General features: G+C 43.6%; 1 protein-coding gene across 1 annotated transcript; it reads right to left on the reverse strand.

Annotated features, from left to right (window-relative positions):
* Positions 1-2,059: 2,059 nt before the first annotated feature.
* LOC124545312 (ankyrin repeat domain-containing protein 17-like) lies at positions 2,060-96,884 on the reverse strand. The gene is made up of 4 exons (XM_047124214.1): positions 96,771-96,884; positions 34,665-35,241; positions 25,315-25,455; positions 2,060-2,837 (listed from the first exon to the last, which is right to left on the reverse strand). Exons 2-4 carry the CDS (start codon positions 35,228-35,230, stop codon positions 2,150-2,152), a joined length of 1,395 nt encoding a protein of 464 aa, XP_046980170.1. The 5' UTR covers positions 35,231-35,241; positions 96,771-96,884; the 3' UTR covers positions 2,060-2,149.
* Between the last annotated feature and the right edge of the window lie 47,295 nt (positions 96,885-144,179).

Below are 144,179 nucleotides of genomic sequence, written 5' to 3' on the forward strand. Positions count from 1 at the left end.
GAAATGCACTGCAGATACACAGAAGGGAAATGTGGAAGAAGAGAAAATCCGCTGCAGCACTCTGTGGAGTATGATTGGAGATACACATTACCTGGTACGTGGTGATACGTCTTACAACTGCAGCACTACGACTGGGTGATGTTGGCCTAAGATTGTTTCCAAATGGTGATAAACTAATGATGCGATTTCAAATAAGCAGATCGTGTGAATATTGCAACCGACACCACATTGTAATTAAACACAGTAGCTGTCAAACCATCTGTACTGCAGGCACACGAGTTAATTCAGTTTGGGTTCATAACTAATGCCGTGTGACTATTGCTAATGCTGTCACACTGTAATTACAGACACAAATTACTGCACAGGAGATACAGAAGTAATTTCTGTGCTGGGTCTGACATGAAGAAGCATTCAAGCTATGGAGCAGTACGTGACTATTACCTAGGTAGGGTTCGAATCCTGCCTTGGGCATGGATGTGTGTGATGTTCTTAGAACCACTTAAACCTAACTAACTTTATGTTCTAGGGGACTGATGACCTCAGATGTTAAGTCACATAGTGCTCAGAGCCATTTTGAACCTGGGTAGGGTGAAATCTGCAGTAGTTTCACTTGGTACAAACCACGATCCTGTCAACTACTTTTCTGTGATCAGATGCTGTAATAACTGGTGTTCTTACTAATAGACGAGTTTTAGATTTGTTGTCTGCACAAAATGAAGCTTGAGTCTTAATGGATTAGTTTTTAAAAGGGTGTGATGAAAAAAATACCTTCGAATTTTTTCTATTTGAAAACTCATATCTTTACTCTTCACATATGCAAATCTATTTCTAAACATAGTCACCCTGGAGGAGAACAGATTTCTGACAACGAGAGACGAGTTTTTTGATACTGTCACTACAGAATGTTTGGTTCAAAAAGTCAAGGTATTGGACACTTGCAGACATGCAGCGCTCTAGTGTGGTATAGCATTGTCGAGCAGAAGGAGAGGATTATCCACGTGTGGACAGTTTTCTGAGAGTCTCGCAGTATGCTGAGATAGTTACGCTACACGAAGCCTTGTCACATGCTACAATTTAGTTGCAGCAAGCAGTAGCCTTTGTCAGCAGAGTGGGAAAGTCGGCTGAGTAACATGCATGACATGTAACATGGCTGAGTAACATGCATGACTTGTAACACATCAACAAATCTAGAGAACAGCATAAAAATTTCTCAACAATTAGTTTTCATTATGACTTTGTAGATATGTCTCATTGTCACTCTTGGTACGATGATACTTGCACACTTACAAGTAAGGGATGTGTTGATACTACTGGAAAATGTACCCAGGAAAACAAGTCACTCGAGATAACTACCGACCAAAAATCAATTTTAGAATCAGATGAACCAATGCAGTAAGCAGTTTGCTCCATTTTCTAATGTTCTGTTTTTTTAGAGATGAGGAAATAGACTTGCAGCATTTGCAAACATTTTGTGTTCTACGTATTTAAATACTGCATAGTATATTGAGGCTACTTCGGATATGTTGTTAATTCTTCAGTTAGAGAGTTTTATTGTGTAGAAAATTGTATATATCCTTAAATGTTTTTACAGAAGGTGTGAGCAGTTAAGCCATGCCCTATCGTGTAGGGAAAGCGTTCTAGGATGGAACATGTGGTATTTGATAATAAACTGAGTATCTTTAATCTGTTAACAATTACACCTGTCTTGAGAACTGAACATTGTGTTAGTTGCCAATAGCTCCTATTTCAACATGTTTTTAATTTTTAACGGTTTTATTAGAAAACGTTTTCTTAATTTCATTTAATTTAATTTACTAGTTATTGGTGTGTAGTGGAGTAATAATGTAACACGTATATTGCCGCAGTAGAGAAAATCTCTTCAATAGTGTATTCTTGAATTTGAGTCGAATATTTGTTCCTAGGTTCTTGACCGTGTGAACCTTCGAACACGTTTTCACATTTGAGAGAAGTTTAATCTTGCAGCATTTTTTATAGTTTGCGAAAAATCCTGCAAAAGTCAAAGGAGTGGGCCAAGATTTGAAACTGGAATAAGATTATGTACTATACATATATTTATTTTAATAATGAAGAAGTCATGGAATGGGGTTCTTTTCGTTTTACTCCAAGGACGTCTGTCAAACTGCTAGCTTCACGTTAGCATGCCTATCAGCTGCTGGTGGTTGTTCTGCGTGGCGAGGTCCAGTGGGGTTTTCCCGTCGTTGCTCTTGGCCCACCGGTCGGCTCCAGCCTCGAGCAGTGCAGATGCCGCGTCTACGTGGCCTCTCTCAGCCGCTTTATGCAACGGCGTTCGCCCCCACTGATCCCTGGCGTTGTGGTAAGGAGTGGCCGCCAGCAGCAGCCGCACCACAGCCACGTGGCCTTCCAATGCAGCCAGCAGCAGGGGTGTGCTCTTCGTTTTGTTCCTGGCATCAGCCTCCGCCCCTGCCTCCAGCAGCAGCCGCGCCACAGCCTCGTGGCCATGATATGCAGCCAGGTGCAGGGGCGTGCTCTGCGTTTTGTTCCTGGCATCAACCTCCGCCCCTGCCTCCAGCAGCAGCCGCGCCACAGCCTCGTGGCCACTGTATGCAGCCCTGTGCAGGGGCGTCTCCTGCCAGCTGCTGCACCTGGCGTCGACCTCTGCTCCACCCTCCACCAGGCACCTCGCTGCCTTCTCATGTCCTTTGTCTGCTGCCCAGTGCAGGGCGGTAAACCTGCGCTCGCCCTCATCCCTCGCCCGCACGTCCGCACCAGCTGCCAGCAGCGTCTGCAGCTCGCCGACTGAATCCTCCTTCGCTGCCTGCATCAGCCTGCTGTTCTTCTCCTTTACAGGTAGGCTCCTGTGCAAAAACGGCAAACTGTCACATTTTTCTCCAAGTACACACTCCTGATTAAGAATACTGCAGAAAAACCTGAGATGAGACCAGTTCCAAAAAAGCATTTGTCATAACGACCACTAACTAATCTACAATTTTCACCACTGAAACAGATGCCTTATGAAGGTGTAATAGTCCTATGTGCTACAACCCCATTTTTAGTACACCCAAACGTGGCACTCAAACATTGTCGTTTCTTCAGGTATTTAAATTTCATGTCGTAGCATTTCTTTTATTTGCAAATTTGTCAAAAATTCCTCATCAACACAGCAGGCTAATGCTTAACAGGGAACAATTTAATCGAAATACTTCAGATAGCTGTAGATTACTTCTTTACCCGTACACACAAACATATCTGTTGGCATTTACACATATACAAACTTGCTGAGAAGAGTGTTTGCATGATAACAAGCATATCCCCAAGCAGTCTCTCACACTCGCATGTGCACACACATTCACAAGTACACATACACAGAACCACACCACCACACCTCCCCCTTACACACACTCACACACGTACAAATACAAACATACTCTTAACTTAATTTCTTGTAGCTATAGTGTGTCTAAAGGCAACAGCAAATCCTGCAGTTTTTGAAAGTAAATTTATGATTGATGTGCTCGGATGGATTACTATCTGTAGTAGAGGTCCTTAAAACTATAGTCCTGACACTGCTCATGTATTTACTGATGAACACCTCATGTCCTTCGTGTGTGACAGCCTCATTACAATGAGTTTCCTTCACAATACCTACATTATGACTCTACGAACAGCGTTCCATTCTGTCTGAGGTTCGCGTCACCCTCAGGCATGGGTTTGTGTGCTGTCCTTGTACTGATTGTGTGCTGTTTCAACCTACGGTCCGATGACCTCAATATTTACTCCCATAGGAACTTACCACCTACCTGCATTCTATGTCATCATGAATAAAATGTAGCAAATTCTTTATACTCTAAACTCTAAAGCAACTGAACAACAAATTCGTTCTATTACTCTTGCAAGTGAGATAGAATAGCTTACAAATGCAATAGAACATAAGCACAGAGGACAGAATTTGGGGAAATGTTGACGGAGAAGACGAAAGACTTTAAAGAGAGGGTCTGAGTGTGGATTATGCCATCCTAGTACATAATACTGAAAGGGTAGCGGAAGACTCAACCCTACAAAATAGACCCTTCTGTGCCTCTCCGAGGTCGCCTGCAGTCTAGTCGGATGAAGAACACAAGACGGCACCTAACAAGGGGAGACAATATCTATACACCTACAAGCGACAGGCCACAGAGGAAAATTTCCTGTTCTTTAAGGGCGCACCATCTATACAAAAATAAAAAAAGGGAACCTGCCGACGTTTATGTAATATCTCACCAAGTCAATGATCCATGAATATCGTTTGGAATAAAATCTAGAGAGTAAGATGTATTAATATAGCAATGGGAAAACTAAAGGCAACATCTGAAATCTTTTTTGAAAACATTTTATGCAGCTTGACCCCAAGCGGATCAGAAAAGCAAAAAGCGAGTTGATGGTAGAGCGTCAGCTGGAACATCTACTAAATGCGATTCCTCCCTGTTGGAAACTCCTCGAGCAATAGCGTGCAGAAGGACTATGTGACCCAGCCTGAGTGACTTTGATTGCTCCAACACATGTCGGGGAAAGGATGAATTCGTTTATGCAACATTTTAAATAAAATACGGACCAAGCAAACCTACAAACCGGGAAATGAAGACTAGTATCAATAGATTTCCTGTGTCAGCAGCAGATGCATAACACTGTGATAGTGTTCAATGAATGGCTGTGTGCGTATGTATGAGACGTAGATTTAACGAAACAAGACTTCTAAGACTAGGACTTTATATTCCTGATCTAAAGAGTGGTCAAGTACTTAGGGCGTTATACCCTTAATAAATTAACATGATCACATCACACACATCACATAATTAACAAATCTGAAGGTGCCAGGAAAATACCTCCCGCGGTAACAGGTGCTCGTTGAGAAGCACACTCAAAATCTTCATTAGCATATATAGCGCGCAAATAATACCTTATTGGGAATATGGATGCATCTGTTACAGTTCAGGATAGACTACAAAAACCGTGTGTTACCGTGAAGGTATCAGAGCATCCAAATCGACTCCAACTAACTCATGGCTAATGGAAGTAAATGTACTTCCAGCGCAGGTGTAATGACATTTTATTACTGTCAAATTCTTCATCATCAGATTCCTCCTGGAACGTTTTCACATCTTAAATTGTAATTCGATAAGAGAGATGAAAGTGCTATGAAGGCATGAATTGAATTACGAAGAAACTACCACCTTTAGCAGAATTTTACTTCGATGCTCTCTCCTTCCGCAAATACGTGGCCACTTCGCAAAATATGAGATGCTTCAGCACGCCCTACGCTCACACCTAACTGAAGCTGAATATCTAGACGCACATTCGATTCAGCAAAGATACACTGAGTGAGAAAATTTTAGCTAGCAAATTAGCACCTGGACGGTCCACATAACTGATCGACGAGGATGGGTCTGAATAAAAAGAGGGGGCAGGAAGTGATTTTGTAGATGGCAAGGCTAATCGCTGAGGCAAATTTAAGCTCCCTGAAGTTGTGTCCACACTCCCTGAAGAACTCAAAGCGATTTTAGACAGATTTAAAGACGCAAAAGAAGTACAAGAAGAAAAAAATCAATTGTATCACACTCACATTCAGTAATGGTGCTGTTAAAGTGCTACTATGCTGATGTACCGAAAAGTATCTAGTTTATCGCATTATAGAAGCAACGCAGGAGATTTCCTGCATAAATAAGAAATTGGAAACTTGTGGTAAGTTCCTATGGGACCAAACTATTGAGGTCATAGGTCCCTAGGGTAACACACATCTTAATCTAACTTACACTAACTTAAACTAACTTATTCTAAGGATAAAACACACACACACACACACACATCCTTGCCGGAGGGAGGAGTCCAAACTCTGAGTAGTGGCCAGCCACGCGAACCACAGCAAGGCTCCTCAAACGGCACAGCTACGCCGCGCGGCTAAGAAATAAGACGACCATCGCATTACGGCTCAACATGCACAATAGAATAAAGATAAATGAAAATGTAGAGACGCTGGTCAGGAAAGCTCTTTACACCGCTGCAGCGAAATACAATAAAGTGCCACCCGACAATGTTCTTCACAGCATAAGAATTATAATCATTGCCTGATGGAGTGAATATCTACAACGGTTTGCGGCATTGAAGAAAGACGCTATCCTCCAGTGGTAGCTAATCTCCCATCACGTACTAAGTACCAAAATCGTAGATGTAGTAGAAACTTTGCACTGAGATAACAAAAGTCGCCGAATACCTCAAAATACCGTGCCCTTTTGCCCGGCACAGTGCAGCCGCTCGGTATGGCAAGGACTCAACAAGTCATTGGAAGGCCCCAGCAGCCGTCTGTAACAGCAAAAGTGTTGCCGGTGTAGAATGTTGTCAACGATCTGGCCTCTATATCCCATAAATTATATATGGGATTCATGTAGGGCGTTCGAATTCTCCAGAACGGGCCGCAACTGTTGGCGACAGGTCAGAAGAACAGTGACGTGACGCAATGTCATCCACACAAATTTCTGAAGTTATGTCAGGTAACGTTCCTTGTCTGTCAGCATTTACAACTCTACGCAAACGCCTCTGCTCTCGAACTTTAAGGAAGGCCATCTGTCACAGTGTGTTCTACGGTGAGAGGTAATCCCTGATATCTGGCATTCTCCGCATTCTCTTGACACTATGGATCTCGGAATACCGGATTTCCGAAAACTATTGTCGCTTTCGTCTAGCTCGAAAGACCCTTCCGCATTCAAAGTCTGTTAATTCGCCTCGTGCGGCCATAATCAAGGCGGAAACCTTTCCACATGCATCACCTGAGCACAAATAACAGTTTCGCCAATGCTCACCCTCGTGCTACACCTTGTACTTAGATTGCATTGGTTTTCCTTTTCTTCCCCTGACATGTTTGCTTGATATATTGTCTGTCATTAAGTGGCTGCTTAGTTGTCTTTTCCCTCTGCTATCGATATCTGCGTTTTGCTTTCGGGAATCTGCTATGGAGGAAGTGAGATCTTTGACCGGTTGTAACCTCGTGTGGTGGCGTGGAAGTAGGGGCGTTGCGCGCAGAGAGAGTGTGGTGGATACGGGAGGGAGTGTGGCGAAGCAGGCGCGGTCGGTTGTACCGAGTCGCCACGTGATGTATGTCGGTTGTGTGTAGCGAGCGGGTCGAGTTGACGGAAGAGCTCCCCGCGTGTTGGTTGTATACAGAATCGCCCCACGAGTAGTTGCTGTTCATTTCGCCTTGGTGTAACGTTAACAAGCGTCATTAAATCCTCCGTTTCAACACTGGAGTTTAAAAGGAGACACCTAACACGAAGGAGCGGTCACTACCCGTCAAAGTTACAGACAAGACGTGAACTCCGGTGGCAGAGCGTGTTGTCGCGTGACCGTGATGTGTTGGGTACGTTGGCGACGCGTGCGCGGTCGAATGTGTGGATCAGTGCCATCGGAGGTCGTGTACTGCCTGTTCGAGCATAATTGCAAGTTAAGTTAGTGGAAGGTTTAATCATTAAGTAATAAGTTTGCGTAACCAGTGTCTCTTCTGCCTTGTGGCCTCCGGCGAATGGGTTTCCTGTCCCTGCCACCGGTGTAATTCAAGACAGTGATCTTTCGTCCTCCTCTCGTTACTGCCCGATGGGAGGTGTAGTTTTGGCAGTTTAATTGTCTCGCTTTTCTGTCGTGTGTTATGAGTAAATTCATGCTTCTTGTTGGTCGATCATATGGTCGCTCATTCAGGACTGTGTGGTGTAATGTTTCCTTGCACGAAGTTAGCTCTAATTCTGTCAGCAAGTTACGCCATCTTATTACAAGTTTTCGCTGGCTAAAAGTCGATGCAGTGACCAGCCTGAGAGTGGCAATTGTGTTTACGGGCGTATTTAAATTGGTCAGTATTCTGCCTATTCTGAGCATCCCTGAGTGGGTGATTTGGGGCCGCCTTACGCGGGTCCGTCATATCTGTTATGTTCTAATGATATTCCAGGACACTTTTGTTTAAAAACATTTTAAATTCCTCAATTCCTTTATTGCCATTAATCGTGTGTTTGCTGAGACCTTTGATTTTTTTTTAATGGCTGTGTTGGTAGCTTCACTACCTCACTGTACTTTATTAACAAAGTTCTGTATTTACTTTAGTAGCTGTTCACTAATGTTCTTTACATTTTTTAAACTGTTGTATTGCTATAAATCACTTGATTGCATTTAGCGAAGTGTTTTGAAAGGCTAATACTGCCCTACTGCTAGCTTCTGTAAGATATGAATAAAATATTTGTGTGTGAAAATCTCAACTCGACAGTAAACTACTAGAAATTTGGCCTCGTTTCCCAACTTGTGGTGTGGCTTGTAGTAACCGTAACCTCTGTGTGTGTCACTGCCCCTTTACACCTTGTGTACACGATAGTACTGGCATCATGTCACTCTGCATTGTTGCCAGATCTATCCAAGATGGCGGCGATGACGTCATCCAATATGGAATCGTGTAGGCTTTTAACAGCACATGACGTCATTCAAGATGGCGGGAAGTCTAAACTTTGGCGGGAAAGTGCCACACCTCCTTACACAACAAATGGCTGTAATTTCAAATTCCAACAGGATAATGTACGGCACCTCCATATCTCTACTAAGCAAAGAAAATCGCTCGAGGACACACAACTTGGTCTACCTCAGATAACGTAAGTCATCCGACCGCCACTTCCTCCTATGAACTGGCGCCACGTTTGAATTTAGGCGGTAAACAAAGATCACTTGGAATGTCACTGTTAATCTGAGAAAATGGCGTGAAAGAAAGTACACTTGCACTAACCTCAGTCGCCACCTCCTAAGGTTTCGTGGGAAAGAAGGTCTTTATTGTTTAAACTATTTCATGTAGGTGTGTTCGCCACTGGGTCCATAACCCAAGTGACAGTTCATTTCGTCGCCGCCAGAGGATGCTACCGTGATGTCAGGTGATGACAGAAGTACAGTTATGCATGATGGCGGCAAACAGTGTGTTCACCACGAGGTCTAGTACTCAGTACCACCAGCAGAGGACGCTGTCGTCCGTTTCGTGACGTAAGCGAAGATAGCGGGGCTAAATGGCGGGAAAACGACTCTGGACAGCAGTCTTTATTTGGCAGAGAGTCTCTCCTACACGAGATCTGTAGTCCAACTGGCCTAGTGCACAATACTGCCACCAGAGGGTGCTATCATTCCTCATGTGACATAATCCAAGATGGTGATCTGGATGGAGGGGAAATGGCGCGATGACTCAGGGCGCTGTGCTGCTGGGGAGAGTAAGGAAATAGTGTACTCTATTTATTTTGGAACAATTTATTTAGCGATGGAGTATATCTGTCACACTGACATGAAACGCTCACCCTGATTTGCTTGGGGTCACAATACTCAGTATGCAGATACCCAAACAACTCCTAATTTTCTGAAATAATTTTAGTACACAATAGCAAACCGCTCCTAAATAATGCAGTACACAGACGTGCAGACACGCTCAATACTCGTAAACTGCCCACATAAGGCATAGTACAGCCTACAGAACTGCTCACTAAATAATGTAATCGACACACTCAAGTACCCTCCGCACCCTCTGTCCAGTTTAGAGTACAGACAGCCCCAACGAAGTAACTCGGCCACAGCTGTCAAACCACGCACAGCTGCCCTCGTGTGTGAGGCAGCGACATCCCTTTCATACTTGATGCCTGAGAAATTCCTATCGAAATACATATTCACCTAGACGCCGATGATGACGCGATCGGACATGTTAGCATTGCTTTTAACGCTGGTGGTAGAATAGCACAGGCTGCTCTCCCCCCCTAGCGCTTGTAATGGACCATACATGACGAGTTCAGCCATACGTACCTGCCCCAGCATGGCTCACACCACGTCTCACGGCCGAACGTCTGGGTGTCGGCTCGCCATCTAACAATGTTCCCAGTGTTATTCTTATGTCACATGGCTTTTTAAAAAAACATAAGAGCCAACTCGACGTCTCAGGAATTGTATAGTGTCCCAGAAGTACTTAACGCTCGCTTTCTGGATGTCTCAGCCTTTATGCACGAAAATTTCTACTCTAAAGGAACCTGTTTACGTATCTTCTCAAATATCCACTTAATCACAAAAGCCGCCCAAGATATACTAAGTACTAGTTGTGCTATTCAGTCGTCTAGACGAGGACAAACCTAACTCCGATACATTCCTACACTCCAACAGGCCTCTGCATTCGGACGGCTGCTGTCGTTAATGGGAACCGAGACTCATTCCCACCACAGGCAATGCATACACAGAAACATTCCGGAAAACTGGTCACATATATGTTCTATCATTGTACTTACAATTAAATGTTATGATCGCAGTCTCAATTGAACGGCATTCGGCGATGAGGGAAGTATTGGAAATATACCCTGTTGACTGCTGTGGCTCTGGAAATATCTTTACCTTCCTTATGCCTGGATATACTCTTACCTTTACTATCACAGTACTCAAACTCAAATCCGTACGTTCCCTACAACACGGCATTGTCATATCCTTTTCACAAACAAGTACTTTATAAACTTGATGCACGCACCCACCATTACTACCAAATGTAATATTTCATCAATAAATGATTGAGTACAATACGAAACAATACCGACCGACAATAAACGATGGTTGTACATGTCTCTTAGGTTCTTCTTGCAAGTCCAACCACTGTGTCATAGAAAGAGAGACATAACCAGTCAGATATTAAAGAAAAAGCCCGATCCCAACAACTACTGCATGTTACTCTCACAAGCGCTCTTGGTTCTACAGATGCACGCAGGTATCCATATTAAAAGCTATATGCGCTTTAAAAATTGTGGTACAACATTACCTCTGAATGAGGTGGTTCTCTTTTTCCTGGACAAATATCGTGACGGTGATGTACGAATGTGTAAGCCCACAATGCACCCTCAGAATAAAATCAATGAACTTTGAAAGTAATTCGGCTAAGGGACATGGCATGTAAGTTGTATTTGCTACTCCTTCACACCAACCCCAACTACATCATTCTTTAGTATTTGCAACGCATTCTGTGTCGAGACCATATCAGAGGTTCTGCCGTATATGCACTGAGATATTGGCGATGACCGATTGAGCACGAACATAAACGATAGTAGTAGATCTTGTGCTGATTGAGGTCGTAAGAAGAAAAATGTACACTAGCTTCTCAGATCTCTAGTATTACGCTATATGTTAGAAATTATGTCCATCATTTGGTATCAGGTCTTTCCATTCAAGCACACACATCCATAGGATCACACCCACAAGTGAATCGTATTTCAGGCACTCTCATATCTCTAAAGGAGCCACCTTTGTCGAACCTATCTGCTACAGTAAAATTGCGTTCTGATTTTAGTCACACCCTAAACATCTTACAGCCACACTCATTTCTACAGCTTCTTGCACATGATTGCTCCAATTTAAGTCGGAACTGAGCAGAAGTTGGAGAAAATCATATCCAACACCTTCTGCACACCATGTAGAAAAAGAACGACCTGAGTTACCGCAACAGGACCGTGTTTTGAGCATTCGGTGGAAATACGTACAATGTGCTACGTCCCCAAACTGGATACAAGTACTACAGATCCATGTCCATTCAAATCAATCAGCCAAACATGATATCATTATTCTCTACCCCTCAACAAGAAAAAATACGAATTATAAAAGCTCAGACGATTTAGAAATCATCAAGGTGCTGATGCAGTTGCAATGATGCAGACTGCAGTATGCGTCCAGCATGGAGAAATAGATTTCACAATACTTCCCCAGAATAGCGTAGCGTGCAGCCTTCCAAGTATTCCTAAGGGGCGTACCCAGTCCCTCACATCGAACTGCTACTGCTACTGTCTGTATGTTGAGCTTTCTGAGTCCTAACGCATCCAAGTGCACGAGATTTCTCGAGATGCGACCATGTCGCGGAGCTTAGCACTCCTTTTCGATTTATAGTAACAGATTTCAAAGTGCCGTGATGTAGTAGTAGACACTTTAGAACAAGAAACGATTCATTTTTATACCCGATGGTGTTCCAGACAGATGGATTTCGAGACATTTTTACGTAAATCATCCAAGCTCTCAACTCTAAAGTATTGTTCTAGAGTCTAGGATCGGTACCTGCAAGGTATTGGTAAGAGAGAGAACATAAACACACGCACTCGTAAGGCTATAACGTTCTGCACTTAAAACGGGCCTATGATGTTAGATCGCCTACGTTTCCGACCTATCAGTCGTATGGAATGTAGCGTTGATATTCGATATTGAGAAATATATTTCAAGCGCATGACATACACCCTTCTTCCCGATTTCTCTACGATGAACTATCTTATCGAACCGTAAAACGAAAAACAAACTACTTCCGTAAAACACTCCCTCTGCGTGATAGGAGCACAATATAGCTTTGGTGAGACGCATAGTGTCAACTGTTCACATCGGATCACGGTTCGTAAATTATACAACGCCTGCATCAGGCTTATGTAAAATGATCATTAGCAGTGGGGGATACCTCCAAAATGGAAACAGATAAATACATAGCAGCAGTGTCGTACATGTGAAAATTACAAGTCATTCCGTCACTAACTCTGTAAACAGAACATCCGTCGGGCAATTGTGTAAAATGGGATTGCAGAGCCTCACAACATGCTACCGCTAACTTAGTTTGACGAAGTCGCGATTTTACGCCCAGGATGCCACATGAAGGGAGGGGGGAGGGGATCGCATAAATCAAAGTTCGTTTAGAGGATTGCGTCAAATTTCATCACTGATGAAATGGGAGTCCTCTGATGACTGACAGGTTTACTGTTAGAAATCCCAAGTAGACAGTGCCTTAATGCTTTAATCCACATATGGAACGCGTGGCTGTATGAGAGTAGAACGTAGGCTATGTCACGGGACTGATGCATCCGGACAGAACACTGGAAAAAAATTGATCAGCAGCAACTTCTCCTACTCTAGAATGAATCAGTCAACCATTAAATCGTACCTCGTTACAACTCTATCTCAATCGATCAACCCATCCACTCTCTGTTATCCTTTAGCGCAGATGCAAGTAAGTGTAGAGCTGAATACTTCTGTCATCCTGGAAAGCACCAAATACAGGAGTCAACTCCCGTCTATCACTGATACCTCGCTAGATACACAGTATAATACAGCCTCAGTCGAAGAAAAATTGACTGCCTCCGTGATTTCCTTCTTTTCGATGTCAACGTTTTCCTGGATTCTCTTGTTGCCGCATACTTGTTCCCATGCACAAACTGTCTAGCGCAAACCAGAAGATACGCAAGTACAAGTAGTAATTATGTTCGAGGAAGATGGATCCTTTAGAGATGTGAGAGTGCCTGAAATATGATTCACTTGTGAGTGTGAGCCTATGCATGTATGTGCTTCATGGGAAAGACCTGATTCCAAATGATGGACATAATTTCTAACATATAGCGTAATACTAGAGATCTGAGAAGCTAGTGTACATTTTTCTTCTTACGACTTCAATCAGCACATGATCTACTACTACTTTTATACTCGTTCTCAATCACTCGTCGCCTGTAACTCAGTGCATATATGGCAGAACCTCTCATATGGTCTCGACACAGAATGCATTGCAAATACTAAATAATGATGTAGTTGGGGTTAGTGTGAAGGAGTAGGAAATACATCTTACATGCCATGTTCCTTAGCCAATCCTTTTTTAAAGTTCATTGACTTTATCCTGAGGCTGCATCATGGGCTTATACATTCCTACGATCACCGTCACGGTATTTGTCCGGAAAAAGAAAATCACCTCATTCAGAGGTAATGTCTTATCACGATTTGTAAAGCAGATATAGCTTTTATTATGGATACTTGTTGTAGGGAAGGTATATATTTGACTTGGAGTACTGTGATTGGAAGGGAAGAGTACGTCCAGTCATATGGAAGGTACAGGTATTTCCAGAGCCACAGCAGTCAACAGGGTGTATTTCCGATATTTCGCTCATTGTCGAATCCATTCAATTGAGACCGCGATCATAACTTTGAATTATAATGCTAGAACATTTATGTGACCAGGTTTCAGGAATGATTCTGTGTATGCATTGCCTGTGCATGAATGATTCTCGTTTCCCGTTAACGGCAGCAGCCGTCCGAATGTAAAGGCCTGTTGAAGTGTAGGAATGTATATAAGTTAACTTTGCCCTCGTGTAATCGTCCGAATAGCGAACTAATACTTCGAATGTGTTGGGTGGCTTTCGTGATCAAATGGAAATTTGAGAAGATTGTGTATGGAGGTGCGTTTGCGCTGGACTGTTATTCCATCTAAAATAAATTGGCCAGTTGACTGCTTCTGCACATTTCGCACCTTTATTTAGTTGAGAGAATATCGATTCTGGTGTGTGCATCTAGCGTGTGGAGGACAAGTTTCCCCCTTTCCTAGACATGGGAAAGATCTTAGTTGGCTTGTAAATTATCTGGGTGTTTTAGTGGTTTACAGCATGCTGCAAGCCGCTAAAGTTTGGGGTTTGTAGAGAAATGATTTCCAGTCTATATCTCTGGAATTGCATTAGCGATCAGTAGGTTGTTGCCTAGTGCTTTATATCGAGAAGTATTGCGAAAATGGTATAATATAGGGTGATTCAAAAAGAACACCACAACTTTAGGAATTTAAAACTCTGCATCGACAAAAGGCAGAGCTAAGCACTATCTGTCGGCGAATTAAGGGAGCTATAAAGTTTCATTTAGTTGTACATTTGTTCGCTTGAGGCGCTGTTGACTAGGCGTCAGCGTCAGTTGATGCTAAGATGGCGACCACTCAACAGAAAGCTTTTTGTGTTATTGAGTACGGCAGAAGTGAATCGACGACAGTTGTTCAGCGAGCATTTCGAACGAAGTATGGTGTTAAACCTCCTGATAGGTGGTGTATTAAACGTTGGTATAAACAGTTTACAGAGAATGGGTGTTTGTGCAAATGGAAAAGTTCTGGACGGTCGAGAACGAGTGATGAAAATGTAGCACGCATCCAGCAAGCATTTGTTCGCAGCCCAGGAAAAGCGACTCGCAGAGCTAGCAGAGAGCTGCAAATTCCACAATCAACTGTATGGAGAGTCCCACGAAAAAGGTTAGTTATGAAACCTTATCGTCTGAAATTGGTTCAAGCACTGTCTGCAGCTGATAAGATTAAAAGAATCGATTTCTGTGATTTTATCCTTGCTCAAATGGAAACAGATGAATCTTTCGTTTCAAAGATTGTGTTTAGTGATGAAGCAACTTCCCATACTAACGGGAAAGTCAACCGTCACAATGTCTGTATATGGGGCACTGAGAATCCGCGGGAAACAACTCAGTATGAACGTGACTCGCGTAAGGTGAACGTTTTCTGTGCCATTTCAGCCAATAAAGTTTTTGGTCCCTTTTTCTTTGAAGGTGCTACTGTAACTGGACTACAGTATCTGGAGATGTTAGAGAATTGGCTGTTCCCTCAGCTCGAACAAGAAGCACAACAATTCATATTTCAGCAGGATGGAGCACCACCACATTGGCACTTATCTGTCCGTAACTACCTGAACTTCAACTACCCGAGGCGATGGATCGGCCGCCAGGCAGCCCGTGACAAAGCACTTCATCACTGGCCTCCAAGAAGCCCTGATCTTACCCCCTGCGATTTTTTCTTATGGGGGTATGTAAAGGATATGGTGTTTCGGCCACCGCTCCCAGCCACCATTAATGATTTGAAACGAGAAATAACAGCAGCTATCCAAACTGTTACGCCTGATATGCTACAGAGAGTGTGGAACGAGTTGGAGTCGCGGGTTGATATTGCTCGAGTGTCTGGAGGGGACCATATTGAACATCTCTGAACTTGTTTTTGAGTGAAAAAAAACCTTTTTAAATACTCTTTGTAATGATGTACAACAGAAGGTTATATTATGTTTCTTTCATTAAATACACATTTTTAAAGTTGTCGTATTCTTTTTGATTCACCCTGTATTATGGCGAAAATAGTTGTGCTCTTGTAATCCATGAGTCTAGAGATGTGCGTAGAAAAGTGAGCAGGCAAGGAAGCCGAGACAGTAATGCGTTTGTGCCGAGGGGAAGCAATCCCGAATTAGTAGAACAGTTCTGAGAGTGAGTTTGTCCCACTACTGAAAAAGGGATCATTTCGTATGGTGGAGGATATGAACTGTATGTTTACTAGATCGACACGGTACTCGGTGATATATTGCTGGGGTGGTGATTGGTTTCACACTCTAATATTCTTGAGAGTCTCGTATGTATTTGATGATCTGCAGACAGGTTTAGATGGTGGTGCAAAATGCTGGTCAGTGTAAAATAGTTTATTCCGCTGAATGTTGTGCCTGTAGAAAGAACAGGTTGATGGTGTTTCCATAGGACTGGGGGAGCATCGTGACATATAGCCAGTGTGAGTGTAGGCATATCATAATTTTTTTGGATGCTGTACAGATATGAAAGATAACTGCACTGTTTGTGTCAAGTGTGTACATATTTTAAAGTTACTGTGGCTTCCATTGTGTAAAATGTGTATATATGGCATTTTAAAGTTCCTCTGGTTTATATTATGGCACGACTAGAGAGGATGACTGTGTGCCCTATCGTGAGGGTTGTATAGATTCAGCACATCGATAACCGTGAGGGTATGAGAGAGATTTTTTTACGTGAAAAATTATATGCACTGTAGATGAGTTTAGTTCCAGAATGGCAGTCGTCAAGAGGAGACACTGTCTCTACACTGACAGCGTCAGACTGTAACAGCAAACATAATATTTAATTGTAGTTACAGTGGCAAATATCTTCCTGGCTTGCAATATTTTTTAGAGTCTCGTATGTACTTGATAGCCTGTACACAAATTCGTGGGTTTAATTGTCAATGCAGTTCAGCGATCTGGGCAAAATAACCACAGAAAGCCCGAAAAACAATGGGTGGATGGTGCTTCGCTACCGGCGGCATCAGTAATTCGGCGTGTAAATTCGGTAAGAGCCAATCCGAATCCTCGATCGATTGACATCTTTTGCACTGGGATAAAGGAGTCTCTACATAGTGGAGGGAACATTTGCGTATGTTGAAATCTGGAAGGGTAACATGTTAGGAGCGCTGGGATGAGTGCATTTGATATTATTTTTGTAAACAAGCTCTGTTAGAGCAGGAATTTTCGTGCATACAAGCTGAGACATCTACAAAGCGAGGGTCAACTATTTCTGGGACACTATACAGTTGCCGAGAGGGAGGGTTGGACTTTTTTTTATGTAGAAATCCATGTGACATAAGAATAACATTGGGAACATTGTTAGATGGCGACACACAGACGTTTCGCTGGGAGACGCGGCGTGAGCCATGCTGGGGCAGGTACGCACGGCTGAACACGTCACGCATGGTCCGTTACAATCGCTAGGGCGGAGAGCAGCCTGTGCTATTCTATCATAAGTGGTAAAGACAATTCTGGCCTGAGGTGTCTCGAGTATGCGGACTGCACCTTGGGGTTCAGTGCCGCCGGTATAATTGAGACCCAACTTTCACCTGCAACTGTGTGAGAGCGATAGCACGCGCTGGCTTGCGTACTGCGACGGCGTCGATCGCATTTGCGCGTGGCACAGCTTGGAGCGTCACCATAGGCGTGTAGGTGAACTCGTATTTCAATAGGAATTTCTAAAGCATTAAGTATGAAAGGGATTTTGCTGCCTCATGTGAGGGGGGCGTGGCACTTTCCCACGAAAATTCAAACTTTCCGCCATCTAGGATGACGTCATGCACTGTTGCCAAGTGCACACGACGCCATCTTGGATGACGTCTTCGCCGCTATCTTGGATACATCTGGGAACAATGCAGAGTGACCTGTGCCCCTTGTGCCAACACTCGTGATACTACCGCCATCTGTTTATGTGCAGGTCGCTATCCCATGACCTTTGTCACCTCACTTTATAGTAACATTGGCACGACATTGTTTCAGTCATGGGACATCCGCCAAATCTCTACTACCTGAATTTGGTCAAATCATCTTCATGTGAATGTGGAAGTGAAGAAGGTGGTTATCACATTTTCCTCAGGTGCCACGAAAGGTATCAAGAATTTGAGAAACTATTACGGTCTCTGAGGTTCTCTGTCTACGAATATTAAGATCCTTCTAGCAACAGAAGGCACGGAAATGTATAGTTCCTGTACAGTTTTGTAACAGAGGGTCACATAAGAATATAGGAAAAGAGAATTTCTTATTTTATAGCACACTAAATATGTTACATTTAGTGTACTATAAGATAAGAAATTCTCTTTTCCTATATTCGACCATTGAGTTAAATCCAGTTTAATAAGATGTAACAGGTTAGTGTTGTTCCTTGCCTGAGGCTGGTTGTATGGTTCGCCCCTAAAAACCATTAATAAATCTAAACGAAATGTATTCCATACTTGTGTCCAGAACTCAAGTTGGAATACATGGTCAGAACTGAGGAAATAGATAGAAGCGGAATTTGAAGGTAGACCCAAGACTAAAAGCAGAAGGAAAGCTTAAAAATCCACTACAGAAAGGGGATGGTTGTCCCCAAAAAAAGCTTCAAATGACTGACATCATCTCACTAGCACTAATAAATTCGAGAACGCGATCGGCCGAGCGCGTGTCATCTGCTAAAATTGACGATATATCAGGCGTCAGCTGTAGACGGGCGCGTAACGGAGTAAAATAGGGGCACTCAATTAAAAGGTGGCTTACCGTCCACAGCTGAGAGCAGTGGGGACAGAGTGGTGGAGGATCGCCGCTTAAAAGATGTCGATGGCTAAAAAGACAGTGCCCTATCCGAAGTCTAGTTAAAATTACCTCCTCCCGACGACGCGTTCGGGAGGAAGAGGTCCAAGTACAGGGAAGAGCTTTCACGTCCCGCAATTTATTATGGGGAAGTGTCGACCGATGTGCGTACCATAAAAGAACAACACGACGACATAAAACGCTCAGTAGATCGGCGAAGGGAATCGATCGAATAGCTGGCCGAAGAAGAGAGACGGCAGCCTTGGCCGCTATATCGGCCGCCTCATTGCCACACATACCAATGAGTCCTGGGAGCCAGAGGAACGCCACCGAGACGCCCCCCAGGTGGAGCAAGCGCAGACAGTCCTGAATCCGGTGGACCAGAGGGTGGACAGGGTAGAGAGCTTGGAGACTGAGGAGAGAGCTGAGAGAATCTAAACAGATAACATACTGTATCTGCTGGAGAACAGCGTAAAGCTCCGCAGTATAAACCGAACACTGGTCGGGAAGCCGAAATTGATTTGGGGTGTCGCCAACAATATAAGCACTCCCTACACCAAACGATGTTTTCGAGCCATCAGTGTAAATAAATGTGGCTTCCTTTATTTGTGCACATAGAGCAGCAAATGCCCAATGATAAACAAGTGAAGGGGTACTATCTTTGTGAAATTGACAAAGGTCACGGAGCTGGCAGATCCGGGAACGGAGCCAAGGCGGTGCTGTACCCCAAGTTGTCAACAAGGTTTTAGGCAAGCGGAAGGAAAGCAAATGGAGCAGTTGACGGATGCGGACTCCCGGTGGTAGTAGGGAGGAAGGGCGGCCTGCATACCCTACATCCAAGGAGGCGTCGAAAAAAATGTCATGGGCTGGATTAGCAGGCATGGAAGACAGATGGCTAGCATAACGACTCAGAAGGACTGCTCGCTGATTGGACAGCGGAGGTTCAGCAGTCTCAGCATAAAGGCTTTCCACAGGGCTGGTGTAAAAAGCTACAGACACTAAACGTAATCCACGGTGGTGGATAGAGTCGAGGCGCCGAAGAATAGACGGCCGAGCAAAGGAGTAGACTATGCTTCCATAGTCCAATTTCGAGCGCACTAAGGCGCGATAGAGGCGGAGTAGGACCACTCGGTCCGCTCCCCAGGAGGTACCATTCAGGACACGGAGGGTGTTGAGTGATCGCAGACTGTGAGCCGAAAGATAGGAAACGTGGGAGGACCAGCACAGTTTTCTGTCAAACATAATACCCAAGAATTTAGCGACGTCCGAAAACGGAAGGTTGGAAGGTCCTAGATGTAAGGAGGGTGGAAGGAACTCCTTACGTCGCCAAAAATTAACACAAACGGTCTTACTGGGAGAAAAACGGAAGCCTGTTTCGATGCTCCAAGAGTGGAAGCGATCGAGACAGCCTTGAAGACTTCGTTCAAGAAGACTGGTCCGTTGAGAGCTGTAGTAGATCGCAAAATCGTCCACAAAGAGGGAGCCCGAGACATCAGGAAGGAGACAATACATAATTGGATTTATGGCAATGGCAAACAGTACAACACTTAGCACGGAGCCCTGGGGTACCCCGTTTTCTTGGGAGAAAGTACGGGAGAGAGTAGTGTTCACCCGCACTCTAAATGTGCGCTCTGCCATAAATTCGCGATGAAAAAGGGGCAGCCGACCTCGAAAGCCCCAAGAGAACAGTGTGCGGAGGATGCCTGTCCTCCAACAGGTATCGTATGCTCTCTCCAGATCAAAAAATATTGCTACTGTTTGGCGTTTCCGAGAAAATTGTTCATGATTTAAGTGGAGAGAGCAACAAGATGGTCAACTGGAGAACGATGCTTTCGGAAACCGCATTGGGCAGCTGTTAAAAGACTGCGGGACTCCAGCCACCAAGCTAAACGGCAATTCACTATACGCTCCAAAACCTTACATACAATACTCGTGAGAGAAATGGGGCGACAGCTAGAGGGGAGATGTTTGTCCTTTCCAGGTTTCGGAACTGAACGACGATAGCTTCCCGCCATCATCTGGGAAAAGTACTGTCGGTCCAAATTCGATTATAAAGGCGAAGGAGGCAATGCAGACTATGGTATGATAAATGCAGCAACATTTGGATGCGGATACCATCCGGTCCTGGGGCGGAGGAGCGAGAAGACGAGAGTGCATGTTGGAGTTCCTGCATGGAGAAAACAGTATTACAGCTTTCGCGATTTTGAGAGAATAAAGCAAGAGGTTGCACTTCCGCTGCACGTTTCTTCGGGAGAAACGCTGGTGGGTAATTTGAAGAGCTCGAAATCCCACCAAAGTGTTGACCCAATGAGTTAGATATTGCGACGGGGTCCACTAATGTATCATGCGCGACAGTGAGCCCAGAGACCAGGGAGAAACTAGGCGCGCCTGATAACCGTTGAAGCCGACTCCAAACTTCCGAGGAGGGAGTGAAGATGTTAAATGAGCTAATAAAGAATTTCCAGCTTGCCTTCTTGCTATCGCGGATGACGCGGCGGCATCGCGCACGGAACTGCTTATAGCGGATACAGTTGGCCAAAGTAGGATGGTGACGGAAAACGCGAAGAGCACATCGCCGCTCACGTATTGCGTCACGGCATGCCTCGTTCCACCACGGAACTGGGGGGCGCCGGGGCAATTTGGAGGTGCGTGGTATTGAACGGTCCGCAGCTGTAAGAGTAACGTCTGTAATATGTGTGACGTCATCGTCGACGCTAGGAAAGTGACGGTCATCAAATGTCGCTAGAGACAAAAAAAGTGTCCAATCGGCTTGGGCAAACTTCCAGCGTCACGGGCACATATATGGCAGTTGAGGCTGCAGTCTAAGGACAAATGGAAAGTGGTCACTCGAGTGTGTATCATCAAGGGCGAACCATTCGAAGCGCTGAGCTAGCTGAACAGTACCGACCGAAAGGTCCAAATGAGAGAAATTTGTCGTGGAGGCAGACAAAAATGTAGAGACCCCAGTGTTGAAGCAAACTAGATCCACTTGGTGGAAGACGTCTAGCAACAGTGAGCCACGTGGACAAGGATGTGGAGATCCCCAAAGCGGGTGGTGGGTATTGAAGTCCCCAACCAGCAAATAGCGGGGTGGAAGCTGACCAAGAAGATGAAGGAGATCAGCTCGTGCCATTGGTGTGGTCGATGAAATTTATACAGTACAAAGAGGAAAGTTATATCCAGAAAGGGAAAGACGGAGAGTGACAGCTTGGAAGGAAGTGTTTAAGGGGATTGGGTGATAATGCACAGTATCATGGAAAAGAATCATGAGTCCTCCATGGGCTGGAGTGCCTTCAACAGAGGGGAGATCGAATTGGACGGACTGAAAATGGGGGAGAACAAAGTGGTCATCAGGACGCAGCTTTGTTTCCTGAAGATAGATGACCGGCGAGTAGGATCGTAAGAGGATCGATAATTCATCCCGATTGGCGGATATTCCAGTGGATAATGGACATAGGGTGAACAGAAAATGGAGGAATGTGACCAAGGTTGCCGTCAACTCAACGACTGCTCAGACCTTGCGACCGACAGCATGGAATGACATTCAGCCGAAGGCAGAAGATCCTGATCCATAGGTTGTTCAGAAGCAGCTCCTGCCACCAGCGATCGGCCGGTTGATCGGCCGCCAGCAGTGCGCCTCAGCGACACAGAAGACAGCCAAGGGCGATTTCCGCCAGGTGGTGCTGTAGAGGAGACACGCCTTGGCAGAGAAGGAGATGAACTTGGTTTCTTATTAGCCTTCTTGGAAACATGGTGTTTAGATGATGGAGGAAGTGAAGGAGGAAGTTGGGGTACATAAAAAATCTTCACGAGTATGCTCTTTTTTCGAAGTCTTGGTGTCTGACTTTTGGGCTCGAGATTTAGCAGAACCCGATGAAGAGTGAGCCATAGTGTGGGCAGGCGAAAGTGGTGAGGTTGAACGGGCGATCTTTGCACTGGCCGATCTGACAACCGCGGCACTAAAGGTGAGGTCGCAAGTCTGCGTGGCTGCCTCCTTTGTTGGCCGAGGAGAAGCAAGGACAGTGCTGTACTTTCCTGTCTGAGGCACGGTGGGCTGTCGACTGGCGAATAGTTTTCGAGCAGCAACGGTCGACACCTTTTCACTCTGATTTCCTGAATGAGCTTTTCGTCTTTAAAAATGGGGCAATCTCGAGAGAAAGCAGCGTGGTCACCCATACAGTTGATGCAACGAGGGGATGGAGGTGGACAAGCACCCTCATGAGCATCGTTGCCACACGTAACACATTTGGCCGGCTTGGAACAGGACTGGCTGATGTGATTGAACCGCTGACACCAATAGCAACGCGTAGGGTTTGGGACGTAAGGGTGAACAGAAATTCTCTCACAGCCTGCTTTGATTTTCGATGGGAGCTGAACTTTGTCAAATGTCAAGAAGACAGTGCAGGTTGGAATGATGTTCGTATCAACCCTTTTCAAAGCTCTATGAAAAGCCGTTACACCCTGGTCAGACAGGTAGTGCTGAATTTCTTCGTCAGACAATCCGTCGAGGGAGCGTGTATAAACGACTCCACGCGAGGAATTTAAGGTGTAGTGCGCTTCAACCAGGACAGGGAAGGTGTGGAGTAGTGAAGTACGCAGCAATTTTTGTGCCTGGAGGGCACTGACTGTTTCTAACAACAAGGTGCCATTCCGTAATCTGGAATAAGACTTTACAGGACCTGCAATTGCGTCGACACCTTTCTGAATAATGAAAGGGTTGACCGTGGACAAGTTGTGACCTTAGTCAGACCGAGAAACAACAAGGAACTGTGGCAACGATGGAAGAACTGTCTGTGGATGAGATTCAGTGAACTTACGCTTGTGAGCAGACATAGTGGAAGATGAGGAAACAATTGCGGAAGAATCCCCCATGATTACCGGCGTCTCCGATGGCGCGCTCCTCCCCTGTGGGGGCCCTCTCTGAGGGCACTCCCGCCTTAGGTGATTGTTCACACCTCCCGACAAACGGACGGCGGGACCAATCGGCACTTTCGGAAGGTATGAGCTCGGGTAATCACCCCTCCCTGGGCCTGGCCATTACCAGGGGGTATGTACGTGTCCTACCTGTCTACCCGGGGCAGGGAATTACGCGTTACCCCGTCACCGGCTATGAACGAAAATGCGTGGGTCGGCCTTCAGACACGCACAGGGAGGAAGAAAGAGAAAGGGAAAAACAAAGAAAGGGAAAGGGAAGAAGAGAGGTCTCAAATGCCGCAGCGGAGAAAAGGGTAAAGAGAAGAGGTAAGGAAAAGAGAAGGACAAAGGAAGGATGAAGACATACAAGCACAGAAGGCGAAGAATGCGTTACATTTAAGAGTGTCCGTCTCCAGACGTAGGCACAAACCATACTCCCAGAGGGGGAGAAAGTGAAGGAAAGAGCCAGTGGTGAGGGGAGGGGGGGGGGCGAAGATGGGGGATAGGGAAGGTTGCGGAAAAGGAAGGTATGCAGCCCTGAAAGGAAGGAGGGCCACATTAGCTCGGGGTCCCGTGCTCGCTATGCACGTATCCACGAAAGAGTTGTGGACCCCCTGGGGTGGCATTCCTATTCTGTATCATTATTGGTTTGGTGTACTGGAACTGCTTGTCCGAGGTGTAACCGCCACTGTTGACATTTATTGCCAGCAACTGAGACGTCTTGCAGACGCAATCCGAGAACAACGGCCAGGAAGATTGTGTGAAGTGATACTGCTCCACGATAACGCCCGAACACATCTGCTAGACTGTCGTATGCACCTGATGCCATGCACCATTTTCACCTTCTGCGCTCTCTATGGAAAACTCGTGAAGGAACTTGTTTGCTGGATGAACATGCGCTCGGAATTTTGCTCAACGAGTTATTTGCCTCAAATCCACGTGATCGAAAAGTTGCTCCAGTGTTGGCAGACTGTTGTACGTAGTGAAGGAGAACATGCTCTTATGTGTTGTTTTTAATTAACGTATGGACAAAGGGCACGAAATTATTCACCAACACTATAGAAGAGAGAATGGAAGTTTGAGCCAGGCGTGGTCGTGTGTCGAGGAGAGCAAGACACGCATTCCAAGCCCAGCAGGGCTTAAGTTTTCAGGGCTCAGTAGTGTCCGAAAAGTCACTTACACCTACATATACAAAATCTAAACACTCCATATCCTTATTCTGCTGCATTATATTTTTGTTTGCTTTTTCCTGCTTGCGATTCCTTCAACATTTCTGTTTCAGTATCACCAAAGAATTGCATTCTAAATTATTTATTGGCATAAATCTGTCTCACCTATTTCCTAAACGATTCATTCTCAGAGAGCCATCACCGAAAGATGAAATTGCATCCAATGCATCAATATATTCAGTACCTATGGAAAAAGATTTTGTTTGACTACATCTTTCCCTTATAACTGCAGTGAATGATATCTTGAGTCCTAAACTAAATACAACTCATACTGTGAACCCAGAGAGGGATATAAGGAATCCCTTTCATCCAAGCCTACTCGCCACCAGAATTTATAAAAGGAATAACTTCTCTTGATAACTATAGCCTCTGTGCTACCAAATATGCACTACAGTGTTATTCAATTTCCTTGCACCCAACCCTTGGCTGATGCCCCCCCCCCCCCCCCACAGTCGCAGAGTGTAGTGTGTAGTGGTGGAACTCACCGCAGGCGAGAGACGGCAGAGTCATCTGGCGGAGGAGCAGTGCGGCTGGCCGTGGGCGGCGCAGCAGTGGCAGGGGTGTGGCCACAGTCTCCCTGGGGCCCACTACCGGGGCGCGGACAGCCGTCTGCAGAGGCCGGCGTGCTGCGAAGACAGACAGGCAGGGTGTGGTAAACTCTGTCCACTTATGAGGCCAGAGGGCAGCTTACTACATACATTGCTGCTGGGGGATCGTCTTCACACAAACAACAGAACACATACTGCCAATGACAATAGTAGGTCTACTAAGATGATTACCTTACCCTCTATCTAACCAGTTTACACACTGCTTCTCCTGAGTTCCTCGGACCTGTAGCTTACCATAACAAACAACAAAAGAGAGTACAAATGAAACGTAGATACAAAGACTTCAGTTTTGCTAGAGTAATACGAAAATAGAATACACAACAAGAATCACACGAAAATTGCAACAGCAATATCTTTTGAATGTACTTATTGTGGTATTGTTTTAATGAAGTGTTTCTGGTAGCTCATGTGTTACGGACCAGGCTGTAGGACGCTCACATGATACCAAGGCGGGCAGCAGCTTTCGAACAGACTTGCGAAGGAAATTCAAGTCAATTAAGTGCACAGAATTTACCAAACCATTGTTTCCCATTCGTGTAATCAACAAATATCAAGTGCGCCTGCTTTTTCACTCAAGAATCGATGTATTTGATTCTATGTTTTGTTTTGTAATGATTGATATTAATGTTCACTCGTTAGAACATCGTTACAAATGTGCTTGTACAAAACAAATGATATGGCTAGACATTGACATATCTGACAAATAAGCTACCTGTATGGTAATATAGTTTTAAATTTCCTGTGGGGTAGACTGCGGTGATTCACCAAACTATGGGAAAGCTTGATTTCAGTCGCCACCCTGGAATCCCGCTATTAAGATGAGTCATTTTGGTCTGTGTTTCCATGCAACTGACGTAACTCTCGCACTAACCACTACATGGCTACCAGCAGAATACAAACCACAACCACTGTACTAAGATAAAATGTCCATGACAGGCGCACATGCCATGGATACTCACCAAAATCGAGCACCCCAGTGGTGAGAGGCAAGGAGACTCACTGAAATGAAGCATCCTGATTGGAACACAGAAAACTAGTATATCCTAGTCGTTGTCCCTGGATCACGCTACACAGTTTATAGCCAGACATAGAAACGGCTAACCACATTGCGGTGTACAGAAAAATATGCAGCTCTAAAATAAATTTCGAACACAAATATTGACCTTTAAGACACTAAAGTTTACATTTACGTCCTCAATGAAATGTGGAATGAAATATGTCAATTCTTAATTGCACATGCTGGAACACTTCATATTTGGCTATTACGATGTATGGAAAACAATGGTTTTTTTTACTATACATATTTTTGGCGTTGATTCCATATATGCAATAAGAATGGGCGATTCCTGTTTCAAAATGAAACTTGAGTCCACACACACAGGCAGAGTATACAGGGTTATTACAAGTGATTGAAGCGATTTCACAGCTCTACAATAACTTTATTATTTGAGATATTTTCACAATGCTTTGCACACATATACAAAAACTCAAAAAGTTTTTTTAGGCATTCACAAATGTTCGATATGTGCCCATTTAGTGATTTGGCAGACATCAAGCCGATAGTCAAGTTCTTCCCACACTCGGCGCAGCATGTCCCCACCAATGAGTTCGAAAGCATCGTTGATGCGAGCTCGCAGTTCTTGCACGTTTCTTGGTAAACGAGGTTTAAACACTGAATCTTTCACATAACCCTACAGAAAGTAATCGCATGGGGTTAAGTCGGGAGAGCGTGGAGGCCATGACATGAATTGCTGATCATGATCTCCACCACGACCGATCCATCGGTTTTCCAATCTCCTGTTTAAGAAATGCCGAATATCATGATGGAAGTGCGGTGGAGCACCATCCTGTTGAAAGATGAAGTCGGCGCTGTCGGTGTCCAGTTCTGGCATGAGCCAATTTTCCGCGGGCTACGCGTGAAACTTGCCTGCACGCGTTCAAGCGTTTCTTCGCTCATTGCAGGCCGACCCGTTGATTTCCCCTTACAGAGGCATCCAGAAGCTTTAAACTGCGCATACCATCGCCGAATGGAGTTAGAATATGGTGGATCTTTGTTGAACTTCGTCCTGAAGTGTCGTTGCACTGTTATGACTGACTGATGTGAGTGCATTTCAAGCACGACATACGCTTTCTCGGCTCCTGTCGCCATATTGTCTCACTGCGCTCTCGAGCGCTCTGACGGCAGAAACCTGAAGTGCGGCTTCAGCCGAACAAAACTTTATGAGTTTTTCTACGTATCTGTAGTGTGCCGTGACCATATGTCAATGAATGGAGCTACGGTGAATTTATGAAATCGCTTCAATCATTTGTAATAGCCCTGTACATATATAATGTTGTGTTGTACCATACTATGTACACACACCAGTGTACTGGTTGTTTTTTCTCTGCCTCAAATTAACAGTCTTTAAACTAACACATCACAAACCTTATGACTTGTTTTTTGCATATTTGCACTATCGTAACTACACCACTAAATGGACTATGCCTATAGGTATGGATTGCTTGTTTTGTGGCCACTGAGACACCCGAGCTACTGCTGTCCAGGGGAAAATAAGCATTAATGACTTACTCTTGGCACATATATTTTGAGTTACAAACCAACCTAAAAATATACTACTACTACTACTAGCTATAATAATTCGTCTATGAATGAAGCAGAGTTAACGTTCGTTAGTTTTCATTATTTGGTCTAAAACACTGAAATTAATTCACCATTGACACATCATGAAGCCCACTGGAGAATTGCAAATTTTATAACTAGGAAGTTGGGTAGGAAATAGATGTCATCATAAGCAAGTGGACAAATTAGATGCAGGAGTGCATGAGACCCAATTCAATAAAGAAGGTTTTGGTTAGGAAGTACAACATGGATCCTATTTCAGTTATCAAGACTATTTCCAAACTTTACTTTGAATAACACAAACAGAACTAGATTTAAAGCTAATGAGTTAGTGTTAGGATAATTTTTAAAATTTATATTCATGTTAGGCTATATTGAACAGGTGAGTTTGAGACTGAGATATTTCTCATTCAGTTGAGTTTTGTAAACCAGTAAAGCTGCTTAGGCAACATATCAAATACAAGAGTTACAGTTTATTAAGCAGCTCATTAACTATGGCATAAATAATTATACATATCTGAAAGTAAAGAAAAGTAAATTTTTGAGAATTACGTGGACCTAGGTTTGTAGGGAGTGCTATGCTCTGCTAATCCCACAGGACAGGACAGGTAGTTTAACCTGTGAAGAGGCTGTCAGCTACACTCTAACATACAACTTATTATTTCATCAAACATTACAAGAGCCCAAAAAAGTTTTTTAAACACACAGCTTTAATCTTTGGGACTTAATTGCCGGTTGAAAGCCACTTTAATTGAAAAATGGCTGAAGGCCAATAACTTACAACACAAGCATAATCAGAAATTTAAAAGGCAAGTCTTATCTTAAAACAGTTCTTTAGTCAGGCTCAAGTGAACAAGTTAAATTTAAATCGGCTGAAGGACAAACACTTAAAACTCCAAAACATAAAACAACCCAAATTCCTTACACGAAACAGTTCTTTAATTTAGGCTGAAGGCCTTAAGAACAAACAAATGAAATTCAAGCCAGCTGTAGGCCTAAGACATAAAAATTCAATCAGTTGAAGTAAACTAGTTAATTCAAATCGGCTGAAAGCTGAAGACTTAAAAATTCTGAATTATTTTAAAATGTCAAAGGGTTTACGTCAAACAGTACTTTAAACCAGGCTTAAGGCCTTAAGAGTAAAACAACTGTAATTTAAAACACAAAACCGGCTAGAAGCCATATAAGTAACAAGAACAAATTTAAATAAGAAGGTAGTCTCCTCGAGGGAACCCAGATATTATATAATCGGCCTGTAATGCAAACGCTAACGCTTGCTTAGGTGAGACAGGCAGTGGGGCCAAATATTCACCATCCGACGACAACCCACCTGACTGACAGTAACAGGACACAGCGACAAGATAACTTCCATTTCATCCGACCAGGGCACAATAGGGAGTGCAACGGAACTATGTAGAAGGTACTAGCGCCCACAATCAATTATATATACACGGAGCTGTCAAACTACACACCATGCTGGACAGCAACAAGACGATGAAGAAACTATTACGTCAACGCCCAGGGCAGAACGTTAACGGCCACAAGGCAGAAGATTCCACTGGTGCACTTCAATTGAGATAACCAAATACAGTGAAACTCCACCGGAGGGTGGCTAGAATTTTCCAACTTGAAAACCACGTTGTTGCTCACAGGAAACCGACAACGAACTCCAAGCGACACAACGTGAACAGTCTTGACTTGCTGGTAGGTTAAATCAAAACTCAACCTTCGTGTCCAGGGTCGGAGAGCCACGGACCTCGTAGCAATGGGAGCAGCGCCACACTCTCCGACACCGCGTAGAGACCGCCAGCGGGCCCCGGCCAAACTACAGCCCGCTGAGAATTCCTCGCTGCTCCGTCCAAAACGACCGACTCCTCTCAGAGCCAGTATGCCGACAACATTAAAATAACTTGTCCGTCAAAATCACACAAACTACACACAGTTTCACGAGCACTTGCACGAAGAACAAGGCAACGCTAACGGCAGTGACTGCACAATAACAAGGACGAATCACGAGTCAGTACACACAGCCAACCCACAAGCGATCACTGGCCAAATAGGCGTTGTCTAGCAAGACGATATACCGACAACCAACCAAAGTCATCCCCACTACAATCATGTGTGTCGGCAACCGTCGGGCAAGTCATGGGGGTCTGGACCTCACTGCTGCCTTGCCCCGACTGAACTTGTGCCGTGTGCAAACTCTAACACTGCCAGGTCCGAACTACACTGCTAGCCTCACCCAACTCACTGGCAGATGTGAACTAACTCCGAACACACGACAATCGGGAACTAATGGCAGTCAGCAAAGATAATATGCCAGGGTTTATATCGATAAGCGCTGCTGCTGCCGCTGACGGGCAGGCAAAGCAGCAACTCAGTGACACAAGTAACTGCAACTAACATAACGAGGTGGCAGTACGGCAAAACCAGGATGTTAAATAAGAGATGGCACGAAGACGAGCTACGCATGGCTCAGGTATATGTAATATTAGACGGTATATAACAAATAATATCTGGATCTGAACATTTCTTCACTGTTGAATTTGTTTGGAGATAGATCAGTAAGAACAACAGATTACATAGAGAAGATTATAGTCGCAGGAAACACAGAAGAATCCATCATACAGGGTGGTGCACGAACTGTGTTACCATTTTGTTTTTGAATATAAACTTTATTGTCAATACAATCTGAAAGGAACATATACTACAATGAAGAGCCGTCCATGGAGATTAGTTCTAACTCAGCACATCGTTAATATGTCCACCATTTCGTTTCCTAACATCCTTCAAACGAACACTGAAGTTAGTGATTACCCTACGTCACATGTCTTCCGTAATTTCACTGCAAGCTTGAAGAATAAGTCTTCTGAGCTCCATTAAATCACGTGGATGTTTCGGGAAAATTATTTCCTTTAGGTGCCCCCAAAGAAAAAAGTCACATGGGGGGGGGGGGGGGGGGGGGGGGAGGCAATTCTGTCATTGAAGAGACCTGGAAGCCTGACTGAAATAATCCACGTGTCGAAATGCTAGTGTAGAAACTCCAACAGAGTTTGCAGTATGTGGCCTTACTCCATCTTGCATGAACCACTGCGTGTTGAAGGGCAAGGCAGTAGCGAGAAGCTGTGGAATGAAGCTATTGCGAAGCATACTCCAATAAAACTCGCTGTTCACTGTTTCTTCAAAGAAAAAGGGTCCAGTAAGTCCGTGACTGGAAATTGGTGCCCACGCTGTTATCCTCGGAGCATAATGTTGTCGTTCATGAAGCACTTGTGGGTTTTCAGCGGCCCAAAAGCGTACATTTTGTTTGTTAACCACACCGTCTAAATGAAAAGGCCCCTCGTCTGCAAACCACACGTTGTTGAGAGTTTCATCCCTATCCACTGCCCACGGAGCAAACGGTAGTCTCTGCTGCTTGTGTTCTTCAGTGAACTCCTGTGCACAGGTCATCTTGTATGGGTACATATGGAGGTCACTTTTAAGAATGCGTTGAACGGAGCGTCTGGATATTCCCAGTTGCACTGCTGCCTTTCTACACGATTTCCTGGGACTTCTCTGTACAGCAACTCGTACCGCTTCAATACTCTCCGGGGAACAACAGGCTTCGGCCGAGGTCGCGTCGCTTCCAATACTGTTCCTTCCTGTACAAATTTATCGTACAACCTGTGGATGGTCTTCTTGCAAGGGACCCATCGTGTGTTAAAATGTTGTCGGAAACTCTTCTCAGTCACAGCAAGGCTTTTCGTTTCGTGAAAAAGTAACACAATTGCTGATCGTTGCTGTGTCGTCAGTCTTCCATTGTCAGCCACTGCTGCTTACTAGTCTCCTAGCGGCAGAATCGTAAATTACGCGTCATTTCGAAACTCATTTGTTTTTCCAAGCTCTGCTGGTACTGCTGTAGAGATCCCAGCGGGCTTATCTAATGTGCGTCGTAAATTGTGAAAGAAACAATTGGTAGCCGGCCGCAGTGGCCGTGCGGTTCTAGGCGCTTCAGTCCGGAACCCCGCGACTGCTACGGCTGCAGGTTCGAATCCTGCCTCGGGCATGGATGTGTGTGATGTCCTTAGTTAGGTTTAAGTAGTTCTAAGTTCTAGGGGACTGATGACCTCAGATGTTAAGTCCCATAGTGCTCAGAGCCATTTGAACCATTTTTGAAACAATTGGTAACACATTTCGTGCGCCACCCTGTATGACCTTCAGTAACACAATTGAGAAATTCGAGCAACACTGGGACAATCGAGCAGAGATTTACTGACTGCTCCTCAAAGAAGCAGCCACAGTATTTTGATGACTTGAACCTCCTCCCAGTGTGTGTAATAGACGGGAGTGTACTTAGCTACTGCATGTATCCTGAGGAACAACTTCACAGAAGCTGGAAGGAAACGTGAATAAAGGCCCTGATTCTGCTGTTTTGGTCTTAGGACTGGCTTTTTGTAGTGTGAGGAGGGTTCAGAATATAGAGGGAGTAAGCCCTCCACCACATCTGCTTATGTAAACTTCTTTACTGGAGTAGTCTTTTCGTGCTTTGAATGGGAACCACACACTTCTTAGGACCTAGAATACTGCTTACAACTTATACCTAACTCAAGTGCATCGACTGGGGAAAGTGAGGGAACTTTGTTGCGGAAACTATGGTTGTATTACATACATCTAGCAAGAAAGCTATTGAGAGATAAACAACATGCAAATCTGTAGTACTGATGTGGGAGCAGTGGTTACTCTTACCATTTGCTTTACTACATCTATGCCAAAGTTTAACACTTACTGTGTGGTAACATCAGAAGTGATAACAACGTTGCTGGCCTACTTGAGGCGTGCCACAGCCTGCTACAGAGTACAGAGTGCTAGTATTGGGTGACAGACTTGTTCCTTATCTTCAGCTTCCCTATATGTAGCATAACACTATCTATATGTACCCCCTTGTTGGCAGCAGCAGAACCAGACAACAAAAATAAAGACTCTTTTTTGCATCAACAGGGTAACAGTGACCTTGTGCAGGACACAGAAAAAGACCTGCACACTTTCATGACCTGGTTGCAAACTGTAAACATCAGTGTCTGCTTGTGTCTTGAGCAGCACATAGTTGTATCCACCACTACATCGGTTCCTGTTCTGTCCACAGTGAGTGTACATTTTATTTAGAGCCTTGGTGCCGGAATCTAAATGCCTGGTTGTTCCATACATTGAATTTAATAGAACTGATGATTGCAGATCAGGTCAAAGCAATTTATAAAGCTATGTCAAATTTGTCTTTTCCTTGATTTTCATTAGCTAGCATACCTGTTAGTAAATGCAGATCAGTTATAGTATTAAATGAAGCTAATATATGAAGTTTAGGAAAAGAAAATGGACATTACTGATCACCTACACTGAAGGAGTTGTGCGACATAAACGAAAGCTGGTAGGCGTGTTTCTACATCTGAAATATTATGACTATTCAGATGTCGGCCCAGTCCAATACCAGTGGTGCTAGTAGCGTCACTATTAGGATGAAAACCAGGTTTGCTTTAAATACGTGCTCTAGTAACCGTGAGATTTAGTTACCTTCGAGATTGGATGGAGCGAGGTGACTGGGACAAAGATGCCATTATAGAACTGCATCTACAACAAACAACTTGAGCAGCAGTTGGCACGTAACGAAAAAGTTAGATATCGTTTATATCAAGGACAGCTCTGAGCCAGACGCCTTGTAGCATGCATTCCACTGACTCCAAACCACCATCATTTGCGATATCAGTGGGGTGAAGCAAGAGCTCATTAGAGAGCAGGCTGGAAGTCTGTGGCGTTTTTGGATGGAAGCTGGTTCTGCCTCGGTGCCTGTGTTGGCCGGAAGTTGGTTAGGAGGTCAATTGAGGGCCTGAAACCAACCTGTCTGCATGCTAGGCGCATTGGACCTACAACCGGAGTTATGATCATGGATGCAATTTGCTATGAGAGCAGGAGGACTCTCATCATTATCCCATGCACCCTGACTGCAAATGCGCGTCAGTCTGGTGCTTCGACCTGTTGTGCTGCTATTCATGAACAGCGTTCCAGGAGGTGTTTTCCAACAGGATAGCGCACGGCCAGTAACAGCCGATGTAATACAGTATGCTCTACAGAATGTAGACATGTTGCCTTGATAAGTCTCAATCGCCGTATCCACCTCCAATTGGGCACTTACGGGTCATCATTGGATGACAACTCCTGTGTCATCCACAAACAGCACTATCTGTTCCCGTATGGACGACCAAGTGCACCAGGCAACGTACTCCATCACACAAATTGACATCTGGTAATTGCACAACACAATGCATTAACGTTAGCATGCTTGCATTCAACATTTTGGTGGTTACACTGCTTATTAACTAGCCAGCATGTCACATTTGCAATGGAAAATCTGGCGCTTACATTAACCTGTCATCTTAATCAGTTACGTATGTTACCTAGACAAATGTGTTCCCAAAATTTCATTGCTCTACATTAATTAGTTTTTGGTGTTGTGATTTTTTCCTGTAAGGTGTGTCTATGCTCTAAAATACTCTTACACTAAGTATAATGGTTAGCTCGGAAATACAAGAACACACAGAAATGTGCAACACAGATAAGTGTCTCGTTAGATGCTTACCTTGTTTCTGCTGGAGGATCTGCGAGCAGCTGACCCAGTGTAACAATGTCTTCAGGCTGAGTGCGCACTGCGTCAGCCCAGCCCTGTGTGGTCATAACCTGGACGGCGTTGGCCTTTATGAAGTTAACGGCGGCCTGCCTGAGGCTGGTGCAGGAGTGCCTGATCGCCAGAACAGCTGCGGCCGCCGCAGTCTCGACGGACAGCTGAGCGGCCACGTGCTGCTCGCACCGAGCCTTCAGGGCCGACAAGCCGTATTTATCAGCGGCTGCCAGCATCTGGGGGGCCAGGCTGGGCAGCTGAGGGGCCTGGAGGGTGTAGAGGTAGGCGACCAGCTGGCGGAGCACCGGGCCCTCCACGTCCGGGACTGCGACCTCGCCGGTGTTGGCTTCCAGTGTGTCGTGGCGAAACATGCCGCCAAACACGGGACTTCTATCGGCCAACACGGCCCTGTGCGCCACGAGACGGGTGCCGCCCGCCACCAGTGTGACGACTGCGCCGTCCCCTGCGTCCAGAAGGGCGCCCAGGTCCACGGCTGTGGTCTCCATAACCTCCTGGGTGGGTTCCATTGTGGATGACTCTGGAACACGGCGATACTCAGCAGCCATTTCTCCTCGCACGGCACACTCTATACTTGTACGAGCCACAGGCAGAACAGTGTCGACCGAAAGTTGGTAAATGTTTTGACATCTGCACACTCGGCCTTCATGTCTTGAACAGGCCTCTCAACCCTCTGCCTTTCGAAAATGGAGAACCAAATATAAATATCAGCCTTGCAAACTAAAAATGCAGAGACAGCAGTGGAGTGTGGAAGGTCCGGCCATAATCTCAATTAGTTTAGAATAAGAGATGCAGTTAGTGTCTCAGATGCTAATAAACAGCCCAAGCGAGTATACAATTTACGTAAAGCGAATTGTGAAAATTTAAACGGAGCATTCAATGTACAGCCACTGCATAAAATCGGTACTGATGTTCACGCCACAGGCAACAAGTTTATATAAATGTTGCAGACGGCGCACATTAAGGCGATCCCTATATTTATCAGGTAGCCAAAGGTTTTTAAAATTCCCTGATGTTTCACCCCATAGACAGCACAGCAGGTGATAAGGCACTACCATAGAACCTCAGGGGAAACAGAATGACAAGGCTGAGTTTCTATCGAACAGTCAAATGACAATATAAAGAACTGTTACACCTAACAAGAGCAGAAAAATGCGAGCTTCATTTGAAGAACCAAATGGTAGCAGACATCTACTGTTTCACATACAAACTTTCAACAAACACGATTCGATACCTACTGTTATATCGTCCTTGAGATGATCTAGAGGTATGACGACGATGGACCAGAAGACATTAGGACTCTGTTGCCGGAAGACATGACAGTATCTTCGCTCTGAACTACTCCAGCAGCATGTGAATAATGATGTTCTGATTCGATTTGGCCAGAAGCACATAGGCCTGGGCAGTAATAAAATTCAAAAAAAGAAAGAAGCAATAGAGCTTGATATAGTTACAGCGCAAGTGTTGCATCAGCTAGTGGACCAGACTTTACCGTATATAACAGCGTCATTCCACAATTTCCTTTGCAAGTATGAGCAAACATGATCTGCAATGTCTCAAGTAAATTTACGGAGAACACAAAGATCCAAAACAACTCCGCCCTAACAATATCGAGTAATTTTAGTTAACTTCCATTACCAAGGGGGGGTGGGGAGCAGAGGAGGAGGTAGTGGGTGGGGGAAGGTAGTACTTCGTGCCGTTGCTAAAAAATTAAAATTATGGTAACTACACGCTTTTGAAGAGGTAATTATGTGTAATTAGGGTCCAAAAGGTGAAAATACCGTTTAAGAGATTGTTATCAATATCAAAGTACCTTCGAAAATGTATACTACTGACGTCATAACCAACACAAGCAATATAAGAAATGCACATTTCTTTCAGTGTTGTATTTTACTCTAAACGTAATTTTTAAAGAGGTACTGATGAGTAAGTATGGCCCATAACTTGGATATACTGACTACGAGTTTCACTGAAGAGAGTGAAATCTACTACTGTTACTTAAACTTTTACGTTAACTGAACTGAAATATTTAAAAGATATATTAAATATGATAGAATTCATTAACAACAACACATACTTTTTCGATATTTTAAAATATAAATGAACTGACTAGATTACAATATAGACGGGCATAACGTACCCTAATCCCTGCCCACCTTGGTATTGTGAGGTATAAGTTTTACAGCACAATTCGTTTGGTAAATGCCCAGCGAAAGTACAAGGAAACGCCCCGTGCGTCCATCTGAGCCATCTTAGCGTCATGAGAGGCATGAACTCCTGTATTATGGTGTCGCAAAAGGGAAATACACTGAGGGTGCTATAAATCACGCAAGGCATATTGAGAATACCTCAGACAAGTAGGTTATAGTCATAATGACTGATAAAGCTGGCGATATCGATAATTTATGATTGCCTACGCAGTTCAAAGAATGACGCAGATGTGTTGTCCCTGTAATGTCTCTTGCAGCGGTCTCTCCGCGATATTTTCAGAAATTTTTTAAATTATATAACTCAGTACATATCTCGAAATACCTCTTCTTATCTTACCGATTATCAATGCAAAGTAGTTACAAGCCCAATTATTCCTTGGAGCGCCCATTTACTCCATGGAATAGCTGCTCTGCTATCTACGTTTTCTCTTATGAAAAGAATGAAGGAACTTCTTGCCGATTAGTCGTGAAAGAAGGAGGATGTATATGTATGTATGATTGGGCTAGTAGCCATCTTGATGAGATTCTGTTTGAGAAGGAATTTAATACATGAACTAAACTAAAGTAAGTGTGTTCGCGTATTATTTAACTGATTATTATTGACAGTGTCTGCTTACTACGCTGTGTTGCACGGGATCAGTGGGGAACATCTGATTTACACTGGACGAACCTGCCGTTTTGTATGCTCAAAATATCCAGTTATTTCAAATAAATAGGCTAACACGGTCTTACCAGCAGATCTCCGGTCTTCCCCATGTGATCACCGAAAGTTAATAATTATTACAAACGTTTCCAGGAGATCGACTGACAATTTTCGTCGCACCGAGACTTCGAAATTGCTTCACTGCCTTATGGAATTTAAGTTAAGCTCAATTTAATCAGGATAGAACAGTACTGAACTGTGTGAATGTGATAAGCCTTGTAACGTTCCCTGGCAAACTCACATTATTAAAGAACAAGAGTTTATTTGTACCATATACGCCGCTCTGGGCAAGTTGTATATATCGTAATTATTGAACAAAAATATTACTGAATGTGGTGTAAAAGACATTTGTTATTCTCCTTATATTTTTTGTTGTAATATTTCTCTGTATTTAGGATAGGAATTTTTCTGTATTTATTATGTGATTGTAAAATGTGTCAGTATTTGCGATAGCAGAGATATATATAAAATGTTGTCAGAAGAGAATAATATCGTCAATTTGCAAAGAAATGTTAATAGTCAGCAATACTATTTAAGCACAATGCATTATGTATTCTTTGGTCTTCTCTGTTCAGAAGTCATTGCGGTAGGACACTGTGAAAGAGTTTTTTACGAATGGGTAGACTTCTTTTGTCTCTGTCTGGTCTTAGCCGCCATTAGACGATGCGTTACGAATTAATGTGAGTTGTATTGTTGTTTGATCTAAATATATTAGAGTTTATCAAAAGTGTGAATTATTTATATAAATTAGCTTGCCCACGTCATCTATAAAATTTCTTTAAGAATTTTTCAGCATTTTTTAGCGGTGTTGCTGGGCTGTGCCGCGACCAACAGTAGGCGGCACATTTAAAAAATTATCAAACCCGTAAATCGGGAACAGAAGCATAAAAATCAATAGTGAATTAAGAAATTGTTCTTCTTTTTCAGTGATCCTGTGGCTGATAAAATTTGAATTAATTATACGTTTGTGCATTCGTAGGCGGATAGCTAATGTTCGTTAACATTGAAATTTAAACAGTTTGGTTCTTTCAAAATATCTTAAATGTGTAATGAAGTAGGTTTCATCAGTGATAAATGTCGGCTTGGCAATAATTAAAACATTTTCTGCTAATAGAGGTAATCTTGTGTTCTATGGCTAGTGCCGGGATAAAATTCAGTAAAAATATTTAACAAAAAACCCACTGCATCTGGAAAGTGTATGCCAAGGCCGAATGATTTAAAGGACTCAATTCTCAACCTAATATTCTTAACCAGTTCATATGAGTTCACGTAAATATTTTTTCTTTAAATGTACGTAATTCTTAAGAAGGCAAAAATTTTTATTACCACACGAAAATAAGAGAGTGGTTCTACAACAAAGTTCGCACGAAAGAAAATTAACTTAAAAGCAAAAGATAAAATTTATTATTCTTCTTTAACGAAATTTCAAATCAATTCCATTCATTTCGACGATTTCGTTAAATTGGCGCCCAACGTGGGGCACGAATATGCAGTGGCCACTAAATATCCGTGAGATAACTAGGGAATTACTATAGTCGAACTTTGTTGCAGAACATTTAATAATTTTTCTATGTATTGTATGTATTGCATAACCAATATTGTGTGGTAATACCTGTGTATGATTTTTTGCATGAGAACACTATGTACCCAGAGGCAAGCTGAAGAAGAGAGCTCAATATTTCGAAAAATTAATTACCTACCACAATATCAGGGGGCAGCTGCACCCAAGATAGATCACCAAAAGGTAAAGCTACAGTGTAGTTGTCCTGTGGGTAGTAAAGTAGCCTCAGTGGAGTGTTCTCGGATCATTAGTGGTGTGCTTGTTGTTAGTACTTTGTTTTAAAATAACAGGACATTTAGGTAGGTAGTCATTGTAGTATATAGTAAGTGTGTATTAGTTAATGTCCATTTCTTGTGTGATTATGTCAGTGAAACCTGAGTGTTAGGATATTTAGTTCAGATTTTATTTCTTTTGTTTACTATGGTTAGATTGCGTAGTCAGAAAGATATCAACATGGATAATGAGCAACAGTCAGTAAGTAGTGATACCGAGTTGGAAAGTGGGACACAAAGTAATGTTAGTGATGTAGTTCAGGAAGTACAATATGAAAATCTGCTGGCAGAAGGGCAAGAAATGTTGCCATTGCCACCCAGTGATTCAGTTGATAGCGGAAATACTGTGCCATCCGCAAGCACTGGACACGGACCAGAGAGTGATGAGGTGTCAGAAGTGCAATCATTAAGAGTTATGTTCGAGCGCATGCTCAATTTCCAAGCTGAATTTGTACGTGTGCAAGCAGAGCGTGATAGAGAACGTGATGCTAAACAAGCAGAACGCGATAGAGAGCGTGATGCTAAACAAGCAGAACGAGATAGAGAACGTGATGCTGAACAAGCAGAGCGTGACCAGAGATTGGTAGCTGAATTTGCCAAACAAGCAGAGCGCGATAGAGAACGTGATGCTAAACAAGCAGAGCGTGACCGACGCCTGCATGAGAGGGACTTGCAGTTGATGCAAACTTTAGAAGTTACGCAAAGTGAGATTGTTAGTTTGAAACAAAAATATGAAACCATACCCAAAACGGTGCAAGAATTAAGCGAAAGAGTAAATAGTGTTCAAGTGGCTAACGCCAATATAGTAGAGGAAATCAGTGTCCTGACTAATAGGGTCGAACAACTAGAAATTGACACAACTCAAGTAATTGAGAACAAAGTGATCGAACAAGTGCACAAAGTAGAAAATGAAGTCATAAAAGAAATAGATCAGAAAGTGCACGCCGCAATTGAGGCCAGAGATGTGGGCTCAAGTGCGGATGTGCAAGATCTAAAAAGGATAGTGCACAAAGACATTCCGCTGTGGCAGCGGAGTGTGGACCGTCGTCTTGCCGAAATGGAGCTTAGCTTGCGGCATGACGAGGCACGGGCGTATGTCACGCCAGCCAGGTCCAACAATGATAGGCATATAAATACTGCAGTAAAAAATTACGACTGCGAGACAGAACAGGCAACCAATGTAAGCGAAACAAATAAATGTCATTCCAAAGTAGTGATTGAAGAAAGCTTGATTAGGAACCGACAGTTTCAGATCTTTACAACGGAGAAGAAATCTGTTTACCCTGTAGTGTTTATCAAGGGATTTAGAAACATTTTGCCTAGCGTTTGGAGTCATACCCAGAAAATACAGTTCGTTATGTCCTACATACAAGGAGATGCTGCATTATGGGCAACCGAAGCAGCTGACAGTTGTGATACATATGAGCAATTTGAAAAAGCATTCTTGGCCAAATATTGGTCAACATGTATCCAGGAGAGATTACGGAAGGAGGTATATAATCCACAGCCGTATTCTCCACGACTAGGCAATTTGCGAAAATATTTCGAGAAGTACATTAATAAGACCCGTTACTGGGACGAACAGATTTCATCCCGGGATTTGATCAGACTTTTGAAATCACACTTGCCGATACATGTAAAGGAAAAACTTATACACGTGCCTGAAAATGATATGGAACATTTCTTGTCTGTTCTGGACTCAATTGACCTGATTCAGGAGGACGTCAAGGCAGCTACTGAACAGGCTAGAAGTAACGGAAACGGTTATAGAAATGGTAGAAGTAACACGCCTCCACCAAGTAATGGAAACGGCGGAGGTAATAATAGGAGACAAGAGTATGCACAAAACGGAAATAGAGGTAGAGACCGGAACGGCAATAGTCCGCCGGTGAATAATGACCGGAAAAGGAGGTTCGATGACCGGTATGAAACAGGCCCACCAAGCAATAATAGGTGGAAAAATGCCAGGGGGCCGAGCAACACTAATACTTATAATCATGCAAACCGAACTTGGCCGCAGAACCAGAGGCCCAGTCCGGACCGGCAAAACAGTGATAGGTATGACAATAACCGACCGCCACCACAAAATGCGCCAATTGCGCAACCGTGGCGGCCGACGCAACACAACGTGCACATAGTGGAGGTCAGTGACACAGAGCAGCCACGCCCATCCACTAGCAATAATTCAACAAACTAGATGCAGCCGAGATACGCTCTCCATCGTCGGCTGAGGTTTGGAGTGAGAGCAGCCCGACACAGAACAAAACACCGAACAAAATCTGTATCCTTAGGTATAATGACGGGGTACAGATGGGAAATGAATTAATAACTGAACCATCCACGTGCATAAAGGAGCACAAAGACAAAGTACAAGCGATAATAGGGGTCAAAATTAACAATATTGATGTGCAAGCGGTCGTAGATACAGGTGCTACTGTCAGTGTTACGAGTATGGACTTATTCAAAGTACTGGGGAAGGAAAGGCGTATGCTGACTTTTCCCGTGAATAATTGTAAAGTCACTGGAGCCATAAGTGCACAGCGACAAATAATTAAACTCCAAGTGCGGGTAGAGATGTATTTAGGGGATGAAGCCATAGCGTGCTCATTCCTGGTAGTAAAGGGTTTAAAAGTAGCCTGCATTTTGGGGGGTATATTTTTTGAGAGAAAGGGACGCAATAATCGACCTTTCTCGGGGAAAATTAAGTTTGATGAATGCTGGTAGGAGAATAGAATTGTCCATGCTCAGATCTGATGAGGTACCTGTACCTAATTGTAATGCTATTAACATAAAGTGTAGGAATCAGTCGATACTACATTTAGACAATCATTGTCTAGGACAGAATCTCTATTATCCTGACGTACAAGGTGATCAATTAAAAGCAAATGTGGACGCACTTGTGAACAAAGTATCACAGTCCGAAAATTTGAACTCTATGCAACAGCAGGATTTGGTACAGTTATTATCTAATTATGCAGACGTATTTTCAGAACGACCAGGAATTGTTAAGGGATATCAGTACAATATCGAGGTGAAGCCTCACAAAACTTACTGTCAAGCCTCATACTCCATTCCTTGGTCCAAGAAGGAAATAGTAGCTAAAGAAATAAGAAAACTGATCGAGTGGGGAATAATAGAACCGTCTTTGTCCCCTTATAGTAGTCCTTTGGTGGCGGTAGCAAAAGCAGACGGACACGTACGGTTAGTACTAGATGCGAGAGACATAAATGAAATTATTGTACCCGTTAGGACTCATCCGGAAAATCTTGATGAGCAAATTCAAAAATTTCATGGAGTGCAATATTTGACATCTATTGATATGAGAAGTTCATTCTGGCAAATCCTGCTCACACCCGAGTCGAGGAAATATACTGCATTTATATTTGGGGGAAGGAGCTACCAATTTAGGGTACTACCTTTCGGCTTAAATGTAAGTGCAGGAGTTTTCATAACAGCCCTCGACGCGGTTTTAGGTCCGGATTTGCTGCAAAAGGTAACAGTGTATGTAGACGATCTAGTGATTGCCACTGCCACCTGGGAGGAGCACGTAGAACTACTGAGTAAAGTCTTAGAAAGGTTTAAGCAAGCGGGAGTAACAGCGAATCTTGATAAATCCAAATTTGGACGTAATCAGATTAAATTTCTAGGTCACATAATAACACCACAAGGCATCAAGCCTGACAGCAAAAAACTTGATGTAATTCGTGGGTTTCCTAGTCCGAGAACTAAGAAACAGCTCAAAGCATTTATGGGTCTATCATCTTTTTTTAGACGGTTTGTTCCCAACCAATTAATGAATAACGAATCTTTATTGAGCCTGTTGCGTAAAAATGCGCACTGGGTGTGGACAGAAGAATGTCAACGCGCATTTGACGCTATCAAAAATGCCTTGGTGAACGCAAACATACTGCGACACCCAGACATGACAAAAGATTTTTGTATAGCGACAGATTCGTGTTCATACGGTCTGGGCGCGTGTTTATTTCAGTGGGACAGGAGCAACGACCCCACAACAATCAATGTAATCGGATTTGCCAGCCGCACACTAAACAGCTGCGAGAGAGCATATTCCGCTACCGAATAAGAGGCTCTTGCAGTGGTTTGGGCGGTAAAGAAATTTAACTATTACATCTATGGTAAAGAAGTCAAAGTATTCAGTGACCACCAGGCTTAAAATTTGCAGCAGGCACTCCGCGCATGGTCGACACTGTACAGCGAGGATGGTAGAACGTGTTGAATCAAAGGCTGTGACTGAACTGTTGCTCTGTCGTGTCACACTAGGAGACTGTCTAATTAGGTGCTGTTGTTGGGTGTTCGATTATCAGTGTGCCTGTCTATAGTTCTGTCAGTGACAGCTGAAACAATGGTGGCCGTAATGACAGTGCTCAGTGCTGCAGACGTGGTCACGTTGTCCATGTGGGTACTGGTCTTCTGTATTCCCCATATGTGGGATAGATCTAGGATACTGCATGGCCAAGCAAGCCGTGACTCCTCATGGACGCTAACGGCGTGAGGCTACTGAGATCGTGCACCACATTGAGTGGGCACATCCTGAATGCACTGCTTCCGTATTCGCCTGACAGTCGTGGGATCCTGACAGTCAGACTCGCAATTTTGGATGGGGCAGCAATAGCAGCCACAAATGCCGCAGGCACAGCTCAAGGCTGGCAGAGTCTCGAGCCGCACAGACGTAACTGCCAATGGAGGCGCTGCAGCATACGGGGAGGCAGCCATTTTGGGGAAAGGGGGCTGTGGTGGGGTGGGCAGACCAGCTGAAGGGGAACCGAGTGGGAGTCCCGTGTTCCTGCTGCCTGTCCCTGGTTTGAGGAGTGGTCGGTACTAGTCTTAGTGACTAAATTTATTTAACTTCTCCTCCTTAACGCTTAGTAAAATGTTTTAGTTTCACCACACCACGAACACTGTTATTCTATCTATCTCTCTCGTTAGTGATACAGTTTTGAATGATCTGCAGCGAGCTGTTGGGATCAAAACTGAGCGCCCCTGAACCCCCGCAGCAGCCACCGTTGCGCTGGTGTGCCCCAAACTCTGGAGCAGGCCTCCAGAACATGGCGCCCTTTAACACCTGCAGCGATCACGCTAAGGGCTCGTTGGTGGAGCCAAAAACACTGTACCAGGTCTCCAGAACAGGGCTTAATTGCAGTGCCGTGTGTGGCATTCCACATAGATGTTATACATTTTTGCAGACCTTTTCAAAGAAACTTAATTCCTTTACTGTTTTACTCCGGTTTACTTTCATGTGATCTTCATAGCAATTTATAGTACTTTTGCAATTAGAGTATCTTCAAATATACTATAGCTTCTCATGCGAACAGCCCCTGCTCCCGAAATTTAGCAACTGGATAGAACGAGATTTTTCTTTTAATAGTAGATATTATGAGTGCCTTGCTATATATTTACATAGAGCTTTCTTTTTGCAAACAAAGAGAAAAGTAAAGAACCAAGTTATTCCACATCTGCTTAAAGTCATAACAAGGTTACACAACTCGTTCCTGTACACCGTAACTTGGTCTCAGAATGGAATTTACCCTAAGCCGTTTAGCGTGCTCAGAATATCAGTATCCAGTTCTACAGTCCTAAGGAGCTCATGATATGATTTTGGTTGCTGTCGCTTTTTCTCCGTCTGGTTCTTAATTTCGGAAACTGTCTTGGCTATGCACATGTTTGAGAAGATAGATCGTACGACTTTCTCGTAACAGCGTTGCTACAGTGAGGTACATGCAGTACCCAATTACTTTTCCTACTGTGAGAAAATCTACTGTATCTGTTAATCTGTGTCTGCTATTTGCAACATATCTTGTTTGATGGAAGGGGATGGTCTTCCATTCGAGTAATATGTCGAGAATGCAGTCAGAACCTCAGGCAGGGATTTCTTTTCTTCGACGAATTTCTTTTCCTCTGAATTCAGAATTCCGCGGGTCTCGGCCTTGCTGCCCCGTTCTCCACCACCCCTCCCAATTTTTTTACGCCGGATGCGGCCGCTACTCCTGTAGGCGCTGACCCTTCAGCTCCTCGCACTTTCAAACTCTGCGAGACAGCGCCCATTCTCATAAATTCACCCCTCACGGGTCCTTATGCACGCAGAATGCACAATCCTGTAATACTTCAACATGTGGGGAATTCCGATAGCAGGTGTTTGCATATCAGCTTCTCTCTTATTTGGTGGGCTGATTGCCAGGTGCGCCGTTTGTAGATAAATCCCACCGAACATGACAGCAGAACACAAAATGTGTTTACTTTTTCTACAGACTTTTTTTCTGCAAATAACATAACTTTAATTTACAATCTGTGCTTCGGTAGCATTGGGTAAGGAAACAAAGTCCGTTTACATTGTGTATTGTCTGGTGATTTCAAATCTATCAAGTTTTATTTCTATTGGACAGATTTTTTTTAAACACATACATTTAAATTCGACAAAATTTTATCTTTATTTAGTACCGAAAAAACTACATTTTCTGCATACTGCCTAGAATGTACATTTTTGTACACCTAGTTTATCACTTACACAAGGTTGGAGAAAAGTCTAAATGTGTGTGGAAGAAAGAGTTTTAAAGTCGTGCTACAACCAAGTTTCCTGTATTTCTCAATGAGCTGACTAAGGAGTTCTGATAGTTATCAGCATTATGGTTTCTCAGGAAATTTTTTACAACGCTTTGAGAGGATATCCATGCGGCTGCCTCAGCTTCATTCAAACTTAGTTCGAACTCAGGGTCATTCATTAATATGAAATGATAATCGACACCCTAGCTGCGAACAGGCGGCGATATACATCATCGGGGACATGTTGATTAATTTGCCACGAGTAATGAGTGTGATGGGCAAACATCTATGAGGTGCACTACGAATGTAGTGGTGTGGACATGTTGGAAAAGTGCTTCTCACGCGGAGCAGGCGCACTATGCCCCCTGCTCTTGGTGGCTCAGATGGATGGAGCGCTTGCCATGTAAGCGGGAGACCCTGGGTTCGAATCGCGGTCGGGGGCACACATTTTCAACATATCCCCAAAAAGGTATATCAACGCCTGTTAGCAGTTAGCGTCTCGATTAAATTGTTTCATTCTAGACAAGCTGCACAGTCATCAATGGTATCTGTTCTTTCAGGAACAGATACTACCTTCATACTATTCATTAGTACCATTATTTGTGAACCAATAAAAATGTCTCCTTGATCTTAGTGTCACTGATTCTAGGGAATTTGGTTTTGAGGAACTCTGAACCTTTGACCTTTGGCAGACCCAACCGTCACTTAACGAAATTCTTGATCTAGCCCAGTTTGATGTGCACTTTTGGAAGATAAATATTCTCCGATTTCGCAAGTGGTTGATTAACTATAATTTTCGTCCGAACAGTGAAAATTTCTCTCTGTATGGCCGTTGTTCCCGAAGGTAGTGGTTGTTTTATGTCCATGCTGTCCCACTCACAAAGGAAACAACAGAACTTCGCTCATCCCGGTTGTAACCCAAGAACTATCACCACATGTATGCCATTCATTGTTATCACATTGTATACTGTTCAGCACAAGCTTCATGTTGTCGTACGATTCCTTCATGCATGCAGCATATGTAGGAGGGATCGAAGGATATTGGCTGCCACTGTGCAGAAGAGCTTCTTTGAAATAAATCTTAGAAGAGTCAATGAAAAGTCGCCATTCATTGGGATTGTGCGGATTCGCAATGACTTCAAATAATCTCTCTACATCATTACAACACACTGAGGTATCTTGCTCGGAGAGAAACTTTTGTTGACTTTTACAAAAAAAATTTTACCCTTGCATTTTTATCCAGAACATTCCATCCTTTCAACCTTGAAGCCACAATCTCACCTTGTTTTTTCTATAAGTCAGCATCACGAACCAGATCGTTTAATTCATAATGTTCCGTCAACATGTTTGTGTTGGAAAAAATGGATACTGTCGTTCAGTACCAGAATGTAGCCGAGTCTCACAAAATTCATTACCCTTAATCTCATCAATAACTGTAATCCATGTTTCTGGTCTTTGAGGAATGGGCAGGTTTGATTTATACTGTGAGGCACATGCCTTCTAGCTGAAGCAACATCCGAATACTGGACAGTGTGCCTTGTCCTCGATGTTACTCCAGAGAACTGTGTAATCCAGATGTAGCAGTCTGTTATGTGGTTCTGTGGTTCTCTCCAAACCATGGAAATGCACAATCTCATGTGATGAGATCCAGTTTCCAATCATCCACTTAAAAGCGTCACTCATGAAGCACAACATACGTATGGGATCTAGAATGTACCCTGATCTTTTTTTGTAGCCAAAATAGAAACCGTATGGTTTTTTTTCTCGGTGGGGTTATATTTCTCTCCACAGATATAACGAAAAGAGTTTGGGTGATTAACACACGTGCGGGGCATTGTTAGTATGGACGCACATTATATACAATCACAAAACAATAAAATATTACGAAATTGTTAATCGCAGTTGTCAACAAAACCTGACATGTCAATCATAGGTTTCTGATTTCACTAATAAACGCCTCTAGTTAAATATTTTTCTAACAGTAAGATATTTCAGTATAGCAGTACATGAAAATAACAAACAAATGCATGTGTCTTGTAATAAATAATTTAGCTTCAAGCAACAGAAACAAATGTTGGTATGCAATAATAAATAATGTAGCTTAAAATATGTTCACATAATGATGGTAATTGCAGCGCAATAGTGCGAATCTACTGCATATTCAGAATTAGTGGAGTAAATGCGTTGCAAAAAACTGTAGCCCAAAGAGTATTTGTAACACGCAGCAATTAATGAAAATTTCTCATTTAGCAAAAATCACTTTCTCATTGAACTTTTAATTAATGGGTATGTTATCGCAGAGTTATGACACAGGAGTTTCACGAAGAAATGTATTCCTTCCGTTAACATGGCTTACAACTTTAAATTTTTTCCTTGAAATGTTCGAGAAATAAAATTCAAAATGCCAAATTGCAGAAATTGTTGTACTTTTCCATGTATATAAATTTCCTTACGAGATCGGAAATGCAGGCTACGATGTACAGGTATAAACTAAATGTGCCACGTGGCATCACGTCCCGAAGGTCTGGACCAGGGAGTGAAACTGCGGCTTCCGCTCTGCCTGTTGGTCAGACAGCTGTGGGACGGTGGCTGTCCTCCACCTCAGCTGTTGTCTGGCTCCACACTGAGGGAGCGGACTCAGCCTGCGCCGCCTCGGCCCACCACAGAGGCTGGACACAGTGACCAGTGCTGGCAGCCAGGGGCACTCGGGCGTCCCGACGACCTCCCGAGGACAGCGTGCGGGATGCAGGGACTGGAGACATCCCGGATGAAAGCTTTCGGGCGGGTTCCAGCAGTCGGAACACACTTTACAGTCAGCCATTAACTTCATCAGTTTTGCATGTGCTCCTCACTTACACTATGTGTCGGGCAGTCTGCAGTTTATCAGCCGCTCCTGTCACTAAAGTATTCATAATAATGTCCAGGAGCAGTTTGTTTTGGGATCTAGTGTAGCGGAAAAATGGTTCAAATTGCTCTGAGCACTATGGGACTTCTGAGGTCATCAGGCCCCTAGAACTTAGAACTACTTAAACTTAACTAACCTAAGGACATCAAACACATCCATGCCCGAGGCAGGATTCGAACCTGCGACCGTAGCGGTCGCGCGGTTCGAGACTGTAGCGCCTAGAACCGTTCGGCCACTACGGCCGGCTACGACGAGACGACGCAAACACTGACACGTTGTAAAATTTTCCAAAATGACGTGCTCAAGTACACGAAGTATTTTCGCAGGATGCTGGCAACATTTAGACATTGCTACAATTTGTTACATAAATAATTTTAGATTATTATGTAAATAATATACGCTTTATAACAAACAGAAAACCTGACTATTTTACATACTGCTATCGTTACTCAGAAGTGATCATTACGTAGATTCTACAAAACAAGGAAACTGGTCCTCCTTCGACTTTGTTTTTAATGAAACCATATGCTTCACATCTCCTTGATTACCTTCTGCTTGCTGGTGCCAGAAGTGATAACTATCATGTGTTTGTGAAACACGGTCGCTTGTAATTGAGGGATGCCCAGTTTGAGTCTTATTGTCTCCAAACCTTCCCTTGTTACACTTTTCCCGTTTCTTCCAGTTCCTTATAGGAAATAGCTAGAACTGAAACCTTAACTTAATTATTTCCACATTCTATGACAAACACTTTTTTGTTAGATGTTCATTTGCTTTAAAACTACGCCTCATTCACCCTTTTCGGTCTCCTTTAGTAAGCGCAAGAGCTTAGGACCAAAAACCTTTCAAAAGTACAAGTTTTATCTCGAGTTCAGGGTGTGGCTAGTCAGCACTCTTACTCCTGTCTTTGACGTGCTCCAGATACGTGATGGATTGACTGATTAAGACAATGGGCGCCTCCTGACGTGTTTTGTTTACTGTTGTCATATCACACCTGCGAAGTGATGACTGTCTCCTGATACCGCCTCAGTTGATAAGGAACCTCTGTTACAGACATCTTGACAATTTCCGAGTGTCTGCGACGGCGACACAGTACTTATTTTGAATAATATGCGCCAGGTTTTGTGCCAAATGTAGCACAGATTTGGGCTTTCAAACTCTAGTAGAAACAACTGATGAATGCTGAACCAGACCCCTACTTGAACGTTTGGAAGTTCATTTTTGCCGCATAAGGGTGTGTGTGAAAGGTGTATGAAATCTTATGGGACTTAACTGCCAAGGCCATCAGTCCCTAAGCTTACACACTACTTAACCTGAATTATCCTAAGGACAGACACACACACACCCATGCCCGAGGGAGGACTAACTTCCGCCGGGACCAGCCGCACAGTCGATGACTGTAGCGCCCAAGACCGCTCGGCTAATCCCGCGCGGCTCCGCGTAAGGGTCATGAGATGTTTATCCGAAGAGCGAAGACTGCTGCTTGATGTAGACGCAGTTTCAGCAAATTAAGGATGGTAAGAAACTACTTAGAGTCGACCTTAGGTAGAGAAGACTGTCAAATTCAGCTATCTCGCTGACGGAATACGACGCAGCTGCTAAATTTGACTTCAGTGACACAACCAGTGAGTCTGCCAGTGTTCCCAGGCCTCTTCCAGATAGTCTTACTACATGATTCTTTAACTAGGTGTTGGCAATGATTAAATTATTCTAGCAGGCGGCTTCCCCCTTCATTACTTTCTCCCAGCCTGTTCTCCTACTATTTTCCTCTCAGTTGCTTTCCCTACTGCTAAATCCAAGCCACCCACTATAGCTAAATTTTTATATCTTATGTATTGGAATAGTTTCTTTATCCCGTCATATTTTCTGTCATTCTCTTCTCCATCTGTGGAGATGGTTGGCGTATAAAGTCGTACTAATGTAGTACCTGTTGGCTTTGTGTCTCTCTTCGCTACGATAATACTTTCATTACGCTGTTCGTAAAAGGGTGTCCGCATTCCCAGTTTCTTATTCGTTATTATTCATGCCTTATCCCTATCTGATTTTGTTTTGTTAACCTTGTTATTACGTCATCAAAACTGTTCTTCACGCTGTTGCATTTCTTTATTTAAATTATCCAGTACCTCTCCAAAATTGAAGTATCTATAGGGTGTATACGACCCGGGTCAACCGGGAGATCCGGAAAAAACCCGGGAATTTTTTCATCCGCGAGAAAACCTGAAAAAACCCGGGATTTTTTAGAATTCAGGAGATTTTTCATTGTTTTAATTTTCAATTAATTTTTTTAAATTTTACTGGTAAGAACCGATACTCTACCAAAGGATATTAGTGAATCCCGGTACTGCGGAATAATACTGTTACTTCAACAAGAAAACAAACTAGAGAAAAAAAAACAAATATAACTTGAATTGCAAAGGAAATGCGGCATATACAAGAACGGCACACAGTGCTCATGCAAGCGTCTGCCAACAGCAAAATGTGTCAAAGGCTTTAGGAAGACTATGCAAAGCTTCGTAACAACAAATTGCCTCCGATGAGCGTGAAGTCACAACCGTTTACATTACATTCGTTTTAGCAGTTATGAGAGGGCTCATGCGCATACGCAGTTGAGTCACGTTTGAACAGTAGATTCTCCCGCTTCTGGCTACGGTGCCAGATTCATATTCTTGAGGAAAACAAACTTGTTTCACAAAACGCCTAGCATCCAGCGCACGTTGGTCTATCGATTATGCATATGATTTTGAAACGCATCCCTGTAGTTTTTTTGAACATTTTTGAACACATTTTAAGTTCATTTCTGAATGAATCTTAAGTTTATTTTTGAATGTATGCATAGTGTACGTGATGTCTGTCAGGAGAATCCTCGTCGCATCTAGAAATAAACTTTTCGCAGACGAAAGGGGACGGGCCTATACGAGCTGAGCGGAGTAAAGCCGAACGGATGAATGCCAATCGCTGTCTGATTATGTGGTTTCTTGGATTTGCGAATGATCAGCGTTGTTATAATATAGCGAAATCCATAGATTCAGACTACCAGAATGGAAATAAACTACTAACAGGAATAACAGTTGAGATAGATTATGTATTATCTTCTCGGTGTATCCAAGAAAATGAAATTTTGACAGACATTTTTGGCCAGATCGCCACACTAGTAAGGGCCAGTTGTACAGTCCCCGGCTAGCATCCGCTTAAGCTCTATTCTGGAAGTAACGCGGAAAACGTGTTGTGCGAACATGAAACAACGCCTGACCGGAGAATAATAGCGGGATAACTAAACCGGTGACTCTGGCAGGGTTAGTGAAGTTAACTCGGCGAACAAATTTTGACAATGGCAGTAATAGCTACAGAATTGGTGATGACAAGATTGTTAGAATGAGGAAGGATAAGAAGCGGGGACATCACACAAATTATGGAAGAATAAGACGATTCCAAATTTATATAAAAATATCGTAATACTACTTTTCGATCTCATGCTTGAGAAACTGGTGCGTGTCAATGAAATGTGGAACTCTTTCCTAACAAAGCTTTTTGCTTGCAGTAGGCCTAATAGGCATTTGATATTGGTACTTCGTGAATTATATTCTGTCTTGTTATAAAATGACCATAGAATATAGGCCTGTTTTGTTTCGTCTAGCAGACAGTGACAAATAGACATAATTCGATCGATAGACCACACCAGTCTTGGGTATTATTTGTATTAACAGCTTTTTCAGTATTAGGTAACGGCATTTCGATTTTTCATGTAGCAAAACGTTTGACTAACTTTGGCGAGGTAATAGACTCTTTCGCGGAAAGGAAAGCACACCATGTAAAGCTGCGGCAATACTAGAGAGAAAAATATGCTAGGAGCTAAGGATTGAAGAAACGTGTACTTTCTTGCTTTTCTCTTGTCTTTATTAGTTCTATGTATCCTGTATTTAATTTTATGTCACACAAAACAGCAAGTTATTAGATAATAGGCAATAAAGAGAGCAAATTTTCCGAAGTGTTCTTGATCTCCCGGTTACAAATAATCCCATTCGCTAGTAACTGCGAGTTTTTTTTTTCTTTTTGTTTTTGTATTTAAAGTGTGGCAAGCTGTCAAACGGGCCGACTGGGAGCAGGAGAGGCACCACAGGACGTTTAAGTTTCCACTGTCGTGTGTAGGGTTGGTGGCATCCATTACAAAATATACATGTTTCAATTCCACAGAGCGAAATACAGTGACGTGCGATAGAAGAATGATGTATGAAGAGGCGTGGCACTGCCCTTTGGCAACCTTAAGGCCAAATAACATGCCTTACATTTCTTGGAACTCTTACGTTTCAGGCTTTTCAAAAGGATGTGCGCTACAAGATGAACATATTGTTGAAAATTCGATTTTTTTTAGTGTTGACCCGGTTAGCAAATATCGTAGACCCGGGGCTGATGCGCACAGCAGTTGGAGTTATACTGGGTACGCTCCACGTGACCCGTGTTTACATTTAGTGATTTTGCCGTTTCCCCTTCGTTTACTCTCACGTAAATCAGTGGCCGGGAGCTATCAAGTGAATTTAAATATATTCACATAATTACCGAAAGCTAAAATATGTTTCAGATTTTATTTCCACCTTTCTGAAAGTCAAGCATTAATCGCCTTGCAGGACAATTAAGTTATTTTTAACTGTTTGCTAAAGAATTTTGAGTTTCGTTAACGTTTTCCGCAGAGGCAGTCAATGTATTGGAAATGAAATGTTTAATTCCACAGTATTAGCTAGTTTCAACTGTTGGCTGCATTTCAAGTTCATGTTTTTATCATCTAGCACGTATCATATTACGCCATAATAAAGAACAAAACATGATATAATACCGTACTGGTGCTCAATAAAATTTACGTCCTGAAAACCACACTGAAAAGCTTAATATCAGTCTGGAACCGCGCGACCGCTATGGTCGCAGGTTCGAATCCTGCCTCGGGCATGGATGTGTGTGATGTAATTAGATTCGTTAGGTTTAAGTAGTTCTAAGTTCTAGGGGACTGTTGACCTCAGAAATTAAGTCCCATAGTGCTCAGAGCCATTTGTACCTTAATATCAGGTCGAGGTCTACATTGGCAATCTGGACATACGAATGAGCACTTTAGGTATGCACTTTAAATATGCACATTTTACTATTGTCCATGAAATTCCGATGCCCTTGGAGTACCCTCTGATGTCTTGTTTAGTGTGTGATAGGATGTCTTACACGTATGTTCATACGGGCTTCCTGCGTCATGGTAGCGGCGCCAGCGCGGTGTCGTCTGTTATCTGCTCCCTCTGGCAACTGCTGAAAAGAACCTATTTCTAACAGGCCGCGGGAAAATAATGCAAATTGTGGTTTGAAAAGCGTTACTTTAAAAGTAAATATTCTTTTACGTAAGTTGAACTATGTGCGAGAATGTACCATGAATTTCTCAAATCACAGAGCGTTTGACTCATTTAAAAATAGACTTTTTGATGACGAGCCATGTAGAAGAATTTCGAACCCTGAATATCAAGTATTTGTCATTATTAAAAATTTTACTGGGATATTTGTGTGATAATTCTTAAAGTGTATTATATGTGAAACATATGCTATTCTTGTAGCAACACTATGTATATTAATTTAAACTATTAACTTTCCCTGTCTGTGTGTTCGTGCTACTTAACAGTGATGTTGCTATTGGCTGACTACACCACGTGTCCTATGCTCTGAATATCCGCTGTCACCAGCTGGCGAGATCCCGTGACATGAGCTATGACTGGCTTACAAAAGCGCATCGCAATCTCGATTTCAATGATTCGGAAAGTAACATGCGGTGTTTGGTGGAATTCCAACGTATTCTTTCGTAAATACGCAGCGTACATGTTGCTGCACATTAAACACATTTCCAAAACATGTATTTTTTTTTCCCTGATTTTCGGCGTCTAAAGTGCCGGTAAATTCTACGCCCGTGTATAAAACTATAACCATTCTAAGGATTGGTAAGTTTTGCAGTTCCGAGGGAAAATATACTGCCACTTAACACGGCAAAAAAATATGGTTTCACCCGGGAGGAAGTATCTTTTACCGGGAAAAATCTAGGATTTTTTCCTTGTCCACGTATACACCCTGATGATCCAATGATCCGAACGGAGGGCATTTTTATATCTGAAATATTTTCATGAGATTTTTTCTTGTTTTAGGGCGCAAAACTGCTATGGTCATTAGCGCCCGGTCCGTGACTTAGGAAACAGTAAAAACCCGAAAATGGAAACCAGCAGCAATGGGAACGAAACTCAAAAAATTGGAGAAACTAAAACCAGGAGGAAGGCTTAAAAATCAACTACAGAAAGGGGTTGGTTGTCCCCAAAAAAGGCTTCAAATGACTGACGTCATTTCACTGGCACTAATAAACTCGAGAACGCGATCGGCCGAGCGCGTGTCATCTGCTAAAATTGACGATATATCAGGCGACAGCTGTAGACGGGCGCGTAACGGAGTAAAATAGGGACACTCAATTATAAGGTGTCTTACCGTCCACAGCTGAGAGCAGTGGGGACAGAGTGGGGGAGGAACGCTGCTTAAAAGATGTCGATGGCTATAACGACAGTGCCCTATCCGGAGTCGAGTTAAAATTACCTCCTCCCGACGACGCGTTCGGGAGGAATAGGTCCAAGCACAGGGAAGAGCTTTCACGTCCCGCAATTTATTATTCGGATGTGTCGACCAATGTGCGTGCCATAAAACAGTAACACGACGACATAAAACGCTCCGTAGATCGGCGAAGGGAATCGATTGAATAGCTGGCCGAAGAAGAGAGACTGCAGCCTTGGCCGCTATATCGGCCGCCTCATTTCCACAGATACCAACGTGTCCCGGGAGCCAGAGGAACGCCACCGAGACGCCCCCCAGGTGGAGCAAGCGCAGACAGTCCTGAATCCGGTGGACCAGAGGGTGGACAGGGTAAAGAGCTTGGAGACTGAGGAGAGAGCTGAGAGAATCTGAGCAGATAACATACTGTATCCGTTGATGGCGGCGGATGTAGTGGACAGACTGGGGAACAGCGTAAAGCTCCGCAGTATAAACCGAACACTGGTCGGGAAGCCGACATTGATTTGGGGTGTCGCCAACAATATAGGCACTCCTACTCCCTACACCAAATGATGTTTTTGAGCCATCAGTGTAAATAAATGTGGCTTCCGTCAATTCATGAGAGGATGCCATCATGCCCTTGTGAAAACAAGAAAAAACACTACGCAAGGTGGTCGGGAGGTCCACGATTGCGGTCTACATTAGGCCATCCCGCAGTGATTTCCCTCGATCGTTCCAGACAACTGCCGACATGGTTCCTTCCAAAGACCACGGCTTATTTCCTCCCTCACCCCTAAAACACTCCGAGTTACCGCTCGGCCTGTAATGACCTCGTTGTCGTCGGGACGTGGAAACAGAACCTACCTTCCTTCCATCCTTTCAATCACTGGTTAAAAAGGGTGTCAGCTGTAGCTTCCCCTTGCTTGTGGCCGTTCGTAGTACCAGCACAGGAAAATCATGGTGAGTTGAGTTCCAAGGCCATGTCAGTCAACCATACAGGTAGTTGTCCCTCCAAATACCGAAAAAGCTGCTGTCCCATTTCGGGGATCACGAGTTAATCTGGCCTTTTATCAGATAAAGCTCCGTTTTGGTTGCACAGACAGGACGGCTATCTGTATCGTTATTTCTCAATAAGCCTTCAGTTTCGTTAAACCTGCATCACATATATATTTTCTAAATATGTTTATAGAATATTGGGCGAAGTCTGTTTCGGAGGGAGGAGGGGGGGGGGGGGTGGGCTTGGCAGTTCTGCCAATGGAGCAGCATCATCTCTATCACTTCGGTACTAGTCTGCTGCTGTCGTTTATCCAACAGGAGTAACCGACACGAGCGTAACATCTTCGCCCGACGAGGTTCCCACCGCCACGTTTCATCTCAAAAACAATATTCAACCGTTTGTTTCAACGACTTGCAGATGCGGGTTCATCTGCAACTTTATCAAGGTGTCGCATTATGCCTCGCACGGTTCGCAGGCCTGACACGGAGGAGCGAATGCTGCAGCAAGTACAAGACCATCCTGAACAAGTGTGCAAAGACCTGCGGTTGCTGGAGACGTAAGCCACGTCCTTCGCGAGACGCTACTCTTCCTGTACGACTTCCATCTTGCGCAGGTCCTCATCGCCCAAGCGCAGTGGGTTACGCCAGTGGGCAAATGGATTTCCAGTAGCTTCCATTGAAGCAAGGCATCAGTCTTAGTACGAATACGTTGGGAGGAACTGTCGGTGAAAGACTTCTACCGACATACGCATAATGTGAGAAATTAATGGATAGTGATTATCGCCAATTTCTAGTCCACTAATTAAACGTTTTTGTAACGTCACACTCTCAGATTGACAACCTTACTGCCGTGCGTAACTCAGACGTTCGATTATTGGTAGATTGTTTTGGATCGTCCAGCAGCAGGTCTCCAACCCGTCCTTCATCTCCTACGTTACTGATTACCTTTAATACGCAAGTGGCTTCCACAGCTGTCGACGGCGAGCACACGTTACAAAAGCCTTTTTCGGAAGCACGGTAGTAGGCAGGTGTGTTTTTTTGACAACAAAGGCTACGGGATATGCAAGAATGAGTGGTGACAACATTGATCAGCTCTTGTACTGTTTACAAAAAGGTGATTCCAAAGGACAGAATCACTTGTACCTCGACATCTGTACGTTTTGAGACATCTATTTGTAATTCTTTTTTGGGTGAGGCTTGAGGAGCGCTACGTCACCTAGCAATCTTGTTGTGGGACATCCTGCTTACTCCTGGAGACAGAGGTCGATCCGTTGCGGAGGCGGCTCTGCACCTCTGTTTCCTGCTCACGCACCGGTCAAGGAGGAATGGCTGGCTGTCTGCACACCTCGGTAGGGGCCCCATCCTGTCTCATGTCCCGTGGGGCAGGCGCAATGGAGACAGCGGAGCAGTTCCACAGCCTACAATCAAGTTGCGAGAAGACAGCTACCCTTCCTACCAAAGAACTCCATTTCAGTTACCTGAACATCTGACATTTTCATTACAGCTGAGCGAGTGGCGGTGAAGGGGAGAGAAAAATCATCATTCTTCTGACTGATTTGTCGCGGCTCGCCACGACTTTCTCCCATGTGGAAACCTCACCATCTGAAAATCTCTCTTTCGCCGAACATCCTCCATTGTTTGTTGAAAAAATTCCCATTTCCATCTCTGCAACTGGCTTCATCCTTCAATACACCGTCCACCGTCTGACGTTAAATGTCCCAAACTCCATTGTTCTCAGAAGTAGTCCGCTGTCTCGTTTCAAAATTGCGGAAAATCCGAAAATCACGTATGCTGTCGAGTTCTGAAGCTTTCTTTAGAAAAATTATTTGTAGACTTTTCCTGTCATAAAACAAACTGATTGCATCATATTCTGAAAACTATTAGACACCCGAAAATACTTTTCGTCTATTGCCAAAATATCACCTTCGCAACAGATCTTTCTAAAGTTGCACATCGCACTGCGTTCGCTACATAAAATCTTTGCCAGATGGTTTTTTCTAACGCTCTCTTCTTCTTCGGTTATCAACCCACAGGTTGGTTGGCAGCAGCACGCCATTCCGTTCTTTTGTCAACTTTCTTCTTCATATCTGCATAGGTCTGGCACCCGATGTCATTTATTACTTGTTGAATGTAGCTTAATCTAGGTCGTCCTCGGCGAGTTCTTCCTTCAATGATTCCTTCTAATATTCTCTTAATGAAATTGTTATGCCGTAAAATGTGACCTATGAAGGTTATTCTTCTTTTCTGTATATTTCGCCAAAGAGATCTGTTTTCTTTCACTCTTCTGAGGACATCTTCGTTTGTAGCCTTGTCTCGCCAGCTGATTTTTTCCATTCTCCGGTAGCACCACATTTCGAATGCCTCTAATCTTCTCTTTTCTTCTTTTCCACTAGTCCAAGTTTCACATCCGTAAAGGGCTGTACTCCACACATAGGTTTTCATGACTCTCTTTCTTACGTCTAAACTAACATTTCTACTCGTCAGTAAGTTTCTTTTTCCATTGAATGCTATTTTGGCAAGTTGTATTCTGTTTTTAATGTCACTTTTGCTCCTTCCATCTGCTGTTATTTTGCTACCTAAGTAGTTAAATTCTGTAACCTGCCCTAGTTTCTCTCCCTTTATTGTTATTCGTATGGGTTCATTGTAGTTCAGGGCGCCACTCACCATCACTTTAGTCTTTTTCTTATTTATTTTCATTCCATACTGTTCTTTTAAGGTGTTTTCCATTCTTTGAGTGCGGCTTCTAAATCTTCTTTCCTTTCTGTAATTATGGCGATATCATCTGCATATCGCAACATATCTATTTTCATTCCGTTAAGTTTTATTCCTACTTCAATATTCTCTCTTATTTTGTCTATTGCTTCTTGGATATATGCGTTGAAAATTACTGGAGATAGTGGGCATCCCTGTCTCACTCCTTTCCTTATTCTTGCTGTTTCTTCTTTGTTTTCCTTCTTAACTAAGGCTGTTTCATTTTGGTATATTTTAAAGATTATCCTTCTATCATTATATTTCAGACCAGCCTTCTTCAGAATTCTAAACATTTCTGGCCATACAACATTGTCAAATGCCTTTTCGAGGTCTACGAAGGCTATAAATACTTGTTTGTTTTTGGAAATTTGTTTCTCAATTATTAGTCTTAAAGATAAGATTGCTTCCCTCGTCCCTACACCGCTTCTAAAACCGAATTGGTCTTCACTTAGAGTGCTATTCAATTGGTTTTCAACTCTTTTCAAAATTATTCTTATTAGAATTTTTGATGCGTGTGAAAGAAGACTGAGTGTTCGATGGTTTTCACAGTCCATAGTAGATGCTTTCTTAGGTATGGGGAATATGATGCATTTCTGATAGTCTTCAGGAACTTCACCTGTTTTGTATATTTTCTGTATGAGTTGCAGTAATGTAGCTTTCATTTTGTCTCCTGATTTCTTAATTAGTTCAGAAGGTATATCATCAACACCTGCCGCTTTCTTATCTGGTAGTTCTTTTAGTGCTTTTTCAAATTCATCTTTCAGAATTGTGTCCCCTAGTTCTTCTTTCTCTACTTCTTCGCTTAATTCTATCATATTATCTGTTAGAGGGTCTCCTTGATATAGCTCTTCAATGTATTCTTGCCATCTCTTCAGCGTGTCATATCCAAATAGTACCTTGCCCTCTTTGTTCTTTATAGTTCCTGAAGATTTTACTTTCCGTTTAGCAAAGTTTTGTTTTATTGTTCTGTAGGCCAAGTCAGTTTTTCCTTTAACCATGTTTTCCTCCACCTCTTTACAAATGCTGTTGAGGTAATTTTCTTTTGCTTTCCTAGATTCTCTGTTTATTTGGTTTCTAAGCTTTCTATATTTGTTTTCGCTTTGCTCGTCAGAGGCATTTTTGTATAGTCTTCTTTCTTCCATTAGACAAATTATTTCAGGTGTTATCCACTCTTTCCTGTTTACAGGTTTGGCTTTCCCAATAAATTCTTCTGCTGCTTTATGTATGCCTTCTTTGATTTGTTTCCACTCCTCGTTAGTACTGTCAGCATTTAATTGGTAACTTGTTTTGTATGAGCTTGGTGCATAACTTCGTAGAATTTTATGTATTGCATATCGTTATTCGAGCTGCTAGGCGTTTATTTGTTGAATGACATTTTTGTTTGTAGTTCAGTGTTGTTATTTGAGTTTAGATATTGAAATGTTGTGATTTTGAGTCAGTGGAGGTGTGGGCGCTGGAAAATGGAATGCCAAGTAGATAGGAGCATTTCTCACACGTTGTTCTATTTCCGTTCAGTAGAGGGGTGATAGCAGCGGAGGAATACAGGAACATTTGCGAGCTGTATGGGGATAATGCCATTGGTCAGAGCACGGCAATAAAACAGTTTTCTCGTTTTGAGGAGGAATGTTTTGACATTAGTGATCCTCCACGCTCAGGAAGACTTTCGCTTTCTGATGATGATCGTTTTAACGCATTAATCCTGGATGATCCACTGGCGTATGTTATGAACTGTGATACTTCCAACACTGTGCGACATTTGCATGCAATGGGGAAGGGTCAGAAATCGAGTGTCTGGGTATCGCATGCTCAAAGCCAAAATCACAAAAATCAGAGGGTGGCTATGTGTGCATCTGTTTACTCGTCATCAAATAGGTCGTGTACAACACCGATCATTCCTATCTTGTGTCGTTACTGGTGACGAGAAACGGTCTCTTTATGCTAACATTGGGAAAAGGGAAGAATGGTTGAAACACACACACACACACACACACACACACACACACACACACACACACACACGGTAACGTTATGCATCTGGTGGTGTATTACGAATTGCTTTCCAGATGAGTAACCATCACTATTGACATTTACTGTCAAAAATTGAGATGACGTGCACACGCCATCCAAGAACAACTACCTAAAGACTGCGTGAAGTGATTCAACTCCACGTAACGCCTGCCCGCATTCTGCTAGACTGACAAAAATCACTACGTAGCAGTTGGGTGAGGAAGTCATTCCGCACCCACATTACTCACCTGATCTTGTGCCCCATATTTTCACTTTTCCCGCTCACTAGCTGACAACCTCTAACCAAATTCCATTCCGGTTGGAAATACGCTCCGCAGATGAGTCGAACAGTTCTTTGCCTAAAAACTAAGTGATTTTTGCTGTCACGAAATCAAAAAGTTAGCCAGCGTTGGCAGACTGTTGTAAATAGTGAAGGAGAACATACTATTGATGACACAAGTTGTGGTTGTGGGTATCTGTTGTGTTTGTTAAACTTACAGATAACCATTATGAACTTATGCACCAATCCAATATTTAAATCCTACATCTCAGACATTAATTGCAAATCCACAGAGTCCCCACAGAGTCCCCACAGAGTCCCCACAGAGTCCCCACAGAGTCCCCACAGAGTCCCCACAGAGTCCCCACAGAGTCCCCACAGAGTCCCCACAGAGTCCCCACAGAGTCCCCACAGAGTCCCCACAGAGTCCCCACAGAGTCCCCACAGAGTCCCCACAGAGTCCCTGTTATGAGTACACCCATCACACACTCGCGAAGCTAAACGCTACACTGGATCTCCTGCTGAGACGGTTCACCGAGGTCTGGCAGACGAAACGAAGAAGTGGCAGCCGGCAGCGACATCACAGGGCACCGCTGGTGTCGTGTAGGCCAGCCCGCCACCTGCCACAGCACGGCTGTTCTACATCAGACTGCAGTAACGTGGGAGCTGCCGTCTGATATCGCAACACACGTCCTGTCATCCTGTCCCTTCTTCTAGTTTGTCTATTCCGAATATTCCTCTCTGTGTCGATTTTGTGGAGGGCCACATCTTTTCTTACCTCATCAATACATTTAATTTTCAACATCCCTAAGTAACACATCACATTACAAACATTACGATTCACTGCTTTTCTTGATTTCCTGCAGTCCATTATTCTTTTCCATGTAGTGCTATGTACTAGACGTCGTCCCAATTTTTATATTTAGTTCATCAAAACTAATTTCTGCTCGTCTTCATTACTTTAGTCTTTCTTTGCTTTCGTATCCTTCCATGAATCCTTTACATCACTATGTACATTTGAGCCATCAGCTATTTCAGTTGTATCTGTCACTATGAAAACAATATCATTAGCGAATCTTATAATCGATACCATTCTGCCCTGCTGATTATTTCCATAATTGCTTCGTCAATATATAAGTTTAACATTTGAGGAGAAAGTCTCCATGCTTGGCTTAGCCTCTTCGTTCTTGGTTTCCCATTTCTACACTCAAGAGCCAAAGAAACTGGTACACTTGCCTACTGTCGCGTAGGGCCCACGCGAGCACGACGTGGTATGGACCCGACTAATCTCTGAAGTAGTGCTGGAGGGAACTGACACCATGAATCCTGCAGGGCTGTCCATAAACCCGTAAGAGTACGAGCGGGTGGGAGATCTCTTCTGAACAGCATGTTGTGGGGCATCCCAAGTATGCTCAATAATGTTCATTTGTAGGGAGTTTGGTGGACAGTGGAGGTGATTAAATTCAGCAGAGTGTTCCTGGAGCCACTCTGTAGCAATTCTGTACCTGTGAGTTTTCACATTGTCCTAGCTGGAATTGCCCAAGTGCATCGGAATGTGCAATGGACATGAATGGATCTAGGTGATCAGACAGGATACTTATGCACGTATCACCTATCTGAGCCGTATCCAGATGTATCAGGGATCCCGTATCACTCCAACTCTTCACGACTCAGACCGTAACAGAGCCTCCTCCAGCTTAACAGTCCCCTAATGACATACAGCGTCCATCGATTTATGAGGCTGCCTCCACACTCCATCTGCTGCATACAATTTCAAACGAGATTCATCCGATCAGGCAACTTGTGTCCAGTCGTCAACAGTCCAATGTCGGTGTTGACGGGTTCAGGCGAGGCGTAAAGTTTTGTGTAGTACAGTCATCAAGTGGACCTCCGAAAACCCGTATCTATCATGTTCCGTTGAACGGTTCGCACGCCGACACTTGTTGATGACCCAGCATTGAAATTGCAGCAATTTGCGGAATGGTTGCACTTCGCCGCATTGAACGATTCTTTTCCCGTCGTTGGTCCAGTTCTTGCAGGATCTTTCTCCGGCCGCAGAGATGTTTTACCAGATTCCTGATATTCACGATACACTCGTAAAATGGGGGTGTGGGAAAATCTCCACTTCATCGCTATCTTGGAGATACTGTGTCCCATCGCTCGTGCGCCGATAACACCACATTCAAATCTTGATACCTGCCATTGTAGCAGCAGTAACCGATGTGACAACTGCGTCAGACACTTGTTTTATATAAGGATTGCCGATCGCAGCGCTGTATTCGGCCTGTTTACATATTGCCAGGAAGTTTCATATCAGCACACACTCCGCTGCAGAGTGAAAATCTCATTCTGGAAACATCCCCCAGGCTGTGGCTAAACCATGTCTCCGCAATATCCTTTCTTTCAGGAGTGCTAGTTCTGCATGGTTCGCAGGAGAGCTTCTGTAAAGTTTGGAAGGTAGGAGACGAGGTACTGGCAGAAGTAAAGCTGTGAGTACCGGGCGTGAGTCGTGCTTCGGTAGCTCAGTGATAGAGCACTTGCCCGCGAAAGGCAAAGGTCCCGAGTTCGAGTCTCGGTCGGGCACAAAGTTTTAATCTGCCAGGAAGTTGCAGCCTTTTTGTTCATTTATAATTTTGTTCCGTGTTGTGTGTCATTAATTTCTGTGTAATGACTGAAGTTAATATTTTGTATATTGTTGGTAGGCATGTTATGGGGCGATATTTAGCTGGGTTTGCTGTGTCTGCTTGATCTTTAGGTTTCAGATAAGTCATTCCATGTGAAAGTGTATGAGGGAATGTGTATGGGTCTGCTATGTAACTGTTAAATAATTTAGTTAGACGTGAATGTGTTGAGGTGAACTACTTTAGCCAGAAATTTGCTATTTTATCTTTTCCAGGGGCATCCCAATTGTGAGTAGAATTAATTGCTTGGGTAACTTCATGTTGCAAAACTATCACTTCAGGCATTTGTGGTATCACCTTGTATGTGTCTGTTTCTGCTTGTATCCACCGTGCATGCCTGTTATGTTGTACCGGGTTTGACCATATGTTGCTCCAGAAGTGTTCCATGTCTTATGTTCGGTGGATTGGCTATTTTAATGTGTGTGTTATCTATTGTCTGGTAAAATTTCTTTTGGTTTGTGTTGAATTTTTTGTTTTGGTTTTTTTTAGGGCGCAAAACTGCTATGGTCATTAGCACCCAGTCCATGACTTAGGAAACAGTAAGAAACCGAAGTTGAAAACCAGCAGCAATGTTAACGTAAGTCATAAAATTGGAGAAACTAAAAGCAGAAGGAAGGCTTAAAAATCCACTACAGAAAGGGGTTGGTTGTCCCCAAAAAAAGCTTCAAATGACTGACGTCATTTCACTGGCACTGATAAACTTGAGAAATTGATTTGGGGTGTCGCCAACAATATAGGCACTCCCTACACCAAACGATGTTTTTGAGCCAATCAGTGTAAATAAATGTGGCTTCCTTGATTTGTGGACATAGATCAGAAAATGCCTGACAATAAACAAAAGAAGGGGTACCATCCTTGGGAAACTGACAAAGGTCACGGAGCAGGCAGATCCGGGGATGGAGCCAAGGTGGTACTGTACCCCAAGTTGTCAAGAAGGTTTTAGGAAAGCGGAAGGAATGAGAATGGAGCAGTTGACGGAAGCGGACTACCGGTGGTAGTAGAGAGGAGGGGCGGCCTGCATACCCTACATCAAAGGAGGCGTCGAAAAAAATGTCATGGGCTGGATTAGCAGGCATGAAAGACAGATGGCTAGCATAACGACTCAGAAGGACTGCTCGCCGATTAGACAGCGGAGGTTCAGCAGTCTCAGCATAAAGGCTTTCCACAGGGCTGGTGTAAAAAGCTCCGGACACTGAACGTAATCCACGGTGGTGGATAGAGTCGAGACGCCGAAGAATAGACGGCCGAGCAGAGGAGTAGACTATGCTTCCATAGGACCACTCGGTCCGCTCCCCAAAAGGTACCATTCAGGACACGGAGGGTGTTGAGGGATCACAGGCAGCGAGCCGAAAGATAGGAAACGTGGGAGGACCAGCACAGATTTCTGTCAAACATAAGACCCAAGAATTTAGCGACGTCTGAAAACGGAAGGTTGACAGGATCTAGATGTAAGGAGGGCGGAAGAAACTCCGTACGTCGCCAAAAGTTAACACAAACTGTCTTACTGGGAGAAAAACGGAAGCCGTTTTCGATGATCCAAGAGTGGAGGCGATCGAGACATTCTTGAAGACGTCGTTCAAGAAGGCTGGTCCGTTGAGAGCTGTAGTAGATCGCAAAATCGTCCACAAAGAGGGAGCCCGAGACATCAGGAAGGAGACAATCCATAATTGCATTGATGGCAATGGCAAACAGTACAACACTCAGCACAGAGCCCTGGGGTACCCCGTTTTCTTGGGAGAAAGTAGTGTTCACCCACACCCTAAATGTGCGCTCTGCCATAAATTCGCGAAGAAAAAGGGGCAGCCGACCTCGAAAGCCCCAAGAGAACAGTGTGCAGAGGATGCCTGTCCTCCAACAAGTATCGTATGCTCTCTCCAGATCAAAAAATATTGCTACTGTTTGGTGTTTCCGGAGAAAATTGTTCATGATATAAGTGGAGAGAGCAACAAGATGGTCAACTGCAGAACGATGCTTTCGGAATCCGCATTGGGCAGGTGTTAAAAGACTGCGGGATTCCAGCCACCAAGCTAAACGGTAATTCACCATATGCTCCAAAACCTTACAGACACTACTCGTGAGAGAAATGGGGCGATAGCTAGAGGGGAGATGTTTGTCCTTTCCAGGTTTCGGAACAGGAACGACGATAGCTTCCCGCCATCGCCTGGGAAAAGTACTGTCTGTCCAAATTCGATTATAGAGGCGAAGGAGGTAACGCAGACTATGGGTTGATAAATGCAGCAACATTTGGACGTGGATACCATCCGGTCCTGGGGTGGAGGAGCGAGAAGAAGAGAGTGCATGTTGGAGTTCCCTCATGAAGAAAACTATTTTAGCTTTCGCGATTTTGAGAGGAGAAAGCAAGAGGTCGCACTTCCGCTGTACGTTTCTTCGGGAGAAACGCTGGCGGGTAATTTGAAGAGCTCGAAATCTCAGCAAAGTGCTGACCCAATGAGTTAGAAATTGCGACGGAGTCCACTAATAACTCATGCGTGACAGTGAGCCCAGAGACCGGGGTGAAACTAGGCGCGCCTGTTAACTGTCGAAGCCGACTGTAAACTTCCGAGGAGGGAGTGAAGGTGTTAAATGAGCTAATAAAGAATTTCCAGCTCGCCTTCTTGCTATCGCGGATGACGCGACGGCATCGCGCACGGAACTGCTTATAGCGGATACAGTTGGCCAAAGTAGGATGGTGGCGGAAAACGCGAAGAGCACGTCGCCGCTCTCGTATTGCGTCATGGCACGCCTCGTTCCACCAAGGCACTGGGGGGCGCCAAGGCAATTCGGAGGTGCGTGGCACTGAACATTCCGCAGCTGTTATATGTGTGAACTCATCGTCGACGCTTGGAAAGTGACGGTCATCGAATGTCGCCAGAGACGAATAAAGTGTTTTATCGGCTTGGGCAAACTTCCAGCGTCGCGGGCGCATATATGGCAGTTCAGGCTGCAGTCTAAGGCCACATGGAAAGTGGTCACTCGAGTGTGTATCATCAAGGGCGAACCATTCGAAGCGTCGAGCTAGCGGAGCAGTACCGACCGAAAGGTCCAAATGAGAGAAATTTGTCGTGGAGGCAGACAATGTAGGGACCCCAGTGTTGAGGCAAACTAGATCCGCTTGGTGGAAGACGTCTAGCAATAGTGAGCCACGTGGACAAGGATGTGGAGATCCCCAAAGCGGGTGGTTGGCATTGAAGTCCCCAACCAGCAAATAGGCGGGTGGAAGCTGACCAAGAAGATGAAGGAGATCAGCTCGTGCCATTAGTGTAGACAATGGAATGTATACAGTACTAAGAGAAAGGGTATATCCAGAAAGATAAAGACAGACAGCGACAGCTTGGAAGGAAGTGTGTAAGTGGATTGGGTGATAATGGAGAGTATCATGGAGAAGAAGAAGAATCGTGAGTCCTCCATGGGCTGGCGTTTTTTTTGGGGGGGGGGGGGGGTTTAAGGATGCCGAACTACTGAGGTCATTAGCGCCCAGTCACAATTGTCAGAGCACATAGAATCTAGTAAAACTCAAGGGGTGGGGGGGGGGGGGGACACCAGAAAGTCCTAACAAAGATGAAGAAAAAATAAGTAAAAGAGTTAGATGTCTTTGGACAAGCCAGTCAAAGTTATAAAACGTAGAACACGAGCAGCTGCTCGAGCGTCATCAGCTAAAATGTCCGGTAAAGCAGATAGCAGGGACAGGACAACACGAGATTGACTAAAGCGGGGACACGACAATAAAACATGGCGCACTGTTAATGCTTGACCACAAGGGCACTGCGGGGCTGGGTCACCGGAGAGCAGGTAGCGGTGGCTAAACCGTCAATGCCCAATCCGCAACCTGGTCAGAAGGACCTCTTCTCGCCGAAACAGTCGGGAGGAGGTTGTCCAAGCAGTTGGGAGCGGTTTTACTGCCCAGAGCTTGTTTCTTTGAAGGGATGACTAAGCATCCCACCACAACGACACAAGGCTCTTACAAACAACCCCACAAACGTCAGATGACGGGACAATGGGAGGCTGGCCAAGGCAGGAGGACTGCAGCCTTGGCTGCAGCATCAGCAGCCTCATTCTCAGGCACTCCTACATGGCCGGGAACCCACAGAAAGCCGACAGGAGAACCATTATCAGCGAAAGAATGGACGGACTGCTGGATCCGTTGCATCAAGGGATGGACCGGATATGGAGCTCCAAGGCTCTGTAGAGCACTGAGTGAATCAGAGTGGAGTACATACGATGAATGGCGGTGGCAGCGGGCATACTGAACGGCCTGATGGAGAGCAAAAAGCTTGGGCGTAAAGCTGGAACATTGGTCGAGGAGCCGGTATTTAAAGGTGACGGCCCCGACGACAAAGGCACAGCTGACACCATCATCAGTTTTGGAGCCATCGGTGTAAATAAAGGTGTGACCGGCAAGTCGAGCATGAAGATCGACAAACCGTGAGCAATACACTGCAGCCGGAGTACCCTCCTTCGGGAGTGAGCTGAGGTTGAGATAAATATGAACCGGAGCCTGGAGCCAAGGTGGTGTCGTGCTCTCACCCTCTCTGAAGGTGGTAGGGAGGGCAAAATCCAATTGTCGAAGCAAGCGACGGAAGCGGACTCCAGGGGGCAGCAGGGCATACATATACAACCCGTACTGATGGTCGAGAGAATATGCGAAGAAGGACTGATAAGAGGGGTGGTCGAGCATAGACAACAACCGGCAGGCATACCGACACAGCAGTACGTCGCGCCGGTTGGTCAATGGTAATTCGGCAGCTTCAGCATAAAGACTCAACGGGACTAGTGTAGAAGGCTCCGGTCACAAGATGTAACCCCCGATGGTGGATGGAGTTGAGACGGCGTAAGAGGGATGGCCGAGCAGATGAGTAGACGAAGCTCCCGTAATCCAGCTTCGATCGGACTATGGATCGATACAAGCGAAGCAGGACAGTGCGATCCGCTCCCCAAGATGAACCACTAAGAACTCTGAGGACATTAAGGGAACGTGTACAACGGGCCGCCAAATAAGAAATGTGCGGAGACCAACAAAGTTTCCTGTCCAATGTGAGCCCTAGAAACTTAGTTGTTTCCACGAATGGGAGAACAATGGGACCGAGATGTAAGGATGGCGGAGGGAACGCTTTATTTCGCCAAAAGTTGATACGAACCGTCTTCTCTTCAGAGAACCGGAAGCCATTTGCCACGCTCCATGAGTATAGGCTGTCTAGACAACGCTAAAGGCAGCGCTCCAGGAGGCATGTTCTCTGGGCACTGCAGTAGATCGCGAAGTCATCGACAAAGAGAGAGCCTGAGACATTAGGTGGAATGCAATCCACAATTGGATTGATCGCGATGGCAAAAAGGGCTACGCTCAAGATGGAGCCCTGAGGCACTCCGTTCTCCTGGAGAAAGACGTCGGACAATACGGAACCCACACGTACCCTAAACTTTCGATCTGTTAAAAAGGAATCAATAAAAAGGAGCATGTGACCGCGTAGACCCCACCTGTGCATAGTGCGGAGGATACCTCTTCTCCAACAGGTATCATAAGCCTTCTCCAAATCAAAGAACACGGCTACCGTTTGGCGCTTTTGCAAAAAGTTGCCCATGATGAATGTCGACAAGGTCACAAGGTGGTCAACAGCGGAGCGGCGGCGACGAAAGCCGCATTGAACATTGGTAAGTAGTCGTTGAGATTCAAGAATCCAGAGTAACCGAGCGTTAACCATGTGCTCCATCACCTTACATACACAGCTTGTAAGAGAAATGGGGCGGTAACTAGAAGGAAGGTATCTATCCTTCCCGGGTTTGGGTATAGGAACAACGACAGCGTCACGCCAACGCATAGGGACCTGACCTTCGGTCCAGACGCGATTGTAGGTACGAAGAAGGAAGCTTATGCCTGTCGAAGAAAGGTGTGCCAGCATCTGAACGTGAATGACACCTGGCTCCGCAGCAGAGGACCGGGACAGTTGAAGTGCACGTTCGAGTTCCCACATAGTAAAGGGGGCATTATAATTTTCCAGATTCAGCGAGTGGAAGGAGGGTCGACGAGCCTCTTCTGCCTCTTTCTTGGGAAGGAAGGCAGGGTGGTAATGGGCGGAGCTTGAAACCTCCGCGAAAAAGCGGCCGAAGGCGTTGGAGACATCCACAGGATCAACAAGGACCTCATTACCTGAAGTCAGGCAAGGTACCGAGGAGTGGGCCTTAATGCCCGACAGCCGGCGAAGGCCACCCCAGACGACAGAAGAGGGAGTAAAACTGTTAAAAGAGCTGGTGAAAGAGGCCCAACAAGCTGTTTCGCTATCTTTGATGACTCGACGGCATTGCGCTCCGAGTCGTTTGCATCCAATACAATTCGCCAACGTAGGATGGCGGCGAAAGGTGCGTAAGGCACGTCGTCGAGCACGGATAGCGTCTCTGCAAGCCTCATTCCACCAGGGGACAGAAACGCGACGTGAAGAAGAGGTAGTACGAGGAATGGAACGTTTGGCAGCATTGATAACAGCTGTGAGGTATTCGACCTGACTGTCACAACTGAGAAAATCGTGGTCCGGAAAGGTCGCCAGGGAGGAGTAAAGTCCCCAGTCAGCTTTCGGTATGTTCCAGCTCGAAGGACGTGGGGATAGGGTGTGGTGCAGGAGACGAACAACACAGGGGAAGTGGTCGCTCAAATAGGTGTCAGAAAGGACATACCACTCGAACCGACAGGCAAGAGTGGTAGAACAGATCGAGAGGTCCAAGTGGGAGTAGGTATGAGTAGAGTCTGAGAGGAAAGTCGGGACGCCAGTATTGAGGCAGACAAGATTGAGATGGTTGAATACATCTGCCAAGAGGGAGCCTCTCTGACAGGGTGCAGGAGAGCCCCAAAGGGGATGATGGGCATTGAAGTCGCCAAACAATAAAAACGGCGGAGAAAGCTGAACGATCAGGTGCATCATGTAAGCCCGACCAACTGCGGATGACGATGGAGTGTAGACGGTACAAACAGAAAAAGTAAAGGCAGAAAGAGTAATACGGACAGCTATTGCTTGGAGTGGGGTGGTCAATGGGATGGGATGGTAATAGACATCGTCCCGAACGAGCAACATGACCCCACCATGAGCTGGAATATCGTCCACAGGGGTGAGGTCAGACCACTCAGATGTATAGTGGGTAAAAGCAATATGGTCAGTTGGGCGCAACTTGGTTTCCTGGAGACCAAGGACGAGCGGACAGTGTAGGCGGAGGAGTAGTTGCAATTCCTCCCGATTAGATCGAATACCTCTTATGTTCCAATGTAACAAAGCCATCACCAGCCAGAAAAAAGGGTGAACGAAACGGGTGAAGAGCTGGTCACCTCAACGGCCGCGGAGGGCCAGGTTTCGAGGGAACAACGCTACAACCGGCGGGAGGCGGATCCTGTTCCATCGAAACGTCGCCAGCTGCGGCCGCTTTCCCGGGTTGCGTAGGAGGGGCAGCATCATTCGCCGACGAGAGGCCAGCTGAGTGCCTGGCAGCAGATTGTCCCGGCGAAACTGAGGACGGCCGGGAGCAGCGACTCACAGATGGAGCGTCAGACAAAACGCGCCGGGGTGGAGAGGGGGATAAAGACTTCTTCTTGGAGGCCTTCTTTGAAGTCCGATGAGGCACGGGTATGGTGGGCTGGACCCGAAGAAGGTCCTCACGCGTGGGATCCGTTTTGGAACGCCGGACCTCGGAAGCCGGGGTCCGGAACGTTTCCCCGATGGACGCCTGAGAACAGGATCGCTTCTCAGGTGGCGGCGGAGGAGGAGGAGGAGGAGGAGGAGGAGGAGGAGGAGGAGGAGGAGGAGGAGGAGGAGGAGGAGGAAGGGTGGCCCCTGGGGCAGGGGCCACGAGGGAGGAGGATTTGGAAAGGAGGGATATGGGAGGCGGAGGCATAGACCCCGGATGGGGTGAGGATACTGTGGAAGGAGTGGACACGACTGAGTCCAACGAAGTTGTCAACGTCACGGAATGGAGGCGGTCATACTTCTTCCTGGCCTCAGAATAAGAGAGACGATCCAAAGTTTTTAATTCCTGAATCTTCTCCATCTGATATGTGGGGCAGTCTAAGGATCTAGGCGATTGGATGCCAGGACAATTGATGCACCGAGGTGGTGGGGTTCCTGTATGTTCCTCACCAAGAGGACGTCCACAATCGCCACAAAGGGGCTCAGCCTCACACCGTGACGACATGTGCCCAAAGTGCAAACACCGAAAGCAGCGCATAGGAGGCGGGACGTAAGGTCGCACGTCGCACCGGTAGCACATCACCTTTACCTTCTCCGGGAGAACGTCCCCCTCGAAAGCGAGGATAAAGGCCCCAGTGTCGATGCGACGGTCTTTGGGACCGCGCTGGACTCGCTGGACGAAATGCACGCCTCGGCGCTCCAGGTTGGCCCTGAGCTCCTCATCAGATTGCAGCAGGTGGTCCCGATCAAAAATAGCCCCCTGCATCCTATTCTGTGCCAGATGCGGGACAATGGACGCTGGGATGTCCCCTAGTCGGTCGTACACCTGGAGCGCCGCCGACTGTGTGGCGGAGGTGGTCTTTATAAGAAGGGACCCCGAACGCATTTTACTGGGAGCCTCGATTTCCCCGAAGATGTCCTCGATGTGCTGGACAAAGAACATGGGCTTGGAGGTGGCGAACGTCCCCCCATCGGTCCGAGAACAGACTAAATAGCGGGGGAAGTACTTTGCCCCAAGCCGGCGGGCCTGTCCTTCCTCCCAGGGAGTAGCCAAGGGGGAAAGGGCGGGAGAACCAGAACCAGAGACAGTACCAGAGACAGTACCTTTCTTTTTAAAAGATTCGGCCGCAGATCGACCTGATACATGTTGACGTTTCATCTGCGAAACGTCCGCTCTGATACCACCCACTCCGACCAGGGGCTCTCCCCACGGGCGCCACCCAGCCTCAGCAAGTGCCACCTGGCAGGATGACCGTTACCGGGAGTCCTGATGCCCCAAGGAGACGGGCATCTACTCCTTGGCCGACGTGGGGAGGGTGCAGCTCAGGTATCGGCAGTACGATCCCTGTGTTGTCAGGGGGCTACAACCTAGAGGGTACATGACGACGTCACCTCAACGGGCTGGCTTCCGTGCTGGATTTCAGGTGCCATGGAAAGTCCATCATGATCGTAGGTGCAGATGGGGACGCACTATGGACGTAACTTCTGCAACCCATCAGGCGTTTAGGCCCAATTTGAGGAATAATGGGTGTGGTTACAACGCCGTTACGATGATGAGTGCCAAGGTCTTAGTGCACTGAGAACCAGTGGTACACCACATAAGGCGTCCTTCCCCAAAAGGCTCGTACTTCTGTAGAATTTTGAAAAATGGAGATCAAACCCGAAGGGGGACCATCACATGGAAGGCCGAAATGGTTGAAACTCCTTTTAGTCGCCTCTTACGACAGGCAGGAATACCTCGGGCGTATTCTTACCCCAGACCCGCAGGGGGGTCGCTTTGTTGTGTGCAGGGTGGTGAAAACTGTTGGCGTTCAAGTACCTGTCAGTTTAGATAGATTTCCTGTACACTGGCTGACAAGCCGACCTCCTGCCTTTCGTTCAACTCAACAACCCAAGAAAGGAAACTTTCCATCCCTCTCCGACTCGACAGCGAATTTAATGTCGGCATAGACACCGTTCATGTGGTTGACGAAATGCAGTGCATTTTCACCATCAGGTCATACCGAGAAAGACGTACCGTAGGAAGCAAGATCGTTGCAACCTGGCAGAATTCGGAGCTTGCTCCTTACATTGCTCGATGATGAAGTTCGCGACCGCCGGTGACACTAAGAATCCCATGGCTGTGCCACCCATCATCTACATCGCTACTCTGCAAATCACACTCAAGTGTTAGCAGAGAGTTCATCGAACGACCTTGTTATTCCACACTAACTGCGCGTGGAAAAATTTAACACCTCTATCGCTTATCCCTATGTAGATCAGTCTCAACAAAACATTTTCACTTTTGGAGGAAAATGGTGCTTGAAATTTCGTGAAAAGTTTCCGCCGCAATGAAATACGACTTTTTTTCATTATTTCCACCTCACATCCTGTATTATATTCGTGAAAATATCTCTCCTATTTCTCAATAATACAAAACCGGCTGCCCTTCTTTGAACTTTCTCGATGTTCACCGTTAATACTATCTGGTAAAGATCTCACACCGCGCAGCAGAACTTCAAAAGAGGACAATCGCAGTGTAGGCAGTCGCTTTAGCATATCTGTTCATCTAAGCGTTCTGCCAAATAAAACTTAGTCTGATTCGCCTTCCCCCAACATTTCCTATGTGTTCTTTCCAATTTAAGATGTTCGGAATTGTAATTTCTATATATTTAGTTGAAATTACAGCCTTTAGATTTGACTGATTTATCGTGTAACCAAAGTTTAATGGCTTCACCAGACGATAAACGCCAGCATCATCTGCAAACGTTCTAAGGTGATTGCTCAGATTGTCTCCTAAATTGTTTGTAAAGATAAAGAATAGCTGAAGGCCTATACCACTACTTTGAGGAACGCGCGAAATCACTTTTGTTTCACTCTATAATTTTCTGTCAATAACTACGAACTGTGATCTCTGACAGGAAATCACGTGCCCAGTGTGCTGAGACGATATTTCTTAAGCACGCAATATGATTAAGAACCGCTTGTGAGATACGGAGTCAAAAGCCCTCTGGAATTCTAGAAATTTAAGTGCCTTGTCAATAGCGCTCAGCACTTCGTGTGAGTAAGGAACTAGTTGTGTCTCACAAGAACGATGTTTTCTAAATCCGCGTTGAAGTGTCAAAAAAATTTTCAAATTTGTGTGAAATCTTATGGGACTTGACTGCTAACACACACACACACACACACACACACACACACACACACACACACACACACACACACACACACACACACCCGAGGGAGGACTAACCTCCGCCAGGACTAGCCGCACAGGACTAAATGTCAATAGACCGATGTCTTCGAGATAATTCATAATGTTCGAACACAATATATCTTTCAAAATCCAACTGCATATCGACGTTATTGACATTGGCTTGTTAGTTGTTTAGGCCCATTGCCTTTCTTGAATACTGTTGTGACCTGTGCATCTTTCCAGCCCTTGGGCACCGATCTCTCGTTGAGCGATCGGTTGAATATGATGGTTGACTATGGAGCTATAGGATCAGCGTACTCTGAAAGGAACATAAATACTGCGGATTTTGCGATCTTTCAAATTTGGCATGCTGTTTTCGTACTTTCTACAACAGTGCTGTGATCTGTTACGAGTACTACGGGGGATCAGCTCGGTCCTTTGTTAATTTATTTGGTATAAATCTGCTGTTCATACTATATCTTTGAATTCAAGCCAAATATGTTCTACACCTACACTGTTAATCAGGAAGGAATGGAGCTTGTCTCAGGAAAAATTTTTATCTGCTTTTTGTTTAAATAGATTTAGTTTTCGTTTATTTTTTATGGATTTGGCAGTTACGACACTCCGTTTCGCTACGACGATCCAGTGTTCTCTAATTCTCGTATCCATTTTGATACTCGTTAGCCGATAATTTGTTTGGATTTAAACGTGTTTTGGCGAACGTATTAAGAGTAAATTGAAGCCACCACCAACTATAATCGTATCAGTCGGGTACGTGTTTGAAATTAGACGCACGTTTTGTCTGAACCTTTCAGCAATTTTATCATCTGAGTTGGGAGGTCGAGAAAAGGATCCAGGTAATTTATTCTACACATACTAACTCACAGGAACTTTCTGCTTTAATTTCGCAAGATTAACAGCAACGAGCACCCCACCACCAACTGTATTTAGCCTATCCTTTCTTAACACCGTTAGGTCTCTCGCAAAAATTTCGCTTGAACTTATCTGCAGCTTCAGCCAGCTTTCAGTGGCTATAATGATTTGAACATCAGTCTATTAGCGCCTGGAGTTTTGGTAGTGTCCCAACAGAGCTACGACAATTTACAACTGCTACACCGATGGTTCCTAAACCTTTGTTTTCCCGTCTTAGACCTGCATCCTTTGAGACTGAAGCCCTTTTTGTGTTCCCCAGAGACCCCCTAAACCGAAAAACCTACTTCACTCCACGCAGTCCCCGCTATAATGTGTAGCCGCCTCCTGCGTGTAATGGACTTCTGACCTATTCAACGGAACCCGAAGCCAAGGAATCTGCAGCCTACACGGTCACAGAACCGTCCGAGCCTCTAATTCAGACCCTCCACAGCTCTGTACCAGAGGTCCACAATCGGTCCTGTCGACTATGCAGCAGGCTGTGCGCTCTGCTTTCACCTCACAAAGCGAGACTAGCAGCCCTTACCACTTCTGGCAGTCCCTCGATACCAGAAGGGTTCTCTTCCGAACTAACGCCACGTACATCATAGGTACCAACATTAGCCACCACCTCCAGTTGGCTGTACCCTGTGCTCTTCATTGCATGCGGACTGTACCGTTTGCACAGGGAATGAACACTGTGTTTCTTCTTCTTCTTGGCTGCCATGTTCCTAAGAGGCCCCATAACGGGCCTAACACTGGAGCTCCCACCTACCAACAATCCCACACACTGCCCGGATCTTTCAACCCGAGAGGTTTCCTCTGAAACAGGACAACCGACTGCATCTCGCTGAGGGACATGGTCAGCCACAGATAGCACCTGGAGCCTGATTGTCAGACTAACGATTGAGGCCTTTTGTTCGGCCCTCTGAGAAGTCTTTCGCAGCCTACCACGCCCTGAGGCGACCTCCTACTCGATCGCAGATGAGGGGTCAACCTGAATGCGAGCAGTAACTGAGATGGGGACTGGCGCGGTCCGATGGCCGGACTCGTGGGTCATGCTGGGCGTCAGGTGAATCCCCTCAACCGGTGGACAACACTGATGCGCGTCCAGGGCAGGCTCACGCTGTGAAACAGAACTACACAGCCCGGTGCTGAGAGCGAAGTGCTACCACCTCAGCTCGCATCACCACACAGCTGACACCGTCACCACCCACGCTAAAGACCGAGGGAAACTACACCACACAAACAAACGACCATCGATACTCTCTGTGCAACTCTACAGTACACACTGACGATACCACAACAACAGTGTCTAGTAAATTACATTAACACGGTGCGGCCGGGGTGGCCGAGCGGCTCTAGGCGCTACAATCTGGAACCGCGAGACAGCTACGGTCGCAGCTTCGAATCCTGCCTCGGGCATGGATGTGTGATGTCCTTAGGTTAGTTAGGTTTAAGTAGCTCTAAGTTCTAGAGGACTGATGACCTCAGAAGTTGGGTCCCATAGTGCTCAGATCCATTTTGAACATAAACAAGCAGCGATTCCGAAACTACACTGTCAAAGCGCACAACTGAGACTAAATAATTCGCTCCTGGTTAGCTGCCTGTCTCATAATATTAGTTGCGGTACATAAGGTACGTCGCCGTTAAGGCATAGCGGAACAGCTTCACGAACCCAGGTGCGAACTGTTGGGCCAGAAGATTGAGCGCGTCTTGTACCTGCAGTCTCGCAAAAAGTGACAATGTCCAGATTAACCATTACGTCATTTTGGCCTGTCTTTATTTTCTTTAACGCCTCAACGGATGCTTGCGAGTAAGTAACGATATGGTGTTCCTAGTGTCCCAGTTTGCGTGCTAGTAACCCTGCCAGATGTTTTGTCCATCTGAAGGTGGGATGCAGAATGTTCCTCTCAGCCCATAGATCAGTTCACCCACTCACCGGCCGCCACAAACGTTTTTATGGATCACTTTGAGGAACAAGCTCTGAACTCTGCGAGGTTGCGACCATCTTGACGACACCTACTTCAAATATATGATATTGTAGTGCCTGTGTTATTCCGAATTACGACGCAATGTTCCTTACGACATGTAAGCATGCGTCCATGTCGGAAGGAACAGATGCTGCGGCACTACAGCCGTTATGAAATACACTAAACGTATTCGCAGTTACAAATTTCGACAGCTACCAGCTGTACAATGGAATGTAGACAGTGAAAACTTGTGCCGGAACGGCACTCGAACCCAGTTTCCCCGTTTATCGGGGGAGCGGTCGCCTTACCATTTGGCTATCCGTGTACAACTAACGACCACACCCAAACTTCCATACGGCGTCAGCCATGTGTCCACAACCTGTATTTATGTCCAAAGGAACTTTGCACCGTATTTCAGAGTAAGTCAGGCACTGCAGTATCGTATTTATCCGCCGAAAGCGTGCAAGCGAAATTCAATTGAAATGTCTCTCCTGTACAGGAATGTACATAATAGATGTACGAGTGAAGGTTATAGACACATGGTTGACGACACACGCATGTTTGGATCTGGCCGTGCTGGGATAGCAAAATGGTAGGTAAGGCGACCGCTCCCCCGATAAGCTGGAAAACCGGGTTTGAGTGCCGTTCCGGCACAAGTTTTCCGTGTCTTCATTCCGTCATACAGGGTGGTCCATTGATAGTGACCGAGCCAAATATCTCACGAATTAAGTATCTAACGAAAAAACTACGAAGAACGAAACTTTTCTAGCTTGAAGGGAGAAATCAGACGGCGCTATGGTTGGCCTGCTAGATGGCGCTGCCGTAGGTCAAACGGATATCAACAGCGTTTTTTTAAAATAGGAACACCCATTTTTATTACATATTTGTGTAGTACGTAAAGAAATATGAATGTTGGACCACTTTTTTCGCTTTGTGATAGATGGCGCTGCAATAGTCACAAACGCGTAAGTACGTGGTAACATTCCGCCAGTGCAGGCGATATTTGCTTTGTGATACATTACCCGTGTTAAAATGGACCGATTGCGGAAAAGGTCGATATCCTGTTTATGTACGGCTATTGTGATCAAAATGCCCAATGGGCGTGTGCTATATATGCTGCTCGGTATCCTGGACGACATCATCCAAGTGTCGGGACCGTTAGCCGCAACTTGCGTTATTTAAGGAAATAGTAAGTGTTCAGCTACATGTGAAACGTCAACCACGACCTGCAACAAATAATGATGCCCAAGTAGGTGTTTTAGCTGTTGTCGCGGCTAATACGCACATCAGTAGTAGACAAATTGCGCGAGAGTCGGGAACCTCAAAAACGTCGGTGTTGAGAATGCTACAGCAACATCTATTGTACCCGTACCATATTTCTATGCACCAGGAATTGCATGGCGACGACTTTGAACGTCGTGTACAGTTCTGTCACTGGGCACAAGAGAAATTACGGGACGATGAAAGATTTTTTGCACGCGTTCTATTTAGCGACGAAGCGTCATTCGCCAACAGCGGTAACGTAAACCGGCATAATAGGCACTATTGGGCAACGGAAAATCCACTATGGCTGCGAGTAGTGGAACGTCAGCGACCTTGGCGGGTTAATGTATGGTGCGGCATTATGGAAGGAAGGATAATTGGCCCCCATATTATCGATGGCAATCTAAATGGTGCACTGTATGCTGATTTCCTAGGTAATGTTCTACCGATGTTACTACAAGATGTTTCACTGCATGACAGAATGGCGATGATCTTCCAACAAGATTGATACCGGTACATAGCTCGCGTGCGGTTTTAGTGGTATTGAATAGAGTATTTCATGACAGGTGGATTGGTCGTCGAAGCACCATACCATGGCCCACACATTCACCGGATCTGACGTACCCGGATTTCTTTCTGTGGGGAAAGTTGAAGGATATTTGCTATCGTGATCCACCGACAAGCGGCAGCGCATTGTCAATGAATGTGCTAACATTACGGAAGGCGAACTCTCGACGTTCGAGAGGAACGTCGTTACACGTATTGCTAAATGTACTGAGGTTGACGGACATCATTCCGAGCATTTATTGGATTAATGTGGTATTTATAGGTGATCACGCTGTAACAGCATGCGTTCTCAGAAATAAGTTCACAAAGGTACATGTAGCACATTGAAAGAACCGAGATAAAATGTTCAGACGTACCTACGTTCTGTATTTTAATTGAAAAAGAGACCTACCTGTTACCAACTATTCGTCTAAAATTGGGTGGTTCAAATGGCTCTGAGCACTATGGGACTTAACATCTGAGGTCATCAGTCCCCTAGAACTTAGAACTACTTAAACCTAACACACCTAAGGACATCACACACATCCATGCCCGAGGCAGGAGTCGAACCTGCGACCGTGGCGGTCGCACGGTTCCAGACTACAGCGCCTAGAACCGCTCGGTCACTCCGGCCGGCCCGTCTAAATTGTGAGCCCCCTGTGATTATTACAGCGCCAGCCATCACAAAGCGAAAAAAGTGGTTCAACTAAAACACTCATTTCTTTACGTACTACACGAATATGTAACTAAAAAATGGGGGTTCCTATCTTAAAAAACGCAGTTGATATCCGTTTGGCCTACGGCAGCGCCATGTAGCGGGCCAACCATAGCGCCATCTGGTTTCCCCCTTCAAACTAGACGAGTTTCGTTCTCTGTAGTTTCTTCGTTTGAAGCTTATTTCGGGAGATATCTGGCCCGGTCACGATCAATGGACCACACTGACCAGGTGATAGTTGTCGACCTTTGTAACTGCGAATACACTTAATGTCGTTGGCATGGCCTCGTGGTGAAAATACACTGGAGCAGCTCGTCGACCAGACGAACGGTGTCTATTCCAACATTAAAATTACTGAAACTTCCTGGCAGATTAGAACTGTGTGCCCGACCGAGACTCGAACTCCGGACCTTTGCCTCGAGTCTCGGTCGGGCACACAGTTCTAATCTGCCAGGAAGTTTCATATCAGCGCACACTCCGCTGCAGACTGGATTAAAATTACTGTTGAGCCGGGGAGATATAAGAAACTACCGTTCTTGGATGTTTGAGTTGAACGGAAGGCAGGAGTTCGGCTTGGTTGAATAGAATACAGGAAATCTACGCGCTCTAACTGGTACTTAAACGCCACCAGTTTGCATCACCCTGCGCGCAAGAAAGAGGCACTGAACACGTTAGTACACAGGGCAAAGATTACTTCTGACGACAATCTACAGCCTGTATTTCAGCATTTGGAGTAAATGAGAAGTTGCTAACGCTTTCTGCAGTCGACGAAAGGCGCATCGTGAATAGGCAGAAGAGGCCAAGCCATCTGCATTAAACGCATACTCTGGAGCAACCACCACCGAGACAGGGCGTGTGCTGAAAAGACGGGCTCCTGCCAGATGAGAGATACAGTGTGTTACGCCCGTTAAAGACAATATAGGTCCTCGAGATCTAGACGGGTATGGTGTCCCCTATAAATATGGTAGTATTTACACAGGTTATACCTTTAGCACTGTTGCCGAGTGTTGTGCTAAACATTCACGGCGTATCGAGCAAAGGAAACTTGAGACGTCGGCTAAGGCTGAGCATCGCCTAGAAAACTGGCGTAAAATAAAATTTGAAAACAGGCCAGTTTTGAGCGAAACGATATCTTACTGGGATTCTGTTATCAAAGTGGCGGCCTAAATGAGAAAAAATAGCAACACTTTTAACAGAGACCAGAGGTTCACACTTAGTGGGACACTGAGCTAAAACAAAGACGTAGGCTTGGCGATTGTACGGATTCGGAAGCAGCGGTTTCAAACGTGGCGCTGGCCGCTCGCAACGTGGCATACGCTAAATACAAACCCAAGCGCACAAGTGTGACGTCAGCAGTGTAGTGTTAGTGGACAGCGACGAATACTTATCCAATCTCAGATCAATTCTTTGACAGTGTAGAAGGGAAACTTTTAGCAAAGCTCTTCGACAGAAGTTAAAATGTGGTCATTGTTTACTTGTCGCTTCGCTTTCTTTAGTGCATTTTATACACTACTGCCCATTAAAATTGCTACACCACGAAGATGACGTGCTACACACGCGAAATTTAACCGACAGAAAGAAGATGATGTGATATGCAAATGATTAGCTGTTCAGAGCATTCACACAAGGTTGGCGCCGGTGGCGACACCTGCAACGTGCTGAGCTGAGGAAAGTTTCCAACCAGTTTCTCATACACAAACAGCAGTTGACCGGCGTTGCCTGGTGAAACGTTGTTGTGATGCCTCGTGTAAGGAGGAGAAATGCGTAACATCACGTTTCCGACTTTGATAAAGGTCGGATTGTAGCCTATCGCGATTCGGTTCGTCGTATCGCAACATTGCTGCTCACGTTGGTCGAGATCGAATGACTTAGCAGAATACGGAATCGATGGCTTCAGGAGGGTAATACGGAACGCCGTGCTGGATCCCAAAAGCCTCGTATCACTAGCAGTCGAGATCACAGGCATCTTATCCGCATGGCTGTAACTGATCGTGCACCCACGTCTCGATCCCTCAGTTTGCAAGACAAAAACCATCTGCACGAACAGTTCGACGACGTTTGCAGCAGCATGGGCTATCAGCTCAAAGACCATGGCTGCGGTTACCCTTGACACTGCATCACAGACGGTACCCAACGACGAACCTAGGTGCACGAATGGCAAAACGTCATTTTTTCGGATGAATCCACGTTCTGTTTACAGCATCATGACGGTCGCATACGTGTTTGGCGACATCGCGGTGAACGCACATTGGAAGTGTGTATTCGTCATCGCCATACTGGCGTTTCACCCGGCGTGATGGTATGGGGTGCCATTGGTTACACGTCTCGGTCACCTCTCGTTCGCATTCACGGCACTTTGAACAGTGGACGTTACATTTCAGATGTATTATGACCCGTGGCTCTACCCTTCATTCGATCCCTGCGAAACCCTACATTTCAGCAGGATAATGCACGACCGCATGTTGCAGGTCCTGTACGGACCTTTCTGGATACAGAAAATGATCGACTGCTGCCCTGGCCAGCACATTCTCCAGATCTCTCAGCAACTGAAAATGTCACGTCAATGGTGGCCGAGCAGCTGGCTCGTCACAATACGGCAGTCACTACTCTTGATGAACTGTGGTATCGTGTTGAAGCTGCATGGGCAGCTGTACCTGTACACGCCATCCAAGCCTTGTGACTCAATGCCCAGGCGTATCAAGGCCAGAGGTGGTTGTTCTGGATACTGATTTCTCAGGATCTATGCACCGAAATTGCGTGAAAATGTAATCACATGTCAGTTCTAGTATAATATATTTGTCCAATGAATACCCGTTTAACATCTGCATTTCTTCTTGGTGTAGCAATTTTAATGTTCAGTAGTGTAAAATGACTATGTATATTTGCTGCGAGAATAGCACCACAGTGATCGTTGCAAAGTATGAAAAATACGAAATTCTTCATACTACAAAAACCGTAATAACCAGCTGTAATTTTACAAAGAAATAGCTGCAGCAATCAGCTGCAATCGAAGTTGCTTTGTATGATAAGCTTACGTACAAAAAGAAAGGATATGGAAGGAGATGGTGGTGTGGTAAGTCAGAGTGTGTTCAAAGTATACATACGTGATGTGTTTGTACTGTAAATAATGTAACATAACCTTCAGTAATCCCACAGTGGGTGATTCATATATTGGTTCACATGTTTGTGGAGTAATACGTAAAATGATACATTTTGGGATCCGAGTACTATACTGCAGGCTGAAAGAGCTTTCGCCTGTTGCGAAAAATCTTAAATTAGCCATGAGCCGATCTTTAGCACAAATAGCATTCACGATTTAAAGAATGAAACACTACACCAGTCAAGCTTTTTTTGCGATTTGCGAGAATTTATTCTCATGAACAAATACAAGTGTTTACGAATGTATTTCACGTGATTGACAAAAAAGAATCTGTCCGATTGCCGTTGACCATAACAATTGCAGGACAAGAGAGGCAGAACAATGCACATAAAACACCACATAAAATACCTATGTGAATATTTCGTCTTGATAACGACAATAACTTCTCTAAAAGCGTCACATTAAGCACGAAAAAATTATTAACTAGTGCAGCATTTAATTATTTAAATCATGAATAACACAGCTTGAGGCTTTCCAAAAACATGTATTACAATGAATAAAATTAAGTAATGGCATTTCTTAAACGAGTACGACTATGCAAATATGAGAGGCCACTTTCATTGAGGGCCAATTGAAGTGTTCGTTCGCTCATTCCCAAATAATTTTCGTTGTTCTTTGTGTCTTCGCACTGTAGCTCACGAAGCAAATTCTGCTGAATGCTCCGAGCTTCTCAGCTCACTATCCATGGTTTCACCCACAATCGTTTCCATTTCTGTGTTTTCCAGCAATGCGCCCGCAACCAGTATATGCAGGTTCTAACTGTTTGGCATCCGTTCTCGAACAACTACGACGAAAATTTTTTCGATTAGGTAATAGCGCCGGTGAATAAGTTTTACAAAAACTGACAAAGCATGTGATTCTGTTGCCCGGCTGTTAACATTCCACTACTGACGTGATACAGACATGCGTTTAGACCTGCATTTGTTGCAACTCACGGCTTGCGACGAGGCCAACAACATACGGGCACGGCAACGATGTGACGTCACACTAGTCGGCTTGTCCGCCACACTTCCTGGACACTCGGCTCCTGTGGAGGGCCCAGGGAAATCAATATTTAATTGAAATAGGTGCCCAGTAAAGGTCGAGGTTTCGCTCGTCCCGCCATCTGTTGAGGTGTGATGGAACTACTTCCAAGACGGGTAATTCCGTTGTAACTTATTCTCGTGATAAAAATTACAGTCACTTTATTATCATACATTTCGTTTGATCAGCAGGTAATTCTCGATTAGTTGTCTTTATCGTTTAATTTGAATGTTGCCGTCTTTTTTTCGAACTGATTGAAATCTGGTAGAGATTTTATCTGGTATCCTAACGTGAATAGGGCCGCGAATTGCAACCTACTTGGTTAATCATTAGGACTTCTCAAAAAGATAATATTATCCTGGACCCACTCAAGTAATACGTTTTTGGAGGACAACATTTTAGACTTCGTTAACTCTACGTAAACAGTTACGCACACATGAACTGTATGAAAAAAGAAACCTAAATTAGTTACTAACTACGGAGTGCGCACACTTTATTCAACATGTAAATGTCACTACAGATATTCGGATTTAGATTATGACATGTTCGAAATGGCTGCTATCATTGGCGATGATGTGGTGCAGACGAATAGCAAAAATCTCCATGACCCGCTGAAGTGTCGGAACATCGATGCTGTCGATGACCTCCTGAATGGCTGTTTTCAGCTTAGCAATGGTTTTGGGGTTATTGCTGTACACCTGGTCTTTAAATACAGCCCCACAAAAAGGAGTCGCATGTGTTCAGATCCGGAGAATATGGCGACCAATCGAGGCGCACGCCAGTGTCCTCCGGGTACCCCAGGGTCAGAGCGGGTCCCCAGAGTTCTCCTCCACAGTATCAGACACACTCCTGCTTCGTTGGGTTCGAGCTCTGTCTTGCATAAACCACATCTTGTCCGAATTAGCGTCACTTTAGACCATGAGGATGAAACCATCTTCCGAAACCTTCACCTACAGCTCGGCAGTCACTATGCTATTAAGGAAAGTCGCATCGATTATTCCGTGACTGGACATTGCACCCTACAGTGTTACCCGTTGAGCGTGAAAGAGACTTTTCGATCCTCAAAGTGCGGATTCTCAGCTCCCCAATTTTGACAAACGCATCAAAATGAAAGTGGGCTTGGCGTGTGCATGCGGATACTAATTCCCATCATGCCCCGCGGCCAACCGTACAGTTTTAACGTCCTAACGCAAACCGTTCAGAAGTTATGACAGTTATTTCATGTAGTTCATAATTGTCACCCTGTACATCCATACTGTACGAGACGTAAATCTGTTTAAACATAATAGGAATTTGTGCAGTGGTAGGATTTAATACTATTTCCTCCACTGTTTCAAGAAATGGTAAAAGTATATGCAGGGTTTATTGTTGTAGCAAGTTCTTAGTTTCTTGCGTATCCCACTTTCGCTGCGCTGGTCAAATGTCAGGTGATAGTTCGAACAAGCTCGATACTTGGTTGGTTGGTTGGTTGTTTGAGGTTAAAGGGACCAAACAGCAAGGTCATCAGTCCCTTGTTTCAAATACACTCCATTCTGCTAACGGGACATCTCAGAAAAGTCAGAACAATAAAACGGAAAAAGGGGAAACGTAAAAGGGCAGTCACGTTGTCAATAGTAAAAACAAATGAGGGAAGTTGGCAAGAGAACGAACCCAACACTATCCTGAAGCAGCATAGGCAAGACCACCTGTGACTTAAAAGGTACAACTGCTATAGTGCAGAAAGTACGTATGGGAACAGAAAAACTAACCAAGCCTTAAAAAGAAGGGGTAAAAACAGAGTAAAAGGGAAAGAAAAGAGGATTCCGGTCAGGGAGGTGAATCGGGAATCTCTGAACACTGCCTACAGTGGGAGACACCCAAACACTCACCGCCCTGTCCCAACACCAGAGGGAGATTAAAAACTTTGAAACTGAGAATAAAAACCACTCTCCCAGAGGAAACCTAGAACCAGAGAGACCATCCGGGAATCGTCAGCCAACATCAAAGGTAAAGTGTGGGGGAGTCTGTACTTAGCACGCAGAGCCAAAAGAAGGGGGCATTCAACCAAAATGTGGGCCACTGACTGGAAGGCTCCACAACCACATAGCGGGGGTGGCTCATCACGCAAAAGGAAACCATCGGTCAGCCTGGTATGGCCAATGCGGAGACGACACAGTGTGGTCGAGTCCTTGCGGGAGAGGCGAAAGGAATAACGCCGTGGGCCTGGATTCACCTTAATGGCACGAAGTTTATTAGACAGTGGAGTAGCCTCCCAAGAATTGGCCCATGACTGTGCAAAGTGGGATTTGATGTGAAGCCGTAAATCCGCTGCAGGAGGGGTTACAGAAAACGGGGGGGTAAGTAACTGCTCCCCCAGCCAAACGATCAGCGAGCTCATTACCCGGGATACCCACATGGCCCGGGACCCATAGGAAGTCAATGGAACAAGCAGCACGGTGAAGATCAGCGAGATGGTCATGGATGGCAGAGACCAAGGGATGGCGCGAAAAACACCGGTCAATAGCAAGAAGGCCACTCATCGAGTCCGTACATAACAAAACGCGGTTGTGTTGGGATTGTTTAATAAAGGTAAGGGCCCGGGAAACTGCCATCAATTCCGCAGTACACACCCCACATGAGGGTGGCAGTAGATGAAGCTCGATACTGTATCGGAAACTTCGATGTACCGCAAAATCTTAATTCAGCTCGAACACGAATATCGTTTGCCCTGCCCTATATTGTACTGAGGCACGGCACAGCGAAGGATTCCGAGGACACACACACTAGTATTCGCGCGGGCAGCAGTTGGAATCCCCAACAGCCCATCCAAATTCAGAACATAATTGGTTTGCTTAAAACGATTGTCACTAACACTCTTGTTGGTTATCTGACTCACTGAACAAGGATAATACTGTAGACGAATGGCAGGATATACTGTAGCGCCAAAAACTGGTATAGGCATGCGTATTCAAATACAGAGATATCTAAACAGACAGAGTGCGGCGCTGAGATCGGCGCAGTTGTTAGATCGGTTACGGCGGTTATCATGATTTAGGTGACTGGACGTGGTGTTAAAGTCGTCACACGAGCCATGGGACACAGCATCTCCGCCGGCCGGTGTGGCCGTGCGGTTCTAAGCGCTTCAGTTTGGAACCGCGTGACCGCTACGGTCGCAGGTTCCAATCCTGCCTCGGGCATGGATGTGTGTGATGTCCTTAGGTTAGTTAGGTTTACGTAGTTCTAAGTTCTAGGGGACTGATGACCTCAGAAGTTAAGTCCCATAGTGCTCAGAGCCATTTGAACAGCATCTCCGATGCAGCGATGAAATGCGGATTTTCCCGTACGACCATGTCACGAGTGTACCGTGAATATCAGGAGTTCGGTAAAACACTAATTATCCCACATAGCTGCGGCAGGAAAAAAACACGGCAAGAATTGGACCGATGACGACTGAAGATAATCGTTCAGCTTGACAGAAGTGCAACCGCTCCTCAAATTGCTGTATATTTTCGTGCTGGGTTATCAACAAGTGCCGACGTGCGAACTATTCAACGAAAACAACATCGATGTGAGCTTTCGGACAAAATATCCCCTTATGTTCCCTTGAAGACTGCATGACAAAAAACATTACTCCTCGACTGGATCCTTCAACGCCGACATTGGACCGTTGATGACTGGAAACATACTGCCCGGTCGGACTAGTCTAGTTTTAAATTGTGTTGAGCGGACGGAAGTGTACGGGAATGGAGACAACCTCATGAATCCATGGACCCTGCATGTCAGCAGCGGACTGTTCTAGCTGATGGAGGCCCTGTAATGGTGTGCGGCGTGTGCAGTTGGACTAATATGCGATCTGATACGTGAAGAAACGAGTCGACTGTTGACACTCATGTGAGCATCCTGTATCCTCACCTGCATCCATTGATGTCCATTCTGCATTCCGACGGACTTCGTTAGTTCCAGCAGCACGATGCGGTACCCCGTGAGTCCAGAACTGCAAAAAAGTGGCTCGAGAAAAACCTCTTCAGAATATAAACACTCCCGCTGGCTATCAAACTCCCTAGACATGAACATTATTGAGCATATCTGTGATGCCTTGCAACGTGCTGTTCAGAAGAGATCTCCAACCCCTCATTTTTATGGATTTATGGACACCCTTGCAGGATTCGAGGTGTCATTTTCCTTCAGCACTACTTCAGACATTAATCGTGTCCAGGCCACGTAGAGCTGCGGCACTTCTCCGTGTTCGCGGGGGCCCTACACGATATTAGGGAGGGGTACCAGAGTCTGTCTTCAGTGTACGGTATATCCAATAACAACAACGCTAGGTGCTCGAGGATGCACTCCAGCTCTAATGACTAACGTCGGCGGGACATTTGAACCCGAATCTTACTTTTTCTCATGCCGTGAGTGCTGTTCTCGAGGAAGTTCAACGACAGTCGTGCTTATACAGTAGTTCCCTAGTGGAGCAGCGTCCCAGAGATTTTCTTTCCCTGAGCTTTGTTCTCTCTCCTCCCCTCCCCCCCCCCCCCCCCCCCCCCGCCCAACCGTTCACGTCTGAATTACGCTGACCCCTCAGCCTGTGCAAAGCTACCCTCACTCCTCTCTAAGCACGCAGGACTCGAAATTTTTCGACTAGTTTGAGAGCAGCGGAGTTCCGATACGGCGACTCACGTATCTGATTATCCGGTGAATTTGAATGTGCTCTGTGATGAATCTTTTTCATTTCTTACTTATATATTTTCGTTTTCTTTGCAGGCAAAGAGAAAAGTTGAAGCGGTAGCCCAGAACCTGTGCTACTGTCATGTATTTTTTATTTTCCGATGTTGAAAATCATCGGATGCTTTCCGGCTAGTGAAGGAAGGTAGACGCAATTATCTTGGCGTGTAATCGAGTCAGCGAGTTTAGCCGATATGAATAAGTGAAGAGTATGTATTTTCTATGTGCATCGAACAGAATAATACAGTATTGTTTTATTAACTGAAAGTTTGAGTTGTTATTTCGAGTAGTACTATAACCAGAACTAAAGCTCACCTGTGCACTTCGGAAAATTACGAAGATCCGATTGTAAAAGTAACGATGAACACGGTCAAGATCTTGTAGGTGGATACGGAGATCGGACGTAGCATTGTTAATTGGTAAGCAAAAATATACAGACGGTAAAAGAGCATTTTGTGCGCGGTGTACCAATATGAACTAATAAGAATTCATTTGCAGGCATAGCCCAGATTATTGTGCTTGTCCGAGTGCCGAAAAATTGATCTCATAATTGTGATCCCTTCTCAGTTTTCGTTATTGATAACTTGATACCAGTGTCCGAGTTTAATTTGTACAGCACTGAAGACCACTATGTGATCGAAAATCGATTCTGCTGTCAAACATCAATAATACGGCCAACGCTGACCTTCCTTTTAATTTAACATACATGGTCGTTCTGCACACAGCACTCCATGGCATCGCCAATCAATTTCAATATATCTAAAAGGGCCACACTTTATTATTCCATTATATTTTTTTATTATATTATAAAGTGGCGACAAGTCACAGGCACGATACGTAGTGGGCAAAACTGAGTATTGTTAACACAATGAATATACATGTATGTTGATGACATGACGGAGACGTAGTAATGAAAGTAAATAATAGATAAATTAGGAGGAAGAAGACAATACCAAGAGTGGACAAAAAAGTACAATAGAGGAAGTACCAGCTGCAAGACAATCAGGTAGGACGGCGCAATACTTATAGAAAATTCGTTCCCAGCAGACCTATTAAAAGATCCTAAGGCCGAGAACCTAAAGCTTCAGAGGTTAACGCCATTGCAATCAAGTAGAGAATGACATTTCTTCATCAGTACGAAAAAATATTAAGAACAACAATTGAGATTACAATCACAAACAGAAGTACATGCATTTTGTAGCGCGAGAAGTAGCGCGGAAGTAAAATCTAAATAGAGGAAATATTTGGTAATTGCAGAGGCGTAAGGATTTCTATAATGGAGTGTCAGAACAATAAGGAAATGTCATTCCAGAGTCAAAATGCCAATGTAGCAGATTTGCATTTGCAAAACGCAAGAATGAGTGGTTTAGAACCGTTAAGCGGCGATTATTTGTATGCTGAGAGCGACATTCCATTGTTGCATTCGACAAAACGTTGATTACAATAGACGAAATTAATGGTACAGACGCAGATGCTGACAAGCGTAGGCCGGAAGTGAATAGGGGAAGATATGCAAGCCTTATTTGGAGACTTAACAGAAACCACACGAACAGGCATGAACGCAATGAAAATAAATATAAATTCAAAATGCCGGGATTAGAAACTAACATGAACACAATTAATTAAAAGGTGTCAAGTTTAGACAATAGAAACAGACATGGCCACAGTCCGAGATCGGGGAGGTAAATGCAAACGTGACATTTCAGACGAGGTACAAAATTTGCGCACAGAAATCAATAGTCTGGATACTAAGTTCACACAGCAGATTTCGCAAATCTCCAGAGGTGGACAGGAAAATTAACCAACAGGTACAAACCATTCATGATGTGAGTGAGAAATTAGAAGGCATACTGGAAGAAAAAATTGAAACACTAACACGCACGTATGGACAGGAGCTATCCAGAATCAGAGAAACTCATGATAATTTACAGGTAATGCAAAAGAATACGCAGGTTAACATAGACAATGTAGAATCAGAAGAAGCGAAGCTGCATTGTTTCTGTGACGTTTTGCCAGAAAATGCAGAGAAAACCACAGTGGAGACAGGATTACTTCAGTTAGAACACAAAAAGAACTCAGACATTGTGCAACTTTACGAAACGGTAAAAAGTAAGGCAAAGGATGAAAACACAAAGTTAGCGGAAAAGTGCGTACGCGAACAGCGTACTGATGTTGAAGCGGTAAAGAAAGTAATTGGGGACAAGGAGGAAGAAATTCTAAAACGCGTAGAACATGATATCAGAAAGGTAGAACAAAGGTTAAGGGACGAAATAGTCAGCAAACAAAGTACGAAGATATCATCACCATGGGCGGTGAGGTGTGACCGCGTGCCGACGCGCGACGCGAGCAACGGGCAAAACTTTTGTGGAACAGATCTGCCATCACCGCAGGTAAATGCTGTTCCGCCCTGCTGGCCAGCGTTGTTAATGCACGAGAGTTTAATAAAACATCGACAGTTTCCTGCATTCTCAAATGAAAAAAAAGAACGCACCTGGTAGTGTGTGTCCGATGCTTTAGAGATCTACTGCCTAGAAGCTCAGAAGATCAAATACGAGGTTGACACCCTTTTATGGGCTACAGAAATGCTGGTCAACAGCTATCCAGGAGAGTTAAAACGAGAGGTATCATATCATCCAAAATTCGGGGCTAAGAAACTATTTTGACACATACCTAAACAAGAGACAATCCTGGAATAATCCGATATCTCATGTCGATGTATTGAAAATATTCAAGAACAAGTTAACTGCAAATGTTAGAGAAAAATTAGTAACCATTCCCGAATATGATCTCGAGTATTCTCTGTCAGCGCTCGACTCAATAGATCTAGTTCATGAGGATGGACAAGCCATTCATAGTTATCGTAACGGTAATGAACACAACCCGAACGGGAACAACTACGGTAACGGCAATGGCTTTGGAAACTATAATGGTCGTGTGCTTATGAATGGCATCCGTATGCACCGCCGCGCCACAATGTAAATCCGTGCCACAGGGTGAACGAAGGTACGAAAATAAATATCAGCCCCATATGTATGGCAAAGGCATAGACAGGAGAAATTATAGAGAAAACTTTGACACTAGGCGACAAGGAAATGTAAATTACCAGGATCGGAATATGCAACACAGGGATCCGAGAGAGAACTTGCAGCCCGTGCAGTCGAAATGAAACAACCGGGACACGAAGTGGCGAGTACGCGAACGTACAGTGAACATAGAAGTGACGGCAGAAAATTAATCCATACCTTTACCGCCCCCACGAAATAGTAATCGAGCGTGACTAGAAGCTAATGAACTGTCAGTGTGCCACAGTACTAATATGAGCGACATAAACGCTAACACGAACAGGAACGGAAAGGAGGAAGTTGACAAACAAACCTACACATACACAACATCCTGGGTGCTACTTGATAGGAAATATAAAAAAAATGGTAAAACAAAAGGCATGTATCCACATGAAGATCTGCGGAAATTTATTAAATGAAAATTCAAGTCTCATTCTTTCCTTATCGAATCAATAAAACGCAAGAAGGTAGCTTTGGCGCTCTTTGACGAATAAACCGACTGGCGCTCGGTTCCTCTCCAGCTAGGGGGTACAATATTTATATTCTCGGTACTCTCCCCCTCTTCTATTGCCCTGTTTAGCCAATTAAGGAATGTTCAGTTTTCTTCTATCTAACATGCAGAGAACGACATGCAACCTAGTGAATAGAAATTTTCCTTGTATTTTGATATTTTACTTTCTTAAAACTTAAATATCTATAGAAGCAAAGGAAACCTTTTGATACTTCTTAAGGAAACACTGAATATACAACAAGAACTAAAAAAATTATACACAATACTGAACGAGCGAAAACCATTTGATGACAGTTTTACTAATTCAGGCGAAAAAAAAAAAAAAACAAACAAGACTGATGGAAAAGAAAGGAAAGCATAGCCGCGAGATTTAAGCGGGAGGGCACTTCTGCAGTTTAAGGGGTACATGCGCTGATCACGAGAGAAAAGTACCTATTTTTGGAGGAAACGCGTATTTCTGAAGATATAAACATATACATGTACGGAATACCAAAAATTTATTTCAAAAATTGTTTGTTGCAGTCATATCTGATGCGCTCAACTGTCTCAAATTTTTCATCTAAAATGTGTTACATGTGTACACGGAATTTCAAAAACTTTTTTGCAAACAAGATGGAATTGATAAGAAAATTCTCAAAAAATCACATTTGTTTATTTTGCACGGATATACATTAAAGCTCGAATCACAGATTACATAAAAACACCTAGGCCTACCTCAAGTTAATTTGCAGCATTAGGATAGATTTTTCGAACATGCTCAATGAAATTGTGGAATGGATTTTGCCCAAAACGTTGACGCCAGAGAAATTCCGCCAGGTAGTTATTCAGCACAGCACGGTGAGTTCCGAAACGCCTTTTATTATTTTCTTTAGCTTTTTGCCAGACTGACTCCACGTGATTTTTGGTTGCGTTTGTAAAGGGAACAAAATAAAGCGAATGACTAACACTTCAAAAATAGGTACTTTTCTCGTGATCAGTGCATGTACCTCCTAAACTGCGTAAGTGCCAGTGGGAGGTATGAGCGATAAAGTGTACTGAGACGCGCAGCCGCGCTTAAAGCGGAGCGTACTTATAACAATTATATACGAAGCGGCTAACAGCTGATCGTAGGGGACAAGTACGCAAAAAGCAAGGTTGAGTTCAGTGTACCCTGTAAGATTCGCGCTAAGACATGCTGCGCACAGCGACGGAAACCATTCTAGAATTGAAGCGGGCCGGCATCCACGACGCGCAGCCAACTGTACAAAACAGAAGCGACACGAAATGGAGTACCTATCAGCTGATTAACGTAAATCAGTTACACAAAACTAATAGACATTTATTCCCAAGTTTGAGACTATACTGTAAAGAGCACTAATGTTAAGAGCATATCATTAAGTTCAGCATACGTAGTTTTAAGAAAAGGAGCGAATTGACGAAAGTAAACTATAAGGAGCGTAGAATACGCTAAAATTTTTTACACTTAAAACAGGCTGTTGAATGTACATAGTAAGAAATAAGTATAAGTATTCAAAGTATAAGAATATACACAGTAAATATACACCTGTCCGACTATATACAACAGGATTAAGACAAGTTTGAAAGTAACAACATGTACACTTAAAAGAATGCGATTAGCACAGAACATAAGAAATAAGCGACTTACATAAGCGCCTAAGTATGCGACGGTAAGGTTCAAATGGTTCAAATGGCTCTGAGCACTGTGGGACTTAACATCTGAGGTCATCAGTACCCTAGAACGTAGAACTACTTAAACCTAACTAACGTAAGTAAATTACACACATCCATGCCCGAGACAGGATTCGAACCTCCGACCGTAGCAGTCGCGCGGTTCCGGACTGAAGCGCCTAGAACCGCTCGGCCACCGCGGCCGGCTGCGACGATAAGAAAGGTAGAATGAGACACACAGAAAAATGCGTGTGACAGAAGTAAACTATAAAATAACATATCGTACAAGATTTGGCGAGAGGAGTAGTTCTGCACTTTTAGAACTACACTTCTTTACAGACATTATGAGTAGCGAGCTTTATGTACAGGGAGAGTACACACTCACAAACTTGCTATTTAAGAACTCACTTCTGTTAGTTGCTATTAATTACATGCTACCTTATAGGAAAACCATAAGCAGCAAAATAAAACTGTAAATATGGATCGTACAACACGCTGGAGATAAGCTACGTAAATACGAAAATCAGCCAATACGGACACAACGTAATTACTTGAACTTAAAATAACTGAGGAAAGTAGGCCCAACTACGTTAAAAAAAAAAAAAAAAAAAAAAAAAAAAAGCAACATGGAGAAATAAATGAATTTCGCATCTGGATAATACTTTGAAGTAGAGAGAGTGAAAGATTTTAGATTCAATTGGAGGTATTAAGCAGTTAATCTACGTTTGTGCTGACATCGTACATCGAGTGAAACTGGGAAGAGAATGAAGGTGTATTAGATTGATATGAGTTTGTTTATATTTGGGGGAAGAAATAAACAGAGCGGTGGTTCCAGTGTGAGAACCCCACAGGTAATACATGGGTATAAATAGAGATTTATGTGGAAGATTTTTAATGAATAACTGAAATACACGTTTCCTTCAAAAATGGATACTTTTCTCGTGATCAGCGCATGTACCTCTTAACTGCACAAGTGCCTAATTATGTGGATACGGTGATGAATATGAAGATTATTACTACAGGGCACCTAGGAAATGGACACGAAGGCGACAAAGAAATTATATATATATATATATATATATATATATATATATATATATATATATATATATATTTCTTGGAATGAATGGTTGTATGAGTGTGGAAAGCGAAGTATTCATGAACGGTAAGTAATTATGGAAACGAACATGTTGAAGAAGCAGTGAAGGGTAAAGATGAAACAGTGAAGTCAATACTAACAAAGTTACATAGTACCTATAACGTATACCAAAACACCGTGATTTTCCACACACACACACACACACACACACACACACACACACACACACACACACTCTGTAAGATACCTTAGTATGAAAAATATTTCCTTAGCGACCAACTGTTATAGCTTGAGCAACTATAAGGTGAATATAAAAGAAAATATGGGCAATTCGTACGAGGAATGTACACAAAATGCAGGGAAACATTTTGTGCACTGAGTTTCTGACACGTGCAGAAGCAAAAGAAGTACATTTAACATAAGTACCTTCTATAACGGGAATGAATTATGAGTGGAATTACACATGACAAAAGACAGTAAAATTACCGGTCACAAGTTACGAAGTTAAACACTTATATGTCGTCGCATCAATAGGGCAGAAATACGGCTTAAAATATGTGTACACGGAGGTGAAATATTACGACGATTAACGAGCAATGATGAGGTCAGGACTGTAAAGGGATAAAACATCCCACACACTCGCTCACAAACGAGCATTTGTAAATATTGCACATAGTATGAAGTTTACCAAATGCCAAGAATAGAATAAGTACACTAACGACGCACTACAAGTATCAATTCTAGAAGTAGCTTGATCTCTGAAGCTAACACTAGCAAATCCTCTTTTTCCGTGTAGTGAGAGATCGTATATGAAATGGACAGTTATTTGCCTACTACATTATTGTCAATGTTTATGTCTATGTAAAATGTATGTACTTTTGTCAATTTTATGTGAAATTTTATTCTTGAAGAACCGTTTATGTATGTATGTAAAGTGCAACGCGACGGACGTGTAAAATTCTCGCACGTGTGAAGTGATACAAAAATAGTAAGCCCTGATAATAGTGAAAATAACGGCTGAGCCGTGATAAGAGTAAACGCTACAATGTATCGAAGTGAAAACGAACTACAATGCACAACGGAAGATAATGCCGAGTCCTGCAGTGCGGTCCTTACCTTCAATGCCACTGGCCGAAAACCTCGTCCAGATGCGAGATGATGTATTTTGGTGTTCTTCGGGTCGAACGTTGGAGCTGGATCCGTCGTATACCGTCTACGGAGCGGAGGACAACACCGACTTCTTAAGCCCAGAGCGACTTCACAGTGTATGCGCGGGCTGAGCTGCTGATCACGTGGCGTTTGCGTCACTGCGGCCGGCGCGGTAAACAATCAACTGCTGCCAGCCACAAGCGCAGCGAACAATGACATAGCGTGTATCGAAGGACACCTTCCCAGAATTTCAAATGAACCAAAAGCCAGTGAGAAAAACAATAAAAAAAGTGAAAGTACAACTTAAGAAATGTGAAACTTTTCCCCTGTTCATACAGCTTAACAAGTGTAACGAGAAATAACAGAGTAACACGTTGGCACAACATGGACGTGCAATTATTTGATAGGAATATATGTGAAATTGTGAATGTGTTTATGTGTATGTATTTGCAATGGAAAAAGAAGTGAAGCTTTGTAAATATACTTGTAGTGTTGTTGTTGTGGTCTTCAGTCCTGAGACTGGTTTGATGCATCTCTCCAAAAGCTTCTATTCTCTTCTTGTCCAAACTGTTAATCGGCCATGTTGCACTTCCATACATGGCTACACTCCGTACAAATACTTTCAGAAACTACTTCCTGACACTTCAATCAATACTCGATGTTATCAAATTTCTCTTCTTCAGAAACGCTTTCCTTGTCATTGCCAGTCTACATTTTATATCCTCTCTACTTCGACCATCATCAGTTATTTTGCCCCCCAAATAGCAAAACTCATTTAGTACTTTAAGTGTCTCATTTCCTAATCTAATTCCCTCAGCTTCACCCGACTTAATTCGACTACATTCGTTTTGCCTTTGTTGATGTTCATTTTGTATCCTCCTTTCAAGACACTGTTCATTCCGTTCAACTACTCTTCCAAGTCCATTGGCCGGCCGGAGTGGCCGAGCGGTTAAAGGCGCTACAGTCTGGAACCGCACGACCGCTACGTCGCTGGTTCGAATCCTGCCTCGGGCATGGATGTGTGTGATGTCCTTAGGTTAGTTAGGTTTAAGTAGTTCTAGGGGACTTATGACCAGAGCAGTTGAGTCCCATAGTGCTCAGAGCCATTTGAACCAGCCAAGTCCTTTGCTGTCTCTGACAGAATTACAATGTCATCGGCGAACCTCAAAGTTTTTTATTTCTTCTCCATGGATTGTAATACCTACTTATACAGTAGGGGGGCCTTTGTGATAAACCTTTTGCATTTCTTACTTTTATATTTTCGTTTTCTTTAAAGGCAAAGAGAAAAGGTGAAGAGGTAGCCTCGCGTAGAACCCGTGCCTATCGTCATGTATTTTTGATTTTCAGATGATAAAAACATAAGATGTTTTCCGGTTCCTCAGTACCAGAAGAGGATTCGCGCTAGTGAAGGAAGGTAGACGCAATTATCTTGGCGTGTAATCGAGTCAGTCATTCAGCCGATATGAATAATTGAAACGTATGTATTTTCTATGTGTATCGAACAGAAGAATATGGTATTGTTTTACTATCTTAAAGTTTGTCTGAGTTATTATTTCGAGTAGTACTATAACCAGAAGAACTGAAGCCGACCTGTGTACTTCGGAAAATTACGAAGATCCGATTGTAAAAGTAACGATGAACACGTTCAAGATCTTGTAGGTGGATACGGAGATCAGACGTAGCATTATTAATTGGTAAGCAAAAATATACAGAGGGAAAAAGAGCATTTTGTGCGCGGTGTACCAATATGGACTAATAAGAATTCATTTGCAGGCATAGCCCAGCTTATGTGCTTGTCCGAGTGCCGAAAAATTAATGTCATTAATTTCAATATAACTAAAAGGGCCACATTTTATTTTTTATTATTGCATTAGTACTTTTTATTATACTATAACTCTGGGCTGGAACAGTCGAATCTCACTGACTATTGCAGATAAAACATTTTTAACTAACTACAGCAACTGGGTAGGATCAGAGATAACGAAAATGCAAGTGATAATCGAATAGTGAGTGTTATTCAGGGTCTTGTTTTATCTGTGGGAGTGTAAATTTGAGCGCGAGAGCGGATGATGAAATTATGTGCGCGTTAAGTCCACTGCTTAAATCGCTCTGACAGTGAGAAATATTTTGGATAGAACGAATTAAAACATTTATGTTGAGAAGCATGACTGACTATAATTGTCAACTTCGTTTGCAATTAACAAAGAGACCTCAATCCAGGTACGCCCTAATATTTCGTAAATCGAGAAAATGAACTAACGTGGCTCATTACAGTTATAATATGAATTGCAGTGATCGGGAAGAGAAAGGAAGCATGGGAGGCAATGGTAAGTGGAGATGTGTAGTAGTCCAAGAAAATTCTGTCTGGGTAGTTATTCGAATATAAAGATTATTGAAACAAATTTATTCGCCAGTAAATTATTTGCAACCTACGTAACAAATAACGCATAATGCTATCATAATTTGTCTACTTATTGTAGAGAGTTATGTAACTAGCATTTGTTTCCTTGCCTCAGCGCAGTTTTTGTTTGTTGGTGGCGGAGCTCGTCTAACATACGATCTCTCGGCTTGTCTGTCAGCAATTACCTCTTCCCTTGCTTCGCACACAGCTCACCTTGTCACCTTCTCTGCTGCAAGAAATACCCAAAGTTGATTCCGTTCAAAACACCATTTCCTTTATTTTACTCATTAAAAACTACTGCTGCCCCTAGGTACTTGCTGAAACCATCGTGGCTCTCTATTAACTTCGTGTCTGAGTCAGTAGTAGTCTCTTCGCTGGAAGTCACCACTTCCTGAGCAGGCTGTTTTTTGAAAAGAGGATTATAGTCCGTGAAAGGGATAATCTATATGCACGCGTCTCTGCTCCATGGTCTTTTTCACTAGCATTCTTCTCTGCTGTGATTCTTCATCCTCACAATCCGTCGGCTTTTCGATCGAATTCTTTCCTTTTCTCAACACCACTCGCTTCCTCTCGTTGCTTGCATTCTCTGTTGACGTCATTTACGATAGCACTATTCGTTATCGGCACTTCCATCCCTAATTCCGCTTGCTGAAATCGAACCCTGTCAGCTTCTCTGCTAGTAGCCTCTTCTCCCCCACTAGCGAATGTTTCTTCTTTCTTTTCCGCTGTTCGTATCACATCAATCTCTGTGTATTTTCGGTTGCAATACAGCTTTCCGTGTGCTCCCTGCCGCCGTTGGATAAGCAGCTGAGCAGCAAGTCGTATACTCCTAGCTCACTCATTTGTTACATAGTTTAATTCTTAATTTCTTTGCGTGTTTTTGGTACTTGCATTGTTTAACTCATAAATTTCGAGCGTATTATAGTATTTGAGAGTTGTAGCATCGCGTTTTAGTACCTGAATAGTGTAAATTCGCGTAGTCGTTTGTCTACTGTTTTGTTTTGAACGGCCAGTGTCGGTTGGTCACAGTCAGTGTGCTCCCTGCCGCCGTTGGATAAGCAGCTGCAGCAGCAAGTCGTATACTCCTAGCTCACTCATTTGTTACATAGTTTAATTCTTAATTTCTTTGCCTGTTTTTGGTACTTGCATTGTTTAATTCATAAATTTCGAGCGTATTATAGTATTTGAGAGTTGTAGCATCGCGTTTTAGTACCTGAATAGTGTAAATTCGCGTAGTCGTTTGTCTACTGTTTTGTTTTGAACGGCCAGTGTCGATTGGTCGCAGTCAGTGTGCTCCCTGCCGCCGTTGGATAAGCAGCTGAGCAGCAAGTCGTATACTCCTAGCTCACTCATTTGTTACATAGTTTAATTCTTAATTTCTTTGCGTGTTTTTGGTTCTTGCATTGTTTAATTCATAAATTTCGGGCGTATTATAGTATTTGAGAGTGTAGCATCGTGTTTTAGTACCTGAATAGTGTAATTTCGCTTAGTCTCCTTCCGCCGCCGAGCAGTGTCAGCAGTGCGCAAGTAGCAGCATTACTGCATTTACTAGGCAATCTTGTATTTTAATAACCGTTTAAATTTTGTCGATTTGTTTACTCTCTCTGTAGATTAGTTCAGACGTTCTTAGCAAAACAGTTTTTAGCATGGATAGGGACTGCAACTGCTGTGTTCGGATGCAGGCTGAGTTGGCATCCCTTCGCTCCCAGCTTCAGGCAGTGTTGGCTTCGGTCACACAGCTTGAGGCTGCTGCCAACGGGCATCACTGTGGGGGTCCGGATGGGGGTTTGTCGGGGACGGCCAGCTCGTCCCACGCATCCCCTGATCGGACTACGACTGTGGTTGCCCGGGATACTGCCCGCATTGAGGCTGATCCCTCACCTGTGGTAGAGTGGGAGGTCGTTTCAAGGTGTGGCAGGGGGCGAAAGACATTCCGGAGGGCTGAACGGAAAGCCTCTCCAGTTTGTCTGACGAACCGGTTTCAGGCTCTGTCTCAGGCTGATACTGATCTTCGGCCTGACATGGCTGCTTGTCCTGTTCCAGAGGTTGCCCCTCAGTCTGCAAGATCCGGGCAGTCGCAGAGGGTGGGCTTACTGGTAGTTGGGAGCTCCAACGTCAGGCGCGTAATGGGGCCCCTTAGGGAAATAGCAGCAAGAGAGGGGAAGAAAACCAATGTGCACTCCGTGTGCATACCGGGGGGAGTCATTCCAGATGTGGAAAGGGTCCTTCCGGATGCCATGAAGGGTACAGGGTGCACCCATCTGCAGGTGGTCGCTCATGTCGGCACCAATGATGTGTGTCGCTATGGATCGGAGGAAATCCTCTCTGGCTTCCGGCGGCTATCTGATTTGGTGAAGACTGCCAGTCTCGCTAGCCGGATGAAAGCAGAGCTCACCATCTGCAGCATCGTCGACAGGACTGACTGCGGACCTTTGGTACAGAGCCGAGTGGAGGGTCTGAATCAGAGGCTGAGACGGTTCTGCGACCGTGTGGGCTGCAGATTCCTCGACTTGCGCCATAGGGTGGTGGGGTTTCGGGTTCCGCTGGATAGGTCAGGAGTCCACTACACGCAACAAGCGGCTACACGGGTAGCAGGGGTTGTGTGGCGTGGGCTGGGCGGTTTTTTAGGTTAGATGGCCTTGGGCAAGTACAGAAAGGGCAACAGCCTCAACGGGTGCGGGGCAAAGTCAGGACATGCGGGGACCAAGCAGCAATCGGTATTGTAATTGTCAACTGTCGAAGCTGCGTTGGTAAAGTACCGGAACTTCAAGCGCTGATAGAAAGCACCGAAGCTGAAATCGTTATAGGTACAGAAAGCTGGCTTAAGCCAGAGATAAATTCTGCCGAAATTTTTACAAAGGTACAGACGGTGTTTAGAAAGGATAGATTGCATGCAACCGGTGGTGGAGTGTTCATCGCTGTTAGTAGTAGTTTATCCTGTAGTGAAGTAGAAGTGGATAGTTCCTGTGAATTATTATGGGTGGAGGTTACACTAAACAACCGAACTAGGTTAATAATTGGCTCCTTTTACCGACCTCCCGACTCAGCAGCATTAGTGGCAGAACAACTGAGAGAAAATTTGGAATACATTTCACATAAATTTTCTCAGCATGTTATAGTCTTAGGTGGAGATTTCAATTTACCAGATATAGACTGGGACACTCAGATGTTTAGGACGGGTGGTAGGGACAGAGCATCGAGTGACATTATACTGAGTGCACTATCCGAAAATTACCTCGAGCAATTAAACAGAGAACCGACTCGTGGAGATAACATATTGGACCTACTGATAACAAACAGACCCGAACTTTTCGAATCTGTATGTACAGAACAGGGAATCAGTGATCATAAGGCCGTTGCAGCATCCCTGAATATGGAAGTTAATAGGAATATAAAAAAAGGGAGGAAGGTTTATCTGTTTAGCAAGAGTAATAGAAGGCAGATTTCAGACTACCTAACAGATCAAAACGAAAATTTCTGTTCCGACACTGACAATGTTGAGTGTTTATGGAAAAAGTTCAAGGCAATCGTAAAATGCGTTTTAGACAGGTACGTGCCGAGTAAAACTGTGAGGGACGGGAAAAACCCACCGTGGTACAACAACAATGTTAGGAAACTACTGCGAAAGCAAAGAGAGCTCCACTCCAAGTTTAAACGCAGCCAAAACCTCTCAGACAAACAGAAGTTAAACGATGTCAAAGTTAGCGTAAGGAGGGCTATGCGTGAAGCGTTCATTGAATTCGAAAGTAAAATTCTATGTACCGACTTGACAGAAAATCCTAGGAAGTTCTGGTCGTACGTTAAATCAGTAAGTGGCTCGAAACAGCATATCCAGACACTACGGGATGATGATGGCATTGAAACAGAGGATGACACGCGTAAAGCTGAAATACTAAACACCTTTTTCCAAAGCTGTTTCACAGAGGAAGACCGCACTGCAGTTCCTTCTCTAAATCCTCGCACAAACGAAAAAATGGCTGACATCGAAATAAGTGTCCAAGGAATAGAAAAGCAACTGGAATCACTCAATAGAGGAAAGTCCACTGGACCTGACGGGATACCAATTCGATTCTACACAGAGTACGCGAAAGAACTTGCCCCCCTTCTAACAGCCGTGTACCGCAAGTCTCTAGAGGAACGGAGGGTTCCAAATGATTGGAAAAGAGCACAGATAGTCCCAGTCTTCAAGAAGGGTCGTCGAGCAGATGCGCAAAACTATAGACCTATATCTCTTACGTCGATCTCTTGTAGAATTTTAGAACATGTTTTTTGCTCGAGTATCATGTCATTTCTGGAAACCCAGAATCTACTATGTAGGAATCAACGTGGATTCCGGAAACAGCGATCGTGTGAGACCCAACTCGCCTTATTTGTTCATGAGACCCAGAAAATATTAGATACAGGCTCCCAGGTAGATGCTATTTTTCTTGACTTCCGGAAGGCGTTCGATACAGTTCCGCACTGTCGCCTGATAAACAAAGTAAGAGCCTACGGAATATCAGACCAGCTGTGTGGCTGGATTGAAGAGTTTTTAGCAAACAGAACACAGCATGTTGTTATCAATGGAGAGACGTCTACAGACGTTAAAGTAACCTCTGGCGTGCCACAGGGGAGTGTTATGGGACCATTGCTTTTCACAATATATATAAATGACTTAGTAGATAGTGTCGGAAGTTCCATGCGGCTTTTCGCGGATGATGCTGTAGTATACAGAGAAGTTGCTGCATTAGAAAATTGTAGCGAAATACAGGAAGATCTGCAGCGGATAGGCACTTGGTGCAGGGAGTGGCAACTGACCCTTAACATAGACAAATGTAATGTATTGCGAATACATAGAAAGAAGGATCCTTTATTGTATGATTATATGATAGCGGAACAAACACTGGTAGCAGCTACTTCTGTAAAATATCTGGGAGTATGCGTACGGAACGATTTGAAGTGGAATGATCATATAAAACTAATTGTTGGTAAGGCGGGTACCAGGTTGAGATTCATTGGGAGAGTGCTTAGAAAATGTAGTCCATCAACAAAGGAGGTGGCTTACAAAACACTCGTTCGACCTATACTTGAGTATTGCTCATCAGTGTGGGATCCGTACCAGGTCGGGTTGACGGAGGAGATAGAGAAGATCCAAAGAAGAGCGGCGCGTTTCGTCACTGGGTTATTTGGTAACCGTGATAGCGTTACGGAGATGTTTAATAAGCTCAAGTGGCAGACTCTGCAAGAGAGACGCTCTGCATCGCGGTGTAGCTTGCTCGCCAGGTTTCGAGAGGGTGCGTTTCTGGATGAGGTATCGAATATATTGCTTCCCCCTACTTATACTTCCCGAGGAGATCACGAATGTAAAATTAGAGAGATTAGAGCGCGCACGGAGGCTTTCAGACAGTCGTTCTTCCCGCGAACCATACGCGACTGGAACAGGAAAGGGAGGTAATGACAGTGGCACGTAAAGTGCCCTCCGCCACACACCGTTGGGTGGCTTGCGGAGTATCAATGTAGATGTAGATGTAGATGTAGAACAATACTTGATGCTGAAGAGAGAAAGAGTGATCGGACGCCATCCGACGGGAAGTATTTGTTGCAGTTGACAGAAATATTGACTCTACTGGGGGCGAAGTTGATTGTGACAGTAACGTTGCCTGGTTGCATACAATGAAGTAACAAGTCATGGGATAGCTATATGCGGATGGTTGTAGTATCGCACGCACAAGGTATAGAAGGCCAGTGCATTGGCGGAGCTAGAGGTCTCGTATTTCATGCGGAAAGGTTTCCGACCTTATTATGACCGCACGACGGGAATAAACCCACTCTAAACGCGGAATGGTAGTTGGAGCTAGACGCTTGGGCCATCAGTTTCGGAGTTTGTTGGGGAATTCCATTTTGTGCGATCCAAAATGTCAAGAATGTGCCGAGAATACTGCATTTCAGGCAATACCTCTCACAACGGACAGCCGACCGGTGTGGCCGAGCGGTTCTAGGCGCTTCAGTCTGGAACCGCGCGACAGCTACGGTCGCAGGTTCGAATCCTGCCTCGGGCATGGATGTGTGTGGTGTCGTTAGGTTAGTTAGGTTTAAGTAGTTCTAAGTTCTAGGGGACTGATGACCTGTTGAGTCCCACAGTGCTCAGAGCCATTTGAACCATTTCAGAGCGGACAACGCAGTGGCCGATGGCCTTCACTCAACGACCGAGAGCAGCTGCGTTTGCGTAGAGTTGTGAGTACTGACAGACAAGCAACACAGGTTAAAATAACAGCCGAAGTCAATGTGGGACGTACGATGAACGTATTCGTTAGGACAGTGCGCTTAATTTTGGCATTAATGGGTTATCGCAGCAGACAGCTGACGCGAGTGCCTGTGGTAACAGCCCGACATCGCCTGCAGCGCCTCTCCTAGACTCGTGACAATATCGGTTAGACTCTAGGCGACTGCCAAACCATGGCCTGGTCACATGAGTCCTGATCTGAGTTGGTTAAAGCTCATTGTGAGTTCAGAGTGTGGGGCAGAACCCGAGGAAGCTACGGACCCAAGTTGTCAACAAGGTACGCGTGCAAACCAGTGGCGGCACCCTAACGGCTGTATTTAATTGAATGTAGTGGGTTCTCTGGACGTGCTCGGCTACTGGGAGATCATTAGCAGCCATTCGTGGACTTAATGTTCCAAACAACAACGGAATCTGGCCACCCAGATCGTCGGACGTGAATCCCGTCGAACATTTATGGCATATAAGAGCTCAGTTCGTACACAAAATCCTGCACCGGCAACACTTTCCTAATTATGGATTGCTATAGAGGCAAAATGGCTCACTATTTGTGCTGAGGACTTCAACGATTTGTTGCGTCTATGCAGCGTCGAGTTGGTGCATTACGGCGGCCAAAAAAGAGGTCCGACACGATGTTAGGAGATATTCCAAGACTTTTGTTACCTCAGTGTGTAGGCCTAACAGATCTGTGTGAAAACAAGTTAATTACTGGATCCAGAATGAGATTTTTACTCTGCAGCGGAGTGTGCGCTCATATGAAACTCTCTGGCAGATTAAAACTGTGTGCCGGACCGAGGCTCGAACTCGGGACCTTTGCCTTTCTCGGGCAAGTACTCTAATCTGCCAGGAAGTTTCATATCAGCGCACACTTCACTGCAGAGTGAAAATCTCATTCTGGAAACATCCCCTAGGCTGTGGTTAAGCCATGTCTCCGCAATATCCTTTCTTTCAGGAGTGCTAGTCCTACATGGTTCCCAGGAGAGCTTCTGTAAAGTTTGGAAGGTAGGAGACGAGGTACTGGCAGAAGTAAAGCTGTGAGGACGGGGTGTGAGTCATGCTTGGGTAGCTCACTTGGGAAAGCACTTGCCCGCGAAAGGTAAAGGTCCCGAGTTCGAGTCTCGGTCCGGCACACAGTTTTAATCTGCCAGGAAGTTTTAATTCCTGGATGTTTCTACTGGCCTCCCGATTCCGCTGTTACACAATCATCAATTGAAGTCTACGGTCGGTAGCCCGTAAATACCCATACCACGCAATACTCGTTGGAGGCGACTTTAACCTGCCGACTGTAGACTGAGGCGTCTATGAATTCATTGCAGGGAATACAGGCAGGCAGCCTTGCGAAGTATTTTTGAACATGCTTTCCGAAAATTGTCTTGAGCATCTAGTTAGGCAGCCCAGACGCAATGGCAATATATAGACCTTGTAGCTTGTAATATTAGTTATTTTCGCCTCACAAACATTAATATACACTCAATAGTAAACGCCTGATGGCCTAAAGTTAACAAACAATTGTAAAGTAAAAGAAATGAACTATCGCAAAGCAGCGACAGGATCTATTATTCTTTATCTTTACCGTTATTGCGCGGTGCCAGAAAGTCTCCGTGTATTAGTATCGATTAATGATATAAAAAAGAATTCTGTTGCTTCAAGACAAATGACGCATTGGGCGCCTCACCTTTTACTGTTTGTATTCCATGAAAGGCGGACGCGGACTTGCTGCGTTCCGCATCGGTATTTTACATTTTGTGTGAAAATATTCAGTAAATATGCTAATTGTTATTTTTCCAATCAGAAAACATGTAGTTTCTTGTAACTGATTACGAACAGACAGCATCAAGAGGACATTTTGACTGTTATGTGTAAAGTATTTAACCACAATAGTCATCTATTGTAATTTAATAGGAAAAGGTGCGTAGCATTAATAAAACGTGTGTTAAAGATAAGTATGCTTATTTTAGTAAATTAACCTTGATGGTTTCCATCTCCTCATTTACTTGAATGCTAACTATTTTGTGTTAGTTCATCACCAGAAATTACCATCACGCAGATGGGCCGAACGCAGCATGAGGCAGAAGGAAAATTCTCGTTTTCCTGTCATTTCTAAATCAGCTCTCTTTTTTAATTGTGTTGCATTTCTTTTAAAGTCTATAAATCTTCTGGTCCCATAGTGTTGTTCCGGGTATGACTACATCGCGACTATAAAAATGGAGATAAATGATAATGTTTCTTCCGAACTATCTCAACTAAATCAATCTGCTGCTCATGTTCAAAATAATCCAACCAGGTATCGTATGGGGCCTCCCGGCCAACAATGCCAAAGGATCATTTGATTTCATTTCAGGTATTTAATGCTCAACGTGTGTTATTATAATAGGGTAATCAATCCCTGATTCTTTTTCCTTTGCCCCCCCCCCCCCCCCCCAAGAGCAACGCTACACTTGGCGCCCGAACGGGGACTTGCTGAGAAATCATCTTATGAATGTGTTTAAATAAATTCTGTGCTTGTTCTAATAATTGTTTCATTTTGTCATGTGGATGTAATTCAACCGAGAAAGTGAAATGGGACAAACCTTTAATAAATTCAGGAGAACGTCTTAAGATAAGGCTAAATTACGCGAGTATCCAGCCGTACAGCCATCAAGACAGCCATAGTAAGTGAAATTATCATACACAGTAGCCAAGCTTTTGTAGTGACGTAGCATTTTTCAAGCTGATCACAAACGTAAACCTGTCTTTCCTCGCCTAGAAACAGCTTTCTTTCAATTTCTCCATAGTCCATTCTTCTGTAGTTAAATTCAGTGAAAGTGTACCATTGTTGTCAGTGCATAAAAAAAAATTTAGAATATGGCGGATAACTACGCTCAAAACTGGTAAAACGTGCGATATTTCATTTGTTTGTAATTAGTAGGAACTATCTTGTCTTCTTGGCGTACGTCAATGTTAGTTGTTACCCAGAGTTAAAATTTCATAATAGGTCCCAGCAAGCCATAGCAGTGCGTTACCGACAAACGACTGACGGCAGTGACAAATAACATCTGTAGCATTTTGGCGTTTGATAAACAGTTCATGAACATGGCTGACAGTAAACAGCGGACACAAACAAAAGCAGACGACAGCGGTGATGCGAATGGGCCTCATTATCCATTACGATCACGCACGGTAGGTACACGAGCGGAGGCAGAAACAGCCCCGACCGAGGTCTTAGAAGCTGCAAACTATTCCCGCATTTGAAAAAAATTACCTACCCTCAATGATTGAGGCAATAATGGAACATTAAACAGGAAAGATTACATGAAAACTGCAGCGAAGGAAAAAAGATAAGGCCGAAAGACGGCATAATAAAGATCAGGCCCTCACAAATCTGTGCAGTTCAGTAAAAGCAGACATAAATTCAGTAAAAACAGATCTGCAAACGGAGAGAAATGACCTAAATGCACGGTTAAATTCGATGAAGGCCGAACTAAAGGCAGATATAACAGCTGATTTAAATATCCTGTTGGGTAATGTCCAAAACCAAATCAGTAGCCAGGTCACGACCATGAGGTTAGAAACTGACACACAAGTAGCGTCAGAAATAGAGGTCATTTCAAAACGGTTAGATGAAAGAATCGAAGCAGCGAAGGGAGAGATAATTTCAAAAGTGATGGAATATCATCAACAAGCTGCGACCTTAAACGAAGATTATAATGCAATCTCTGATGAGGTCAAGGGAGTTAAAACCGCAGTAGAATTTTGCTGATGATCTTTCCAAACAGATTGAGACTCTTATTACAGAGGAGCAAGTAAAGAATACTGTTAAGGCACATGACGAAGCATTGTCCGACCACTACTGGATTAAAAACAAAGACGGATTCATAGAAAACAAGGTCAAGAACGAACTCAGGGAAACTGTCAAAAATGTAACCTTTGAAATATTGGCAGCCCCTGGAAAACCAGGAGACACGGTCATGTCAGAACTAGGCCAGTTAAGACAAACGTTAGTTCAAGATTTACCTGAATGGCGTCAACAGATAGTTGATGAAGTTCGTACACTAAAATGTCAAGTCGAAAATTCCCCACATCCCGCGTCAGGAGAGTAGAATAATTCACCACCATGTGATGAAAAACAGCAGGTAAATTACCGTTCACCACTCGATAACGCGCAGGTTCGAATCCTGCCTCGGGCATGCATGTGTGTGATGTCCTTAGGTTAGTTAGGTTTACGTAGTTCTAAGTTCTAGGGGACTGATGACCTCAGACGTTAAGTCCCATAGTGCTCAGAGCCATTTTTGAACTTGATAACGCTCAAACCTATAGTTCTATAGAAGCACAATTTAATCAGAGTACCAGCCCACCCACTTCTGTCAGTTTGATGCAGGAGGAAAGCGTGATCAAACATCGTGTTCTTCCGACCTTTCACCCGCAGAAAAGCGAAATTTATCTTATTGTATTCCTCTGAAATTTGTCGGTAATTTTTCCGAATAGCTGCAGTGACCGCCAGCGAATTCAATTCGTTACTGGATTTACCGTAGGCGATGCTGCCTTATGGGGAACCGAAATGGTCGACTCTTGTAAAAGTTACAAAGAGTTTGAACAGATGTTTTTAGCTAAATTCTGGACTTCTGGTGTGCAGCAGCGCCTGAAAAAAGAGGTTTACAACGCTGAAGTATTTAACAGTAAGCGCAGTAGTCGGTGCAGATATTTTGAAAAGTATTTAGCGAAAATCAAGTTCTGAGATTCGCCGATCATCGCCAAAGACGTTATTATGATTCTAAAAACAAAGCTACCGATTGCGATCAGAGAAAATCTAGTAAACGCGTCTGAGGACGATACGGACACCTTCCTATCTGTGTTAGACTCATTAGATCTGATTTTCGAGGACGCCAAAGTTGATGTTGGCAACGCCCAATTCAGTGCAGGCGGCCAGCACAATACGGAGTACGCAGGCAGCGATGGTGGCCGAGCGAAAGCGCGTCACAGCGACAGCCAGTACCAACCCCACAACGGTTTCAAAAATAAGCACACTACGTACTCCAACAGTAAATACAAAAATAAGTACAATAACGGCCAGAGATACAATCCAATATATAATTCGTCACTACATCAGTACGCAAATGCACAGTATAATACACAGCTCCAGCAATATTGAAACACGCAACCGACCAACGGTAATTATCAAAACGATCAGTCTTACGATTCAAATCGTCAGTGGAAAGGAAATAAATGGCATAATCAAGGTGGAGACAACGTACACCTTTCAGTAATGGTTACGATCAACACAAGCCACAGCAAAATACTTCTCAGCCACAAAATATACACTTCACGCAACAAGCGAACGGACCTTCGGGAAGTCTGAAGCCTAAACGCCCGCACAATACGCAAATTTATTATGCGCAGGCGAATACGCCAGGAAAACAAGATCCATTTCCACTCGAGTTCGTACCACAAAACCAACACCAGTTCGAGACGGAAGAAACTTTAAGAAATATAAATCAGCAGGAAAGTAAGCGTCGAGCGGAAAATTAAAAGCAGCACCTTTGAGCCTCCTAGAGGATGCTGCAGGTTTGAATGGGGGCACCCTGTCCATTAGCCCACACGAAATTAAAGAAATTAGGTATGACAAAGAGACAAACTTACGGGATGATCTAGTAGCAGACACTGAGACGAAGGACAATGATAACGCATGGGACGAACAAGTTCGAGCTCCCATAAGAGTATCAATTGCCAATATACCAGTAAGAGCCACCGTAGATACAGGAGCTAATATAAATGTCTTATCTTTATGTATATTTAAGCAAATATCCTTTGTATGCAAAGTTTTATCAGTTCCAATTCAAGGTTACATCGTTTCGGGAGCAATTGGTCCACTATCACAATGTGTAAATCTTCAGACTCAGCTTCAAATCCAGATAGAGTCTATTTCAGTAACATGCATTTCTCTTATTGTTAAAGACATATCAGTGCCATATATCCTGAGTATGGAATTCTTGAGGCAGACGAAAGCTAAAATTGACATCGAGTGTGGAATCTGTACTCTAGTAGCAGGTCAGCAACAAGTAACAGTAAATTTGTTAAGAAGTAAGGTGAAGACAAACTCTCGTGTGCTTCAAATAGCAGTGCGACCATGGACTAAAAGACAACAGTACAGTCAGACAAGAGACATGAAAGTGTTAATGACGATGAGTATAAAGACCTAATTCCCGGTCACAATGAATTATACGTTAAAGCTAGTGAGTGCACTGAATTATCCAAACAACAGAAGAATGAGCTTTACAATTTGTTTAACAGATTACGTTCAAGTATTTTCCATGAAACCTGGACTAATGAAAGGCTTTGAATATTGAATGATGTCTTGCCCCATTCAACCTACTGTAGAACAAGCTATTCCATACCATATGCGAGACGCGAAGCTGTCAAGTGCGAGATCAGGAAAATGTTGCGCTGGAATGTGATAGACGTATCTCATTCACCTTATTCGAGTCCTTTATTGTCTGTACTAAAATCAGATGGTAGCGTAAGGCTAGTCTTAGATGCAAGATTAATCAATAAAATTATAGTACCCTTAAGAACGATACCTGAGGCTTTTGAAGAGCATCTGCAGAAATTTCATGGAGTTAAGTATTTGAGCACCCTTGAAAACCAGTTACTGGCAAGTAAAACTTGCACAGGAGTCTAGGAAGTGCACTGCGTTTATATTTGCAGGTAGATCTTACCATTTCAAAGTTGTACCGTTTGGACTAAATGTGAGTTCCGGAATTTTTCTTTCAGCTCTTGACTATGTACTATGTCCTGAACTTTTAGACGAGGTAACAGTCTATGTGGATGACGTTGTTGTAGCATCGAAAAATTGGGAAGATCATGTGGTCCTTCTGCAAAAGGTATTTCAACGATTCAGAGAGTATGGTGTTACAGCAGATCTTAAGAAATCCAAGTTTGGAAAAAGTAAAATTAAATTTTTAGGACACATCATCACCCCTGAAGGAACTAAACTCGACCAGGAAAAATTGTCTGCTATAAAAAAACTTTTCAACCCCTTTTACAAAAAGGTAACTGAGAGGACTTATCGGACTTACGTCATTCTTCAGACGTTTTGTTTCCAATCAAGTATTGAACAATCCCGCTCTTCACATCCTTTTGAAAAAGGATTGACATTGGAATTGGATGCCGGAATGCCAAGACTGATTTCAGAAAATTAAAGACAGTTTGGTTAACAGTAACATTCTACATCATCCTCAGATGGATAAGGAATTTTGCATTACTGCAGACGCTTCCTTTGTGGGTATCGGCGCTTGTCTTTTCCAGATTCAATTAGTAGATTGACATGAGCAAATCCAAGTGATTAACTTTGCGAGTCGAGTGTTACCTGAGTTTGAAAAGTCTTATTCGGTTACGGAGTTGGAAGCACTCATCGTTGTATGGGCTTTTAGGCGATTTAACCATTATATCTATGGAAGAAAAATTACAGTCTACTCAGACCATCAAGCCTTATCATTTCTCCTTACATGCAAGTTGCGGCATTCCCGTCTTACTCGATGGTGCTTATTCCTACAGGAATATAACTTTGCCATTGTATATATAAAAGGCAAAGATAATGTTATAGCAGACGCATTTTCTCGCTCACCTGAGGGTTTACCAGAAACCAGCGGACTGATGGAACAAATGTCTAATTATGAAATTTTGTTAATGAAAGATCCAATTCACAGAAAGTATTTTCTTCATTTATGTAGGCAGATTCAGAATCTTCAAAATACAGATCCAAAATGGAAAAAGGTTAAACAAATTCTTCACGAAAATGCAGCACACAAGTTGTCAAAGTTTTATAAAGTTCATAACCAAGTTCTATTTCATAAGACGTCAGAGTCATTTGAGAGGTGGTGTGTTTGCATCCCTTGAAATTTCATTGAACATCTTCTGTGGTACACTCACATTTCATGGGGTCACTACGGACCAGAGAAATGTAAAAGGAAAATCTCGACTTACTTTTATGTTCCGAATCTACATCAGAGAATCCATAAATTATTGAGAAACCTTGTCATCCGTCAAAAGGCAAAATCCTTAAACATTTCCACTTCAATCCCACTAAATCCAATAACTGCTGAAAGGCCAAGCTAGGTTCTTAGTATTGATTTGGCAGGTCCACTACCCACCGGTAGGGGAGGCGCCAAATACTTAGTAGCAACCCTGCACAATTTTTCTAAGCGCATAAGACTGTACGCAGTGAAATCATCTTGTGCAAATCCGATAATTCGTCGCGCAGAAAATGATTATTTCACACGATTCGGGGTTCCTGAGTCAATCTTGTCCGCTAATGCTTCAAATTTCACATCATGCCCGTGGCGTGCATTTCTTGCTCGCCATGGAATCAAACAAATTTTGATATTCCGGGATCGCCCGCAATCGAATCCGACAGTTAGAATCTTAAAAGACTTTAACAAATTTATAAAGACGTACATTCCGAATAAGCGATCTTAGTGGGTAGACTTCGTAACACCTTCCGAACAGATTGTAAACCACCTTCCTCATCTGTCGACCGGATTCACACCACATGAGTTAATTTCAAGATCAAAAGAAAGGAATGAGTTGATAGACCCCTTCCAAAGTTAGAAGACAACGAATTGGACCTAGACGCAAAAATCAGGCAAGCTCTCATATCATTGACAACGTATGCTAACCTCTAAAAATGGCATTTGATAAGAAGGTAAACAGAGTTATCGATTTCAAAGAAGGAGAAAAGGTATTAGTCAGGACTCACTTTAAACCATCCCTGTTGTTAAAGAAGAATCGTAAGTGGAAACATATTTATGAAGGTCCCTTTGTGATAAAGAGGAAGCCACACATTGGTAGGTAGTTGTTATCTGACCCTGCCACGAATAAAATTAAAGGATTGTTCCACCATCATGATTTAAGAAAATTTTATGAAAATGTTCAAATGTGTGTGAAATTTTATGGGACTTAACTGCTAATGTCATCAGTCCCTTAGCTTACACACTACTTAACCTAAATTATCCTAATGACAAACACACACACCCATGCACGAGGGAGGACTCGAACCTCCGCCGGGACCAGCCGCACAGTCCATGACTGCAGCGCCCCTGACCGCTCGACTAATCCCGCGTGGCAGAAAATTTTATAACGCCAGAAATTAAGTTAATATAAGCTGTAAGAAAATTCTAAGGTATTGCAGACCGGGATTAACCAATTAGTGACAAGAAATGAACTGAACTGACTACAGATGTTAACTGGTGCTAAAAGGAAACCATACGTATTAAAACAACGTGTCTGGAAAATACAATACAGAATAAGTTGTAGACAAGTATTTATATGAATAATCGTTCTGTAAACAGGAGGACATGTCCTAGAGGTGATTTCCAATTTTAGTTATAAGTTAGTATCCAAGAAAAATGATGAGCTCTAGAGGTACTAGTTAGCCTCGAGGTACTAAAATGAGGAAAGAGGAAGGAGCGAATAATGCGGTTCTCTCGCTAAATAGTAATATGAAAATGAGGAGGAAGGAGCGAATAATGAACTTCTCTCGCTAAATAGTAAATATAAAAATGATGATAATATGCTCTTAGTATTGGTAAGTGAAATCTAATCGAGGACAAAGTAATGACCTGTTTCGAAAGAAAATACTTAACGTCCAGGCAAAGGAGGAAAGTAGTGTGAAAAAATTCGATTCCATGAGGTTATTCCCTAATTTCAAATGTGAAGTATATAAGGCACCACCTGTTAGCGCAAAGCAGTCGGTAGATTTAACTTGTAAATTCCAGCACAGTGCTGTGCCAGCGATAAAATATCTTTGAAGTAGACAGATATCTAGGATTAAGCATGAACAGATTGATAACGCAGCGCAATTGTTCTAAAAAGACCTGACGGTAACCTTAAGTAAAAGCGTGATGGAATAAAAAGGAAGCTAATTATATAATGCAAAGTAAGATGAGTCCAGACTATAAACAAGCTGAGTAAAAGAACATATGAGTAACATGGTTTATTATGGCAACTTCACGGTACTGTAGAGTATTAGCGATACTGCAAACTCACAAGCTAGCAGCAAATAGAATAAGAATCTCGTCCAAGCTTCACAGCTCGCCACAGGAGAAAACAACAACACTCTAGTGAGAGGCTTATATATCAACTTGTGAAGATGCACGTGTGTTTGGGAAGTGAGGCTCTACGTATAAAAATGAGGAAGCTCTCGACGCGCAAATCGCTTTTGTATTGAGCAATGTAAATTAAATTTTCGACTTCGTTGAGGAGTAATTCTGTCGACGATCCGCGAGTAGGCCGGCTTTGCCCACTATTCTTTTTCGACTTTTTGTATTTCTACACGAAATACAGAGGCGGATTTGCTATTTTCAAATCTGTCCCTGAATTTTCTTTAAAGACAAGCACATATGAGAGAAACTTTGACATAAATGAAGCACCACTCTCAAGTCACTAAATAAGATGAGCATTAAAAAATGTATTGGGCTTACAAAATGTATAAGCAAGAGTGATAAAGATTACTATGAATGAAATTAATTTGTAAAGGAGATTGGAATGAATTTAGTCAAAGAAAAAAGCCTTTTAATAGCTCACCTGTGACCGTAGGCATAACTGGTACAAGAAAAGACTAATTAAGAAACAATTGTTCTGGTTCAAAGTGGTCAATTAGATTATTTCTCGATTTATATGAACTCTTGTAAATATTAATATGTAAATCGTAAACACAGTGTGATGTTATGAAGTGAGAATTTCATCGAATACAACGTTCACACAGACGCTCACCACAGTGCAAGTGAAGTTTTGAAGTTCGACGATTTTCAGTGGCAGTATTCTACTGCACCATATGTCTGAAAAATTCATTGGTGTGTGCAGTGTGTCATAAACAGTGTCATTCCACACATGCAGTTGCAGCGGTAGCTACCTCTTACCTGTGAATCCGTAACTGGATAGTAGAGAGGAAGTGATGTGAGGCCGTTTCGGCGGCAGAAGCTCCCTCCAGCAATCTACAAAGCATAAAGCCGCGATCCAACGAATAAAAGCGACGCACGGCACCTCAGACGTGAAATCAACGCTCTGGAAGTAAGCTCCGGTCACCTGGGCGCGCAGACTGAATTTCAAGACTACTCGCAACACTGGAGGCGGACAGCCACCATGTGACGAAATAATGTGAACGTTCAACCGCCAACAGCAGTTGCTGTGCTCTACATCCTGTAGCAAAAGCATTGACACCTAGTACTGAAAACATTTGTGTATGTATCATAAACCTTCTGAGAGACTCTAAGACAGAGAAGTTAGCGTAATTAGTATAATTACTGATTATACACAGAGATGTCACAAGGTTACCTCAATGTAAACTTTAACGAGAGGTCACGATTCGAATGAATATAAGTAGACGAAAAAACCTCTACGGATCCGATCCTTCCTATATCCCATCCCACATGTATACAAAATTAATTTTGTAAGCTATTCTAATATAAGATATGTATAAGATATGTTATCTGTTTCATATGTGAAATAATTCAGAGAGCCACTCTCGAGCCCTGAAAGTGAAAGATACAGACTTCCTTGTCGAAGCCTTCACCAGTGGCCCCTCCACAATCCAAGTCTATCATAAATAGTGTATGTGCGACGAAAATAAGTGTAGAATTAAGTGCGATAACGGACAAAGCAATCAACTGACAAGACGATGACAATATGATGAATACAGTCAAAACAGAAAGTTGTGCACTAGTTGTGATGGTCAAATTACTCTTGCAACGATGAAAAATGAACTGTGACTTTTTTCCTTATAAATTTTGTAAATATGTATACTTATAACCTTAATTTTAAGAATCATCAAGAAAGACTGAATCCATACAAAGACTGAGAGAAACACAGAACAAATTCACAATGATCTATCGTCAGTAACTACAAATTGTAACGTTAATTCTTTTATTATGGAATGAATGTGAAATGAAAACTTTTAATAACCCGTATGTTACACCCGAAAATTACAAATATTGCAATGGGCATGAGGATGAAAGTAATACCTTCGGTATTCCTTCCCTCCTCATGGGAGGCAGTGTAATATTAGTAATTTTCGCCTCACAAACATTAATATACGCTCAATAGTAAACGCCTGATGGTCTAAAGTTATTGAACAATTGTAAGGAATGAACCATCGCATAGCAGCGACAGAATCTATTATTCTTTATCTTTGCTGTTCTTGCGCGGTGCCAGAAAATCTCTGTGTATTAGTATCGATTAATGATATAAAAAAGAATTCCGTTGTTTCAAGACAAATGAGGCATTGGGCGCCTCACCTTTTACTGTTTGTATTCCATGAAAGGCGGACGCGGACTTGCTGTGTTCCGCACCGGTATTTTATATTTCGTGTGAAAATATTCAGTAAATATGCTAATTGTTATTTTTCCAATCAGAAAACATGTAGTTTCTTGTAATTGATTACGAACAGACAGCATCAAGAGGATATTTTGACTGTTATATATAAAGTATTCAACCACAATGGTCATCCATTGTAATTTAATATGAAAAGTTACGTAGCATTAAAAAAAGAGTTTGTTAAAGATAAGTATGCTTATTTTAGTAAATTAACCTTGATGATATCCATCTCCTCATTTACTTGAATGCTAATTACTTTGTGTTAGTTCATCACCAGAAATTACGATCACGCTGATGGGCCGAACGCAGCGTGAGGCAGAAGGAACATTATCGTTTTCCTGTTATTTCTGAATCAGCTCTCTTTTCTTAATTGTGTAGTGTTGCATTTCTTTTACAGTCTATAAATCTTCTGGTCTCATAGTGTTGTTCTGGGTATGACTACATTGCGACTATAAAAATGCAGAGAAATGATAATGTTTCTTCCGAACGATCTCAAATAAATAATTCTGCTGCTCTTGTTCAAAATAATCCAACCAGGTATTTAATGCTCAACGTATGTTATTATGATAGTGTAATAAGTCCCTGATTCTGTTGCCAAGTGCCCACCAAAATACACTCCTGGAAATGGAAAAAAGAACACATTGACACCGGTGTGTCAGACCCACCATACTTGCTCCGGACACTGCGAGAGGGCTGTACAAGCAATGATCACACGCACGGCACAGCGGACACACCAGGAACCGCGGTGTTGGCCGTCGAATGGCGCTACCTGCGCAGCATTTGTGCACCGCCGCCGTCAGTGTCAGCCAGTTTGCCGTGGCATACGGAGCTCCATCGCAGTCTTTAACACTGGTAGCATGCCGCGACAGCGTGGATGTGAACCGTATGTGCAGTATCGGACTTTGAGCGAGGGCGTATAGTGGGCATGCGGGAGGCCGGGTGGGCGTACCGCCGAATTGCTCAACACGTGGGGCGTGAGGTCTCCACAGTACATCGATGTTGTCGCCAGTGGTCGGCGGAAGGTGCACGTGCCCGTCGACCTGGGACCGGACCGCAGCGACGCACGGATGCACGCCAAGACCGTAGGATCCTACGCAGTGCCGTAGGGGACCGCACCGCCACTTCCCAGCAAATTAGGGACACTGTTGCTCCTGGGGTATCGGCGAGGACCATTCGCAACCGTCTCCATGAAGCTGGGCTACGGTCCCGCACACCGTTAGGCCGTCTTCCGCTCACGCCCCAACATCGTGCAGCCCGCCTCCAGTGGTGTCGCGAAAGGCGTGAATGGAGGGACGAATGGAGACGTGTCGTCTTCAGCGATGAGAGTCGCTTCTGCCTTGGTGCCAATGATGGTCGTATGCGTGTTTGGCGCCGTGCAGGTGAGCGCCACAATCAGGACTGCATACGACCGAGGCACACAGGGCCAACACCCGGCATCATGGTGTGGGGAGCGATCTCCTATACTGGCCGTACACCACTGGTGATCGTCGAGGGGACACTGAATAGTGCACGGTACATCCAAACCGTCATCGAACCCATCGTTCTACCATTCCTAGACCGGCAAGGGAACTTGCTGTTCCAACAGGACAATGCAAGTCCGCATGTATCCCGTGCCACCCAACGTGCTCTAGAAGGTGTAAGTCAACTACCCTGGCCAGCAAGATCTCCGGATCTGTCCCCCATTGAGCATGTTTGGGACTGGATGAAGCGTCGTCTCACGCGGTCTGCATGTCCAGCACGAACGCTGGTCCAACTGAGGCGCCAGGTGGAAATGGCATGGCAAGCCGTTCCACAGGACTACATCCAGCATCTCTACGATCGTCTCCATGGGAGAATAGCAGCCTGCATTGCTGCGAAAGGTGGATATACACTGTACTAGTGCCGACATTGTGCATGCTCTGTTGCCTGTGTCTATGTGCCTGTGGTTCTGTCAGTGTGATCGTGTGATGTATCTGACCCCAGGAATGTGTCAATAAAGTTTCCCCTTCCTGGGACAATGAATTCACAGTGTTCTTATTTAAATTTCCAGGAGTGTATTAATTTTTTCGACATTTTTCGAAAAATATAAAATAACAATTCTTTTTCTTTTCGACTCCCCTCCCCCGCCCCCCCCTCCATCAGCAACGCTACAAGCTGCAAACAGGTCGTAACTTATTGATGGCGTCAGTATAGAGACGGGGCCTAGTGAGCATTATGTATAGTTACTAAAGTTAGTAAATCAGGAGACGCCTTCTGCGAGAAATGCAGGTAAGTGGTTGTTAGCGTATCGCTTATGCAATGATCTGACATTATTTAGTTTTGTGTGATGGATATAGTGAAATTATGGTTAAAGTTCAAGCTGATTTTAAATCAAACTGTGGACAATTACGCGCCTAGTAAGTGGATTGAGGATGTAACCTCCCCACAAAATAAATAATAATAATGAATAATATGAGTATAATTTTAGTGCAACCCCAGAACAAAATCGGTTCCCATTTATAATCTCCGTACAGAAATGCATTCACATTTAATGTACCCACAAAATTCTTTTCTCATTTAATGTAAGCTTGAAACAGAAAAATTCTTAAACCTCATAATAAAAAATAAATTCAGTAACCTGGTAAATTTTGGACGGCAGCAGTGCTGCGTCACGGCCCTGTAACATCATTCTGAATAAAAAAAAAAGGAAAAAATTCTTACCTCAATAAAGTCGCCAAATATCTGCTCTTGCAATAAATTTTTTTTGACACAGCTCTGTGCAATGCTGGCCAATAGATTTGTCATTTATGAGAAGAAGCAACTGATTTTTCTTTTGCCACAATCGGAATGATCATGGATTGGAGGAATTAGTAAATTCTTTAAATTGAAATGAATGCTTGTTAAAAATTACTTTATATCACAAAGATTAGTATTAGGACATTTTTTAAAACATTTACATGGGAGTTCAGATACATTACTAGATATGTGCGAGGCTGCTTTTTACCTTATAGAATAATACTCAGGCTCCGACATCGCTGCACCGCGACCGGCCCAGCCAACATGATACACTATACCAGACCAGAGCAGACTAGACTCCAGACCAGACAAGAGCAGACTAGCCACTAGCAACAACTTACTGCTACAGCTACACAGTTCCTACTCAGTCAACACTGCTCTCTGGTCAGCGATTCTCTTATACCTTGCATATCGCAGGCAGCGCACGAGCAATACATTGAAATTACATCTGCTCAGGCCTCTTACATAAAATTACATCTGCTCGGACCTCTTACATAACCCTCAACTGGGGGGGGGGGGGGGCAAAAATTTGTCAGCGATGGTGAGTCAATTGGACTTGCCATGAGCAACAAATTTTTCGTAATTAACTAAGTTTACAGTCACAGAATATATACATATATATAAGTGCCGAACATCAAATGAAATATAGTGCACATGCACTGAGTGCAGAACATATCAAGCAATGACAAAATGTACATGCAATGAGTACAAAACATATTAACAAATGACATAAAGTGCATACACACTGTAGTACAGAACATATCAAGCTATGACAAAATGTATACGCAATGAGTACAAATCATATTAACAAATGACATAAAGTGCACACGCACTGTAGTACAGAACATATCAAGCAATGACAAAATGTATATGGAATGAGTACAAAACATATTAACAAATGACATAAAGTGCATACACACTGTAGTACAGAACATATCGAGCAATGACAAAATGTATACGCAATGAGTACAAATCATATTAACAAATGACATAAAGTGCACATGCACTGTATATATTTTTTACCATTTTACAAGAACTAGGATAGGAAAGGGAAGGATTGCATCATGGTTGTAGCACAGTACGTTGCACGTAGCTGCACTGAAAGTCCATATCTTTTTACAGAAGCACAACACCAAGTGAGACAATCTGAAGTTCTCTTCCCAGAAGTATTAATCAGTGTACCCAAGACACTGAAATGTCGTATTAATATTCAATGTTATCATTTCGGTAGTACATTAGGTACACCAAACAGTGGGACCATAATAACATCTCCATCGCTCAAGGTGGTGGACAGCATGACGTGTCAACACCACACTCTTGCAGAATCCATATTCTTTCACCAACGTAGAATTAGTGCAAAAACCAAGTATAGTGCTCCATGATCATGAGGATGGACAGGACAAACGGATATTGCAGTAATTTCTGGTAATTAGGTCAGAAGGTGCAGGACATTAAGTCATATGCTAGTCATCATTGAGAATTACACTAGTCTATCAACCGATTTGAGTAATTGGTGGCATTCATTGTCTAGATACTAAATATTTCTGTACTATGTATGGAGTATTACAGAATATTATTCATAAGTCATCTGATTACAGTGAACATTGACACTCATTGGCCAGTTACAAACCATTTTTATGCATAATTCAGAGGTCATTATTCAGAACAGGAGTTAATGAGTGTAGCATCAAGCTACTGGTATTAATATATAATAGCATGTAAGTGACATAAGACAAATTTGAAATATAAGAAACAGTGGCATTCATTGGCCAGTTATAAGGTATTCATATAGTTTTATAAAACATTATTCAGTATTACTCAGAACTCATCATTCCAGTGACATAAGACATATTTAAAATGTAACACACTGTAAGTATTACTCAGGGTCTGTGGTTAGAAAACATCATACAGTAATACTCAGAACTCTCTTAAACTGGTAACATTATTTGGGACTGGTAATACATCTTTTTGTGCTAGCAATGCATTGCGTTGGGATCGATAATTGATTGCTGGGGCATAAAAATATTTGCTTTTGACTTATTGCTCCAAATAAGGATTAGTAACATCATTCGTCATGAATCAGCTGTAGCAAGGTTATGAACAAGTAGAGTATATGTGATCACATTCATGAATGACACACACAAATGGGTAAAAAAAAATGCAAGTACTAGAACAGGTTTAATAACTAACTGCTTATAGCACATTAATTTCATGAATAGCTTATTCTGGAAAAAATACAAAATGAATTATTAAGCTGAAAGAGAAAACGCATATTATGCTGAAAAGTAGTGAACTTCGAATTAACAGGTAATGAAACGTGTACTCAATATGTATGTACTCTAGCTGTCCTTTCCAAAACATTCAGTCATTATACCATGCAACATAAGACATACTGTCAAAACGAACTGCAACAAATACTTAAATAACTACATAGCATCTCTTAACTAACAGTAAATATATAAACTTCATCATTATTCTCATGTGCAAAGAAAAACTTCATTATTCATATTACCATAACTTCATTACTATCATCACCTGCAAAGAAAAACTTCATTATTCATATTATCATATTCTTCATATAACTATTCATCATCATTCATTATCATCTGCAAAAAAGATATTTCATTCTTCATTATTCATATTACCATTTATTTCATACAACTATTCATAGTATAGAGTTTCTTATTTCTAGCATATTTCATCACTAAAACTAAGATGTGTAGTTCTGTCTGACAGCCTGCATCAATCGCCTCGTATTCTGAAAGAAAAAATTAGTTAAGACCGCTACCATCGATGTTTATAGTATATTCTTGTTAATACTTGTTTTCTGATCCATTTACTCTTCATGACGAGGTATTACATCTTCTTTCGTTCATTCCGAAGGTGAAATTCCCATTTCATAGTAATCCACTGTGGTTTGTTTAATTTATTTCTTTTACACGTTATTGCTTTCTGGAAATGATGAATAAGGATTAATAACTTGCATTTAAATCATATACCCATTAAATAAAAACTTGTTTCTAGTGATATAATTAAGCATACAGCATAGCATGACAGAAAACGTATTATGTCAAAAAACATAGACAGTGTTCAGGTGCAAAAATGTACACAGAGTATCATAATGTAGTAGCAAAAAAAATGTAAAATAGTCATGATGTTGAGATATCATAAGGCAAAATGTGAAAGTCAACTGGTGTTTGTTATATCTTAAAGATTTCGTAGTGCATACAGACAAAACAGGAAAACAATCATACATACATGAAAAATGGAAAATGTGCACAGTCTGATATATAACGACAAGAAATGACTTTCTTTGTGTTCAGCTTGTATGTTGCGGTGAGGTGAGAGTTGAAGACTTTAATGGAAAAAGAATTTGATAAAATTAATATGTCACTAAATAGAATTGCATAATTGGTCATAAAATATGTAAGTTTATCTGAAAAAATGTGCACGGTCTGATGTGTAACGACAAGAAAAGCGACCTGCTAACCTTACCTTGCCGGGCACTTGCCAAGAAAAAATATAATAATCATCAGTATGTAGTCACATAAATATAATTGCTTAAGTGGTCATAAAATATGTAAGTTTATCTGGAAAAATGTGCACGGTCTGATGTGTAACGACAAGAAAAGCGACCTGCAAACCTTACCATGCCGCGCACTTGCCAAGAAAAAAATATGATAATCATCAGTAAGTAGTCACATAAATATAATTGCATCATTTGGTCATATAAAAATCAGAAAATGGCATTACAGTGTGACAAATCATAAAGCATGTTCACTCAATAAAGGGTTTAATATTGGAGACATGGTGATTGCCTTTACTTTTTCTTGTTCTCAAAGTTTCGACGTGTACTACATTGGGGTGAGGAATGCTGCGAATTCGATATGTACCTGCGTATAGAAGCTCAAATTTACTACATCTACTCTTTCCTCTGTTGGATAAATAATTGTTGCGTACTAATATCTTCTGTCCAATGTGAAAGTCACGGCGTGTACAAACCTGTTTTTGCTGTCTTCTCCGGCGCTCTGCGGCACATTTGATGTTGTTCAGCGCAATGTCAATTATTTCATGGTGTCGTAGTCGACGAGATGTAGGAAAGGTTACTAATTCTTTAATTTTGTTAGGTGGTTCAACATTTTTCATTATAACAGTCGGAGATAGCATAGTAGATTCATTTGGTATCGAGTTAATTACATCCTTGAATGACAGTATGTGTGTATCCCAATCAATATGTTTTTTATGGCAGTATATTCTACAAGGTTTACCAATTTCTTTCATTAGTCGTTCACAAGGGTTCGAAGAAGCATGATATCTGGATATATAGATCGGAGAAATGTTTCTAGCTCGAAACATACGTGTCCACATAGCAGATCGAAACTGTGGTCCACTGTCGGAAATTACTTTCAATACATGTCCTACGTGGGATAGAAAATGTTTTACAAATGCTTTCGAAACAGTTTTAGCAGTAGCTTTGCGTAACGGAGTGAAGGTAACAAATTTTGAAGTAAGTTCAACAGCGACAAATATGTAGCAAAAACCTCTATTAGTTCTGGGAATCGGACCAAAAATGTCTACAGCGGCCACGTGTCTCAATTTAACAGGTAGAATAGGATGTAACGGAGGAATATGTGAAGTCGTGTCTGACTTAGCTTTCTGGCACATTTTACATGACGCTAAAACTCGTCGAATACGTTTCTCCATGTTGGCAAAATAACAGTTCTGTCTCAGTATAAGAAAACATTTTCTGGCTCCGTAATGTGCGTAACTTAAATGAGTATACCAAATTAATTTGTTAACAAGCTCGTCAGGAATGCATAATAACCAATTGTTGCTGTCAGGGTGAGAGCGGCGAAACAGAATATTATTGCGTACAGTGTAATGGTTTCTAATGGTAACATTATTCCTATCTTGCCGAAGGTGTTTAATTTCTTCCCATACGTTGTCTTTACTCTGCTCTTGTGCTATGTCTCGTAATGACGACGAAATGAAATTTTCAAATGCAACTTGTTGAATATACATGACGCTGAAATTTGCTTCGCAGAAGTTGGTTGCGATGTCTTGCTGATTGTTGCTGAGAGAACGGGATAGTGCGTCTGCTACAATATTTTGTGTGCCGGGAATGTGAACAATTGTAAAATTAAATTCCTGTAAATAAAGTTTCCATCCACTTAATCTGTCGTGTGTAAATTTAGCGGAGAGTAAAAACTGTATATCTCTGTGATCTGTGTAAACAGTCGTATGTCTTCCATAAAGAAAATGCCGAAATCTCGTAAATGCCCATACAACACATAATGTTTCAAGTTCTGTGACAGAATAATTGCGTTCAGCAGGTGACAGAATGCGATTCGCAAAGGCGATGTTTTTAATTACTGTAGTACCATCTTCTTCAATTTCCTGAAAAATGTGTATGCCTAAAGCGGTGTTAGAACTGTCGGTGGCAATGGAAAAATTTCTAGTAAGATCTGGATGTGATAAAAGTGGTACATTCAACAAAGCTTGTTTCAGATTGATAAATTCAGAATGTGCTTGAGTATCCCAGGACCAAATAGTGTTTTTACCTGTCAATTGACATAATCTAAGAGTGTCTAAAGCAGAGTAATGAATAAATTTACGGTAAAAGTTAATTAAACCCAAAAAGCTGCGTAGTTGTTTCTTCGTCGTAGGAACAGTAATGTCACGTAAAGCTTGAAGTTTTTCCGGGTCAGGCGCAATGCCTTCTGTTGAAATTACATGTCCAAGAAATTTTATAGAAGTTTTGCCAAAGTGCGATTTACTGAGATTAACTGTGAGTCCTTGTGCACGAAAAGTTCGTAACAGTTGTTCAAGAATCAGATTGTATTCAGACCAGTTAGCTTCTGCAATAAGAATGTCGTCTACATACGTTGTGATTCTGTGTTTTATGCAAAAGTGTGTATCGGATGTCGTCAAAACTAATGACATTTTCGTGAACAAGATTCCGTGTGTCTAAAGTATGGCTAACGCTGCTGGAAGATGCAACCTGTACTGTATCTAGTCCAATTCTTTCTGATGTGCTATTATTTTCGGGAGGATGCTGTGGCATTTCAACTATTTGTACTGTTCTGTTATTTCGTCCTGACGTATTAGGTTCGGGATGATATCTACTGTGTGGTTCATTCATGATAATATGTTGTTGCGGATGATTTTGCTGCTGGTAAGACCGACTGTTATTAAACGTACGCTGAAAATTGTGCTCATTACTTTTATGTCTGTCATGATAGTCATTTCTATACGGTGCATTGCGATATGAGTTAAAATGGTGTGTTTTTGGTGCGTAATGATTTCCTTGTTGCAGTGCGTTGCTATTTGGTGGAGCCGACGCTATGCGCGTAGGCGGCAAACATTAAAGCTTGGTTGACCTTGCAAACTACATTGTTGGTTAGGTATGCTAACCGGCTGGTTTTGTTGCTGTTGTGGGGAAAAACCTCTATTGTTACCAAAATGCGTTTGCTGTTGCTGATAATTTTGCACATACTGATGATTAAATTTTTGACTGGTATTAAAGTTCTCATGGTTGTCATTTCTGGAGCGTCTAATAAAAACTGTCACTTTCGGTAAAACTCGTCATATCAGATTTCTTTACTCATTCTTAATCCTAGATAGACCGATAGTTGAAGAGCTGTTTTGATATAAAGGATAGTAGAAGAGAAGGCAGCAGTGCAGAAAACTAAAGATGAAATAGCACTACTACGGCCCGGGGCCCTGTGCACGCTACGGCTCATATTCATCGAATTGTAATGAATCCCCTGAGGTCACTTACGCGCTGCAAATAAATTTTAGTTTCTGCGTTACAGGCAATGCCGGTAAAAATTCAAAAGCAAATTGTTGTATCCAGTCCAAGTGGTGAATCTGTGTTCTGTCATTTTTAAGTACTTTAAGTTTTCTCACGGATAGAAAGTGCTTGAAATCAAAATTATCGTTTCTGTATGTCTGAACAGGTTCAGGATTGTATGATAATCTGTCTGTCTGTGACTGTTCAGAATCTAACTCACGTACTCTCTGTAAATTACCTAAATTATACTGGCTGTGTGAATGTGACAAATGTTCACAATGTGGCGTATGCTGTGACGTGTTAGAGGTTGAAACATTTTTCATTTCTGTCACTTCTTGCTGTAAAGACGACACTTTTCTACGTAATGTATTATTGGACAAACCTATCTCACTGATCGTCTGCTGTAAATTATGGAAATCAGGTGTTTGATTAAACGAAACTGGTGACGCATCGTCTGATTTGGTGTCATTGTTACTTTCGATAACGTCAATACGACTAGCCAATTCATCATATTTTTCAGTCAGTGCTTTTACCTGATCATCGTTTTTAGTATCGCAACCATTAATTTGTTCTTGTATTTTACGTGTGGTTTTGTTTAATTTCTTAACGTCTGCTTTGATGGCATCGGGATCCTGTATTAGTTCTAATTGTTCAAGTCTGTCGGTCACTGTCTGAAAGTCTACTGTGTGTGTGTCTGTTTTTGTTTTAAGATCAGAGATTTCATCATGCAATTCGGTGTTTAACTGTTTGATAGTATTAATTTCGTCTGATACTGTAGCATTATTGTTGTCCACATATGTTTTTGCTTTCGTAAACAATTTACGCTCATCTTCCTGTCTCTGTGCAGTAATTATTTCCATGACTTGTTGCTTTGCTTTATTCTGTTCCTGTATAAATTTACGGTAACGCGTTTCACTGTTTTGTAGGTGGTGATTAAAACGATCGTCAGTTTGGCTGTTCTGTTGGTCAAACTTCGCGTCTACTTTCGCATCCAGTGTACGTGAAAGTTCTGCTGACATTAATTTAAACTCGTCGCGTAACTGTGTTGCGTTTTCAGAACATTGTTTAGCGACTGCACTAATTTCATCTCTAAGTAATTTAGTTGTGGGTGCATGTGTATTACTTAATTCTTGTGCCACAGATCTAATTTCTTCACTACTATTCCTAGCACAAGGCTTAATTTCCTCACGTAATTGTTCTTTAGTATCATGACATTGCTCAGCAACGGCTGTAATCTGTTCACTAAGTTGTTTGAAATTGTTGTCTTGTTTATCATTCGACTGTTTGGAATTGCTGTCTAGTTTTTCATTAAGTTGTTTGTAATTGTTGTGTTGTTTTTCATTTAGTTGTTATGACATTTTCATTATTTTCATTGAGTTGTTGTTTGAGATTTTCATTAAGTTGTAGCAATAATGCCATAACTTGATCCATGCCAATCTTACCTACTCTATTCTCTGTACTGTTTGATGGCGTACTTGCAATTGTCACGTTTTTGTGTAACCATTTGGTCATTCTGTGATTCTCGAAAAGGTTTGCCAATCAGGTGTGCACTGTGGGTCACTACCTCAGAATCAAATAAATCTTCCGTATTTTGACTACATTGTTCATCTTCGTGAGAAAAATTTATCTGTTCACAATACAAATTTTGCAAACCAGGTATGCCAAACTGGGCAGCGTTCATTGTATCGGAATGTGCCGCGTCATCAACTGTTACATTTACTGTGGACATAATTGAATTTGTTTGTTCATCATTAGGATCAAAATCAATATTAGTGATCGGCACACACTGATTATCTGTAATTAGTGGATTATCACTATTAGACTGAGTGTCGCTAGTATTATCTGTCAAACTATTCAAGTTGGCTATTTCACTCATTGCACATCGTGATGTACTGTTAATAGTTTTTCGCGGCATTTTTCACAAATCATAATTAAGCACAAAAATGAAACAACAACAAAGCAAAAAAAAATGGAACAAACACAATTACAACAAAGAGAAATAAATTGCCGATGATCAGTGAAAGAAAAACTGACAAATTAGTAAATGCATTGCGCCAGATGCAAACTACATTTAAGTAAATAAGAGCAGATATATGACTACTTCTCAGAGATTCACAAAGAAATACGATCCTGGCAGGGTCGCCAAGTGTAACCTCCCCACAAAATAAATAATAATAATGAATAATATGAATATGATTATAATTTTAGTGCAACCCCAGAACAAAATCGGTTCCCATTTATAATCTCCGTATAGAAATGCATTCACATTTAATGTACCCACAAAATTCTTTTCTCATTTAATGTAAGCTCGAAACAGAAAAATTCTTAAACCTCATAATAAAAAATAAATTCAGTAACCTGGTAAATTTTGGACGACAGCAGTGCTGCGTCACAGCCCTGTAACATCATTCTGAATATTAAAAAAAAGGAAAAAATTCTTACCTCAATAAAGTCGCCAAATATCTGCTCTTGCAATAAATTTTTTTTGACACAGCTCTGTGCAATGCTGGCCAATAGATTTTTCATTTATGAAAGGAAGCAACTGATTTTTCTTTTGCCACAATCGGAATGATCATGGATTGGAGGAATTAGTAAATTCTTTAAATTGAAATGAATGCTTGTTAAAAATTACTTTATACCACAAATATTAGTATTAGGACATTTTTAAAACATTTACATGGGAGTTCAGATACATTACTAGATATGCACGAGGCTGCTTTTTACCTTATACAATAATACTCAGGCTCTGGCATCATTGCACCGCGACCGGCCCAGCCAACATGATACACTATACCAGACCAGAGCAGACTAGACTGCAGACCAGACAAACGCAGACTAGCCACTAGCAACAACTTACTGCTACAGCTACACAGTTCCTACTCAGTCAACACTGCTCTCTGGTCAGCGATTCTCTTATACCTTCCATATAGCAGGCAGCGCACGAGCAATACATCGAAATTACATCTGGTTGGACCTCTTACATAAAATTACATCTGCTCAGACCTCTTGCAAGGACATAAAAGACTCACCCGCTGTAGTTTCCAACAAAATCCGGAAAATTCTGAGAAAGCAAAGGCTGTTGCACTCTCGGTTCAAAAGAGATGGCGCAAATGACGCCAGTTAAAAGTTAATAGAAATTCGTGCCTCTGTAAGAAGATCGATACATTCTCTGAACTTTCTTCCTCAAATTGAAGCCTGTGTTTGGTACTAGTACACTTCTCGTGGCCAGGAATGCGCTTTTTGCCAATGCTAGCATTCTTTTTATGTCCACCTCACTCTGTGAGTTATCGATTATTTTGCTAGTTAGGTAACAGAATTGCAGTTGCAGTCAGATCTTCGAAGGAAGCACTTGAGAGTTAACAACACCCAGGAAAAGATGGCCCCGGTACGCCAATATCAATAATTTTTCAGAGGTGCATATGGGGCCTGAAGATGGCATATTGAATTGCCGAAAGCCCGAAACTGCTAACGAAAACAGAATGAAATAACTTCTCAATACGCACGGCTATTTGGCGAATTTCTATCTTAAATATTTGACTAGCCGCTCTCCCACGTCCACAGTGGATCAACGGGTACCAGACATAAACTTTCTCGTTATTCTCATTTCTGCTCCTTCTCTTTACATTCGTCTTTCTTCGATTTACACTCATTCCATATTCTGTACTCATTAGACTGTTCATTCCATTCAGCAGATCCCGTAATTTTTCTTCACTTTCACTGGTGATACAAATGTCGTCAGCGGATCTTATGATTGCCATCCTTTCACGCTGAATTTTAATTCCTCTTGAATCTTTCTTCTTTTTCATCATTGCTTCTTCGATGTATTGATTGAACACTAGGGGGTGAATGACTACACCACAGTCTTAGACCCTTTCTAATCGAAGCACATCGTTCTTATTGCCCTGGCTCTTCTAAATGTTTTATATTACCTGTCTTTCTCTATACCTTACCCCTTTTTTCCTCAGAATTTCGAACACGTTGCATCATTTGAGATTGTCGAACGCTTCTTCTAGGTCGATAAATCCTATGAATGTGTCTTGATTTTTCTTTAGTCTTGCTACCACTATCAACTCCAACGTCAGAATTGCCTCTCTGGTGTCTCCACTTTTCCTAAAGCCGAACTTATCGTCATCCAACACATCCTCAGTTTTTTCCATTCTTCTGTGTATTACTCTTGTCAACAACTTGGTTGCATGAGCTGTTACGTTGATTGTGCTCACAATGTATGCAACTTGAAACACCAACTGCCATGACATATACCCGTCTCTTTCCATAATATGAGTGAGTGTGATGCTCACTTTCTCATTGAGCACTTGGGTCAGTTTGAAAGCTGATGAGAGTCATACCTGACTGCGTTGAGAAGTACATCTCGTTTTTCAAGAGTATTTCAGCCAAAATAATGCTCCACTTAATGGTGTCACAATGTTTCATGCATATGTCTCTTCAGAAATGTGCTGAGACAAGCATAAGGAGGATACGCATATTATCAGAGCTCCACACTCACATAATGCAAAGTTTCGGCTTCTGACGAAGAAGGGGGTCGTTTGTTACGAATACCTGGATTTGATGGGGATATTCCCCGGGCTTTCTGTGACAAGCTAGGCTGTGACTTCCTCGACTTGCGCCTTACGTTTGAGAGGCCCTCTAAAGAGGCAGATGTGCACTACACATCAAAGGCAACTAACCAAGAGGCTGACTGTGTGTGGGGTGGACTCCAGGATCTTTTGGGTTAGGCAAAACTCCATCCAATCCAGAAAACGACAGCTGAAGGAAACCAACATGTATGTGGGTAAGAAACAAAGAAATGCCTCTTGTAGGAGAATCAAAATCCTAGCTCTGAACTGCCGAAGAGCTTGCAACAAAATGGTGCAGTTTGTAGAGTCTCTCAGAAGCACTGAATCTAAGATTATAGCCTACTACGCACAGAAAGCTGATTAAAACGTGAAGTTGACTGCAGTGCGATATTTGGGTAAAATTGTGGCGTATACCGAAAGTAAAGGGAAATAGGTAATGGAAGTGGTTTATTAGTCGAAATAGATAATAAACTGAAATACACCGACGTAAGTATTGAAGCTGCATGTGAAACTGTTTGGGGGTCTGAAGGGTGGCCATAAAATTGCAATAGTCTTTCTCACCTCCAGATGTAACGGTAAACTATAGAGAAAATCTGAGTTTGCTTGTATGTATGTTTCCTAATCATACTTTAATCAATGGATGAGATTTTAACCATCCAGCAGCCAACTGAGATAATTGCAGTGCTATTAGTTGTGAACATGAGAGTAAATCCCGTGGAGCATTACTAAATGCATTCTCTGGAAACTACTCATATCTCAGCAAGGAACTTGAAACTTTTAGTTTACGGCAAGGAGCCTTTAGATGCGTAAACAGGCCGTCTTAACTGGCACGGCACTCTACTACCCGTCACTGGATTCGAAGGTGGGTTCTCTGCTGGGCCTGAGGAAGAGGATGATGGGGGTGTGGCTCCTGATGACAGAATGACAACATATGTTGATTAACTGCTTTACAATTGTTGTGAGCCCTCTGGGCGATGTTTGCTTCCATTCGTAATACGTCCGTGGCTCATGGTCTAGTGGCTAACATTGCTGCCTCTGGATCATGGGGTCCCAGGTTCGATTCCCGGCGGTTGGGGATTTTCTCTACCCGGGGTCTGGGTATTTGTGTTGTCCTCATTGTTTCATCATTCTCATCATTTGTGACAGTGGCTAAATTGGACTGAGTAAAGAAACTGGACTATGTGAAAAACTGGGACTTTTTATTGGCGCTGATGACCGTGTAGTTGAGCGCCCAACAAAACCAAACATCATCATCAGCATCATCATCACACGTAATATTCACGGCAGCGTCGAAGGTGGCCGGCGGATCCTCAGGCGCGCACCCTCCGTGAGGACTGTAGCAGCGCTGGCATCGACTGGAACCTGCTGCCTCGGCGCCGGCCCTCGGCCTTGCAGGGTCTTACGTTGGTGGCTGGAACCACCCGCCGCGAACCTCTGGTGTGGAGGCAGCTGGGGGGGGGGGTGGCAGTGGGAGAGGTCAGTGCCCTGTCTCAGCGACCATCCCCGGCTGCGACTGCCTGGAGTCGGCGGGCCAGAGTTCATTGCCCCTGCCCTCGTCACGGCGTTTTTAGAGGCAGCGTCCCTGGACGATGGCGACTGTACGTTACCACAACGTAACCCGAGTGATGACTCCCGTGACAGACGGCTGCCTGTCGAGGGCGTCCGACGGTAGTTACGGCGGCGTCGCTCTAGCGCCTCCTAGGCAACGACCTGCATCACGGCGGTGGCCATTACGATGACTGCGATGCCACTGACGTCTCCAAAGTGGAGGTGACGCTAAGTTACACAGGCTCTGCGTCATTCCAACACCTCACGACGGACGATGTTGACGAGCTAGCTGCTAGTCCTTAAATACGGATTTCTGCTGTTCATGTTCCCCAACAGGTCGGTGGAACACTGCGGCGCCGGCCGGAGTGGCCGTGCGGTTCTAGGCGCTACAGTCTGGAGCCGAGCGACCGCTACGGTCGCAGGTTCGAATCCTGCCTCGGGCATGGATGTGTGTGTAGGTTAGTTAGGTTTAATTAGTTCTAAGTTCTAGGCGACTGATGACCTCAGAAGTTAAGTCGCATAATGCTCAGAGCCATTTGAACCATTTGAACACTGCGACGTCGCTCGGTTAGCGCAACTGACCCGATTACAACCTGCCATGCGGGGAACTGGCCAGAGACACAGCATTCTCCTTCTTGCTCCTTAATTCGGCGCTCCGCCGACCCAGTTACGCCATGATATCATAGCACTGAACTGCGCAACAGAATGTAACACACATATGACTTCTGGCTCCCAACATTCTTTCACATTTTAATCAACTTCGTTATTGTAAAACTTACGTTTCTAGCATTTGTAGACTTACAGAAAGCTTTTGACAATGTTGACTGGAATACTCTCTTTCAAATTCTAAAGGTGGCAGGGGTAAAATACAGAGAGCGAAAGGCTATTTACAATTTGTACAGAAACCAGATGGCAGTTATAAGAGTCGAGGGACATGAAAGGGAAGCAGTGGTTGGGAAGGGAGTAAGACAGGGTTGTAGCCTCTCCCCGATGTTGTTCAATCTGTATATTGAGCAAGCAGTAAAGGAAACAAAAGAAAAATTCGGAGTAGGTATTAAAATTCATGGAGAAGAAATAAAAACTTTGAGGTTCGCCGATGACATTGTAATTCTGTCAGAGACAGCAAAGGACTTGGAAGAGCAGTTGAATGGAATGGACAGTGTCTTGAAAGGAGGATATAAGATGAACATCAACAAAAGCAAAACAAGGATAATGGAATGTAGTCTAATTAAGTCGGGTGATGCTGAGGGAATTAGATTAGGAAATGAGGCACTTAAAGTAGTAAAGGAGTTTTGCTATTTGGGGAGCAAAATAACTGATGATGGTCGAAGTAGAGAGGATATAAAATGTAGGCTGGCAATGGCAAGGAAAGCGTTTCTGAAGAAGAGAAATTTGTTAACATCCAGTATTGATTTAAGTGTCAGGAAGTCGTTTCTGAAAGTATTTGTATGGAGTGTAGCCATGTATGGAAGTGAAACATGGACGATAAATAGTTTGGACAAGAAGAGAATAGAAGCTTTTGAAATGTGGTGCTACAGAAGAATGCTGAAGATTAGATGGGTAGATCACATAACTAATGAGGAAGTATTGAATAGGATTGGGGAGAAGAGAAGTTTGTGGCACAATTTGACCAGAAGAAGGGATCGGTTGGTAGGACATGTTCTGAGGCATGAAGGGATCACCAATTTAGTATTGGAGTGCAGCGTGGAGGGTAAAAATCGTAGAGGGAGACCAAGAGATGAATACACTAAGCAGATTCAGAAGGATGTAGGTTGCAGTAGGTACTGGGAGATGAAAAAGCTTGCACAGGATAGAGTAGCATGGAGAGCTGCATCAAACCAGTCTCAGGACTGAAGACCACAACAACAACAACATTGTAAAACTCCGACCTTTGACTAGCATAATCTTTCTAATTATTCGACCCACTACATATGTACTATAGCTCAAGTTTAAAAGAAAAGTTGACCATTCACTGGTTGATATACAACCTAGAACAGTTAATGATGGGAGAGAACCTCCATGGTGTACAGTTATCGTAAAAAATTCCTAACGAAACAAAGGCTATTGTTCACGATAAAGGATGACAGCCAGAACAGTTGCAAGATAAAAATTTATTAAAATTATTGACCAATGTTTCGGTATATATAAATATACCTTCATCAGAAGTAAAAAATCCTGAACAGGAAGACCCTTTCATTAGCAAAATCTTAGCATCGGAAATGAGAAACACTAAAGCTTAAGTGAAAGTGAAAATACCAGAGTAATACAGGCACAAAATCTTGTAGTTACTTACTAAAATTACATCATGAATTGGAGGTTAATAAAACAATTGTGCCGAAGGCGTCGTCAATAATTAACACATCTCCTCCATTTGTACAACATGATTATGGACACAGGGTCAATGCGAACAGTTTAGCACCAGTACTTCGCTTATGAACTATTGAGACGAGAGTGTGAAAGCACTAGGGCAGATGGTTTCGCCGAGAGAGGGCACTTGTGGTATGTGCCAAACACTCGCGCATATTAAAATCCATGGATACCTACATAAGCGCATCAAATTTATTAAAAGTTGTGCTAATTCGAACCTTCTGTCTTAATAAATAAAACATATCATTCCATTTAAAAACATTTATGTAAAATAAAAAATATGGAACCAATTTACCTGTGTCCTAGTGTCAAACAGATGAACACATCTAACGAGAGAGGGCACGAGTGTACTTCTGATGAAGGTATATTTATATATACCGAAACCTTGGTCAAGAACTTTAATAAATTTTTTTCCTGCAACTGTTTTGGCTGTCATCCTTTATCGTGAAGAATTTCAACAGTTGCTGTTTCAGCCATGTTTAAAATCTTGAAAGGCTATTGTCTAATAGATATAAAGCAAAGCACGAGGCTATAGATAGAAAGATACTGAATGAAACGCGTTTGGCTGTCAAGGGAGCAAAGCGTGAAGCTTCCAGTGATTCTTGTCTGCAGAATATTGTTGCAATATCTTTCACAAAACCTAAACAAAATCCGTTCGTATGTGAAGGCACCAGAGACAGCGTGCAGTCAGTCACGGACTGGTCATGAACTGCCCGCATCTCGTGGTCGTGCGGTAGCATTCTCGCTTCCCACGCCCGGGTTCCCGGGCTCGATTCCCGGCGGGGTCAGGGATTTTCTCTGCCTCGTGATGGCTGGGTGTTGTGTGCTGTCCTTAGGTTAGTTAGGTTTAAGTAGTTCTAAGTTCTAGGGGACTGATGACCATAGATGTTAAGTCCCATAGTGCTCAGAGCCATTTGAACCATTTTTTTGCTCATGAACTTAATCCGAGAGCAGCAAAAGAAGAAATGCTTAACTCTGTTTCCAAATGCTACTGTCCCCGTTTATTTTTCGTACCACTGAAGATAAAGAGTGAAATAGACGTCAGTAGTAGTGGCGCTGAGATACGGGCGAAACCGTCAAGTGAAGCCCCAGGCCTGTGTACCCCTTTGCTGCTGATTTAGACTCTTTGTTAACTGTACTCTATCGTAGATCCCTCAAACAAAAAACTATGTTCACTAGTTGGAAGAACGCACACGACACATCCGTTTACAAGAAGGTTTGCAGAAATGATCCATCAACTACTGGCCAATATTCTTGACATCCATGTGTTGTAGAATCTTAGAACATATTCTGATCTCAAACATAATGAAGTATCTCGCTCTTGGCGGCCTCCTGCATGCCAGCCAGCATGGGTTTCGAAATCCTCGCTCGTGCGAATCGCAGGTCCCATGCAGCATCTAATCCTGTATGGAAGATCGACAGACAGATGTAGAAGTAACTTGAGATATTCTCCAGGAATGTCTAGTGGGTCCCTTGCTGTTTATGTTGCATGTGTCTCGTGCACAAAATTAATAATAACCTAAGATTTTTCGCAGACGATGTTGTTACCTACAACGAAGTACTGTTTGAACAAAGCTGTACATTTACTCATCCCTACCTTGACAGGAGTTCAAAGTGGTACCAAGATTCACAACTTGCTTTAAATGTTCAGGAATCTAAAATTGTGCATTTCACAGAACGTAAAAACACAGTATCCTATGAGTATAGTATCAGCGAGTCACAGCTGGAATCTGTAAATTTATACAAATATTTAGGTGTAAATATTTAGGGACATGAAGTGGGACGATCGCTTAGGCCCAGTCGTTGGTAAAGCTGGTAGTATATTTCTGTTGTTTCTGTTGTGTTCTGCCCACTCGTCTAATACAGGGTACCTAGGAAAGCTGCTTTCTAGGATCGCTAGACAACAATTCATGTAAATCGTATTAATGTAACGTCCTGGCAGATTAAAACTGTGTGCCAGACCAAGACTCGAACTCGGGACCTTTGCCCTTCGCACTTGCCCGCGAAAGGCAAAGGTCCCAAGTTCGAGTCTCGATCCGGCACACAGTTTTAATCTGCCAGGAAGTTTCATATCAGCGCACACTCCGCTGCAGAGTGAAAATCTCATTCTCGTATTAATGAAGTTTATAACAGTAAGATAAATGACAATACTTAACTTCGCGTATTTACAATGGTGAGTCGCAAGCAAATGGTAACATGCAAACAATCAGTGTCCTACGGTATATACAATTCCATTGCAAGTAAAACAATACAGTTCATAAGTCGCTGCTGTTGCATTCGTCGTCTTCAACTCGGACGCGGCCAGGCGGTGCGGCGCTTATATTCTCTTGGTCTAGATGCCGCTCCTGTCTCGATGTCGTCCTAGAGAGGAGTTCGTCAGCGTGCTATTGGCTGACGTTGTCTCACAGCCCTCAAAATGATTCAAATGGCTCTGAGCACTATCGAACTTAACATCTGCGGTCATCAGTCCCCTAGAACTTAGAACTACTTAAACCTAACTAACCTAAGGACATCATACATATCCGTGCCAGAGGCAGGATTCGAACCTGTTACAGACTGAAGCGCCTAGAACCGCTCGGCCACAGCAACAGACTCTCACAGCCCTCTCAGCTCCTCCGGTCTTGATCGTCGTCCCGGCGCTTGACGTTAAGCCGGTTTATTGGTAGAATCACTTCACAAAGGGGATCTACTAACATACACTCCTGGAAATTGAAATAAGAACACCGTGAATTCATTGTCCCAGGAAGGGGAAACTTTATTGACACATTCCTGGGGTCAGATACATCACATGATCACACTGACAGAACCACAGGCACATAGACACAGGCAACAGAGCATGCACAATGTCGGCACTAGTACAGTGTACATCCACCTTTCGCAGTAATGCAGGCTGCTATTCTCCCATGGAGACGATCGTAGAGATGCTGGATGTAGTACTGTGGAACGGCTTGCCATGCCATTTCCACCTGGCGCCTCAGTTGGACCAGCGTTCGTGCTGGACGTGCAGACCGCGTGAGACGACGCTTCATCCAGTCCCAAACATGCTCAATGGGGGACAGATCCGGAGATCTTGCTGGCCAGGGTAGTTGACTTACACCTTCTAGAGCACGTTGGGTGGCACGGGATACATGCGGACGTGTATTGTCCTGTTGGAACAGCACGTTCCCTTGCCGGTCTAGGAATGGTAGAACATGGGTTCGATGAAGGTTTGGATGTACCGTGCACTATTCAGTGTCCCCTCGACGATCACCAGTGGTGTACGGCCAGCGTAGGAGATCGCTCCCCACACCATGATGCCAGGTGTTGGCCCTGTTTGCCTCGGTCGTATGCAGTCCTGATTGTGGCGCTCACCTGCACGGCGCCAAACACGCATACGACCATCATTGGCACCAAGGCAGAAGCGACTCTCATCGCTGAAGACGACACGTCTCCATTCGTCCCTCCATTCACGCCTGTCGCGACACCACTGGAGGCGGGCTGCACGATGTTGGGGCGTGAGCGGAAGACGGCCTAACGGTGTGCGGGACCGTAGCCCAGCTTCATGGAGACGGTTGCGAATGGTCCTCGCCGATACCCCAGGAGCAACAGTGTCCCTAATTTGCTGGGAAGTGGCGGTGCGGTCCCCTACGGCACTGCGTAGGATCCTACGGTCTTGGCGTGCATCCGTGCGTCGCTGCAGTCCGGTCCCAGGTCGACGGGCACGTGCACCTTCCGCCGACCACTGGCGACAACATCGATGTACAGTGGAGACCTCACGCCCCACGTGTTGAGCAATTCGGCGCTACGTTCACCCGGCCTCCCGCATGCCCACTATACGCCCTCGCTCAAAGTCCGTCAACTGCACATACGGTTCACGTCCACGCTGTCGCGGCATGCTACCAGTGTTAAAGACTGCGATCGAGCTCCGTATGCCACGGCAAACTGGCTGACACTGACGGCGGCGGTGCACAAATGCTGCGCAGCTAGCGCCATTCGACGGCCAACACCGCGGTTCCTGGTGTGTCCGCTGTGCCGTGCGCGTGATCATTGCTTGAACAGCCCTCTCGCAGTGTCCGGAGCAACTATGGTGGGTCTGACACACCGGTGTCAATGTGTTCTTTTTTCCATTTCCAGGAGTGTATTTTCCAGAACAGACTTTAAATGATGACTCTAGAAATATAGTACAACCCCTGCATATCGCTCACATAGGGATCGTGAGAACAAGATTAGATTAAATACAGGAAGCACAGAGGAATTCAAGCGACCATTCAGCTCTTGCTCAATACGTGAAAGGAATGGAAAACAGCCCTAACAACAGCTGTTGTGGGTGTATGCCCTCTACCAAGCTCTTCACCGTCGTTTGCACAGTGTAGATGTAGACATAGACCATGTTCCCTGATATATATTCACCGGTAAACTCTCAGACACTACCATAATGGATGCAGAGTAAGGGCAAGCAGCGAATGTTTGGCATAAGCTCAACACCCCTGATTTAGGGGAATGTGCTAGACTGTTCATCAACAGCGATGTACGCCTCCTTGCAGACATTTCTGAGAAATTCTGGAGTGCAATCCTGGGCACGTGCTCTCTGGTACTGGCTTCTATACCACCGTGCCAGGGTTTTGTAGGACGCAATATGCATCGAGCCGTTGGCCGATGTTGACATGCTGTTCTGCTCCAAATGTGAGACTCGCGTGAACTTCGACAGTGAGTTCCCGGGTACCCCAAGGTGAATAACCTCCGAATAAGCGAGAAAGACTAGAGGCCATCTAATGATTTAAGTTACATCCTTTACTTGGATGTAACCAACCTCTACGAGCATGCCATGCAACAATCTCTGCCAATTGGTGGGTCCCGATGGTCGTCTGAAGAGGAAAATATCAGACTGGAGAAAAATATCCATTATGAGGTTGGATATTGTTGTAGCTGATATGTCTTGAAGGCAATACTGGCATATCAACCCATATGCGTTACATACACACAGCGACTTCCCACTGTGTCTGGAGCGCTAAGTCCTCCTCCGCATTGATTGCATCTCCAACCAAATGAAAATGCTGGGAAATAAGCAGAGGTATATCCTCAACTGCAGAAATCTCCGGCAGTGTCTCACGTCGGGAATGGAACTTATTGGAAACACGCGTGGTATCTCCATCAACCAGTATCACTGATTGAAGTAGTACATTGGCGTAGTAAATATCAGAGGGAACTCGTGACGTGTGACTTTGAATTATTTATTAATCTCTATTTTTTTGGGTTTTCGGGAAAACCATGGAAATTGGTAGAAATTCATTTCGGTTACCTTTGGCAGAAGCGTTATGGCATAAGAAATTACGTTGCCACGCTAACATCTATGCTGGTAACTTTCTTCTGTCAAGGACTAATCGCCGTGGAGATGGGTAAGGCTATCTCGATAGAGGGTTAGAGGAGGTACCTGCTCAAAGATGTTGATGCAACTCCACATATCGTGTGCAAAGTGATCTTTCTATAACGAGGCAATGAGGTACATACTGCACTGCAGCTTGAAGTAGGGCTGTCGCATCGTGACAACAAATACACTCCTGGAAATGGAAAAAAGAACACATTGACACCGGTGTGTCAGACCCACCATAGTTGCTCCGGACACTGCGAGAGGGCTGTACAGGCAATGATCACACGCACGGCACAGCGGACACACCAGGAACCGCGGTGTTGGCCGTCGAATGGCGCTACCTGCGCAGCATTTGTGCACCGCCGCCGTCAGTGTCAGCCAGTTTGCCGTGGCATACGGAGCTCCATCGCAGTCTTTAACACTGGTAGCATGCCGCGACAGCGTGGACATGAACCGTATGTGCAGTTGACGGACTTTGAGCGAGGGCGTATAGTGGGCATGCGGGAGGCCGGGTGGACGTACCGCCGAATTGCTCAACACGTGGGGCGTGAGGTCTCCACAGTACATCGATGTTGTCGCCAGTGGTCGGCGGAAGGTGCACGTGCCCGTCGACCTGGGACCGGACCGCAGCGACGCACGGATGCACGCCAAGACCGTAGGATCCTACGCAGTGCCGTAGGGGACCGCACCGCCACTTCCCAGCAAATTAGGGACACTGTTGCTCCTGGGGTATCGGCGAGGACCATTCGCAACCGTCTCCATGAAGCTGGGCTACGGTTCCGCACACCGTTAGGCCGTCTTCCGCTCACGCCCCAACATCGTGCAGCCCGCCTCCAGTGGTGTCGCGACAGGCGCGAATGGAGGGACGAATGTCGTCTTCAGCGATGAGAGTCGCTTCTGCCTTGGTGCCAATGATGGTCGTATGCGTGTTTGACGCCGTGCAGGTGAGCGCCACAATCAGGACTGCATACGACCGAGGCACACAGGGCCAACACCCGGCATCATGGTGTGGGGAGCGATCTCCTACGCTGGCCGTACACCACTGGTGATAGTCGAGGGGACACTGAATAGTGCACGGTACATCCAAACCGTCATCGAACCCATCGTTCTACCATTCCTAGACCGGCATGGGAACTTGCTGTTCCGACAGGACAATGCACGTCCGCATGTATCCCGTGCCACCCAACGTGCTCTAGAAGGTGTAAGTCAACTACCCTGGCCAGCAAGATCTCCGGATCTGTCCCCCATTGAGCATGTTTGGGACTGGATGAAGCGTCGTCTCATGCGGTCTGCACGTCCAGCACGAACGCTGGTCCAACTGAGGCGCCAGGTGGAAATGGCATGGCAAGCCGTTCCACAGGACTACATCCAGCATCTCTACGATCGTCTCCATGGGAGAATAGCAGCCTGCATTGCTGCGAAAGGTGGATATACATTGTACTAGTGCCGACATTGTGCATGCTCTGTTGCCTGTGTCTATGTGCCTGTGGTTCTGTCAGTGTGATCATGTGATGTATCTGACCCCAGGAATGTGTCAATAAAGTTTCCCCTTCCTGGACAATGAATTCACGGTGTTCTTATTTCCAGGAGTGTAGTTCATTTGTGATTGATTGTTGTATGTGCAGAATAGTTGGATGAACTGATTGTCAGAGATGTACGTATGTGAGAATGCGTCAGTGTACATGCAAATTTTTCTCACGACTGCAGACTACGTTTGCATGTATATATTGTACTTGTATACATTTATATGTGTATGTGTGTGTGTTTTTCTTCATCTGCTGCTGCTAGTCCCCGTTTCCCATATAATATATACGGAAATGATCAGAAAGTGTAAATATAGTATTTAGAATGGAAAACCGATCGCAAGGTACTTATTAAATGGGGAACGCAATTTTAAGTTCTTCTCTCTAACAGCGTTTACTGTATAAATGTAACTGATAGTATTAGTACTATACATGTGTGTATGTGTTTCGTCCCATAGTGTCTGAGTAGGTACCAAATCATGGAAAGGGCATACCTTCGAACTTGGCATTTCGTAGTTTTCTTTCCTTCCTTCTAGCGCAGAAAATGGTAGCTCTCCTATTTAACTAATGTATTTGGATCCACAAATGTAGTGTAAACGAACACTCCTCCACTGCAGCGTGTTATTTAGAGTTTACCGCAACCGCTCTGCCGCGTAAAATCGGATGCGTTGTGAGCAAAGTCATCTGAAATATTTGTTGTAAAAAATACCTTTGCTATTTATTGCAAATAAACCAAATGTAAGTAATGAATAGAAGTAATTAGAAAAAAGTTGTTACATTTGTAAAGGAAAAAATTGAAAATACTGTTAATAAACAGCAAAAAATAAACATATTGCCAAAAAGAAAATTGTTTAAGAAACAATATATTAAGCTGTTATATCGTTGTTCTTATTTTCTGACCCTACTCATTATCGAGTGCAGTAAAGCTGTAGAGAAAATATAATTATATGTAGCAATGCTGAATCTCTGCTGTATTATACAGACACCGAATGAAGAGGGCCATGCATTAGTTCTAGTTATAAAGAAGATGTTTTGCACCATTTTAATTTGCTTCAATTGGTTCAGAGAAATAAGGAAGGGGAGTGCTTTCCCTCCAGTTTTATTGCCCAAGATGCGTGGGTGCGGTATCAGTTCACGTCTGATCTTGAATATACCGCATACAGTAGGTAGGACTGGGAGAGGGGGAGGGGGGGGGGAGAAATCGGGATTGACCTCATTCCCTCACTCAGTTGTCTCAGATGTCACTTGGCAACAGAAGTGACCTTGAGGTAAGAAACAGATTACAACCAGATAGTAGGTAGAACGCCCAGTGATAACCCACTTATCAGTTACACCATTATCGTATCACTGGAACTGATGTATCACAAGATTTATAGCTGTCTTCGAATTGATAATGCTATCGTATTTCTCATACGATGAAATTCTTTGTATCCACTAGTTGGCAAATAAAGCTGTAAAATAATGA

The sequence above is a fragment of the Schistocerca americana genome, chromosome 8 (genome assembly GCF_021461395.2).
Source record: "Schistocerca americana isolate TAMUIC-IGC-003095 chromosome 8, iqSchAmer2.1, whole genome shotgun sequence".
Classification (NCBI taxonomy): Eukaryota; Metazoa; Arthropoda; class Insecta; order Orthoptera; family Acrididae; genus Schistocerca; species Schistocerca americana.

Coding starts and splice junctions, on each gene's coding strand:
- LOC124545312 (XM_047124214.1), bottom strand. CDS start 35,230: ATGGAACCCACCCAGGAGGTTATGGAGACCACAGCCGTGGACCTGGGC. Junction 25,456..34,664: donor GATCCTCCAGCAGAAACAAG/GTAAGCATCTAA, acceptor CTGTCTTCGCAG/CACGCCGGCCTCTGCAGACG. Junction 2,838..25,314: donor TCTGCCGTCTCTCGCCTGCG/GTGAGTTCCACC, acceptor GTTTTTGCACAG/GAGCCTACCTGTAAAGGAGA.